General features: G+C 42.1%; 1 protein-coding gene and 1 pseudogene across 1 annotated transcript; one reads left to right on the top strand and one right to left on the bottom strand.

Annotated features, from left to right (window-relative positions):
• Nucleotides 1–31,857: 31,857 nt before the first annotated feature.
• LOC112102969 lies at nt 31,858–33,421 on the bottom strand (annotated as a pseudogene).
• Nucleotides 33,422–47,159: 13,738 nt separating this feature from the next.
• Nucleotides 47,160–109,482, top strand: EIF3E (eukaryotic translation initiation factor 3 subunit E). Its single transcript, XM_024194488.3, has 13 exons — nt 47,160–47,282; nt 53,425–53,539; nt 58,354–58,471; nt 68,089–68,131; nt 68,652–68,756; nt 71,868–71,993; nt 74,715–74,839; nt 82,295–82,421; nt 85,250–85,351; nt 88,139–88,248; nt 103,573–103,675; nt 104,851–104,985; nt 109,305–109,482. Exons 1-13 carry the CDS (start codon nt 47,193–47,195, stop codon nt 109,341–109,343), a joined length of 1,338 nt encoding a protein of 445 aa, XP_024050256.1. The 5' UTR covers nt 47,160–47,192; the 3' UTR covers nt 109,344–109,482.
• The last annotated feature ends 34,697 nt before the right edge of the window (nt 109,483–144,179 follow it).

Here is a 144,179-nt window from a genome sequence, read left to right as displayed (position 1 = left end):
TCCCTCCACAAGCGCTGGAGGGAGGCCCCGGAGATGCAGAGGGAGCGCAGGGCAGGGGTGAGTGAGAGTCCGGCCTGGCCCCGAGCGCAGGCAGGACTCAGTCAGGCGGTACCTGGAGGGAGAGTAGAGGGGTGGCCCGCGGGGCCAGGCGGCGGCTGTTCTCCCTCCCTGGGCAGCGGGACTCGGGAGCAGCCGCTGCTGCAGCTCCCACTGCCGTGGGGGGAGGAAGCAGCCGATGGCCAAGCTCAGCGGCTGCGGCTCTGGCGCCCGGGCCTGAACCCCCCGAGCCCGGGCCTGTTGCAGGGACCCAGCAGCACACACGCTGTGCCCTGCCCCTGACCAGTCGCGTCTGGGCTGGCTGCCCAGCTGGTGCAATCCCGCGGCGGCCCCGGGGCGGAGGCATCGGCAGCCCAGCCCCGTTCATTCCCCTGCGGGACCTGAGCGGGACGGGGGGGCTGGAGCCTGCTGCCCCCACTCCGGGGCCGCCCACGGGATTGCACCAGCTGGGCAGCCAGCCCAGACGCGACTGGCCAGGGGCTGGGCACAGTGTGCGTGCTGCTGGGTCCCCGCAACAGGCCCGGGCTCGGGGGGTTCGCGGGCGCCAGAGCCGCAGCCGCCGAGCGCCATGGCCACTTCTTCCTCCCGCGGCAGTGGGAGCTGCAGCAGCGGCTGCTCCCGAGTCCCGCTGCCCAGGGAGGGAGAACAGCCACCCCCTCCTCTCCCTCCAGGTACCGCCTGACTGAGTCCTGCCTGGGCTTGGGGCCAGTCCGGACTCTTACTCACCCCGGCCCCGTGCTTCCCCTGCGTCTCCGGGGCCTCCCTCCAGCGCTTGTGGAAGGAGGAGGAATGGCGTGCTTGGCGAAGAGGCGGGGATTTGGGGAGGGAGCCAATGGGGGAAGTAGTCGGGGCGAGGGGGGGGGGCGAGCACTTCCGGGCTCCGGATCATTTGCTTGTTTGTCCAGTGTCCCGACCTAACATTGGTCGGGACGCGGGACAAACAAGCAAATATCAGGACAGTCCCGATAAAATCGGGACGTCTGGTCACCCTAATTGCACTTGCACGCATTCTCCCCTTAGTCATACTTTACATTGCTACCAAAACTTTCATCTCAAAGGACCCCAAAGCATTTTACTAACTCCATCTCTGAAATACAGCTGAACTACCTCTGGGGTGATAGTCAGGTAACCAGCTGCCTCCACAGTTCTTCAGTGTACTGTGACAATAGGAAAATTTTAGCCAAAGACCCAGGGGTACACCCTTTCTTTATGAAAAGTGCCATAGGATCTTTAGGTCAAAGCAGAGCAAACAGTCCTTCATCCAGTAGACCCTGTTCACATTAAGAATGCATGGAGCTCAATTGATCTCCTTCAGAGAGTAAGGGCTTGTCTTCACTACCCACCTGGATCGGCGGGTAGAAATCGATCTCTCGGGGATTGAATTATCACGTCTCGTCGGGACGCGACAATCAATCCCCGAATCGACGCGCGTACTCCACCAGCGCAGGTAGGAGTAAGCGCCATCGACAAGGGAGCTGCGGCGGTCGATTTGCCGCTGTCCTCACAGCGGGGTAAGTCGGCTCGGATATTCGCGTAGCTGAATTTGCGAATCTTAAATCAACCCCCCCCTTCCAGTGTAGACCTAGCCTAAGATGAGTCAACCCTGCCAGCACTTGAACCACTAGCTCTAATGATCTTAGATGTTCCATAATGATACTTAAACCACAATGTTGGGATTCCCTCCGAGACATTTTCCACTCAGTTTATCCAGAACACCTTGTCCAGTTCTGGGTGAACACTCCATCCAATTCTCTGGGATCCAAAAAACTCAGTTTGATTCCAGATTTCATTACTCATGTTCCTTTATTTGGCATACAGCAGAGCTATGCTGAGTTGATCAGATTTAAGAATAGGGGGCGGGTATAGAGCATCCCACAAATCTCTTCCTTTATATACATTTACACATTACATTCCATTTACTATACATTGCACTACATGTTTTTGGATTGGCCTGATTATTTTGCAGGAACCAGACCCTGTGCAGCAATGCTTTATCCATGCTTGTCCATGCTCAACCTACAGTTTACCTCATCTCTACATTACTAACTTATATTGTCCATTGTTAGTACATGGTTCCCTGGGTGTTCTCCTTCTTATCTTAGCTGGCTCAGACATTCTGTCTTTTTAGCCTACTTATCTATTTACTTATCTGATTTAGCACAAAAGTTCTGTTTTCAGCCTAATGATCTGTTTACCTCACTAATTCTATCCTCCAAGAAATGAGGCCTCACTCCATGTATTAATTACTCAGGTCAGGCCAGGCCTCAGCTACATACAAATCCACCTTTACCTAGCAATAGACACATCAAGGATACACTAGACTCTTAACATTTGATATATAATAAATATTACAAATTATTGTAAATTCCTATTGTTATTATGCATGTGTTCAGTTATAAATTATTTCCTTCTAAGAAAGCTATATTTTTTTACATATGCTTTCGTTTCATTGCTTATGGTGGAAGAAGCAGATAAAATGTCAATAAATAAATGCATCTCTTCAAATTGTTTTGCAAATGAATACTGAATAGAATACTGCCACCTTTTGGTTATTATCTGGTCATAAAAATATGATTTCCTTAGAACAAATGGTTAGCAATCTTGTAAAAACATTTAGTACTTAAAACCTTATTCTAAGCTTTTCATATGTAACATGCTAATATCATGTTTATTGCAATATTAACTTATGTTTATACATGTATGGATAGGTTTAGTCTCAACTGCATGGTATTACATTATTAACTCATTAATAAGCAAGCTGCTTCACAAGGACTTTTGCTTCCAATAGAAAGGAAGCAGGATATAGTTTTGACATCTGTAATTGACTGGATTATTGCTTTAGGTACAGGACAGATTTCAGTATTGCTTATAGAAATAAATAATACTTCTACAATGCCTTCCCTGGGAGGCACTCCAATGCACTCTACTAATTTTAATTCACTAATTAATCTCAGAACACCCTTCTTAGGGAATCTAATTAATACTACACAGTTGGTGAGGTAATGAATTAATAGATCACTTCAGTATGTTTTAGAGTATATGTGACAGGACATACAGACTTTTTTTTCTAAAGAGGAGGGACCCTACACCCCTTCTACATCATGAATTAATGATATCCTGAAGGCAGGCTACTCTGAAGCTGGCAGGTCTGGTGGTTTTTACTTTTTTTTTTTTTTTTTTTTTGCATTTGGAGGGTGGGTTAATCTCCAGCAAAGGTTCAGAGTCAGCACAGGAGATTCTCCTAGCTGTGAGATAATTAGGTTTCAGATGAATTTAGTTATGCTCTGGACCTTAAAGAGGAGATTGATTCCAGCTTGTGGATGCATTTTTTTTTTCCTGATCAATAGTCAGGAAGCTTTGGGAAGACATAACTATTCTATTGCTTGTATATTTGTTTTGTGTGTTGTGGTTTACTGACTATAAAGCTGTATGGAAGGACTTCTGCCATCTGAGTGTTACTTTGGTTAAACCAGAACTCATGAATCTGCAAAAAACTTCTTGTGAACTCAGCCTTTGGCTGGCTAGCTAGACCTTCTCCCTTTCCCTGTCAGAGACTCTTAAAAAAACTCCATTGTTGATTTTTTTGGGGGTGAGGGGAATGAAGGGACCCCGAGTTCATATAATTTAAATGAAGGAAGGGCCTTGCACAACTCTCTGCAAAATCCTAAATTCTGATATTGCAGTTAAGTGAAATAAGTTTTGCATCAGGAAATATTTTTATAAAAGATTACTTTTTAAAGAGATTATAACAGAACTATCTGTTTAAAAAACAAAAACCCCAATACTTGTTGTTAATGCAAAGGCAGGACAGAAAATTCTCAGGTAAAGTTCCCACATCAGCCTTATGTCCCAATCTTGTAAACAAACGGTTTGAACAAGAGTTCCAGGCAGGGGGAACTTGCTAGACTGTGCCCTTGGCTTTCACCTATATGATGACAATTTGAAATGGGCAAACCTATGTTTATGTGTATTGCAACAAGCAGGTAATTTCACTTCAAAAAAGAACAAATTGAAAGACTGGGAAACACATATTTACCACTAATGGAGTGATGCTCATGTTAATCTGAGTATCATTAAGGTTTCTGCAGTGTTTTGAATATTAGACCTTTGTTTAACGTGTTTTTTAAGAGGCCACACTAATTCTCTTTACTGAAACTTTGCATAAATTCAGCATAAATTAGACAAATTTATAAACAATTTCAGACTGTTTAGACACTCTTCTCCATCTGTTCAATTCAAAACTACTTTTTACGTTAAAAAATGGAACACAGAGCTCCGAATATGATCTAATTATTCATATCTTGGAAATAAAAGTTTAAACAGCTGATATATTTAACTTTGACAAATAGTTTTCACTGACCTTTACAAATTTGCCAGTAGAGTTAGAATGACAAATTACTCTCACAATGGGACTTATTTGACTCCTAGAATATTATTATAGCATCACCCTTCAGGAAACACTAGTTCAGATTATGTCAGCACTTCTATTTTTCAGAGTTTTATAACTCAGCTGTAAAAAAAGTTCACTGCAGGCTAAAACTTGACATGCAACATCTCAGACCCAGGGTGACTTCAGTGATTTTATAAAATAGAAGCATGCTAGTTTACAATGGTTTGATGCCTCTGTGTAACTCTCACAACTTCTATTTCATGAATGCATCATTAAAATGATTAGTTTCATGTTGTTTTTCATATTTTTCATATTAATTAATATTAATTAATTAAATTTTTAAAATATTTTAACTGGGGGAGAAAGAAAATGGGAGAGTGATTTTTGATGAAAAATGCATAAAGACTTTTAGTGTGAGGATTTAGTTCTCTTTTGCAGGAACTGCAGTGATACCACAGACCATAATGACATCGGTTGAGTTAATGGTCAGGCCCAAATCCTCATTCTGGATGTGATCCAAAAGCTACTGAAGTCAGTAGGAGTCTTTCCATTGACTTCAGTAGGCTTTGGATCAAGCTCTCTATGAGCAAACCTTGAATAAAGAGTTTTACCTACAAGAATAAGAGAACCAGCCATTCTGCTATGACAGGGCTATCTGGGTTTGAAGGACAAAATTGCTGTCCTACTTAGTCTAATTGAAATTGGAGTTCTATTTTATTTAAGTAGATGAAAAAGCAAACAAGAAGCATCTATCAGTGTCCCATCTAGTGCTGACCTTGTATTTAGCTGTGACACTTTGAGTACATTTCCCAGATCTGAGGAAGAGCTCTGTGTCGCTCAAAAGCTTGTCTCTCTCACCATCAGAAGTTGGTGCAAAAAAAGATATTACCTCACCCACCTTGTCTCACTAATTGAGAAGGGACATTCAGTTTTCCATTTTCCTTTCTAACAGTCCCTTTATAAGGTGATTTATGTTTATTAACAACTTGACCCTGACAATCTATGTGCTCCTCATTAAAACTATATGTGACTCCCCATGCTACTTTTCCTTTTAATGATTTACTTCTACATTTGAGTAGACTGCTAGGTTTTTTGCTCTGGCTTCTTAGGGACTATTATGACAAAGAAGCATGGACCTGAGGATGGCAAGATGAATGATCATAACTACCTTGCAATCCTTGGAATAGCATGGGTTTAGTATCTCAGGGGCCTTATAGGTCAGTATAACAAACATGAAGTTGATGCAGCAGGGATGGGGGAGCCATTGCAGGTTGCAGAGCACCAATTAATTCAAGCTGGAGGTGCTGAATGCACAGTACTGTTGCCAAGTCATTGTCCATCAGGAATAGAGTGAGTCATCATGCAAATTAAAGCAGTAACAACTCCATTCTTATATAACTTTTTGTCTGTAGAGCTCAAATGACTTTCCTAAGGATAGTATCATTAGTCCCATTTTATGGATGTGGAAACGGAGGCAGAAAGTTGATGTAATTTGCTCAGAATAACACAGCAGGAATAGAAACCAAGGTCTCCTGACTCCAATCTAGTGCCCTGGATTTAGTGACTTCTGTTTATTTCAGGGAACAGGGTCAAAACTGCCCATGATTTTAACTACTGGAAGGCAGAGGTGAATGGTAGAGTTTGTCAGTTTCTTGAAGCATTTCTCTCTTCTAACTAGCATCATTTCACTTGTTTCAGAGTTCATTTTGAGGCAGCTGTTCTTTATCTTAGCTGCATTTTCCTACATACACTGAGACAGCTGGGAGACAGTTTATGCTGGAAGGAAATACATAGAGCTGTATGTTGTCAGCGTATTCCTGGAATCACAGGCAGTGTTGTCTCACGATATTGCCTAATGGTCATACACAAATATGAAATAAGTCATACGACGATGACTAAGAGGGAAGAGGTGAGGAGAATCTGAGTGAGAAACAATACGAGGGATTGGCACAAGAGACCAAAAGAGGTAAGAAAGAAAAAGAGGAAGAATACAGATAAGAGAGGACCAAGAAGTAAGATAGGACTTGGAACTAAACAAGGTGAAGGCAGATAAGTAAAGGAGTCCCCTACAGGAAATAGGATCAAGTATTACACAAAACATGGGGAAAATAATGTGGGAGGGAGGGGGGAAATTAGCAGCGGGCAGAGACAGTGTCCCACTTGAAAGTTTGAAAATATGATCAAGATGCATGTGAACAAAATGCGGGCTATGGAGGGGAAGAGAACTCACAACCCAACATGCCCCAGGACTATTGCTGCAGCCAGGGCCGGTGCAAGGATATTTTGTGCCCTAAGCGAAACTTCTACCTTTCGTCCCTCCCCCCACCCCCGCACATCAGTTCATTGAGGGGCAAATCCCAACAAGCCTTTATAGACCACAGGGCCAGCCGTGCCCAGGGGCTGCTCCCCAGACCAGGTTCCCCCGTCCCCGCCTCCTGAACTCCCCTGGAGGGTACACAGCCCCCGCGCGAGCCCTCCCTTCCCCACCCCACCCCGGCAGCGTCCGCCCCGAGTTCACTCACTGGCTTTGCTGGGCTTGGGCTGCTGCAGCAGCTCGGCAGGGAGGAGCCGCCTTCCAGAGGCACCGGAGAGCCAGAGTGTCCCACTTGCAGTGGCGGCGAGCCCCAGCCATGGAAGAGCCAGCGTGGCGCAGGGGGGCAGCAGCCCTGCAAAGGCAGCAGCGCCACTAGTGGGGAGTGGCTGTGCCCCCCACCCCTCCTGCCCAGGCTGCGACACGACGCCCCCCCCGGGAGGGCTCCTGAAGGCTGCAGCGGATGCATGTGGGTGCCGGCCCCCATGCGCCCCCCTCCCCCTCACCTAGGGTTACCATATTTCAACAATCAAAAAAGAGGACGGGGGAGAGTCCCGCCCTAGCCCCCATCCACTCCCTCCCACTTCCCACCCCCTGACTGTCCCCCTCAGAACCCCCAACCCCTCCTGCTTCTTGTCCCCTGACTGCCCCCTCCTGGGACCCCTGCCCCTAACTGCCCCCCAGAACCCCACCCCCTACCTGTCCTCTGACTGCCCGAAACCTTATTCACACCCCCACCCCCAGACAGACCCCCGGGACTCCCACGCCCCATCCAACCACTCCCCGCCCCCTGACAGGACCCCCAGAACTCCCGACCTAACCCCCGCTGCTCCCTGTCCCCTGATTGCTCCAATCCCTCTCCACACCCCCGCCCCTGACAACCTCCCCTGCAGAACTCCTGACCCTCCCCCTGCTCCCTGACTGCCCCCCCCCGTGATTCCCCTACCATGCCCATGGTGGTCAGACGCTGGCTCCATGTGGAGGCAAAACACACTGCCACGTGCACGGCCCCTCCCCCGCAGAGTGCTGAGGCAGCGGGAGCGGGGAGCTCTGGGAGGGGCAGCAGTGGCGGCGATTCACATGCCTGGGAGCTGCAGAGTTGGGGGGTGCACAGGGGCCAGCACCCGCATGCATCTGCTGCAGCCTGCTGGAGACCTCGGGGGGGAGGGATGACAGGCCGCAGCCTGGGCAGGAGGAGCGGGGGGCCTGGCTACACCCAGCTAGCGGCGCCACCGCCTTTGCAGGGCTGCTGCCCCCCTGCGCCGCGCCGACTCCTCCATGGCTGGGGCTCGCCGCCCCCGCAAGCCGATGCTCTGGCTCTCTGGTGCCTCTGGAAGGCGGCTCCTCCTTGCCGAGCCAGGGCACCGCTTTTTGGCGCCCCCAAGCACTTGGTGCCCTAGGCGATCGCCTAGTTCGCCTAGTGGTTGCACTGGCCCTGGCTGCAGCTTGGGAATACAGTAGTTGATGCTATGCACCCCACCCCACTCCACCTCCATTAGAGCTGTATCATATGCAGAACTTTGGGGCTTAACCTAGTCATCCACATGCCTCATCCACAGAAATCTGAGTTTCAAATCCCAAAGTGGAAAATATTAGACAAGAGTTAGTTGTAGGAAATGTGCATTATATTAGTCTTTTCCTGTTTTAATAGAGGGATGTGGGAAGAAAGAAGTTAATAGGTTCTACTTGCCCTTCAACATAACAAGCAGGAACAATATTTTACTATGAGTTGGAGATGATAGTCCCTAATTTGATTGTGTGATGATAATAACAGGATGCTGCTTAATCACAAAAGGTTTAATTTTAACACTGTTAGCAGTAAGATAAATAATAAAGAGATCATGTCAGTGGAAACCAATATTTAAAACAGAAAAAACTGGTCCCCAACTTCTTGAGAGGAATTGGGAGGAAAGCAACAAATCAAAAATAACCACCCAGGGCAAGATGTATATTTGTTGGTTTTCTTTAGTTCGAAGATTTTTTTTCTTATGATAGGGTCTAATTAAATGACAGAGTTAGTGGAGAAAACTAACAGGTGCTAAATATGCAGCTACTGAAAAACTGCACTCCAGAAGTGAGCAGGGACATGGGTAAATGCACTGGCTTTTTCTCTCTGGATATCTGGATTCAAATCTTGTCTGATGACACAAAGGACAATAAATTTGATCTTTAACAGGTGAGGTGCCTTGCAATAGGATAGGGTCCACTCATCGATCTACAAGTCCTAATGCCTAACAAAATTCCCTAGTCAGGTGTTTACACTAAGAGTTCAAAATGGTTTCAGTGAGTCTGGTTTCTAAATGAATTTATCTGAAAAACGTGGTTGTGCAACCAACGTTTAAATCTGTTGCAAAAGAGGATTTTTCCAACTAACATTTTCCACAAAGGAGAAGCTGCCACCTAATGTCAGCCAGGCCTATGCCTCCTCAGAGCACAGGCCTCTTATAATAATATGTGCTTGGGGACTACTTAATTCACCAAAGCTGGCCAAACCCTGATGCCCTGACAGTTTCTGCACTTAGGGTATGCTGCTGTGATCTTTCCATGCTTAAGTCAAATTCAAATGGTTTTCAAACATGTTTTAAATCCCAATGTAGAATGTTGTAAGAGGCTGTTACCCTCTCTCTGCCAGCATGCCCACGCCCAGCCAGATTCTTTACATCTCTTCCTATGGGCCTGTCCCCCAAGAAACATTAATCCACATCATAAAAGCCACCATGCAGTTCCAGACAATGGGCAATTTCTTCACTAAAGGGACCAGGAATGGTAAGAGCAAAAGTTATATGGGTCAGGATTGAAGTACTTTGGCAGAGCTATGTCTGGATCCTTGATTTGGTGATATTATATTGAAATTTTAACAGCTGGTAAAATTATAGAATTCTTCTCTGAACATGACTTCAGTCTATTGTGTGCTTTTATACAAAGTGTCTTTGAAAAGCTTTTTGGAAATGTCAAACTGTCTCAGGCATTAAAAGAAATTAAATTCAATGGCAAAAGGTCCCATTCTATATTCTTCTTCACCAATCAAATTATGAAAAATGTTAAAAAACCTACTGAGATCCAAAAATGGTATGGTCACTATGCAAAATTTAGGGTTCTCTTGTAGATACAGACAGATTAGTTTTCACTGTTTATTACTGTCTGAAAATTATACCTATGGAAAAAATATATATATAGTAAACATGCTACTTCCTGTATATAGAAGAGAGAAACTGCAGTCATGTGAAAAGTTATATCATGCACCTTTCACTCCTCACACAAACTCTTCCCATTAATTCATCTGTGGCAGAACTAGTTCTGTCATTCAAACCTCAGAGCAGCTTCAAACAATTGTCTTTTTTTTTAAAATGAAATAAATCTACAGTATCCTGAATTCTATAGTGGTGTTTATGTTAACCTGTGAAGGCACAGGGTTCCAAAGTGTGATCCATGAAGTAAGTGCTGGTGGTCTGGTTCCAGTGTGCTAGCTCCCCTTCTATTTCTAGCTGCTAAATTTCATTTAAAGAAGCTAAAACGATATGAAGGCCCAGATCCATAAAAAGACTTACAGACCTAAGTCCAAAATCTAGGCACCACTGAAATTCTCAACCCCCCAGCTCCGTTGCCACCTAACTCTGGAGGTGCTTAAAATCCTCAATGCCTAAATTTTCACCAAAAAAGTCCCCAAGGTGCCTAAGTTTCTGTTCCTGAGGCATGTGCACAGCACTTCGGTGTAGGCACTTGGGCATCTATCTCATGCCTAAGCTCCAGCATGATACTCAAATCTGTGGGCCTCAAAATGGTAAGTGTTCTCAAAGCACATCTAACCCCACCCAAAATGGTTGAGGAGAAGACAGCAGCAATCACACCCTCCCATATAACCTCTAGCCCAGAGGTTAGGGCACTCCCTCATTATTTGGGAAACCCTGGTTCAATTCTTCTTCCCAGTGCCTGATTTAAATATGAGTTATTCTCACCTCTCAAGAGAGTGCCCTAACCATGGGGCTCTGAGATATTCTGATGTGGGCCCCTCTCAGTCTTTCCTGTTGAAGCTGTTCCACTGTGTATAGATAAATATGGACTGGGGGAGAGAAATTTTATGTAATTATGAATAAGGTTATGTTCTAGTCATGGGTATTTTTAGTTAAAGTCATGGACAGGTCACGGACAGTAAACAAACATTCATGGCCCATGACCTGTCCATGACTTCTAATATATACCTCTGACTAAATCTTGGAGGGGGGGAGGCACGGTGGCCCAGGGCTGCTGCAGGTGCTCAGGTGGGGGGACCAGGGGGACTGGGGGTGGTGGGGGGGGGGGGGGGGGAGATGCACAGTGGCACATGGCCTGGGACCTCGCTGGTTCTGGGGACGCACAGGCGCTGGCGCACAGCTCAAGACCTCCGCTGGTGCTGGGGGCGGGGGTTGGCGGGACCAACAGGCTCCCTACCTGGCTCTGTGCCTCCCCGGAAGTGGGGATATTCCCCCTCACTCAGCTTCTAGGTGGAGTCATGACCAGGCAGCTCTGCATGCTGCCTCCGCCCAGAATGCTAGCTTCACAGCTCCCATTGGCCAGAAACCGTGGCCAATGGGAGGTGTGGGGGTGGTGCCTGCAGGCAGAGGCTACACGCAGAGATGCCTGGACATGCCTCCGCCTGGGAGCTGAGCGAGGGGGATGTCACTGCTTCCGGGGAGCCTCCCAAGGTAAGCACTGTCCAGAGCCAACCTCACCCCATCCCGTACCGCAACCTTCTGCCCCCTCCCACACCCAAACTCCTGCCGCTCCTGGGCGAAGAGGGTGCAGTGGCCCAAGACTGCCCCAGCAGTGGCTGGTGCAACTGGTGCAGGGGCTGCCTGATCTGCCCCCGGACCAGGCACACCGACCACTGTAGAAGTCAAGGAGGTCACAGAAAGTCACGGAATCCATGATTTCCGTAACCTCCGTGACCAACTCACAGCCTTATTTATGAATTATAACCATAAGCGGGAGGGAAATTGATCTACCAGGTGACCCTTCCATTTAGATGTTTTCTACCCGATGAAAAGATTTTAAAATCCCAGGTATGAGAGAATTGCTTACACAGAAGCTTTCACTGTTATTCAAAGGATCAGTCAACATAAGAACTCCATCCCTGTAATCCTGTCTTAAGAAGACATTTCATTTTTCCCTGTGCCTTTAGGAAAGGAACAATGTCTTAATATTCTTGAATATCACTGAATCATTTATGAAATCATGTAAAAGTGAGCTGCTCTTCGTACTGCAACTTAATATAGGATGGTCCCATAGAACTTAATGTAGAATGGTCCCATAGATTCTTAAAATCCCGAACGTTTGGTTGATTCCATAGTACAGTGCATATGAGTAACATCAGCAAAAATAAGTCAGCTACTGTAAAATTCACCAGTAAAACCAAATGTTAACTTTTTTGAACTGTGGTTCTACTTTGAAAAGTGACAAAACAAAAATTCCATTTTCTTACTCAACAGATTTGTTTCTGATGTATATTTAGAGTCCTATTTTGCTTTCTTTAGTGACAAAAATAAATTTCTATTAGTACTCCAGAGCTAACAGGGTTAAGAAAGAGCACGCTGGATTTTATTCCTTCATGTGAAACAACAGAATTGTGTATCGAGTTCTACACACTGACATCAATGCAACCCCATTAAAGGCAATACAATTGCACAGATGTCACTGGGGGCATAATTTGAGGACAAATGACAGGTGTAACCAAGGACCGAATTTGGGCTGCTGAACGTGTATACTTGAGGCATGAACCAAAGCCCACTGAAGTCAACAGAAAGACTCCCATTGCTATCAAGGGGCTTGATCCAGCCCTTGATCCAGCCAAGACTAGGGTTACCATATTGCAGTCCTGGAAAAAGAGGACACTCCAAGGGGCCCTGGCTCTGCCCCAACTCCGCCCCCGGCCCCGCCCCAACTCCGCCCCTTCCCAAAAGTCCCTGCCCCGACTCCGCCCCCTACTCTTCCCCCTCCCCTGCTTCCCGCGAATCAAATGTTCAGAGAACGGAGTGGTCTCTAGTAGTCAAAGACCCTTCTTCCCTATCCCCTCCAGTCTATGTCTATCCTATTGCTGTCTAACCCACCCCAGCTCCTCATCTGATTTCAACTGCCCCCCACTACCGCTCTGGATTCCTTGTCCCAGTTTCCTGGTCCTGTCTCACTCTCCTCTCTCCCCGCCCCCATCCCTCAGATGGGATGTTCGTTCCAGATTGGCAAAATTATAAGGCTTCCCAACATTTCAACACTTCCCATTCTAAATTTTCGGTTGCTTAACTATAGGCTAGTTCTGCCTACAACAAAGCATATTCAGAACCTCTGATTAAAGGGATTATAAGTGTAGCAACCTCCATCATAACTAGTCACCAAAGATTGAACCCGAGCCATCCAGACTTAAAAGCATGAGCTTCTACTACTTGAGTTCAAGCTATAACTCCCTTAGCTGGTAGCTATACAGTTATCCTCTAAAAATCCACCACAGGAGGGCACAAAACACATGTTGGACAGTGAATTACAAAAGTGCCAAATATTATTATTAGACCTGCAATACTTTTCACAATGAACATCAGCGGGGGATAAACTGAGAGTTTAAGAATATTTGGAAAACAATTTTAGAATAACATTCAGTGCTGATTTTATTTCAGCCCACATCTTAATAGTTTTAAATACAAGATCACAATTTTCAGCTCAGTTGGTCTGAACATGCAGAGCTTTAAAATTGCTATACTCTAAACTGTATATTAACTACAATTTTATAAACCTGCATGTCAGAGAACTGTGTGCCACTACTACTAGACAGTGGCACAAGGCAATTCAGTGTGAATCACAGAAATGTAGGACTGGAAGGGACATCAACAGGTCATCTAGTCAAACCCCTGCACTGAGGCAGGACTGAGTAATAACAACTAGACCATCCTTGACAGGTGTTTGTCTAACCTCTTAAAAAACTCCAATGACTGCTATTCCATAACCTCTCTAGGTAATTTGTCCAGTGCTTAACTACCTTTACAGTTAGGAAGTTTTTCCTAATGTCTAACCTAACTCTCCCTTGCTACAATTTAAGCCCATTGCTTCTTTTTCATGCATGTCCTGAGTGGGACGGGGGTGGGTCCAGGCAGTGGGATTGGGGGGAGGGAGGTCGAGGGAGTCGGTGGGTGTGTGGGGATGGACCAGGGGAAGCAGGGTGGAGGAACTGAGGGGGACAGGACTGGGACTGGGGGGGGGCTGAGGGGGATGGGACAGGACTGGGATGGGGGGAGTAGGGTAGGGGCTGAGGGGAGCATGAATGGGACAGGGTAGAGAGAGCTGTGTAGAGAGGGATGGGGCAGGGGAGACAATGGGGCTGGGGAGGGTTGGGGGGTTGGGGAGAGGGACAGGGTCTGGAGGGGATGAGACAGAGGGGAGCAGTACTGGAATGGTGGGAAGTTGAGGGGGTGGGACAGCAGGGGGAGCGATGGGGGTGGGATGACGGGAGAGGCTGAAGAAGAGATTTGGGGTAGGGCAAGGCTGAGGGCAGTGGGTTGGGGGGAGCAGGGGGACTGTGGGGGAGGCTGTTGGAACGGGGGCAGGGACTGAGGGCAGTGGGTTCGGGGTGGGAGGTACAGGGGGGCCTGCGGGGGAGGCTGAGGGAACAGGGTCAGGGTGGGGCCTGAGGGCAGTGGGTCTGAGGGGAGCCCCCCCAGAGGGACCTGCCAGGGGGCCAGGTGAGCCCAGCAGTGCTTACCTGGAGCGGCTCCCAGGAAGCATCCAGCAGGCAGGTCCCTCCCAGTCCCTCTGGCCCCTTCCTAGGGTTGGGTCAGGTGGAGGGGAGGGGGGCAGGGGCGGGGGGAGCTCTCTGCCCGGCGACCGCTGCCTGCTGCCGAAGTCTACAGGCCCCGCCCCGCTGCAGCACGCAGGGGAGTGAGACCTCCCTGCCTCTCTGTGTGCCGGGGCAAGGGGAGGGCTGCGCTCTGCAGGCTCCTGCCGGCCAGGCGGGGGGCCCCGTGGGCTGGCGCCGCTGTGCCGGGAGCTCTCAGCTGCGCACTGCCCCAGGGCCCAGGGAGGAAAGGTGAGTGGCGCCGGCGGCGCCGGCTTGCCGCGGTTCCCCCAGCGTGGCTGCCCTGTCCTGCTTTTGGGTCTTTAAATAGCCGTCCGGGGGGGAATCCCGGACATTTTTAGCTTTTTACAAATTCCCCCCGGATGGCTATTTAAAGACCCAAAAGCCGGACATGTCTGGGGAAACCCGGACATATGGTAACCCTAGCCAAGACTTCAGTTTGACTATCAGAACCCAGGGCTGGCAGTCACAAAAAATATTTTTACTTGTAAACATAGACCATTTGAATGTGAAATTGGGAGACTGAACACAGACCCCCATGTTACCATTTTTTTCAGTTATATTTCAGAGTAGAAACTGATATATTTACACACACAAAATCAGCTTGGTTAGAAGGTTTCCTGAAGAGGTAAGACTTTACTTAGTGCCAGTTCTAGGTCCCCCAGAAGTCAATGCAAAGCTCTGAGGCCCAGGATTTATCCCTTAGTTAGGAGTTAATTCAGGAGGTGTGTGCAGGACCCCAAAGTAATAACAGATTGAATTTTAAACAAAAATATTATGACATTCATATTATAAATTCTGCGCACAATATTTTAAAATTCTGCAAAATTCTGCAAGTTTTATTTGTCAATAAATAAATGCAGAGGCTCCAGCATGGCCACCGGCTGCACGAAGGTGGAAGATCACCTGGCAGTCCCCCTACCCCCACCCCCGGGACACAGACTCAGTGATGAGGTTGCACCTCAGTGATGAGCTCCAAAAGCCCTGCTTTCTCCAAGTAAATATAAATCTAAAGCTGAATTGTGAATGGCTTAGTTAACTGTCTTTCAATCAGAATTTTGCTGCCATGCAAAAAAGAGAGACTAGGATCTTTGTCTCATGGAAATTAAAGACTTTATTGGCAATCTGTGTAATGAAAACAGTCTGTAATAATACACAGGAAGGGCCCTATTCAGACACTGTATGCTGGCTTCTGTTCTGTGGAAGCCAAATAAAGTCATGGATTTGGCATCTAAACACATCCAGTCCATTCAGAAAAAAGTTTGGTTGAGCCTTGGAAAAGTTCTGAGATCTATCCCATGGGGAGAGCTGCTCTAGGATGGAGAATTTATTTTAATTATTTTCCCACAAAAATGTTAATCCTGATGCACCAGAACCAAATATTATTTTTGGAGTGTCATAAAAGTACAATACATTGCCCTTTTCAATCACACAAAAGACATGGTTCCTGCCTTGAAGCTCCTTCAGTAATTCACACAGGCAAATAACATACACATTATAACAGTTCACAGAAGGTACGGTGTGGACACTGGCAAGGAGATTTTACAACAGATGTGTGTGTTTTTAAGAAGCTGTTCCAAGCGTAGGGAGCAGCATGAAAAAAGGTATAAAACTGAGAAGGGGAAGAGAAGAGAACAGAGGGAGAAACTAGGAGGAAATGAGTAGACATGCATGGGAGGAAAAAAATTGTGTACATGATCATTTCTCCAAATGTTTTATTCTGTGCACTGATTCACAAAGGAAGAATGGACAGTTGCCCCACTACATCTAAACCAAGTAGCAAGGGGTGAAGCGTGCTTTTTATGAGGAGATTGGCACTTTCAGGCTCACTATAATTTATTAAATTTCTTCCTTTGTGTCCAAGATCGTGCAAGACCATGGCTACAAAAATAATTTTTGCTGCTCTTCTCTGACCTTCCTTCAAAATGTGCAGCTGTACCAAAGATTTAGTGAGAGGGACTGTTAACTCACTACTCAGTGACATGATGCCTTGACTCATAGACTTTAAGGACAGAAGGGATCATCATGATCATCTAGCGTGACCTCCTGCACGTTGCAAGCCAAAGAACCTCAGCCACTCACTCTGTACCAAAAGATTTTGCTTTAGCTGTTTTGAAATACTTTACAGCACCTTTAATGAAGGCTTGCAGAAAAATCTCAGAAGCGGTTTAAATATTGTAAAATTACATTTCTCTGAATTGGACATAATTAAGGTGGTGACAGTGTCAGGACACTTTAGTTGCATAAAACAGGAATTAGTTTTAAGATAAAGGATCTAATTAAGTAAAAATTAACGTTAGTTTAAATTTAGAAAGTCCGACATGGCTGACCAAACTGGCAGAGATGGGGATGACGTAGGTAGTGGAAGATTCTAGCAAACAAAGTGGCGTCAGGAGGAGGAGCTTAAAGATGACCTTATAAGAGAGCAACAGTCACACGTAGGTACATGTGACTAGGAGGGACTTAAAGATGACATCATAAGAGAGTGACAGACAAAGCACATGTAGGTACATGTGACCCTATGACATCATAAAGTTGGGGCTAAATTCTAGGAAGCTGATTGGCTGAGACCAGATGATGTCATAAAGGAGGGGCTGAAAAGCTGGAAGCTGATTGGCTGACTTTCAGAGAGCAAACAGTATATAAGGCCAACAGCCAACAGGCTAAGAGTGGAGTGGGTTCAGCCAGCAGGTTGAACCTGTAGGAGGCTTTCAGTGAATAAGCAGAAGTTATCTGAGAAGAAGAACGGAGCTACCTGAAATGCAGCTACCTGCAAGAAAAAGTAGCTACCTGGAAAAGAAGCAGCAGCCACAGAATTCTAATGGTTGCCACAACAACGAGCAACTGCCTTCAAGCAAGCTACTGTCTCTTCAGCAACAAACTCGCAGTTAACCACCTCAAGAGCTGGTGGGAAGCAGTCGCAGAAGCCATGACCTCCAGACAAGAGTTTCACATCAGCTTGCTGTGACAGACCAGAAGGCCCATTCTGACAAGTCAGAGGGATTTTGGTACCCATGTAAATTTGATCTTCCTACCTATTATTTAAAGAATGTGTGGATCTTGCCTGCCAATAAAGCTGGATGTCTGTGTTTGAATGAGCTCTCCCCTACCCATTCTGTGACAAGCCTGATCAGCCCTCACAGGATGTTAATGTAAATGTTAATGTAAATAGTTAATGTTAGGTATTAAATGTTAAATGTCAAATGTGAATGTTAGTGCTAAGTAAATGTCTCCTTTAAATCTGGGGCATTTATACTGGTTTCTCATATGTGTATATAGAGGTCATGCATAATACAATGTAGTAAGTACGGGATTGAAATGTAACTAAGATTAAAAGCCTTTGTGTATGCTACATGGTTTCAATGTTACATTGAAACTACTCTATTTCTTAAATGTGATAGTTATATTTAGTCTGTGTCTTTTATTCTGTTGTGCCGTTTAAAATGTAATTCTATTGTATCTTACTATACTTTATGTCTCTTCTTTGCTTTATTCTGTAACTATTTACTTCTTTAAATAAATAATTGTATTCAGAGAACAGCTGCTGGTGTGTCTATCCTTGAGCAGAAGGCTGTATCCATGTCCTTTCAGGGGTTAGCAAGACTAGCTTGCTCTGGAGAGCCCTCTACAGGTCAGAGACAAGCCCCCTGGTAATACTCTGGTAATTCCTTTAGAGCGGACCACACCATTGTTTACCCTTTAGTTAAAATTTAGACAAAAGCTGTAAGTACCATAATTGGCATCTAAAATCTTAGGGTAACAACTCCTGTAACAGAACCATAACCTCTGGCTGAGTTACCAAAGTCCTCAAATCATTATTTTAACGACATCAAGTTACAGAGAATCTACCATTTACTCTAGTTTAAAACTGCAAGAGACCCATGCTGCAGAAGAAGGTGAAAACCCCCCAGGGTGTCTGTCAATCTGACCGGGGGGGAAATTCCTTTCCGACCCCCAAATGCTGCGATCAGGTGGACCCTGAGCATGTCAGCCAGACACCTGGAAAAGAATTCTCTGCAATAACTCAGAGCCCTCCCCATCTAGTGTTCCATCTCTGGATGTTGGGGATATTTGCCACTAGCCAGTTGCAGATGGGCCATATGCCATGTAGGGAGTCTCATCATTCCATCCCTTCCATAAATGTATCATATGGTGCCAAAAACTGCCTCGGTTTGTGCAGTTCAACCACACTGTAAACTCCTGTTTAATTTGTTCATTTTCATTCCTAGATCTCTTTTGGCTTTATTGCTGCCCAGATTTCTCCTTCCTATGGTATACCTGTTTCAGGTCTCCCCCTCCCTCCCCATCCCTGATGTATTAGTCTTCATTCCCTCACATCGCTTCCCTCCCCTCACCTACATTGAAACTCGTTTTATTTTCTGCCCACATTTCTAATGTCTTTTCCTCTATTGTGACTAGTTTTTTAGCACCTCCAATTTAGTATCATCTGCAAATGTCAGCAATGTGGTCTTTAAATAAATGCTAAACTAAGAGAGATTCTAACCATAGGCGCCGACTCCATGGGTGCTCCGGGACTGGAGCACCCACGGGGAAAAATTGGTGGGTGCTCTGCACCCACTAGCAGCCAAGCTCCCTGCCCTGCCCCCTTGCCCCAGCTCACCTCCATATCCACCTCCTCCCCTGAGCGCGCCTTCCCCGCTTCTCCTCCAAGTGCTTGCCGCTGCAAAACAGCTGTTTCATGGCGTAACAAGCTCGGGGGGGGGAGGAGTGGGAACTCAGCATGCTTAGGGGAGGAGGTGGGGAAGAGGCGGGGCCAGGGTGGGGATTTGGGGAAGGAGTCCAATAGGGGCAGGGAGGGGGCGGAGTTGGGGCAGGGACTTTGGGGAAGAGGTTAGAATGGTGGCGGGGCAGGGGTGGAGTTGGGGTGGGGCCGGGGACAGGGGTTGAGCACCCACCAGCACCAGGAGAAGTTGGCGCCTATGATTCTAACACTAATTCACGCAATACCCAAAAATACCAATACCATCTCCAGAAATAAATGCACTGCCATTTGTCATTAGCCTTTGTCTACAGTTGTGTGTGCATGTGTATTGTATTTTCAATTCATGACAGTGTGGCTCATTTGAATTCATTTTCCAATGAAGATTTTGAGTCTGTATCAAATGTCTATTCTAGGATTAGTTAGGACAGTGATGTTAGGAAGTTTGTCTGAAAGGGAGAGAAGGAAAAGAAGGCAACTTTACCAAGAAAAAGGAATGCAACACCATTAGTTACACAATAGTAATAAACAAGATAATGCCTTTATATGAGGATGTCAAAGCATTCTATAAACATTAATACCTGTGGTGAGGTAAGTTCTTATTATTACAGAAGGGTAAACTAAGGCCCAGAGAAGTAGAGTGATTTGTCCAAATGTACATAGCATGTCATTGGCAGAGCTAGGAATAGAACTTAGCAGTACTAACTCCCCTCTTCATATTCTGTCTCAACAATAGCTCTGCCAGGAAAAAACAGTAAGACGTGAACCCACTAGTTACAAGAACTCTACCACTGAAGTGAAATAATTCAACCCAGCTAAGAAAGAGCTCACTAAAAATGAAGGTTTCCATGATAACTTAATAAAAAGCTCCTGGTCAGCCCAATTCCCTGAAGAAATGGAGGCATTGTTTGCCAATAGCTTGAGCAAACCAAAATGTATGAATTAACTGCTTTATGCGGCAGCAAAGAGTTCCACCCTTGGTGGAATAGTCTTTGACCAAGACAAATGCTCTTAATGATATTTTGCAGCTTTGCCTTGCCTACCGTTTAGCAAAAGCCAAATTGTCATTTACAGCAGGCGTCATCTTCAAAGAAATCACTGAAAAATGTCACCCAAAATCTGCTCCTTTTCAAAGACTTCACTGCAGTGCCAGGACTGTGGCAAGAAACACCAAGGATTTAGGTGGCTATCTTTACAGTGAAACTGTTAAAGCAGCAGTAAATGCTCTGTTTGTTAACTTAATGTGTGACAAGAGTCAGCTTATTATTTACCATCACTTTGTGAATGTTGACTGAAGTGAAATTCGCTCTGAGTTTTTGAGCTTATATTGAATAGCTGAATGCTGTAGTGCTGAAAATATTAATGCTGCCATCGTTGGTTGTTGGGAAAATGACCAAAACAAGTACCCTGTGGAGAAAATTACATCGGACGGGGCATCTGTAATGCTAGCTGCACGTGAAAGCATTTCAAAGCGACAAAGATTGCTATGGTGATTTATTCATCCAGGACTGTATGACCCATTGCCAAGCCTCAATGGCTAGAGATGCTGAATCAGTCATACCTGACTTTGTGGAAGATACTATCAAAGCAACACTTAGACATTTCAGTGGGGCTGCAAGCAAAAAGGAGTTTAGACAGATCTGTGAGCTGAATTGAGAGGAATATTCAAATCTGGTTAGCTACAAAAAAATTTGCTGGTTCAAGCTACTGCCAGATTATCTAGTGCAATACTTTGAGAGACAGTCATTTGGGAATGAGTCGCTAAATTATAGAACAAGTTGTCAGAATATCTATGACATGCTACAGTCTCCTAAATTCATTTTGTATCTCACTTTCCTGAATTGGGTTTTGCAACTTCTCGCAGCAATGAATTTGGCACTGCAGAAAGAGAACTCTGATCTGTACAATGCATACTGCTCTCTGGAGAAGTACTGCAAGGTCATTTTGAAGCTGTTTAAACAGCCTTCAAATGAGGATTCTATGCTGGAATCTTTCATATCTCCAAGCAACCTGTCTATCCCTAGTGCCAAGGTCACAGAGATCTCAGGGAGTGTGAGGAGCAGCACTACTTGCCAGAAACAGAGATTGCTCAGGTAAAAGCAATGTTCATCTAATATGCAAAGAAACTTGAACAGGCATTCAAGGCCAGGTTTCCTGAAAAAGACTTGGTGAAGTGCATGCTTTACTTGGACCCCTGTAACCAAAAGCCACCACTCTCAGAAATTCAAAAGCTTTCAGCAAAATTTACAAAGCACATTGACTCCAGCAAGGTTGAAATTCAGTATACATTGTACTGCGAGGATGACACGGTCAAGTTTCATCTCAGACCACTGTGGCAGTAATGTTATCAAATTATGGTGTCTTTTGTTTAAGTCAAGTGAGAGTGAATACAGTGACCTGGCAAAGCTTTCACTTCTCTTACTGACACTGAGCCCTGACACATGTTGCTGTGAACCAGGCTTCAGCCGCATGAACTCAATCAAAACATCCACAAGGAATCGCCTTGAGAACTGTCAGGCTGATGCCTGTCTAGGTATTTGAACTTCAACAACGAGCACAAAGGACTTCAATGTAGCTGTGGTGGCAAGGTACATTTAAAAACACTAAAGTGAGTTGAATTGATTAATTATAGTTATTGTTGTTATTATTAGCTAGCTAGCTATTAGTTTTTTTTCAGTGTGGAAAATTGTGCACTATTTTACAGGTTGACTGACTGAATGCTATAACCCCCCCAATGTCCGTCACTAAATATGGTAATTTTGTCAGGTGTCCATCGCACAACATGGTGGTGCCAACCCCTGAGGATTGTGCTAAGGGATTTATGTTTTGACTTATGTTTAGACTTATTGCATTAGGGGATACTGGTGACTGCTACAGACTACAGACTAGGGACTAATGGCTAGGCAGCAGTTCTGCAGAAAAGAACCTAGGGGTTACAGTGGGCGAGAAACTGGATATGAGTCAACAGTGTGCCCTTGTTGCCAAGAAGGCTAACGGCATTTTGGGCTGTATAAGTAGGGGCATTGCCAGCAGATCGGGGGACATGATCATTCCCCTCTATTCGGCATTGGTGAGGCCTCATCTGGAGTACTGTGTCCAGTTTTGGGCCCCACACTATAAGAAGGATGTGGAACAATTGGAAAGAGTCCAGCAGAGGGCAACAAAAATGATTAGTGGGCTGGAGCATGTGACTTATGAGGAGCGGCTGAGGGAACTGGGATTGTTTAGTCTGCAGAAGAGAAGAATGAGGGGGGATTTGAACTACCTGAAAGGGGGTTCCAAAGAGGATGGATCTAGACTGTTCTCAGTGGTAGCAGATGACAGAACAAGGAGTAATGGTCTCAAGTTGCAGTGGGGGAGGTTTAGGTTGGATATTAGGAAAAACTTTTTCACTAGGAGGGTGGTGAAGCACTGGAATGGGTTACCTAGGGAGGTGGTGGAATCTCCTTCCTTAGAGGTTTTTAAGGTCAGGCTTGATAAAGCCCTGGTTGGGATGATTTAGTTGGGGACTGGTCCTGCTTTGAGCAGGGGGTTGGACTAGATGACCTCCTGAGGTCCCTTCCAACCCTGATATTCTATGATTCTATGACACTAAATAAAGAAAATACTTTGTTTTGGAAGCAGATTGCCTGGGTGTCCATCAACTCTATTGGAAAGCCATATCCATGACCTCCCAAGGGTAGCAGGTCTAAGCTGTACTGGGAAGTTTTTCCTAAAAGTCTTTTCCTGAAAAACCCTGGCAATTTATCTAGGGCAGGCCCCTTTTCACCTTGCAAAAACGGATAAATGAGTCAACTAAAGGAAACTTATGATAAACGCAGGTAGGGCAATAGGAATCTGTTGTGGGGGCAGGGTGTCAGTGTGTACCAATACTGCAACATGGTATTTTTCATACAGTCTGTGTAGTCTCTTGGCCATTTGAAGGTATGAAATTTAAGTTCAATACAATTGTGCCTTGCTACCTATTATATCCTGTAATGCTTTTTCTTGCTTTATTGAATATACTTCTAATTACCTAATTTTCTCTCAATAAATAAGACTTTGGGTATGTCTACACTACGAAATTAGGTCGATTTTATAGAAGTCGATCTTTAGAAAGTGATTTTATACAGTCGATTGTGTATGTCCCCACTAAGCGCATAAAATCGGCGGAGTGCGTCCTCAATACCGTGGCTAGCGTTGACTCACAGAGCTATCCCACAGTTCCTGCAGTCTCCGCTGCCCATCGGAATTCTGGGTTAAGCTCCCAATGCCTGATGGGGCAAAAACATTGTCATGGGCGGTTTTGGGTACATGTCATCAGTCTCCCCTCCCTCCTTCCATGAAAGCAACAGCAGACAATCGTTTTGTGCCTTTTTTCCTGGGTTACCCGTGCAGACGGCATAGCACAGCAAGCATGGAGCCCGCTCAGCTCACCGCTGCTGTTGTGAGCACTGTAAACACCTCGTGCATTATCCTGCAGTATGTACAACCCATTAAGAGAAGAATTTGAAGAACTGCAAAGGTAATCTCCCTTATCTCCAACTATTACCACTACTGTAACTAAAACCACTGCACAAGGAAGTCAAGGAGGTCTAGAAGAAAGGGTAGAGGAAGGATCATATACCCCTGAACAGATTAGGGATTTGGGAAAATTAATGGATCCTTTAAATAGGAACACAGTGGTTGGATGGTTAGCCAAGACAGGAATACCTGGGCTGACGGGGAATGATCTCTCCTCCTTAATAAAGGAATGTATCAATTTGGATGAGTTTGCTGGACTTCCTTATGATATCCAGGGAGGAGGAGAGAGCGATACAGATATAATAGAAAGAGAAACTTCGACATTTTTCTTCCCCAGTGAAAATCCAGTTATATGGTTCCACAGGGAGAAACAACAATTCAAGGAAAGGCCAGAACCATATATAACTAGGAAAAGGTTATTATATAGACATTCTGGAATCATCCCACTAGGATATCATATAATATATGATTCTCCACAATTTAAAGGAGGATTAATGCTGGGATTTCATCCAACAATTAGAATGGCAATGGTTTCTGATGATCCTGCTCAAACTCCTTTACACCATATAGAAGAGAAAGCAAAAAGAGTGTATGAAATACCAAGGGAAACACTGCTGCCCCCAAAAGTGAAATCTGAGAGAGTATCAGTGATAACTTTCTCCAATAATGGTCCAAGGGGACAGGGAAATCAGCAAAATAAGCAGAATAAAGGAGAAGTAAACAGAGGAGAAAATAAAAATAGGAGAATTGTTCCATATGAACAAAGGGCAGTGATCCAGGAAGGAATTGGCTATGGAAAAAATGACTACAGTATGAACCTAAAGACCAAATTAATGCGTTACCTACAGAGGAATTGCTTCAAAAATTAGCTAATCATGAGAGAAGTATGCCTACAGCTCCACCCAGTCCTAAAGATCAGGTATAGGGAGGCCGAGTGCCCCCTATCTCCCCAATATGAGCAGAAGATCATGCTGATTTGGTGATACATTTAAAATGAATGACTGGGGAAGATGCACTGTATATGTGGAATTTAATAGGGGAGCATTCGGACAAAATATGTTAATAGATACAGTTGTCATGTTTTCTTTAATAAGCAGAAAGAATAAGAACTTATTTTGACCCCCTGTAATTACAAGGAAATTACAAGGATTTAATGAAGCAAAGAGTAGGATACTGTTTAGTGTTCCAGTTTGTTTTCAGTTAGGAACAAAGCAAGGAAAAGATCAGTTTGGTTTAGTGGCTCTTGATGGTGATGGAATAATAGGAATCGATGTATTGAAGAATCTTAGGTTAATAATAGATTTGGTAAATAAGGTATTATAGGAAATGCCATCTAATAAAATAAATGCTTTAGATCAACCAATCGTTATTGAAGCAGGATATAGGTTAGCTGCTATAAAAGCCATTGAGGAAATAAAATGGCCTGATTGGCCACCAGAACTATTGGAAATTGCACAAAAGTATAAAGAGGTCTGTACTACTACCAAGGCAGAATATGGAAAAATTGAGGCAGAAGTATTAATTACTGGAACTGATCCCCCACCTTAAAGACAATATAAATATTCTAAGGAAGCAGAACCTAGTTTAATGAAAACTATTCAAGGTCTTTTGGAGCAAGAAGTTACAGTTGAACAACAGAGTACAAATAATGCAGCTATTTGGCCAGTTTTAAAGGCAGATGGTAAAACTTGGAGATTAACCATCGATCTTAGGCTACTGAATAAAGTAACTCTAATGACTACTCCAGTGGGAGCAAAAAAGTGATTGCTTCCATTATGGGAGGAGCATGGTGGTTTACAGTCCTCGAGTTAGCAAATGCATTCTTTGCTATACCCTTACAACAAGTTTCTTGGTATAAATTTGCCTTTAAATTCCAAGGATGACAGTTCAGTTTCACTCAACCCCCCCAAGGATTTCATAACAGCCCTGCTATATGCCATATGGATGTAAATAAGATATGGGATAAAATGCCTAATAAGGATAGCATCATATCGTATGTAGATGATATCCTTATTAGTACAAAAACTAGGGAAGAAAACTTAGAAATATTAAATCAGGTTTTACAAAAGATAAAGGAAACAGGGTTTAAGGTTAGTCCAGAGAAGGTTCAAATATGCCAACAACAAGTAAACTACCTAGGACAAGAAGGACGATCAACAGATAAACAAAGGTTAGAATTATTGCAAAAATTGCCAACCCCAACAGATACATCTACTTTAAGGTCATTTTTAGGGATGACAAATTTCTCAAGAGATTTTATAGAAAGTTATGCAGAAAAAGCCAGCCCGCTGTATAAGTTATTAAAGAAGGGTAATAACTGGGAATGGGGATTAGAACAGCAGAAAGCTTTCACTCAACTTAAGAAAGCATTGGCGCAAGCCCCAGCTTTAGCATACCCAAAGGTAGGACAACCTTTTGTGATCCAGTTGGCTACTACTAGCACTGGAGTGAGTGCTGGATTAACCATGATACAGGTCCTTGACGCTTAGTGAGAAGCCTTAGTGGCTTCTAAGATTCTGAATGAAGTAGAACAGGGATTCACTCCTTGTGAGAAAGAGGTATTAACCTTGGTTTGGGCTTTGCAACATTGTGAGTATTTAGTAAGATTATCCCCCATGCTTCTGAAAACTTCCCACTCACCTGTAAATTATGTATTAACAGGAAAAATCAATGATGGACATGTTTCTAGTCCTAGATTAGCAAAATGGACATTAGCCTTGCTAAATAAAAATGTAACAATGGAAAAGGTCCCAAGCTTATCACGAGTTCCTTATGGTCTTATAATTGAAGGGGAACAACACGAATGTCCCTTACTAGAAATTCCTCCTGAAGGACGTATATTATTCCAAGATGGAGCAATCTGAGCGAGATTATAGATACAATTGACGTAATTTGTTTTGTGGATGGTTCTAGCTTTTACGAGGAAGGCAAGGCATATACGGGATATGCGGCAGTAAGAATATCTGATGAAAAGGTTTTTAAGGGACAGTGCTTACCTCATTCAGCACAAGCTGTTGAAATTGTAGCTGTAGCAGTAGCATTGGAAAATACACCAACAGATAAAACTGTGGCTGTTTTCATAGACTCTGAATGGGTACTGAGAGCTATAATAGATTGGATGTCTCAGTGGCAAAAGAGGGGCATAAAATTAGCAGATGGTAAACCCATCACTCATGCTAAAAAGTTAGCTTATTTATGGGATTTAGCACAACAAAGAACACAGCGTGTACTAATGGGCAAAGTAAAAGTCCATAAGAAGAGTGTTGAAGAAGCTCAATGGAATGAGAAGGCAGATGAACAGGCTAAAGAAGGAGCCAAGGAGGGGATAGTATGGCAGCCACCATTCCAATCGGTCCCAATAGCTAAAATAGAAGAAGAAAAATAGAACAGATTGATTTAGTAGCTTTACAAAGAAAATATCCTGAAATAAAAAAGTTGGTGTTGAAAGAAAAATGGGATGGAAAATTTGGCAGCATGAAACAGGATTGGTATTAGCTACTAAAACAGATGATAATATGTCTGTGTGGGTGGTTCCAATGGAAATTAGATCTGAAATTATCTCTCTAGTTCATGATGATGGGCATTTAGGAATAGATAAGACTCGCAGTATGCTTCAAATGGCAGGATGGTGGCCAAATATGAGGACAGATATAGAGCAAAATTTGTGAACAATTGTTTACCCTGTGCAGCGAATAATGCAGATACTAAAATAATAAAAGGACTATTAGGACACCAGAGAATAGAGGGTTCATTGGCTAGGTTGCAAATTGATTTTATTGGCCCACTGGCAAAAACTGCAAAGGGAAATCAATATTGTTTGATGATAGTGGATCCTTTTACTAAGTGGGTAGAGGCAATTCCTATAAGAAATAATACTGCATTAATCACAGCTAAGGTTTTGGTGGATCATGTTATTACAAGAAGGGTATCCCTAAAGAAATGGATTCAGATCGGGACCAAATTTTATAGGAGAAATTACAAAGAGATTATGTCAAACTTTTGACATTGAGCAGAGACTGCATATAGCTGGACATCCCCAAAGTTCAGGCCAAGCAGAAGGAACTAACAGGACATTAAAAACAGCCCTAAGAAAGGTAGTAAATCAACAGGGTAAAGATTGGGATCAGAAACTGCCTCTAATATTAATGGCTATCAGGGGAATGGTAGCATCACATGGTATAACTCTGTTTAAAGCTATGACTGGGAGAGATATGAGAATACCTGAGCAATGGTGGGTAATTGGAACATTCCCAGATGAACTAAAACCTAAGATATTAACAGGTCAATGGATGCAACAATTCCTAAAATCCATTGCTGAAACGCATAAACAGGTAACAATTGCACTTAAAGTTAATGTTCAGCAAATGGATAAGAAGATGGGACCAATCCTGCACCCACGGGAATGGCAGATAGGCGATATGGTCATGTACAGACAAATAAAAGAAAAAGACCATGTGCTTAGCCCTATATGGATAGGACCAGTTAGAATAGTTAATAAAGCAAGTCCCACAGTATATCAATTAGACATCTGACAAGGGAAAAGTGTGAAAATGGTTTAATTCATCACAGTTGAAAAGATGGCAGGAGGAACTAAAATAGTAATAATGGTATTTCTCTTATCATAGGGACAGGAAAAGGATAAAATAGGGAAAAATACAGAGAGATGCAGAAGGAAGAAAGGCAGAATGAAATATGGGATGAGGAGACTTGGTATTCACCTCCAGATTGGACAGAGCAAGATTTAGATGAATCCTTGGAAAGTTTACCTATAGCGGAACCAATTAATCAAAAATTGAGGGTAGACCAAGCATCCCAAACTATAGCACCAGTTTACCAACTGAAGGAGCAACCACCGCAAGTTATAGTTTCTTTATTAAAAGATCACAATGGAAGACCAATAGTTCAGATTAACATAAATTGTGGAAAAATCTATCAATTATGTCCATAGCTACAGGATCATCATACTCCCAATGGGTTCTGCGGGAAGTGGCGCGGGCCACAGGGACGTGCTGGCTGCCGCTTCCCGCAGCTCCGATTGGCTGGGAACGGTGAACCGCAGCCAGTGAGAGCTGCAGGGGGCCATGCCTGTGGACGTCAACATCAGCAAAATGTCTCTCGGACCACAATCAGATTATCCTGATGGGCTGCATGCAGCCCATGAGCCACAGGTTGTCCACCACTGTATTAGATGGATAGATAATGTAAGATTTGGTTTGGCAAACATGGGAGTCGACTGTAGAGGACTTATTGGAATAGATATTATAAAAAATTGGAATTGTATGATTGATATAAATGCAAAGGTATTGTGGAATGTGATTTGAGTAGGAAAAAATGAATAAAGTTTAATTAGGTAGTAAATAAGTGTTAAGTTTAGTAATAATAGTAACTATAGTTATAGAATAAGGTTAATGATCGCAGTAATTATAGAAATAAGTGAAGATGATGGGGCCAATAAGATAGATAAGTTCAACAACAGTAATAAAAGTGAAAGTAAGAAAAAGTATAATTACATAAGTTAAAAATAATAATTATCATATTTTGTTTTAAATAAATAGGGAAAAGGGAAAGTAGCAATTAAGAGAGAGAGAGAGACACAGAGGTAGAAAAAGAAAGGAAAAAGAAAGTGAGAAAGATAAAATGGCAGGAGAGTGGTTCAACAACCTTCCCAACCTGGATGAAGAAGAAATGATGGACTTGCTAGAGATGCCTGAGGAGGAGTTAAAAAACCTGATAAATGATATAGAAGAAGAGGAAGAGGGTGAGGATAGATGAGGGATCAGATGAAGAAGAAGAAGAGGCCATCCCAATGATGTTGTCACCATTGTTCCTGGATCTTAACAGGAGACCGTTGGTCCCAATCATACTAAATAACCAGGACATAAGGGTGGGATTGTTATGTCACCTAGATATCAGATCCACTCTATCTATACTAAATGTGGATATGAATCTAAATAATGATTTGATGTCATATCAAATGTGTATGGCTAACGGGGTGGGAGGACAGTTCCCCATCCCTATAAGCAGACCAATATCCATCAGTATAGGCCAACAATCCATAATCTCTTGATTCAGCCTTATGCACCGGAGAATTGAGGGATATGGAATCACAGGGGTGGACATACTTGGGGCATTAAATTGTTTTATTGATTTAAATCGGGCATTACTGAATACAGATTTTTTTTTATTGTTTGTTATTATAGTTAGAAAAGAAGACTGTCAATGTTAAGGAAAAATATTTAATATAATAATTAGTAATAATTAAGGTGTTAATTAGAATTATAAGAGTATAAGGATAGTAGTAATTAAAGAAGCTTTTTCATATGTATTCAATTTTAATTTGGGAAAATGGACAGATTATATTAAGATAATGATTAACTGTTAGAATAAGTATAATATAGATGAGAGGCATAAGTTAGAAATAAAAATTGTTAGGATATTCAGATAAGTATAATAGTAGAAATATGCTGAATAATATAAATGTTGTGGAAAAGAAAGCTTTATGTTTTAATTACAATTAAAAGGTTTTTACAGTTTGTTAAAATAAAACTATGAATTTGTGTTATAAAAGAAAAGGGGTCTTTTGTTATTTCTATTTTCAGATAAAGAAAAGCCAGATTGTAAAAGAGGTGGTTCTATTCATCTTGGCTCTTCTGGGTATTTGTGTCTACAGGATTCTGCTATGGTGGTGCGAATTTGGAGAAAACACCGACACTATGATGGGCCAAGTCCTATACCAATAATGAAGTAGTTGTCAATAATATTGAGGAATGTGTCTTTACAATTCCAAAAATAGAGAATAAACCAAGGACGGTAAAAGTAGTAATTGGACCTCTCCAAATTATAGAATTCATTGCGGAATATCATATGGGTAGAACGTTTATTACTGATGATGCCCATAAATGATATTTTATTTGATGCTCAAGGAAAAGGAAATTTGATGGGGCAAAGATCTGGTGAAAAATCACCACAACCCTCAGAACGTACATGGAAATCTCAGGAAGGGACAGGCACAATACGTGGTAAAGTAGTCAGGGTTGGACTATGGCAGTGTGCATTAATGGAAGGATTAAAAATAATTGCATGCTCATCTAATCTTTTAATAAGTTCAGAGAGAATAGTAAATCATCAGCACCAAGCACTTTTCACGGATATAGAAACAATGATACAATGGATCAGACCCAATACGACTACTGTCAATAGTATTCAAGAGTGTGCTTTTACAATTCAAAAAATTGAGAAGTCTAGAGCAACAACAATCATCATGGGGCTCATAAAAGCTATAGGACAAAATCAAAAAGTTAAAAAACTTCTACATATTATGATGCTCATAAGTGATCTATTACATATGCTTCTCAAGGGCAAGAACATTTAATGACCCAGCCTGATTAGCATATGTAGCGGGGCAGTTACCCTGCTCCGGTGAAAGAAGGCTAGGCTGATTGGGGAAGCAGCCACAGCTGGGGCCACGCCCAATCAGGCCACAGCTGGCCCTATAAAAGGGCTGTGAGCCAGGAGTTGGGCGAGTGTCTCTCCAGCCTTGGAGGGAGAAGGACCTAGCTGCCTGGGAGAAAAGGGTACCTGAAGCAGAGCAGGGCTGGGGAAAGAAGCAAGAGGCAAGCAGAGCAGGGCAAGAGGAGCTGGGGAGCTCCTGCCTGGCAATTCCCCAGGCTTAGGCCTTGTTAAAGGCCCAAGAAGGTACTGGGGCTGCAGAGGTGCAGCCTGGGGATAAGCAGAGGCAGCTGGTCCAACCCCCTTGCCAATGATGAGTGGCCATTACAGACTGCAGTTTGCCCCAGTGAAACGGGGCTGGATGATGACTGGCAGTTGCCACTGAGGCAAGGTGGGCTTAGAGCATTGGTTCCCAAACTTTTCGGCATTAAACCCCCTTTTTAATTTTCGAGAAACCCTCACGCCCCCCACCTCTCCTTTACCATCATCCAACCCCCGTTTTAACAAATCCAATTCGTAATTTAAAATTAAAAATAAGCACAAATAGTTTTTCTTGGCACAAAAATTTAATAAAAATGGAATTTAAAATAAGAAATAGCATAAACAAAATTAATTTAATGTGAAGGATGATGCTGAATTTTCTTAATGAGTTGGGAAATCCTAGGTTTGAAAGATGAAAGTGCACAACGCAAATCGTTTTTGACATCCAGTCGATTCCTTTGTTTCGTTTTTATTATGACTGAACTTGAAGAGCTTTTTTCACAGAGGTATGTCGATGAAAACGGAAGAATAATACATAGCGCTTCTTCTCCAACTTTCGGGTAAATTGGGAAATATTTTATCCAAAATTCCTCCAGGCTTAAGTTTTCAAAAATATCTTTTGCACTTGAATCGTATTTCATTTTGAGTGCTTGTTCTTGCAATACTTCTGGCAATGAATCGACATCAACGTTGAATGGATTACGTGCTAATTTATGAATGGGGTTGCCAGAAAAGCTGTCTGGAAAATAGTGGATGAATTCATCAGCAAGGCAGTCCAGATGAAACACAATTTTGTTCTTCACATCCTCTTTACAAAGTTCTTGGAAACCTTCATTTTCAGCAAGTGATGAAAATGTTGGAAAGGATGAAAAGTTAGGCGTCTGAGCTTGCGTTCGTTTCCAAAGCTTGATTTTTCCATAAAGACTTTGATGGCATCATGGTGCGCTATGTTGTTTGCAGCGTTGTTTCCTTGCAGCTTCAAATTGAGATTGTTCAAAGATTCAAAAATGTCCATGAGGTATGCCAGTGAAAGTTGAAACGTTTGGTCCGTAAATGCACGATATAACTCTTCTTTTTTCTGTTGCTTGAGGAAAATTTCCAATTCGTCTTTCAGTTCGAATAATCTCAAAAGCATGTTCCCTTTGGAAAGCCATTGTACCTCCGTGTGAAACAAAAGAATTTTATGATCCACTCCCAAATCAGTGCAAAGAGCTGCAAAAAGTCTCATATTTAAAGTGCTGTTCTTCACAAAATTGACAACTTTGATGGCCAAATTCAACGAGTCACGTAGGTCATCTGGAAGTGTTTTAGCAGCCAATGCTTGTCTGTGTATGACACAGTGAGTCGTGGTTACGGCTGGATTATTTTCTTTTACCAATGTCACAAATCCAGAGTAAGAGCCAAGCATCGCTGGAGAACCGTCTGTGCATACACCAACCAGTTTTTCCCAGGAAAGTCCATTTTCTTCAGAAAAGTTGGAAACCATTTTCATAACATCAGAAGCCTTTGATTTGGTCGTCAATTCCTTCGAAAAAAGTTCTTCTTTCACATTTCCATCATTAATTAATCGAACGCAGACGAGCAACTGACAGCATTGTGCTACATCAATGGTATCGTCACAGTGAATTGCGAAAACAGTTGAAGCTTTCACTGCCTCCACAACTTGAAGTTTTAGATCTTTCGCTATGTCATCGATGCGACATTTCACGGAATTGTCGGAAAGCGAAATTTCTGATTTTTTTTCTTGCTTTCGGCACCAAGCACAATATCAGCTGCTTTCAACAAGCAAGGCTTCACAAGAGTTTCTTCTATTATGTGTGCTTTCTTGGCTTTAGCGATGAGCAATGACAGTTCATAAGATGCTTCTACTACTTTGGCCGACACTTGATGAAAAGCTCCAGTAGTGTCCAGCTTCATGCGTTTTAAATTTTAAAGTTTAACAGCAAAACACTCTTTTGGTTTGTCTTTCAAAGCGCTGTGGTTCTTTGTCAAGTGTCGCTCAAGACAACTAGGTCTCAAGGCATCATTACTGAGAACTGCGTGGCATACTATTCATTGAGGATGATCGATCCCATTTTTTTCCATGACGGTGAAACCATACTTAATGTAGTCTTCATCGTACTTCCTTTTCTAAATCGCGGCCATAATATACTAATAAAAAAAAATCTATAAAAATAATTTTCCTGATTTGTGAATAATAACAGACGCAAGTTAATTTGAGTTATCGCGAATGTTTATTTACTACTACTGTTAGGTACAGACGCGTGCTGCCCTATATATACCCCACCACCAGTCCGGCAAGTAGCCGGTCTTGCGCAGTGAGTGGTGGAGGTAACCACTCCCATGATAGAACAGTCTTGAACACTCTCGCGAGTGAACTAGGAAGTTTTAAAAAGTTCCATTGCTTTCTACATCGTTCTTCGGCCTCCCCACCAACCGAAACGGCACTCCTACACATCAAAAGGCAAAAAAATAAAAAATATTTGCATTTTGTGGTATGGAATTTGAAAACATTGCAGTTATATACTTTTATTTATAGTTGTATTTTTATTATTATTGTACTTTGTTATACCTTTATTCTTGTCTACTTATATTCTTAATAAAAAACGAGAAGATTGTTAATACTTTATTGTAGTTAAATAATATAGGCCTGTAATTGGACAATTTTATGAATAGTTATTATGTATACAGAATATGTATAATTTATTGTCTGTTGGTCTATTAAATAAATAAATAAATAAAATTAAAAAAAATTTACGCTGATAATTTTTTTTTCGTTATGAAAATTTCACAGCTTTGTGACCCCCCTTGGAATTTCTTCACGCTCCCCCTCAGGGGGGCGCACCCCCCAGTTTGGAAACCAATGGCTTAGAGAGTTGGGGGTTCCCCTGGGAGGGGAGACCCAGAGCATGGGTACTGCTGGGGCAAAACCCCAAGGTAAAGGGCACCAGGGTCTGGGAGGGACACGGGGGCCTGAGGCAGGTGAGACATCGGCCACCAGGAGGTGCTCTGAGTACTGAGCGAGCTAATTCCCAAACGACCAGCAGGAGGCGCCATGCTGGTGAGTCTTCGCTGTTACACCATACTTCACCAAAACTCTCCAAATGTGATTGGGATGCTACTGGTAATGCAGGAAAAATATACGGAAAAATAGTAAGAGCTGGACAATGGCAATGTGTAGTGATAGATGGAAATACAATAATCTCACATTCATATAATCTTACAATATACCCAAACTGGAATTCTTCACATGCTATTGTAGCATGGTATGTCCCTAAATGGAGTATAAAAGGTACAAGAATGATACTTATATATGGTGGTATAACATTATTAATCAAACAGAAACTAAATTTCAGATCATTGATCCGCAGGGAGGGACTCGTATACTAGATAGTCAATGTAAATTGCGAGCCAAAGTTATATATAGAAGTCAATTAAAGCTACAAGTGCCCTGGTATACACATATAATAAAAAATGAGTGTGAGGAAGGAAGTTCAGGTCAATTTTTATTTCACTATAGGTGTGAAGGTAATGTGAATATAACCAAAAAGTGAAGAGGTGGAACATGGAGAATCATTGGTCCTCAATTCAATTATCCTTTTACTATCTCATGGATATCCAAACCTGACTCAACCGATATTGGTCCATACGTAGTAAAAGAAGATATTAAGAAACAATTAATAATAGACCCCACTTACTCCCTAAAGAAAGTAATAATAGATTTAGCTCCTATGAATATTTCATCAAAGATCACAATGTAGGAAATATATTGGACCTTTATTTGAACCATGGAAAAGATGGTTGGAAACCAACTTTTACGGGAAGTTTCTATTGATAGAAAGAAAAGAAATATGATAAATATCTTAGGAGGAACAGGTACAGAGTTGGGAATATTAAATAGTATAGATGAGGAAGTATTGGCTAATAAGTTAAACTTAGTAGGATGACATTTAGGAGCTGTGTCTAAACCTTTAACAACATCTTTAAATGATATAAGTGCTAGCCTTCACCTCATAACAACTTTACTCCCAGGTTGGGAAAAAGTTACAAAGAGCAGATCATTTGGCCATTTTAAACACAGTAGACATGTTACAAACCAATGTACCGGTATCTCTAGCATTAGCATGTATACAAGCACAAACTTGGACTAATAATGTGGTGAAAGATATTATACGAGATGGAATGAGTGGAATTTTACCAATAGAAATAAGAACCATAATGTGGAAACATGCCACCAAAGCTGAACAAAGGCTATATTCCTGGTGGAAAATGGTAAATTTCACATATAATCCTCAACTAAATCAGATTACCAAGTACATAGTCATAGGGTGACCAGACGTCCTGTTTTTAAAGGGACAGTCCTGTATTTAAGCCCTCCTGCAGGAGTCTCGACTTTTTCTTAAAAATGGGCAAATTGTCCCATATTTTCTGTTTCCTCCCCCATCAGTACTGGTGGGTCCTGCTGTTGGCCGGATCCCTGCTTGCCAGCCACCTGACCACCAGCGGTGAGTGGTGGCGTCCAGTATCCGACGATGGGAGTGGTTGTGCAAGGCTGGTGGTGGGGCAAAGCTGCAGCGTGCAGGGCCAGCCGCTCCCCCTGCTGGTTTGTCAGCGCCACCCCCGTTGTGTCCTGTCTCTCAGCCAGCAGGGCCCTGCCCCATTTCCAGCTGGCACTGGCTGTGAGCGGCAGCGGCTAGTGAGTGCGGGCAGGCACAGGCAGCAGCCAGTTGTGTGTGGCCTCTGCTGCCCACCTATCGGCCCTTTACATGCGCCCCCTCTCGCTGTCCTCTCCCTGCTTTGCCCCCACAACCCCACTGCTCCTCCCTATCCCCCCCGGCAGGGTGCGTCCCGCTCCCAGCACTGTGCGGAGAACCTGTCCCTGGTCAGAGCAATCAGCTCACCAACAGCCTGGCCGGCTGGCTCCTTCCTTCCCCCACCACCTCTGTGCCCCAGGAAAGCCCAAGACCCTCCAGGGCACTGTCCAGGAGGAGCCAAACCTTGCGTGTGCCAAAGCCCCACACAGAGCATGCATGGGAAAGCTTCTCTGCCCCTCTGGAGTGGTGAGGGGGAAGCAATTTCCAGCCTGTTCGTGCTCTGACCCTGCAGGCTCCACAGCAGCCTCCCAGGCAGGAATTTAGCACCTCTTCACCTGCTGCCCCCATTCTAGGTCCTGCCCCCAGAAAGCACAGCGCTGCTCCATCCCCTAGGCATTTTTCCCTGCTGAGTCACCTCTCTGGCCAGTTCCTCTGAAGCCCCTGCAGTCAGGTTCCCTGGGCCTTGGTGCACAATGCATCCTTAGGGATTAATCCTTTCTTGCCCATGCTGTAGCTGAGGGACAGGAGGTGGCTGGGTTATGTTGGTGGCCAGCAGCGGCCTGGAGGTGTTAGCTGCCTTTTGACACTATGTGGGCAGGAAGGGACAAGCTGCTTCCCACCACGGCAGGTGGGACTGGCCAGATCATCCCGTCCCCTCCCCTGCGGCTGGAAGCAGCTCCTGTCCCTTCCCTCCCACACAGTGCCAAAAGGCTGCTGCTGGCCACATTCTGGTGTGAACCCTGGCAGAAATCTGGGGAGGGAGGAGCATGTGACCCTGCATGCCCCCCATGCATTGCCTCGAGAAGACGTGGTACCAGGAGACGCGGGTCCATTCTGGGGGCTCACCCAGGCATGGAGGGCAGAGAGTGCCAGGCATGGAGGGTCGGGTTAGTCAGTCACACCCCCGTGTGAGAGGTGTATGGGAGTGTGTGTGTGTGTGTCACCTCTCCCTGTATGAACCCTAAAGCCTTAAAGATCAGAAGGTAAATAAAATGAATCCAACTGCACAGTATTTCTTTTTAACAGGGGCTCAGTCAACTGGATGTTAATTTGAATGTTTGTACTGCATAATTCTGATTGCCCTTGAACTTGCTTGAATACGAATAATTTTACTAGGTGTCCCGTATTCAGCATAGGGAAATATGATCACCCTACATAGTCATGATGTCTAAAGCTCAAAGTGACTGGTTATCTCCTATTGTAGTACTAGGGTTAAATGTTAATACCAATGTTAACCAATAGAACACAAACTCTGGGCAATAAAACAAAATCAGACATGGAAAAACAGTGGCACTTGAGGCTTGTATGGAAGAACGAGGAATTGGATAGATTTGTAATAATGATGTGATTCAAGCTTGTGATGTATGTTTAAATCATGAAAAAGGAAAATGCCATTATCAATTAGATTCTTTCCCATTTAATGTATCGATTGTTATATATACTGGAAAAAACTGTGTATGTCTTAGAAGTTGGTGTACACTGTTTAAGATAAATGACATCTACAATATAACTCATAATCTGTATGAGAACAAATGTTTGTGTAACACTACGTCAATGGTTGGTTGTGATTTCAATTTTACATTACCCAAAATTGAAAATGAAGAAATTAAAGATCAGTATCAGATATATAAAAGAATAAGGCTAAACATAAGTTTGATTAAACAATTTATGGATCATCCTGAATTGCAAAAACTACAAAAAACTCAGAAAAATGCACAAAGGATTAGGATTACTCTTCACTACTCTACTAAAAAAATTGAACACGTGATTGAGCGTATAAGAAGTGATACCAAACATAGATGGTGGAAAGTATTTTTGGGATGGTCCCCCACAGCAACAGGATTCTTTAACGTAATTTTACAACCTATTGTGATAGTCTTAGCATTCCAAATTGCAATGGTAGTTATGCTTATCGTTTTGTTATACTGGATCAAGCAAAAATTCAAACAACTGAAGTATGTACATTCCCTAAACATTAAACGAAGCTACTATGGCACACAGGCAAGCATGGCCAAGGTGAGAATCAAGAGTGGTGAGGAATTGTGCCAGTACGAAGACATGTCTTCTTGGTCTCCTGAATATGGGAGCTTTGAGTCAACACTGGACAAGACCACACATGCATTGAACTCATCAAGTCAATAAAGTGCTGGATGGATAAACAAGTTTATCAAACCAGCAAGGAGGGGAGTGTAACAAGAGGTTTTTACTTGCTTTGATCCCGTATAAGGATTGCAGCACCCAGGACAGAGACAGGCATAGAGATACTGACATTTGGGGGTGGGGGTGAGAGACATCCTGAACAATTCACCTCTCCCAATTAGCATAACAAATGTAATGACAGCATTAGAGTGCTTTGGTTTGCAGAGAACAGTAGCTGGTTTTGGATTAGATGCTTTAGATAAGTTATAAATAAGGATAGTTTAGTGCTAAAAATCCAAAATGGTGGCCACACTGATTCTCTATTAGAAAACATCAAAGATGGAGGACACAGAATAAATTGACCAATAGCAGTTAAGAAACAGAGTGAAATAAAGTTCAAACAGGGATAACTCAACTCACTCCAAAATACCTGAAGGGAGGGATTAGGAGGAGGAGCAGCTCAAGTGATAGGCAGAGCTGATTGGCTGAACAGTTGCCACCCATGCAGGGAGGATCGTTGCTAATTACCAAGTCTGAAATAGCAACAATCAGAGAAGGCCAGAAACTGCCTGAATATAAGGAGTCAGCTGGCAGACTAGAGTGTGTGGTGTGAGAGTGGAGAAGATCAGAGGAGGAACAGCAGAAGACGACCAGAGAAGAAGACAGTGAAAGGAGACCAGAGAGTGGAGAGAAGCAGCAGCAGAAGGAAAAGATTGCAAGCAGCAACAGCATATTTGACAGAGCAGAAGGACCCAAGATGGTTCAGAGGGATAGCGAAGGAATGTAAGCCTTATGCATATGTATGAAAGGGTCAGTGTGGACCAACACTGCAACATTGTATTTGTCAGTCTGTGTAGTCTCTTGTGCCATTTGAATGTATGATCTTTTAAGTGCAATACAATTATGCCTTACTACCTATTATATACTGTAATGCTTTTTCTTGCTTTATTGAATATACTGTAATCACCTAATTTTCTCTCAATAAATAAGACTTTGTTTTCGAAGAACTACTACTTGTCTGTCAATCCTTTGAGCGGAGAGCTGTATCCATATCCTCCCAAGGGTTAGCAGGATTAGCCTGCTCTGGGGAGTCCTCTGCGGGTCAGAGACAAACCCCCTGGTAATACCCTGGCAATTCCTCTAGGGTGGGCCACCACCTTTCTCCCCATTTGGGCAGAATAAATTGATAATCAATTTATGGTTATAGGCAGTCCAGTATTGGGATGCCTTAAGTCCAAATCTTGGGTTGTGAGCCATGTTGCCTTTCTGGGGGTGTCTGAACCCCACTTCCTAACCCCTTCATGTGAACTGGGGGTCACTGCCCCCCCGGAATTGTCTGAGCCCTGCTTCCTCTCACCCCCATGGTGTGGGTGCCAGGATTTGGGGGCCCCTACCCAACTATGGCGGTCTGACCCCCTATCCCTACTCCCTCATGTGAGCCAGGTCTGGGGGGGAACGTGCCTTTCTGGGGGTGTTGGAGCCCCTCTCCCTACCTCCGCCCCATGTGTGAGCCAGGATCTGGGGAAGACCTGCCCCTCTGGGTAGGGAACTCAGACCAGCAATGCTCAGAGTATGCACCAAGAACACAGTGCTGACAGGTGAGGAGATGAGAACAAGTATGCGGGACACATCAGGCTATGTACACACTAAAGCTTAAACTGGTATAAGTTATGTTGCTCAGGGGGGTGAATAAGTCACCCCCCTGAAAGTTACACTGACCTAAACACCAGTGCGGACAGCGCTATGTCACCAGGAGAGCTTCCCCCACCGACATAGCTACCACTGCTTTCAGGGGTGGAGTAATTAAGTCAATGTAAATAATTAAGTTTCCTGTCAGTTTAGAGCATCTGCACTAGCAGCTGTACAGTGGCACAGCTGTAAACTCTGTAGTGTAACCATAGCCCCAGAAACTCCCCAACCCTAACATGAAAGGAACAGCTTGCACCTCTCAGGCAGGACTGGGCACCGAGCAGTCTAAGGCTCCAGCCCTCAGGCAGGGGTGAGCACTAAACAGTCTAGGTATAGGAAATTTTTTTTATTTTTGCCATTGTTTTCTCCTATGCCCTCTTGGATTCCCCTTAACAACAGCCAGGAATCCATGTTTGGCACCCTTCTTCCCCATCCCGTCACCTTTGGCGCCTTTTCTGTCTAAAGGCGGGAAACCAGCAGGTCACCTGACTGAGAGTCTGCCCAGAAACCGGGACATATATAAGACCAACTCACCAGTCGGGGGGCTGCCCATCTGGGAGGTAGCAAGTGCTGCTGCTCACCTTGGAGGGTAGGCTTAGGACCACACTAAGGGTTGTCGGGAGGGTACACTCCTGCACACAAGAGCACCGAGCCTTCTCACACATCCACTCACGACGACGCAGGGAAGAAGAGCTATAAGAAAATGAGAACTGAGCATCCATCAGCCTGTGCCTGGAGGGTCCTGTCTTCCTATCTGCTGAGTCATCAGGACCTGTAACCAGAGCCAGTCCCATCGTGGCGGTGCCATTGGACAAAGCTGTAGGATATGGTAGAGAACCAACACCTTCTCTTCTACCTAGTCTAATCTGGGGGTAATCTTAGGTTAGAGCTTCAAGCCCTCCTCTGTTATAGCCAGTACTTGTTTTGTATTTGGTCCCTGTTTTGTTGTAGACTGGGAGTCCTTAGTGTCCTGTATTATACCTTACCTAGTTATACCTATACTATACTCAGGTATACTTACCTGAGTTTACCTTTACTTTGTTACCTGTTGTCTGTCAATAAACCTGTTCTTGTTTTGCACCGTATCCTTTTGTTAGTTTTCCTTGGGGAACAATGGCCCCGTTGAAAGACGCGGGATAGGTAAAATGTACCTGAGACTGGCCCTCTGGCCAAGTTAAAAATCCAGTCAACACGGGCTCAGGCAAGGTTGAGCACCAAACAGTCTAGCATCCTAGCTTGGCAGACGGTAGACCAACACAGGCCTCCTGGCCTAAAGTGGGGAGGCTGCCACCCCACGGGTGAAGTGCAGGAGGTAGGTAGACCTGGGCCCACCCAACTCCACCAGGTCACAGCCCAGGGCCCTAACACTGGCAGAGTGGCCCGCCACTAGGTCAGCAGGGATCCAGCCACAACATGCTGATCTAGAGTTCACCAGCAACATAACCAGAAAGTAGTCAGCTGCTCTGGGCTACTTCCAACCGTTCCCTCAGAGTGTATCTGAATCCCAGGGTCACCTTCCATCTCCCCACGGTACACTGCCAGCGGCAATCCCAGCAGCTCCTCAGCATTCGGCATGTCTGGCAGTTCTGGTAGTTGGAGTGAATCCTCAGGACAGCTTGAAGCATATGTGGGCTAGAAGCATCTGTCTCCCTCAGTGACTCAAGCCAAACTGAACTACAAGGCCTGCCTCTTATACTTCCTGTCCCTGTCCCACCCTTCTGCTTCCAGCATGGTGGCCGAGGGCCTCCTGGTTCTGCCCACCAGGGGACATCTGGCCCTCCCTCGCTGTCAATCTCCGAGGGAAGCCACGCATCTTTGCTACATCCTACTAACAAACATTTCTCTTTTTGTTTAAAAAAAGATGAAATTAAATGGCAAAATCTTCATTTATACAGAGTTAAGGCTTCCCGGTGAAAAATCATGGCCTTCCAGAATGTCAAGTTTAGCAAAACTCAGACTTCAGAAAGCAACTCCTAACAGACCTGACAAATTCGCTATACCTGGCACACTGCTTTCATAGTATTTATGCATTAAGAATATCATGTAAGGCTTTAAATGAAAGCCTGTGTCACACTGGTTATGAATAGTGTCATAAAATGTATGTACTGCTACTATGTAAGGAGTTATGTATATCTACTGGAAGTATGTTCTCATAGTCTGCATTAGGCAGAGTTGACAAACAGATTTCTGCCAGACAAAGGATGTTGATTCACCTGTCTCTGTTGGTCCATATGTAAATTAAGCACTATAAAGTAACAGAATGTGGAGTCATTGCCATACAAATTCAACAGGAGGATGTAAAATCAGCAATGGGGGTTTTACTGTCTCTGAAGTTTGGAAAATGTAAGTAGAAGGCAAAAACAAACCCTTTTATCCTGCACTGAGGAAGTAAACAGTGTGTTGATAATCATGAAAATGGGATCCCAACCAGCATTGCTTGGAAACGCTGCAAAGGACATTTGGGGTACGAGAAGCTTCTTAAGACAGATATTAAGCCTGTTAAAGTTATATTTAGTCTTTAGGAATTGTGTTATGAGTTTGTTTTATACGTAACCCTTCTGTTTCCATTATCCTTACTCATGATCTCTTAAATCTTAATCTTTGATAATAAATTTATGATTGTTTTCACTATAAATATATTCAAGGCTGTAGTATTATACAAGGAGCTGATCCTGAGCTGAATCATTCAAGCAGGTGTGTACACTGTTTCCTTGGAGACAATATGCCTGGTATTACTGAAGCCTTGTCTACAGTAAAGGGAAAAGTCGATCTAAGCTACGCAATTTGAGTTACGTGAATAGCATAACTCAAATCGACGTAGCTTAGATCTACTTACCGTGGGGTCCACACTACGCGATGTCAACGGGAGATGCTCTCCCGTCGACTCCCCTTAGCTCTGGTCTACACTGGGGGCAGAATCGATCAAAGTTACGCAACTTCAGCTACGTCGACGTACTTAGATCTACTCACCGCTGTGTCTTCACTGCGGTGAGTCGACTGCTGAATGCTCCCCCTTCTACTCCGCCTGTGCCTCTCGCTCCAGTGGAGTACCGGAGTCGACGGGAGAGCGCTCAGTGGTCGATTTATCGCGTCTAGAATAGCGGGATAAATCGACCCCCACTGAATCGATCGCTGCCCATCAATCCAGCGGGTAATGTAGACAAGTCCTTACTCTTCTCAATCAGGTGGAGTACAGGCGTCGACGGGAGAGCGATCGGCAGTCAATTTAGCAGGTCTTCACTAGACCCGCTAAATTAACCGCTGATGCATCAATCGCCGCAGTGTCGATCCTCTGGTAAGTGTAGACAAGCCCTGAGTGTTCAGTCAATAAGGGGCTGAACACTACAAGGGAATGCTTCAAAGGGCCTCACAGACAGAGGTGCACCTATTGTTAACCTGCAAGGAAAAGTAAGGGCTGGTATAACCCAAAGGTTGTTTGGGTGGCTAACAGACTGGAGATGTCAGAAAGCTGACACTCGATTAAGCACTAGCAAGTTTCTCTCTCATTGGAGGCAGGGGGAGTTAACAAGATGACTCACAGTCCTGGGCACACCAAGAACCCTTCACAATTCCATACAGAATATCACAAAAACCTGTACTTTCCCCTGTTCATCATAAAATAAGTCTTCAGATATATTAAGGGTTGTTATAAAGAGGGCTGTGATCCATGGTTCTCCATGTCCATTGGAATTAGGACACGAAATAATTGTCTTAATGGGCAGCAAAGGAGATTTAGATTAGATGTTAGGAAATACTTTCTTACTATAAGGAAACTTAAGCTCTGTAATAGGCTTCCAAAGGAGGTTGTAGAATCCCCATCACTGGAAGTTCTTAAGAACAAATACCTGTCATGGATGGTCTAGGTTTATTTGGTCCTGCCTCATCACAGGGAGCTGGGTTCATAACTAAGGCTACATTTTAGACACAGGTATTTTTAGTAAAAGTTGTGGACAGGTCACAGGCAGTAAACAAAAATTCACGTCCTGTGACCTGTCCACAACTTGTACTATATACCCCTAACTAAAACTTGGGCCGGGGGCTCGCGGGTGCTCGGGAAGGGGGCAGTCCGGGGGCACTGGGGGGGGGCTGGAGGGGTGGCCTGGACCCCCGCTGGTGCTGTGGGGGAGGTGGGTGGCGGCGTATGGCCTGGGACCCGTGCTGGGGTTGGGGGGAAGCTGCGTGCGGCCTGGGACACCTGCTGGAGCTGGGAGGGGGGGATGGCAGTGCACGGCCCGGGACCCCCACTGGTGCTGGGGAGGGAGGGTTGGTGGGGCTGGCAGGCTCCCTACCTGGCTCCGTGCAGCTCTCCGGAAGCAGCCGGCATGTCCCTGAAGCTCCTAAAGGGAGGGAAGGCCAAGGTGGAGCAAGAGATTTTGCCTCAGTGATTCAAATTGCAGAAAAACCTTGGGAGGGGGTTTAAAAATCAGAAAAATAATAACTTGCTTAATTGGACATAAAAAGAGTGGTGGTACTGTCAGGACCTTTTGGGATGCTTAGACTAGTAATTAGTTTTAAGAATAAGGCTTTAATTAGAAGTTAATAATAGTTTAAATTAGAAAATCCAGTAATGGCGGCTATAGGGTGATGTAGTGGAAGATTCCATTTCTAAGGGCTGGTCTACACCCAGCCGCTAGTTCGGCGGCTGGGGATCGAAGTTCTGGGTTCGACTTATCGCATCTGGTCTGGACGCGATAAGTCGAACCAGGAAGTGCTCGCCGTCGACTGCGGTACTCCAGCTCGGCGAGAGGAGTACCGCGGAGTCGACGGGGAGCCTGCCTGCCGCGTGTGGACCGCGTCTGAACCGCGGTAAGTTCGAACTAAGGTATGTCGATTTCAGCTACGTTATTCACGTAGCTGAAGTTGCGTACCTTAGTTCGACTTGGGGGGTTAGTGTAGACCAGGCCTAAGAAACATAGGAGTCCATTACCTATGACTTAATAATTTCACTTCCTGTAATGTAATGGTAAATTCCACTTCCGGTGGGGAATGACTCAGCAAAATCCCATACAGATACATTATAGCCCATTATAACCTCCCCAATATGTAGTATTCAGTCAGTTTATATGGAATATGGGAGTTGGGTGAGGTGCCATTTCAGCACTTGATGTATTAAAAGACAAATTTTAAGTAGAACTGTATCCTAAACTGCTTTATGGTATTGTACCCAAACATTTGCATTTAAATGAGGGATTCAACTTCCTTTATAGGAACAGACTCCTGAAACTCTTACCAGTCCACAAAAGTGGTCCATAGTCATACAGATAGTCCCATTGTCTTCAATGGGATTGCTCAAATGATTAAGGGTTTACAGGATTAGTTTCCAAGTTTGTAAATTGTTGTGGACGAAACTGACAATGCCTGAGCTGTCAGATCAGACGGAGCTTTCATTCGAATAAAGGTGGGCAGATGTGTGATAAGTCTTAGCTCCGCTGCTAAGATGAGGAACATATTTTCAGCAAAGTTCTTGGCAGATCCCTGAGGCAGCTGGTTTAAGGCTGTCAGTGTCTGGCATTATAATCTTCACTTATAGTTCTCTCACCCACAAAGCTGGAAAATGAGGCACTTGTTTTCTTTGTTTTGCTGCTCCAGTTAACAAAAAGCATGTTAGACTGGTTTGGCTGCAAAGAAGAATTCTATGTACACTGGGGACAATACCTGATTCCTATCAGGCTGCAGAACTGGGCTGACATCAGAATCCAAACATCCTCTGGCCAGTGCAAGCACAGGCATTCCTCTAATGATTTGGACTTGATGTGATGGAGTATGGATGTCATGGATAATTCAGACCAATGAGGAGAAACAGAATAAAAAACACTGTTTAAACACCTTCCATTCCTTCACCCATAGGCGCCAACTCCGTGGGTGCTCCGGGCTAGAGCACCCATGGAAAAAAATTGGTGGGTGTTCAACACCCACTGGCAGCTCCCCGTTACCCCACCCCGTCCCCCTGCACCAGCTTACCTCCACCTCCGCCGTGAGCGCTGCCGCATCCTGCTTTTCCCCCCTCCCTCCCAGTGCTTGCGCCAAGAAACAGCAGACTCGCGGGGGAGGGAGGGAGTGGGAGGGGGAACGCGGCGTGCTGGGGGAAGAGGCGGGGCCGGGGATTTGGGGAAAGGATCCAATAGGGGCAGGGAGGGGACAGAGATAGGGCGGGGACTTTGGGGATGGGGTTAGAATGGGGGCAGGCCAGGGGCGGGGAAACGGGTGGGGGGGCTCAGGCACCCACTGGCGCTGGAGAAAGTTGGCGCTTATGCCTCCACCACTTCCCCCGTTGCGGACTCCTGACCAACATAACAGCACAATACATTAACAAACTTAACCAAAGCCTATGTTTAAGTTTGTTAGCATATATATTGTGCTGTTAAAGCCATATAAAGAATGAATGCCCTCTCTAGCCATGTTTTGCTCCTTTAAGGAGCAGAGCGCAGCCCCACCCACCCCCCTCCAGAGAAGGGGGCTAGCTCCAAGTCTTTCCGGTACCCCGAACTGGCTAAAAATTTCTTGCCGGTACTGTGTCCTGGAGGGTACCACCCTACTTGCACTCCTGGTGTAGGCAGAGCTGTTTGTGTTTAGTAAGTTCCAGGCATGGCTGGTAGATGGTTTGCACAAGGCAAGACGCAATTAACAAATGAAGCTCTTTAACTCCCCACTTTGGCAGCCGTGCGAGCCGACCACCGCGCGCCAAGCCGCAGCCCCGTGTGGTCGGATCCAGCGTTTAGCGCGGGCCCACTACGCGCAGCAGCAGCACACGCGCCTACTGAAGGATACGAGGGGCTGTAAACGCGCGGCCAACCTCCCTCTTTACTATCCCGACTGGCTGCAAGCCCTCAGCCCGAGCACGAGCACGCCCAGGACGCGCGCGGCCCAGGCCATCCTCGCACGCATGCGCGCAGACCATCTCCCGCCGGCTAGGAGGTTACATGCGCGCGCGCGCGCGCGCATTACCTTCACTCTGACCACGCCCCTTCCCCAAGACGGCGTCGCGTCTGCGTCTCTGTGCGCGTTGGTGAAGCTGCCCGGGTGCGGCACCGCCCCCTTTTCCCAAGATGGCGGAGTACGACCTGACCACCCGGATCGCGCACTTCTTGGACCGGCACCTGGTCTTCCCGCTGCTCGAGTTCCTGTCCGTCAAGGAGGTACGTGGAGACCGGGCCGCTCCCCCGCCCCTCGCGGGCCCGCCTTCAGTCGCAGCCGACACGTGGCAGGCGGAAACCAGCCCTTGGGCCTGCTCCCTCTCGGGGGAGGGCGGTAATGAGGCCCGGCCAGGGGCCGCCGGGCTGCCATCGGCCTCCCCACGGGCCCCGGCCTGAGCGACGGGCGCGCCGCCCGGGCAGCGTTGCGGCGTTGCGGGCCGTGGCGATGCGCAGGGAGTTCGGGAAGAGCTGCCTGGAGTCTAATTGCCTGTCCCGTGGGGGCCGGTCTGCGCGCTCCGGAGCCACTGCGGAAAACGGGGGGCGGCTGGAGGGCAGGTTCGGGGCTACCTGCTCTTCTTCCCGTTCTCTCTTGGCGGGGGGCAGGGCATCCTCCTCCAGCTGCCCTCGGGCCTGCGTCCCGCGTCCCCTCACAAGGTGGGGTGGGGGGATCCTTTCCCGCCCCCCCCCCCCCGCAGGTTTGGGTCCCGTTCTCTATCAAGGTGGGGTGGGGAGATCCTTCCCCAGCTGCCCATGATCGTGGACCCCGGCCCCTCACGTGGTGGGGTGGAGGAACTTCCTCTCCCATCTCTCCACGGGTTTGGGTTCTGTTCTCTCCCAAGGTGCGGTGGGGGAATCCTTCCCCAGCTGCTGGTGGGCACCCCCCGCCCCAAGGTGGGGCGAGGGAATCTCCCTCAGATCCCCCTGGACCTGCACCTGTGTGGGCATGCCTCCTCCTTCCCATCACACCCTGGGTAGGAGAGACTTCTCTTATTATCTTGCCTTGTGTCTCCTAAACCTTCTAGTACTATTGAGGAACCTTGTAGCTCCAAGGCCTTGTCTGCATTCGGGTTTAAACCCTGATTCTCCTATACTGATATATCTACACATAGGTGAACATAATTTGTTGGGGAAGCATTCACATGGTTTTTGTAAAGAGAAATCATGCCTTACAGCCTACTAGAATTCTTTGAGGGGGTCAGCAAGCATGTGGACAAGGGAGTTCAAGTGGATATAGTGTACTTAGATTTTCAGAAAGCCTGTGACAGGGTCCCTCATCAAAGGCACTTAAACAAGGTAAGATGTCATGGGATAAGAGGGAAAGTTCTCTCATGGATCAGTAACTGGCTACAAGATAGGAAACAAATGGTAGGAATAAATGTTCAGTTTTCAGAATGGCGAGATATATATAGTGCTGTACCAGGGTCTGTACTTGGACCAGTACAATGCAACATATTCATAATGATTTGGAAAAAGGGATAAACAGTGAGGTGTCAAAATTTGCAGATCATATATCTTGACTTTAGCAAAGCTTTTGATATGGTCTCCCACAGTATTCTTGCCAGCAAGTTAAAAAAGTATGGATTGGATGAATGGACTATAAGGTTGATAGAAAGCTGGCGAGATCGTTGGGCTCAACGGGTAGTGATCAACGGCTTGATGTCTAGTTGGCAGCCTGGTATCAAGCGGACTGCCCCAGGGGTCTGTCCTGGGGTCTGTTTTGTTCAACATCTTCATTAATGATCTGGATAATGGGATAGATTGCACCCTCAGCAAGTTTGCGGATGACACAAAGTTGGGGGGAGAGGTAGATACACTGGAGGGTAGGGATAGGGACCAGAGTGTCCTATACAAATTGGAGGATTGGGCTAAAAGAAATTTGATGAGGTTCAACAAGGACAAGTACAGAGTCCTGCACTTAGGACAGAAGAATCCCATGCACTGCTACAGGCTGGGGACCAACTGGCTAAGCAGCAGTTCTGCAGAGAAGGACCTGGGGATTACAGTGGATGAGAAGCTGGATATGAGTCAACCGTGTGTCCTTCTTGCCAAGAAGACTAACGGCATATTGGGCTGCATTAGTAGGAGCATTGCCAGCAGATCGAGGGAAGTGATTATTCCCCTCTATTTGGCACTGATGAGGCCACATCTGGAGTATTGCATCCAGTTTTTGGGCCCCCACTACAGAAAGGATGTGGACAAATTAGAGAGAGTCCAGTGGAGAGCAATGAAAATTATTAGGGGGCTGGGGCATGACTTAGGAGAGGCTGAGGGAACTGGGGTTATTTAGTCTGCAGAAGAGAAAAAGGCTGCTATCAAATCCCCCCTCACTCAACTACCTGAAGGGGGGTTCCAAAGAGGGTGGAGCTAGGCTGTTCTCAGTGGTGGTAGATGACAGAACAAGGAGCAGTGGTCTCAAGTTGCAGTGGGGGAGGTCTAGGTTGGATATTAGGAAAAACTTTTTCACTAGGAGAGTGGTGAAGCAGTGGAATGGGTTACCTAGGGAAGTAGTGGAATCTCCATCCTTAGAGATTTTTAAGACCTGGCTTGACAAATCCCTGGCTGGGATGATTTCGTTGGGGTTGGTCCTGCTTTGAGCAGGGGGTTGGACTAGATGACCTCCTGAGATATCTTCCGACGCTTATCTTCCACGATTCTATTAACTACTGAAGGTAGTTAAGTCCAAAGCAGACTGGGAAGAGCTACAAAGGGATCTCACAAAATTGGGTGACTGGGCAACAAAATGGCAGATGAAATTCAGTGTTGATAAATGCAAAGTAATGCACATTGGAAAACATAATCCCAACTACAGTAACTCTTCACTCAACGTTGTAGTTATGTTCCTGAAAAATGTGACTTTAAGCGAAATGATGTTACGCGAATCCAATTTCCCCATAAGAATTAATGTAAGGGGGGGCGCTAGGTTCCAGAGAATTTTTTTTCACCAGACAAAAGAGAGACACACACACACGCATAAGTTTTAAACAAACCATTTAATACTGGTACACAGTGATGATGATTGTGAAGCTTGGTTGAGGTTGAGTCAGAGGGTGGGATATTTCCCAGGGACTGCCTTCCTGCTAAATGATGAACTAGCAATTGGCTGAACCCTCAAGCGTTAACTCTCACACTCTGCAAGGCAGCAGGAACGGAGGGAGGGGAGACAGCATGGCAGACAGAGAGACACACCGTGTGTGTGTGTGTGTGTGTGTGTGTGTGTGTGTGTGTGTGTGAGAGAGAGATGCGCATTTCCCCTTTAAGTACACTGCCTTGTTAATTAGATCAGCTTGCTGAGACTGCAGCTGCTGCCAGTAAGCTCCCTCCGTCCTGAGCCCTGTCGTGTGTCCCCCCGGCTCTATGGAAGATGGGTTAAGTGGGGTGCAGGAGCAGGGGGGAGGGGGATATCCTGACAGCCCCCCTTTTTCTCCCCTCCCCCCCCACACAGCAAGCAGGAGTCTCGGGGAGCAGCTCCAAGGCAGAGGGCAGGAGCAGCACATGGCAGTGGTGGAAGGGACTGCTGCAATTGTTAGCCTGCTGGGCAGCTGCTGCACAGGGAACTTAGGGGAGGGGGGAGCTGATGGGGGGCTGCCGGTCCACCCTGGTTCCAAGCCCCCACCAGCTAGCTGCAATGGGCTGCTCTTCCTGGAAGCAGTGGACAAAGCAGGTGGCTGCCAAACGACGTTAGAAGGGAGCATTGCACAACTTTAAACGAGCATGTTCCCTAATTGATCAGCAATGAAACAACGTTAACCGGTATGACTTTAAGTGAGGAGTTCCTGTATACATATAAAAGGATGGGGTCTAAATTAGCTGTTACCACTCAAGCAAGATCTTGGAGTCATTGTGGATAGTTCTCTGAAAACATCCACTCAGTGTGCAGCGGTAATCAAAAAAGCTAACAGAACGTTGGAAATCATTAAGTAAGGGATAGATAAGACAGAAAATATATTGTCTCTATATAAATCCATGGTATGCCCACATCTGGAATACTGTGTGCAGATCTGGTCACCCCATCTCAAAAAAGATATATTAGAATTGGAAAAGGTACACTAAAGGGCAACAAAAATGATTAGGTGGATGGAACATCTTCCATGTGTGGAGAAATTAATAAGACTGGGACTTTTCATCTCAGAAAAAGAGACGACTAAGGGAGGGATATGACAGGGATCTGTAAAATCATGACTGGTGTAGAGAAAGTAAATAAGGAAGTGTTAGTTACTCCTCATAACACAAGAACTAGGGGTTACCAAATGAAATTAATAGCAGCAGGTTTTAAACAAATGTAAGTATTTCTTCACACAATGCAGTCAACCTGTGGAACTCCTTGCCAGAGCATGTTGTGAAGACCAAGACTATAACGGGTCAAAAAAGAGCTAGATACATCCTTGGAGGATAGGTCCATCAGTGGCTGTTGGCCAGGATGAGCAGGGATGGTGTCCCTAGCCACTGTTTTCTAGTGGTTATGGGAGACGGGGATAGATCACTTGATGATTACCTGCTTTGTTCATTCCCTCTGAAGCACCTGGCATTCGCCACTGTTGGAAGACAGGCTACTGGGCTAGATGGACCTTTGGTCTGACCCACTCGGGTTGTTCTTACACATTGGTGTAAAGCTAAATGTGACTTGCAGGCTCAGCTAGAGAAATTTGAGGCCTCAGTATGTTGTGTTTGTTGGGGCCTCACTCCCTTCTATTTCACTTTTATTTACGCAGACATTAGAGGTTTTGGATAGGTTGTTCGGTCTCGGTTCTGGTACTTCCTGGGACAGGCCTGAGGATGTGACTTCACCCACCTCTGTATGACCTCGCGCACAGAGTGCATGTGAGGTTATGCTGCGTGAGGCAGCAGGGGGTTGCAATTTTGAAGAGTGTGCTTCCTTGCCTGCATGACCTTGCATTCACTGTGTGCATAAGGTCCTATCAGCGGAGACAGAGTAGCACACTTCATTATGGCGTTCCCCCATCTGATACCAGACAAAAACAAGTGTGGCTTTATCTGAGTACTGGATCTCCAGCTGATAATATTAGTCGCTAACGTTAGAAAAGCATGACTAGCAAGTTTAAAATTGGACAAATGGTGTGCCTAGTTCTTGGGGGGGGGGGGGCCCTGAACTCAGCACCAGTACAAATGTCCTCCCTTTTGACCCCTCATGTCAGCTCTGGTGACTGCACTAGTGTAGCTTTTCTTGGAAGCATACGTTAATTTAAAACAAAACTACAGCTACCCTCAAAACTTGCTAAAATACTTGTTGAAACCTAAATTAGGTGGGCTTTTCCTGCATAGAGAGATGTAGGAGAGTTTCTGGTTATCGGCCTTATGGCTGAGGGGTGAAAACATTATCTAGTCACAAGCAAATTGGCAGACTCCATAGAATAAGAAAGTACTCCCATTGCAATCAATGGGAGTTTTGAGTATACTGAATGTTTTATTTTTTTAGAAAAACCTAGTTTTTAAATAATAAAAAAAGCACACATGTTGTAGTTGCTTAATTTGTGAAATGTAATCATACATATTGTCTAAAATGCAAAGCTTGCAGTTCTGTAGGGTAAAACACCACATAATAAAGTTCACAGACCTGGTTAGATATTACTACTCTTGTGTGTCTACCCTTAGCCATCAATGTATTTTGTCCAACTTTATTTTTTTAATGCCTAGCCTATTAAGATATTTTGCAGTAAATTAATCCAAATATATTAAAAACATGCTCAGTTGATCCTAATATGGTTGGATAACAGGGCACATCTCTTTAAAACTGACTAAATTTTGAATTTACTGTTCAGTTGTTTTTTATGTTACTTCCACAGTTGTTCACCATTTTGATGTGATGAACTGAAGTGTAGCCTCAGCCATAAGTTAGGGTAGAGAGGAAATTTAGCTCTCCAGCTCTTGCTGAAAGATATGTGAGGCTGCATACAATTTCTGCCTGGAATTTTGCTTAGGCACTTCCGAAGTAGGTAAACAAGCTGCCAGAATACCAAATAATTTCTTTTACTAAAACATTTGTGTAATATTTCCATGTTGGATTTATCACAACACTTCAGCCATATGGTTCTTACTGTGTGTAAATTATCAAACCAGATACAGTTTTAATGGTCATCCATCTGAATGTTCTTTGATGTTAAAATATTTAACATTTTACAACTATAATACAACATGCATAACGTATCATTGCCATCATAGGAGATACAAATGGGCCATAGACTCTCCAACTAGTAGAAAAGAATTGTGGGGAGTTTTGAAGAACTACTTAATGTCAAATTTAAGGTCCTGTTATTGCCACCATTGCTATCTTTAAAAAGTAATCAGATGCTTTATTTAAAGAGTGTTTCAATATGTTATATGAAATCTTTTTAACTTATTGTTTCAGATATACAATGAAAAAGAATTACTTCAAGGAAAATTGGAGCTTCTTAGTGATACCAACATGGTGGATTTCGCTATGGATGTGTACAAAAACCTTTATTCAGATGAGATTCCTCATGGTAAGCTTGGTCATAAGTGGATCTGTGGATTTTGCGGTCAGTTTTAAAGTAGATGCTTGAGTGAATGAGATCATAACAATCCTTTCCAACAACTGCCAATTTTATTGTCTCAAAACTATCCCTGGTGGTAGTTTTTTGTTTAAAACATTTGTCATTTTGTTCTTTCCTTTTGACCACTGTTCACTTGGCATCGTATTCTGGGATGGTTCTGAAGAATACATTGATAGTTGGTAATAACTTGTATGTAGTACTTGGTACCTATGGAATAAAAATATCAATATCAAATTTAAGGAAAGATGATTAATGAAAGCAGGTGCCTTGTTTAAAAAAGGTCATTGTCATTAATCTTGCAAAATATTTTCTTTTATTTAAAAATTTAGCGTTTCAAAGTGGTATATAAGAGTACTTCATGACCAATAACAAAGACTTCGGGATTACCATAACTCCCCTGATGCCATATCATTGGTTACAAAGCTATTCTTTGCCTGTGAAAATATAATATTGCACAGTTAGGTGTGCTGGGGGGGCTGTGTTCAAGCTTTCCTTTTAAAGCATTCAATCTTGGAAACTATAGAGACAAGGTATTTCTATTACAGCACTGAATATGATTTTCAGGGCAGTTGTGATTGAGGTTTAATCACACGTGTGGAAGTTCAAAGTTATGGTTCCTATGTCATGAATAAAAACATAAAACAGCAGAGAGGTCAAGCATGTTCTGTGACAAGGGGTAAATTATCCTTTCGCCCAGAGTCTAGGCATTGGGACTACAGGTAAATTAGTATAACTTTGCATTTAATAAATGTTACTTGCAAAAAACTGTTTAGGGATCATTAAGGTTTCAAAGTCAGGTATTCAAAAGTTAGGAATGACTTCATTAGTCTTTACAGGATTACATACAGCTTGTTCTACAAGACCTCTGCTTCATTGATTGTGCAAGATGAGCAGCAAATGAGGCAGTGAGTAGCAGAAAGTTCTCTTGTGTTTAAAGCAATGGGCTGGGACCAAAGAAATCTGGGTTCTAGTCCTGGCTTTTCCACAAACTTTCCTTTTGATACTAGGCAAGAATGTCATTACACAAACTTCCTGGGGAGCAAATTAATGTACAAGCATTCAATTCTGGCATTTCCTAACTTTTGAGCACCTGATTTGGCAATCTTAACATTTTTATTTAACATTTTGATTCAGTCTTACAGTACACCATTTCAGCTGATGTGCAGTTTTCTAGTTGGATGATGTTTCACTTCAATAGCTTGCATATATGTAGGAACGATTCCTTGAAGTTTGAGTTCATATCTAGAAGAAAGCTGAGGAAATAAGTCTGGTTACTGGGAATCCTCTGCCTGCATTCCACACACAATCCAGCTACATTCCTCCCAAATTATCCTTTTGTTTGCATTTTTTAGAGCAGTGGCTCTCAAACTTTTTTACTGGTGACCCCTTTCACATAGTAAGCCTCTGAGTGTGACACCTCTCCCCCCTATAAATTAAAAACACTTTTTTATCTACTTAACACCATTATACATGCTGGAGTCAAAGCAGGGTTTGGGGTGGCGGTTGACAGCTCGCGACTCCCCATGTAATAACCTCGCGACCCCCTGAGGCGTCCCAACCCCCAGTTTGAGAACCCCTGTTCTAGAGCATGTAATTTATTCTTGAAATTAAACTATTCTATATTATTGACAATTTGATGCCTATTCAGTGATACTGCTATTCTATATTTCTTACAGTAACTTGCAGTATAAAATTTCTTCTGTATGTGATGATTCAAATGTTAACCATCATTAACTTTATCTAACAATATAAAATAAAGTTTACTGCAGGTAACACTTTCATTCAGAGTCAAGTACTATTCAGCAATATTTGTTTGCTTGGTGCTCTGTGCAAGAAATCTGACCTGTGGTGCACCAAGTGCTGCACTTTTGTACATTTAATTTTCTCTCTGTACAGACTACTTTTATATACATAATTATAATAAGTGTAGATTGTTCTTTTTATCCAAATTTACCATGAAGGGTTATGTATGGGCAACTCTCAATCTTTCTGTCAGCTGAATAACTGTTGCCAAGGTTATAGTTGAGTTGCATTCTTAAGAAACTTAACAGTATTAAGGGGTAGCCGTGTTAGTCTGGATCTGTAAAAAGCAACAGAGTCCTGTGGCACCTTTCTGTTAGTCTATAAGGTGCCACAGGACTCTTTGTCGCTTTTAACAGTATTAATTAGTTAAAGCTAGAAATTTAGTGGAAATACATTAAACAAATGCATTTGCACACATTTCATAATTATACTTTCTTCTGCCTTCCTTACCTTTAACTTGTTCAACTGCAGGAGTCACGGAATAAACATGCTTTCATATAATCAGTAAGGTAACTAAATGTTTTCTCCTTTTGCCCTCTTCTTCCCCCACCATCTTCATTTTTGTAATCACAAGAGTCAACTGAAGGTGTGGATAGTTCCATCATATTGAAGTACAACTTATCAGGCAAGTGTTTCTCAGGTTTAGACTGGGTTGTGAATTACTCACCATTACCAGTTTGTCCACTAGAATTCGTTCTCAGATTTGTGGTGGGTTACGCCCAGGATCATTCTTCTGTGGATACAACACTGTGGTTGATTGCAGTGTTTGTTGGGACAACTTCATTCTTTTGGTTATCTTTGTCTCGTTGCTGGATTGGGTGGCGGAACCTCTTGCTCCATAAAGTTCTATACTCAAATAGCTGATTTTTCTCAAACTTTGGCTGTTTTGTTCCAAATCATGGTTTCTTCAAGCTGATATATAAATGCTTCCTCTGTCACACATGGTAGCACCGGATTTAAAACTATAGTGTTCCTAACTATTTCTACCAGCTTGAAAGTTATTTTGCAGATTAGGCTGCTTATAAGCATCTTTCTTCTTACTTTTCAAATAAGTTTTCTGTCAGAGTTTGAGTGATCGCAGAACAAAAATCTAGCCTAGATTTGTAGAAGATTTTTTTCGTACAGTTTCAGTTGAGCAGATAATTATTCCATTCCCCTTGAATATATGTAGCATCTTCCCTTGTATTGCTTTTCACCTTTGCAACTTTGTCAGAAGCAAGCAAATGTATCCAAAACATTGTATCTTCCTTCATGGTGGATGAAAAATCTTTTAAGTTGTTCATGACTGGGATGTAAAACTCTTCCATAGAGATAGTGGCTTTTTAGTAAGCTAGTCACTTGTAAAATGAGTCATAGATTCCAAGCCAAAAGGGATCAGTGTTATCATCTAGTCCAGGGGTCTGCAACCTTTCAGAAGTGGTGTGCCGAGTCTTCATTTATTCACTCTAACTTAAGGTTTTGCGTGCCAGTAATACATTTTAATGTTTTTAGAAGGTCTCTTTCTATAAGTCTTTAATATATAACTAAATTATTGTTGTATGTAAAGTAAATAAGGTTTTTAAAATATTTAAGAAGCTTCATTTAAAATTAAATTAAAATGCAGAGCCTCCTCGACCGGAGGCCAGGACCCGGGCAGTGTGAGTGCCACTGAAAATCAGTTCGTGTGCCGCCTTCAGCACGCGTGCCATAGGTTGCCTACCCCTGATCTAGTCTGACTTTCTGTATAACACAGGACGTACACTTCCCCAATAAGTCCCAAAACACATCTTTTTAGAAAAAACATCCAATCTTGATTAAAAATTGTCAATGATGGAGACTTCACCAGGGCCCTTGGTAAGCTGTTCCAATGATTAATTACTCTCACTGTTGGGAGTGGAGATACGCTTTACTTCCAGTTTGAATTTGTCTTACTTTAACTTGCAGCCATTGGATCATATACAATTCTCTGCTAAATTGAAGAGCCCAATATTAAATATTTGTTCCCCAAATAGCTTCTTATAGACTGTAATTAAGTCACCCCTTAACCTTCTCTTTGTTAAGCTAAATAGACAAAAGGAGCTCTATTATTGAAAGGGATGTTTTTTAATCCTTTAATTATTTTCATTTTCATGGCTCTTTTCTGAACTCCTTCCAATCTATAAACATTCTTCTTGATTTGTGAGCACCAGAACTGGGAAAAGTATTCCAGGAGCGGTCAAAGCCAAATACAGTGGTAAAATAGCCTTTATTCCTACTCAAGATTCCCCTGTTTATGCATCCCAGGGTTGCATTAGCTCTTTTGGCCACAGCATCTCACTGGGAGCTCATGCTCAGGTAATTAGATAGAGACCCCCCATCCTATAAGCATGCCCTGTGTTCTTTATTCCTGGATGCATATGTATATATTTAGCTGTATTAAAAATGCATATTGTGTGCTTTTGGCCCATTTATCAAGCAGTCCAGATCACTCTGTATCAGCGACCTGTTCGCTTCATTATTTACCATTCCCCAAATTTTTGTGTCACCTGCAAACTATCCGTGATGATTTTGTTTTCTTCCAGGTCATTGATAAAAAACATTAAATGGCATAGTGCCAAGAACTGATCCCTGTGGTCCCCCTCTAGAAACACTCATTTAATGTTGACTCCCCTTTTACAAATTTTTGAGACATCAGTTAGCTACCTTTGAATTGATTTAATTTGTGCCATGTTAATTTTATATCGTTCTGTTTTTTTAATCAAAATGTCATGTGGTACCAAGTCAAATGCTATACAGAAATGTGTTATCTCAGCACTTAATTATATCACACTCCTTTAATTCTTTATTAATCATTGTGGCAGTTAATGTGGCTTGATTGAGGGGACAAATGAGCTGAGTTTTTTGGATGCCAGGGTACTCCGCACTCTAGCTGATTCTACATCAGATAACTACAGGCTGCTTGCTAAGGTGTTAACTTTACATTGTACTCTTTCTTTATCTAGCTTTGCGTGAAAAGAGGACTGCTGTTGTTGCACAGCTGAAACAGCTTCAGTTAGAAACTGAGCCAATTGTCAAGATGTTTGAAGACCCAGAAACTACAAGACAAATGCAATCTACTAGGTAATATTTTCTTTAATACTCTAGACATTGTAGGAATTAATCTTCCCAGATGTCTTGTTGGACCAGTGCAAAGAAAAAAATTAACAGTTGTCAGTTTGAAGCTGAAAATCTTTGCTCCCTTTGCCTGTACCGGATGTTGATATTTATGCTGTGATGTCTTGGACCTCCATATGATGATATTCTGCTTTCCATTAATAATGTCTCTGTGAGGGAGAGCTTATACTTCAGGATGTTGACCACCAAAGTGGTTAAATACAGAAATAAAATAAAAATAAATCATCTTGTAAGAAATGTTTTGTCATAATTTAAATATTGTTTGTGTTTAGATGATGAAATAGGTAGAAAGGCCTTTGAAGTCATCCCTGAAAAGCCCAAGCGAGATGTTAATTTTCTGCTGCTCTTTTCGCATAACATCTTCAAAGTAGAATGTTGAAGTATCATCCTACCAGGCACATAATTGGCTGTTGTAATCACCTTCAGAGGTGACGAAAATAACTTCTTAAACAGCTAGAAGCATCAGCAACCTGAGGCATTTTCATAGGCCTGCCAGTTCAAGAAGTGAGTCTGAGGGCTTGTCTTCACTACAGGAGTAAGTCAACCTAAGTTATGCTACTCCAGCTACGTAGCTTAGGTCGACTTACCCCGGTGTCTTCGCTGCGCTGTGTTGCCGGGAGACGCTCTCTGGTCAACTTCCCTTACTCTTCTCTGAGAGCTGGAGTACTGAGGTCGACCTGAGAGCGCTCTGCTGTTGATTTAGCAGGTCTTCACTAGACCCGCTAAATTGATCCCTGCAGCATCGATTACAGCAGCGTTGATCTCTGTAGTGAAGACCAGCCCTGAGAATTGCAGACTATTTTCTCCTTAGTGAAGAATGTTATATTATTTGCAACACCTTAACCAAGTTGTTCAATACCTTTTATTAGGGAGTTTCAGAAAATGCCGATACCTGAATTTCACCCCCGAGAAATATTTTTTTAATGCAGCATATCATTGCAACTCCTTAATATTTGTAGTACTCATGATAAATGGCATGGACAGAGTGGCAAGATAACATTGCAGTATTCTGATTAATTTGAGTTGTTGAAATATTTCTGGGCATAAAATGTAATTAATATAATATCCAGTTTCAAAGAAAGCACAGGTATTCCCCTTAACCCATATGAAATGGGCTTATTTCTTAAATATCTTAGATTATCCCCTACAAATACACCACAGTGAACAATGAAAAGAAAATATATTGATGCAGCTAATTACTAAGGTCTTCCTCCTGCAGTTGAATCCATGTGGGAGTAACCTTGCACCCACATGGAATCCCATTAACCTCAGTGAAGCTCAACATGAACATGTATTCCTGGATGGATCTGCTTCCAGGACCGTGGCAAATATTTATAATAAATAAGGCTGCAAGAAAATTGTGGGCCATGATTTTTGTTGTAGAAACGTCAACTTTCAACACTCACTGCAACTAACAACTCTCACCACAACTTTTTCACAATATCACTCACTGAAACCTGGTCATGATGGAGGGGTGGCAGAGCCAAATTTCAGTGAGTGGTGTTGTGACTTGGTGAACAAGGTGTCAGAGGTGAAAGAGGAGGAGGGTGGGGTTGGGGTTATGTTCCCTGGAGGGCTCACACTTTGCCCAGGTGTGGTTCTGCCTCCTCCAAGTGGCACAGGTCAGGCCTGCTGAGCCTCAGCGTCTCCTGCATGACTTGAAGAACTTTGCCTCATGGCTCCTGGTAAGTGGGGCCAGGTGAGTGTTGGGTCTTGTGCCTTCCACAGGATGTGAAGCTGGGATGGGGAGCCTCCAGGGATCTCTGCATTGGGGCCAGCTCTAGGATGCAGGGGTTTGGCCATGCCCATTGTGCCCGCCCCCCCCCCCCCCCCGGGGAGTAGAATTTTGCTTTTTGAGTCTGCCTTTGTTCTCACATGATACTGGGGCAGGCTGTATTTTGGGAAATGGCAGACTAAAATGATTAAAATGTATTTATGTATACATAAACTTTACTGATTTGGGGTTTTTTTTATAACTATAAATTACCATAGGACATACACATTTCCATATTCACAGGTGAGAACTTACAATTACTATGGAGTAAGGTCAAGTTACTGTATTGCTCACCAATCTTGGGTCGGTGCTGCCCAGCTGACTAGGACCCCCATGTAATTTAAGTTTTGAGGGCAGCAGTTCACCTGCTTTCCCAAAAAACCCACAGCAAAGGGGTATGTTCTGGGTCTTCTGTGCTCTTGTCATTATTTTTTTCGTTTTGTTGCTGATAGTATAATTCTCTATGCCTGCTGCGCCAGTCATAAAATCAACTCAAAGCAGTTAAAATAGAAATGTCCTGAGGTTTTCCTCGGACTTAAATTAACTAAATATATCTTCTTGCTTCAGTTTGTACTTTAACAAATAGTAGGATATAACTTTGTGCTGATTAGTACCTCAGGCAGTTATAGCTGTTTTGTTTAACTGTCGTCTTGTGCATTCTTTTTTCTTTCCATTTGTCAGCTAAGACATCTGCTGTTCAATTTGAATCTGCTTCATGTGTGACTTGCCACTAAGCCGTAGGGATAAGCTCCCTGGTGTATATCTGGTTAGGACTCTCCCAACTTGTGAACTGTCACCACATATTTAGGGAGTTCGTGTCTCCAAAGTTGTATAAGGAATACCCTCCTTTCTTGATAAATCTGCTGACTAGTTGTTATAATGGTAAATGGTACTCTCTCTTTTTTTCCCTACTTGCACATCTTGATACGTTTGCACTTGATAAGCTGTGAGTTGCTGCACACCACATCTGTGCTGCCTTGAAGGGAATCCTGTTTCTAGTAATTCATTACCTGTAGTCCCTCACTGCTTCAGAGCTGTTTTGAGGAATTTCCTGCATACCTCAGATGTTGGAAGGTCACCAGGGCACCTGACCACTTAAATGTTCCTTTATGATGTATTCCCATCATGAAAATCTATGGATACTTTTTGCTATCTTTACAGTTCACACATGCATTCTTGCATGGACGGAAAGATATCTTATGACAATACAAATATTTTAAGGATGCTCTGTTCAGACAGGTATCTATGATTAAGTATTGGTACAAGAACAAGATACTGTTAGAAGATGCTTACAAGAGTATATACAAGTGTGGCCTTGAGAGCCACAGGTTCAGGCAGCCTCCTCCCTGAGATTTTGTGGCAAGGTGCACAATAGGAACAGAACCTTTTAATTTATCTCAAGACACTTATTATCCTTGTTTTTGAGCTAGAAAGAGCAGTTCACGCCACATACAATAGGACAAACTTTCCTACTAGTAGTAAAATGAGATCTTTAGAACAGCATGCATATACTTGCTTCTTTGAGCTTTGCGAACTCTTCTGACTTGTAGTTTGATTTAGTCAGTTACACAAAATGCCTTACTGAGATCAGTTAGCACTCAATAAGTTGGGGATTCAGAATGAATTATGTTTTTCAAGGTCTGTTGCCTAGACGTTTAAGGTTGGCACAAAGTGAATTGAAAGCAGCCAGATATTTATGCTGGAAAACTTCCCTTGTCTAGGAGGAATCTGTGTGAGAACTCTACCATCTCCTGTGTGAGGGGAGGCAAGGGGATGTGGTGGATCAAAGGTCTGCTATGTCTAATTTCCTGCTGGCTTTAGGCATAGTTGAGAATCAAACCCTATGTATCCTGGAAAGCCACACAAGGGATACTTGCCAGTGCCTGAAGGCTCATTTTACCTACCTGAAAACCTCAGTGTACTGTGACATAAGTTGTTGAAGCTCCCAGCATGGATAAATGCATATATGTTCTACTTGGCTAATGGTCTTACAAACTGTATGCTAAAATGTAATATTGTCATCCTTCCTCTTGTGGAATTCAGTACAGCGTACTGAATTGGTGCATATATCAGATTTTATTATTTTTTACATCGGTATTTCCTTAATATGATGTAAAAATATACTGTTGTGTTTTACACATCGTTGTGAAGGGTCTACTCTTGTAGTTTAGGCTTCAAAATTGTCAGGTGCAACTAAGGGGAGTTTTCTTGTTTCATACAGGGATACAGCCCACCCACTAGATATGTGTTTTTCTTATAGTATATGGCACTGTTGACATTCACTGCTGTACTTTGAACTGGTGGAACTTCTCATGTAAAGAAGAATCATAATGTTATGAGCATTCAAGATGGGGAGAGTGTTGAGTTTTCGTAAATCTGAAAGTTTGGCCGAACAAGGGAGATATCTTTGAGGGAACTCAAGGGATGCCCTTGTTACCTTGTGGATGCTGAAGTGATCAGGGCTATTTAATTACTCCAAGTCTCAATTTTGAAGTACACCAGATCCTCGCTATAATGTGGGATTTGGGATCCATGCACGGTACTGCATTAACGCGGGGACTGCGTTAAAATGAATTGCAATTAAAGTAATTAAATTTGGGATCCATGGCCGCGACCGTGTTATATGCGAATTCGTGCTATATATAGACGCGCATGCTAGCAAGGGTCCGTTGCATATATTAGCATGGGTATATGGGATTGGAGTAGCCTTCCAGGACCTTGAGTGCCTCATGCTTCCCAGGTTAGCATAGGAGATGCATAACAAAGCTTTTTCCCATAAGGGAGTAACTTGTAGACTGAATCTATGACAGCTTTATTCTTCCCAGATAAATATCTGCTTATAGTAGATGGCAAACTGTATTTACTAAGTGACTTTGATGAGGCAATGAATTTTTAATATGTAAAAGTGCTTAGTTCAGTATCTGGGAGTACACAGTGAGACTGGTTTAGGACTTAATTTTTATTAAAAAAAAAAATCTGATCCCCATTTTTGAATGAAAACTCATAAGTGAAGTCGTTAATCTTTTTCCTCTGTATTGAGGTTTTTAACACTCTTTATCAACTGAAACTTTTAAATTATTCTCCGTTCCTTCCATGTCTCAGTCTTCACAGTGGGGTGTTTCTCATCTCCATGAGATCTGTAGGCAGACCAGATCTTTGCTTTGAGTCTGGGGTTAGGACCACATTTCAGGAGGAACTCTCCAGAATTTTCTTCTCCAAGCAGCACTTATGGCAGATTCCAGATCTCTTTGTAGCAGAGCTTCCACAGGTTTTTTTTTAACAAAATGTCTGTTTCTTCATCAGTTTTGATGTTTTTCTCCTCAAAAACTGCTAAACTTCAAAAAAAATATTCTGGCTTTCTGAGGAGGATTTGAAGAACACCTCCCCTAGACAGACAGTAGGCCGCACAAACTCAGCCCTCAGCTAATGTGGGTGAGGTCTATGCTTAGATGGTTGAGCAGGCCACCCGAAAGCTCCTTTCCCTGAGACCAGGCTGGAATCAGTGGCATTGAACCAGGGTATATTTTTAAACCCCTCCCTGCTTCTCACCTACATATTGGACCCCTGTTCCATAGCTTGCAGAGCAATCAGGAAAGTTTTGCTGGAGCTTTCCTTAATCGCTGAAGCTCACAGAAGGAAGAAATTCTTGCTCCCAGCCAGCATGTAGATAAGATATGTGCTGAGGCAGTTGAGAAGGCCCCAGAGTGCACCCTCTCTCCCACAAGCTGTTTTACTTGTGAGGGCTCAGCTGCATAAGAGGTACCAGTTGCTGTGACCTCTGATACAAATGACTCAGTTGTCTCCAGTGACTCTAGCTTGCTCAGTCTGTGCAGTCAATCCCCTTCACTGAAAGATGGACTTACCTCCTTTCCCTTCCAGGCTCCAGGGGTCCCACAGGAGGCCATCAAGTGGCTGTTTTCCTTAGGGAGGCGTGCAGGACATATGCCTGCAGACTGTTGTTTCAGACTCCCAGGTAAAGCACTCTCCCCCTCACAGGATTGCCTTACCTTTTGTCTCAGGGGTTTGGCCCAGGGACTGTTGAATATGTTGCTCGCAATCAGTTAAACGAAGGAGAAATCTCTAAAACTGGGGTTTTGAGCATGGTACCTCAGACTTGGCTAATCTTCCCAGAATTAAGCACAAATGAGGGTCTAACTTTACAGGTGCATATGTTTTTTTAGAGAATGAAAGACCTGTTTTGTTTTTTTAAAAGCTTGCAAATGGAAGGAGAGCTTTAATTTTTCCTCACCTGGTTTGAGGGTGTGAGTAAGGTGAAGTGAAAATTCCTTGGACTAAAAGGTCTTCATTACTCTTTGCCTGCTGCAGCATCCTTAGTAAAGGGCATAATCATACCAGCTGACGAGTATTCCTGCCAAACCCACAGACTGGAGAAATAAGATTATCACTCAGGCTAAACTTTAATACATGCACATGAGCCTTGAGAATATTCTCTTGTCTGTATTCTCTTATCGTGGAGATCTTTGTTCAACTGGGAGGCCATTGTTGAGCATGTTCCTAAATAAATAAATTACATAAAATCTACCTTTAATGAGATTGCATTAGCAACTTTCCAGGACTGATACATCACCTAAGATGTGCTGACATTCAAACTTCCAAAGGCTTGTTCTGGGGACACCTGTTGTGCCATGGTAAGAAACCAGAATTGCAGAATATCACCTGATATCCTTCCAAATATTTTGTTGATGAGCTCTTTGGGGAGTGTAGAGACAAAGCAGTCATTGAGCACTGATGTTTTAGACATGGGATTAAGTTCCTCCCTCCTTCCAGTGAGTGTCTTAAAACAACCTTATCTCTTTGTTCCCTTTGAAGCCATTTTTCTTCCAGGTTCCAGTATAAAGATTGCACATTAGGAGGAATCCATTGCTCATTTTTCTCAGAGTTGGAATACCAAGGCTGGGATTCTCTGGAAAACTATTTAACCCCTAAAGTTTCTCTTGAATTTCCAAAGTTGGGGTTGCTCTCCCCTCCCCATGGGAGTAAACTACCCAAGCAAATGGGTGCTTGACACAATCAGGGAAGGATATTCAACAGAACTCACACATTGTCCCAGGAACAAGATTATCCTTTTCCCAAAAGTAAATTAAAATAAACCATGCTCAACAAGAACCTTTGTATCAGAAGAGAAAGATTCAGTAGTCCATCTCCTACACACTGGAGAACTAGAACCAATTTCATGTGGAGAGAGAGATTTTGAAAAGGGCACAACATTTGTGGTACAAAGAGAAATAATGGTATACAGCCCATTTTATATCTCGGGTCTCTCAACAAGGAGATTAATATTCCAGGGGAAATACTCTAATGCTATCATTACAGCATTGTTCCCCGAACTTCAGAATATGAAAATAAACCTCTTAGAGATCTATTAAGGATATAATTGGGTTGAGTCACATGAATACGTCAGCTTCTGCTACAATAAGAAGCATTTTCAACAGAGTACATCCCTTTTGGACTTGTAAATTCTGCATGGGTATTAACGAATGCCATGTGATCCCTCCCTTCATGTGAAAGGGATACTACCCTTGTCTGGCCAATCTTTTCATTATGTTACGTAGGGCCCGCCACCATTGATACCAATCTTTAGAAACATGGCAGTGTTTGGGAGAAAGGTGTAATGGAACAGGGTGCCCCAATAGCCCTTATGCTCCTTTCAGTTCTACTTGGTAAATTGAATTCTCCCTCCCAGTGGATTATTTATGACTTTATACAGTGCACTGTAAAGACTGTCTGATGTGGAGGGAACTGAAGGAAAATTCTGTTTTGTCTGTGAATTTTCATTCTAGGATCTTCCGTGTCACAGTCCAACTCTCCCACAGAGGACTGCATTATGTCCAGTGTTTTTTCTAGCTGTTGCTCGCGTTTGAAAGGCAGAGGGTGTTCCTCTGAGAAATCCCTACATTTCATGTCAGTGTGCTGCTGCAAATCGTTTGAGTTGAATATCAATATTAAATTTTTATATAGTACGTTTCCAAAGCTGAAAAATACTATCATTCGGAAGAGTTCATCCTGACGGACTGTCCTAAAATCAGGCTTGGAACAAAAATCTGCCTGTTTCCAGTTGCTGTGGGAATAGGGATCCATTGTCAAGACTGTCTGACATGGAGGACCCTAGAATGAAAATTCACAGCTAAGTCAATTCTCCTTATCCCCGTTGCTCTTGTAAATGAAGTATCAATAACTGCACAGTTTTGATCAATTCCGTATTTTTATTTTTTTCAGCTTTTAAGATGTTAATATATTTTTGACCTTTTGAGTAAGTCTTTGTATATAGTTTGAGTTAATTTTTTTTTAATCTATTTCGCACCAAAATGTATTTGCTCTGAACAAGTCATTGCTAATTTCTGGTACAACACCAAAGATAGTAAAAAGTCCTTGGCTTGTTTATAGTTTCCTGGAGATCTTTGAAAAATACTGGTGATCTCAAATTTGTAAATTGGTAGACATCCTGAGTGAAGATTAATTTGTCTATAAAGAGCTTTAAGATCCTTTTGTAATTTCATAAATGCAGTATAATATCGTTATTGATGATTGATTTGCATGCAAAACGCCCCCACACCCAAGTTCTTAGTATGCAGTGGATTGTTTCTTATTAACGGCATGATTGTTTTTTCAGCTAACAGTGGCACTAGTGCAGTGCACATTAGTGCTCCTTAAAAAATGCAAGTCCATTTTTGTCACCTTGTAATAACTTGCTGAGAAGCTAAGCTGTTTCTCTGCATCACTCTTTACTGCAGAGGGTATTGCAGGGAGGTGACTACATTGAACCTGCTCTTTTCTGGTAATAAAAATGAAGTGCTATCAGAGATTGAGGTGTCAGAAGTAGAAGTACTGGAACAAATTGATAATTTAACAAGTTACAAGACCCAGAAGGTATATATTAGAGTTCTGAAAAATCTGAAGTATGACACATGTGACCAGCTAGCAAAATTATACAATCCCATTAAGAACAGCTACCGTATTGGAGGGTACCAAATGTTGTACCTATATATAAAAAACATAGTTCTAGGGGTGATCTGGGGACGACCAATAAGCCTTACATCTCTTCTTGGTAAATTGGTGGAAACGAGGGGGTTCCGAGAAAGGTGATATGAGAGATAGACTAGGGGCATGGAAAATCTCTCCTTTGTAGAACAGTTGAAAAGATTAGGGTGGTTTACCTAAGAAATCAGATTAATGAGAGGGGACATGATAAAAGCTTATAAAATCATGAATTGTAGAGAATGGTGCTTCTGTTCTCTCTGTTGCATAACAAGGGGACACTCAGTGAAATGGAAAGGTGGCAAATTCAAAACTGACCAAAGGGAAATATTTTTTCACCAGCTGCATGATTGGATAGAACTCAGTTGACATAGGATGTAATTTGAGTCCAAAGGTGAATGGCTCCACTCTAGTCCATGGTAGTTTTGCCACTGAGTTCAGTGGTTCTGGGTCTTCATCCCAAGAACTTATCAATATTTAGAGGGATTGGACATTTATATGGAGAACAAGAATAGCCAGAGTTGTTATAGTGAATGCTAAATTCTTTAGTTCATTTGACAGCACATCATGGCTATTCGGATTCACAATTTATTCTGTATACTCAGTCCCCTTGGTTTGTGTGGGCCTTTCACGCAGCAACAGATTTTTTTAAAAAAGTCATAGGGATACTCAGGGAAAGTTTAAAAAAAGAGACTGTTGTGTGTTCCTTTTAATAGCTTTATTTAGTATTACACATTAACTTGTGATGGTCAGTTTAAAACTGATGTTTTACAGATCTTTATTTTTGTTACAGAGATGGTCGAATGCTCTTTGATTATCTAGCTGACAAGCATGGTGTAAGTTTTTTTTATTTTATTTTTACATTTTAAAATATGTAAAAGTAACAGGCTAAATTATATTCAATCCAACAGTCTTGCAATATCAAGAACATGACACCTGGCCTATCTGTGTAGTTTAAATGTAGCTGATGTGCAAAACTTCTTGCATGAGAATGTTTAAAAGCTTAAATTGAACTAAATATGTTACAAACTTATAAAAGCAAGGAAATCTGGATATTAACTGCATCCTTAAAACTTGTGGTTATGCTTAAATATTGTAGTACTTTCTTCTAACATTAGTGTTATTACTGTATTCAGCAGAATTAATAAAGGATGAAGTAATTATTTCAGTTTCTGTGTTTTAGTTTGTCTGGTCACTGCTATCATTGCACTTATCATCCAAAGACCCTGAAGTTCTTTACAGGCTACTTACATATCTGTAATTAAATGTGACTCTACCCACTATTGAGTCATTTCACAACCCATTGCTATACCATCTGTTTCATAATGAAGACAAACATTTTGTATTCTTTCTCAGTTTAGACAGGAGTACCTAGACACACTCTACAGGTATGCAAAGTTCCAGTATGAATGTGGCAACTATTCAGGAGCTGCAGAATATCTCTACTTTTTTAGGGTTTTGGTAAGTAGTTGTTTTTTTCTTAAGTATTTAGGCCACTTTGTTTTCTGTAAAAATCCTTAAATATCTTGATTTATAAATTTCCTGAGACAATTATTCAATACAAGAGGAATACTGAAAAGATACACAAGCTCAGAATTAATGATTCTAATTAGTTATTTGCTATCAGTTTCATATTCTGTTTGTGATTATAGGGGAAAAATCTGGTCTGTGTACAGTAATTTATTTAGATTGCAAGATCCTTTTCTCAGGGAACATGTTTTCATTTGTATCTTGCACAATGCCAAGAGTACGGTCAGTCATTCACAAATAATATGATATTGCATAGTAACTGTTGGAAAATAACTTTTCAGTCACTAAACTTGTGAAAATTTAATTTTTCTTTAAGACAGAGTTCAAGCTTATTTGCATTACAATTGTCTTTTCATGGATGCTTTCCAATAACAAAATCCAGGCTTTTGTCTATTCCGGTTGACATGGGTGCACCTGCCATTTTGTTAGTGTCGTCGGTTCTGTTCTTGAGATCAAATAGAGCATTCTGTTTACAAGAATTCTGCTCTGCTAGAAGTAAATGTAAAACACCTGCCTAATTTTAAGAACGGAAAAGTGAAACAGAAACGTTTCTCAGTATGGCATATGCATGAATAGACCGAAACCTAGTTTGTATGTTTGTTTAGTCTTATCATACCTCACTATGATCTTTAGAATTGCAATGTTAAAAATGAACAACTTTAGCAAAATTTTCAAGTGCTAATTTTTGTTCTAATTTAAATTTTAAAATTTGTAAAAGTTGTAACTAACTGTATTAGGTATTTCCTGTTTCTTCCTATAAATCTAAACTGGAAGAATATTATAAACTCTAACAGCTAAGAATAAGCATTTGCCATCTAATTCCTGTGCACAAAAAGTGGTGGTGAAAAGTTTACAGGTAAATTGAAGGTAATCCGTGGTAATGCTGAACTTACAGCTTCCTATCAAGAATTCCATCTGTCTTCCCTTGAATATTATGGAGGATTTAGAAGAGTAAAAGTTGTGCTTTAGAAATGTTAACAGCTTAAACAAGGATTGTAGAACCAGAGCCATGGTTTCATTACAACTACATGAAAAGAGTTGGTTCTTCATATCATTTGTTAATGCTGGGAGTGAATTTTGAGAATGAAGATTTAGTGTCTTGTTAGAATCCCAGCACAGTAAATTTATTGTTGCTGATCAGTGAGTGACTGTGCTGTTTTGCTAGCAAATGGAAATTTAAGGTAACTGCTGGAAAATCCAGATATTGAAACTATTCTAGCATATCCATCACTGAAAGCAGTTCTCTATGAAGAGCCAACTGTAATGACATGGAGTTGAGCCAAATAGTGCACATGAACCTTAGCAGCAAAAAATTCCTGCCAAAGTACAGCAAAAAGCTTTTCACATTGGCACTTGGAACATGTGTAGTTCTAATAACATTATGTCCCTTTCTAGAATGTATGAATGGTATTTGCAAAGTAATTCCTAGTAATTGTGTATATTTACTGTATTTTGTTTCTTGCCGTTAATCTATATTTCTTTTTACTATATTCTATATTTTATTTAATCTTTTGGATTAAATTCAGTGGTTCTGCTTATTCTGTTAATTGGCTACAATTAGATGTTAAGTGGGTTCCAAAGTGAATAACTAATAGATTTTCACAACAATAATACAATGTTTGTTTACCAGAATAAGGCTGAAAGAGTGGGGAGAACTTTTCAGTAATGGGATAGCTTTTGACAAGAGGAATCTTATGTGACCCATTACTCATCAAACCTTTGTATACAATAACCTATTCAATGAGGTGTACATTTTATGTATTTGTGAAGAACTATTTTTTGTGTTTTGTTTCAGATAGAGATGCTATGGGCATCATGGGCAGTTGTCCTAAATCCTCTCTGTGTTTCAGAATTTGAGCATGTTTATAAAAAAAAAAAAAAAAAAAAAGCTATAATTGGTTCTTAAAAATTACTCTTGAAAGCAGTTTTAATAAAAATAATGCATGCTTCTGGTATGTTAGTACCTTGAGCTTATACTTATGTTACTCTTTTTGGTGGGAGAAGATTCATTTAAAGTAATGGTTAGTGAAACATAAGCTATGAAAGAACCATTGTAACTATGATCTGAGATTAGAATTTGACACTCTGAATGACCTAGTGTAGTTCAGTGTTGTATAAACCAAACCTGATTGACCCCAGAACTACCCTTACTTGAAACAGACTTGGTGATCTGCTCTGTGAAAAATAGCTTTTATAGGGGTTGGATATGTTCAGGGACATACTGCCTAATTTAGTAGGACATGTTTCTTTTGCCACAAGCTTTTATCTGAAAGGATTTTCTACCTCTTTGAGGTGGTCTTTGCATATTCTTACTTGTGGGATGTGATTCTCTAGGGGCCATTGAGTTTTGGGAACCTCTTCTAAAAGCATTGCTTGTTAAGACTGCACAAGCAGCTCTGTATGGCACCAAACATTTGGAGCTAAAGTTATTAAAGTGCCAAGTGGTCGTCAACCATTTCAGTTCTTTTTCTGTTTTGCTGTCAGTTTGGGTACCATCACTGTGTGCCTGGAATCTTGATTTTTTGTGGTGTTTTTTTTTTTAATCCAAACTTTTCTGTTTTATAAGGAGCAGATTTAATATAGTTAATAGTTTTGCTAGTCCCAAAATGGTTTTAGCTCAGTGGTCCCCAAACTTTTTACCTTGCGCCCCTCCCTCCCCTGAAGCCAGGGCCGGGAATGGGGCCGTGACTCCAGGAGGGCGGGAAGTGGACACGGGTAAGGGGGGCTCGGGCCGGGAGTGGAGCTGTGGTTGGGGCCCTGGGTGCAGGGCCAGGAGTGGAGCTCGGTGGTGCTCGCTCTCCACCCCCCCATGGGGGCTGACCCAGCCCCCATCTGCACCCACATGAATGTTTTTCCGTGCCCCCTTAGGGGGCACGCGCTATTTTTTTATTAACCAATTTTTTTATTTAGAAAAACTTAGGCCAAGTGAGTGTATGGAATTTTATATTTTAAAAATAGTACCAGCAGGTATCTAATACATTTGACCAAGTAAAAGTGTTAAATTATTGTGCTTATTGTAACTGTGTTTACTAATTTGAACAGGTTCCATCAACAGATAGAAATGCTTTGAGCTCACTCTGGGGAAAACTGGCATCTGAAATTTTAATGCAGAACTGGGATGCAGCCATGGAAGATCTTACAAGATTGAAAGAGACTGTAGATAATAATGTGAGTGAAAGTTTGAGCACATTCATATATTTAAGCTGAAGGATGGGCAGACTAAGAAAAACATGAAAAAATCTTGCCAGTTTAAAAACACTATCTTTTTTTGGAGCTATCTCACACTTTTCTTTGAGGAGAAGCTATGGTTTACATTCCTCTTTTGCAGTCTCTTCTTGCCAAGAAGTATTTGCAAAGGAGCCATGTCCAATCCTCATCTGTTGGAGGGAAGACCACAAGTGTGGCTTTTTTGGGGGAGTAAAAAAAGGGAAAAGAGCAAAAGGGATAAAAGAGGGTCCTGGAAGATTACTTGAAAAGAGAATGGAGAGACTCAGACATACATGGAATTTCAGTACAAAATCTAAGCCACGAAGAGGAAATAAATGAATTTCAGGAGAATGTTTGTAAAGACACTGATTTATTGAAATTAGTGCAATAAAATATTTTATTTGAATTGTCATATAGCTAAAAATCTCTTGTTCCTTAAAATTGTTCATGCTCCCTTTCATCCGATTTGAAAATGTTTGTCAATTTGAAAGATGTTTCCATTAAACTAAAATTAAGATAAATCCCTATCATACAGGCATGTCTGCAGCTTCCAGAAGGATTAAATTAAGGGTGGGGTATCATCAGAAGAATGCATGCTGGGGCATCACAGCATGTGGAAGTTGTTTTCTGGTTGAGTATTGAATGGTATTTACTATTCCCTGTCCCCATAAGGCATGAAGATTCATTACAATTTTTAAGGCCACATTTTACATAAAAATAACATCTGTCTGAAAACAGTATAAACTAATCTGTGTTCACTAACTGATAAAGATTTGAGAAAATTTCTTTATTTTTGTTTTCAGTATTTGTCATAACTTTGCTTAGTTAGTTTCTTCTGTCTTTTGAAGAACGGGGATCCTGGCGTTAGCCTGTAAGTAGCTGTTGTAATCTCCCTCAGAGACTGGGCTTTAAGGCAGTCAATCAGTAGTTCTAACGCTAATATTTCAAGAGCTATCTGGAAGTGCTATTTCTGCAAATGATGACAAAAATATAGTGTAGTTTTGCAGATTGGGAAATCTAGCATACTTAATTTTACCTATGTTACCTGTAGTTTGTGGGTATCCATCACTGTTATGTTTGAATCGTCACCAGAATATCTGTTGTATTTGAATTGCTATTAGGAAAATGCTGTCCATCTTGTCGATAGGATTGATTGGGCAACTTCAAGGGGGCTTGGATTTTTCCTTAAGGCAGAGTTGCATCTAGATGTGTCAGCATGGAAGAATAGCTCTACTATTCTTATAGTATAATTTGACTTCCACTACAACACAGTTAACACTTTGGTAACACATTCCTTTAAGAAATTATTTAACAGTGATGACTAAAAATATATGAAAATTGTGACAGAGTACAGGAAACTTGTCTAATTTATTTGTTGGGAGAAATATGGAAAAAATTGTAGTTTCCTCTGTAGTATCTTAGGGCTAGTCTGCGCTGGCAACGTTGTGCTTTAATGTGGCTTGTGTAGTCGCGGCAGAGCGCTGGGAGAGAGTTCTCTCCATGAGGGGCGTAGCTACCAGCGCTGGTGCACTGGCTACACTGGTGCTTTACAGTGCTGAAACTTGCTGTGCTCAGGGTTTTTTTTCACACGCGAGAAAGTTTCAGTGCTGTAAAGTGCCAGTGTAGACAAGCCCTTAGTAATGTGGAGTGGTCATAAATGGTGTGTGTGTGTGTAGATGGAGAAATGACACTACACAAAGTTTGCTATGTTTCTACAACTATTCCACCACAACATTCACTCTTACAGTGAGCAGTATTCACTCATGATTCTGGTCACTACCCTTGTTAGTATGAGGGAAAATCTAGCTGCTGGAATGTTTGTCAGATATCTACTACTTCAATTTCTGACAGTGGCACTGATTGCCAAAAAATGACCTGGGAAGAGTAGGTTGATTTACGGTGTCCTTTGTGTGATTCTGAGAGAGAAACTATTTCAGAGCTGTCTATTTTTTTAAGCGATTGACCCTCTAAATGGAAATCTTGAAGGTTTTAGTACATTTTTAAATGTGTTTTGCATTGTCTAGGTGAGTGGCATCTGATGCCAGGCAGGTTCCTCTTCCTCATCTTCTAACCCCCCCTTTTTAAAGTTTCTGAATCCATATGGTTACAGCAGGTTGTGCCAGACTTTGGTGGCTAGGGGAAATTTCATAAGGAAGAATATCCATGCTAGTACTGTGATGGCACTTTTTAATGGTAGGATCACTGATCTACTGTGCATGGCATTACCTTGCAGCTTTCATTGTTTGCCAGTCTGCTGGAGGTTGCTGAGTTAACCTGCCAATGAAGTGGTGCTGATGGTGGGAGCTGAAACTAATTATTTTTTGCAGGTGGGGGAGTTGAATCCCTTCCTCTAGCACAACTGTTACTTAAGTTTTACAATCTTTATTTTATTCCTGGGGTGGGGTGATAATACAATATTATCACCCTCTAAGAGTATTGCAGTGCTAAAAGCAGTATTTAAGGGCGTAGGGGGGAGAAAGGCTAACACAGTGTGGGAAACCACTTGTTCTCCACCGTCACCCCCTATAAGAGAGGGCCGTGAACCAAATTCAGAATGATAGAGGGGAGATAGAGGGTTATAGATATTACTATCATGATCCAAGGAGAACTTCCATAGTATAGTCATGTTTTCATTGCATCTTATCTGCACCAATTTAAAATTTTATTTTGTCTTGTTTTCAGTCAGTCAGCTCCCCACTCCAGTCTCTTCAGCAGAGAACATGGCTCATCCACTGGTCTTTGTTCGTGTTCTTCAACCACCCAAAAGGCAGAGACAACATCATTGATCTCTTTCTATATCAACCACAGTAAGTTGCTTGTAGTGTAGACATTAACCTTGTAATGAGGCAGAAAGTGGGTGTAGGACAAAAATATTTAACAATGGTATGTTCAGCCTAAGGGCTGAACATATTTCAAAAAGATCCAGAGGCTGCATTAAACACTTTATTTGCCTACGTTCCATCAGAGCTTTTTGAATGCCTAACTTGTTTTCCTTAAGACTGGCAGCCCAACAGGGAAGCCAATAATGGAGCAGCAAGAAAACTATGCTGCTTCCTTCCCTTTTCCCTCCCCTTGATGCACAGGTTGCCAGTAAGGAAGGGACAGCAGCCATTCATAGCACTCCCATTTCACACCAAACCTTCTGCTAGGGCTGCTGAAGAGGTACTATCATCTACTTCCTTCCCTCCCTGCCGTAACTATAGACCTGATTAACAATTTCATGGTACGGCTAACTTTCAGTTCATAATTATGTACACATTTTTTTGTTGGTCCTTTTCAAGAGCCACAGTTGTCCCTGAGCCACAAGATAGATACAGTTGCTTTGGATTTAAAATATGTGTATGAGCTGATGAATGCAATATTTAATATATACACTATTGTTACTAGATGTAATTTTTAAACATGTACTTGTGTGCTTAGTTTTGTAGAGAAATATTTGTTAACTTGGACGTAAAGCCTCCTGAATGAGTTTAGTTATTTTAAAGTAACAGGCCTTTGACGTGAGGCAGCTTCTCCTCCTGGCAAGCTTCCTCTGGTTTGCCATCAGGGAGAGGCATCTGACCAATGTGATGTCCTTCCATTTGCTCTGAGCCACAGGAGAAAAGGGTAAGAGGTTGCACTGAGTGCTGCTGATGAGTCTTGGCACATATTCCACATCATTGAGGTGGAGCTGGAAGGCTAATTGTGGATTTGGAGAACGCCTTCACATCACTCCAACAGTTCCTGAAAAGCTCAATGGTCAGTTTGGAGGGGGGAGTTAGTCTCCGTAGCACAAATGCCACTCTGCATCTCTTCTGAGACTTGCTGCCCAAGAGCTTCAAATGAGCCAGGAGAGCCCATAGCAAGGAAGAATATAGATGGGGGGGAAGTAGGGAATTGCTGTGGCAGGCCAGCTGTCCTCATACACATTATTTCTTCAGCTAGGCACAGGGAAGGCAGAATCTATACCCCCCCTCAACTCACTGGGTTGGATAACTCTCCTCTGCACAGTAAAAAGCATCACAAACCAAGTAGTCACACTAAGTCCCTCTGCAGCTCTGTACAGGTTAAAAAAGAATTGGTGAAAAAAACGTACAGCCCTTAGACCTATGTCTACACTGCAGTAAAAGACCCACAGCTGGCTTGGTTTAGCTGACTCAGGCTCTCAGGTCTTGGGCTGCAGGACTATAAAATTGCAGTGTAGATGTTTAGGCTGGTACCCTCCCTGCTTGCTTGCAGGGTCTCAGAGCCCGGACTCCAGTCCGAGTCTGGACATGTTCACTGCAATTTTATAGCTGTGCAGTCCAAGCCCCATGAGCCTGAGTCAGCTGACCCACCCAACCCATGGATCTTTTATTGCAGTGTAGACATACCCAAGGAAGTCCACATGAAAGCCCTCTTGGTAGATGATCAGTTGTCTAAAACCATCTGGGATCTCTGAGAGAATGTGAGAGTCAACATCACTTTCATGGTCAATAGTATTAAAGGCTCATAAAATATCGGAGAGAATTGGTTTGGTCCCCTAAGTGGTAGTGTGAATCAATGAATGCTGTTTTATTTGCTGTTAGCATTAGTACAGTCTGCCAGATTGTAACCATATTTGGTACAATAAAAACAATTTTAAAAATAATAAAATTAAATCTTGGTTATATAATAAAACTGATACAACTTATACCAGTACAAGTAAAAACTGCTATGATTGCTGGTTTTAGGTGTGGACTTATTTTGATATATTTCTGAAAAAGGGCTCTGGTACACCTCTGGTAATCTTGGATGTCATGAATGTATAGTAGAGCAAGGTGGGTTTAGCCAGCTTTCAAGGTGTGTATCACTTTACAGATTAAATCCAGTACCTTGATTTGCACTCAGGAGCTGATGGGAACCCATTGAAGCGAATTGAGCACAGGCATAATGAGCTCACATGGGCCTGCTTTTCTAAGCACATGGACCAATGGATTCTGCTATCCCTTATGTAGGACTATCTTATTCCTCTCTGAGAAAAAATGTGGCTTTGTCAGCCAGTCTAATAGGTTGGTGAAAAATCTTTCACCTATTAACTTAAATATCTGGCTCTCCAAGTACCGGGAGTATTGTTTATCCAGGAGGCCCTCCAAACTGTTGCTCTTTGGCTGCATCCAATTAACATTTTTCTTAAAATTTCCCATCATTGGTGTACCGGGGTGGTAGCAATGGTGGGAGAGCTAGTATAGACCTACTGCCAGCATTTTAACCATCAGCTCTGTGGAGGAGGCTTTAGAGATGGCTCTTGTTAGTTTTCATTCTTGCATGTAGACTGCAGATTTCATGTCTTGGAGTAATCCAGCTGGGATAATTAAAGATGGCGTTGTCAACTAATTTAACTCCAGGTGACTCATCCCAAACCCTTCTTTGGCCTAAGCTAATCAATGACTATTAAATTAACCCTTTCACTCCCAATATCAATGTGTTGGTTTCCATCTTAAACAATTACAACAAAAAATTAAAATTGCAGAAAATATACCATGAAAAGAGTGTGTCCTGTGTTAATTGTGTTTGGGCTTTATGATGTGGACAGCTGTCCACTATGAACTGCAGACCTCCAACTAGTTTCTCTTATAGGCATGAAACAGCCATCATATGGTAACATTTTTCAATCACTACGGATCAGGAGGACTTGAATTGATGCTTTCAAATACAATTACATTATTTTTATCTTTGGTCTTGTGATTTACAGTATTTATTGATGTTAGTAGTTTTGTGGTTTTTTATCTTCTATTTCTATTTTAATATTTGTATTACCATAGTTCTCAATGTTTGGCTAAAATGTGTAAATTAGTAATAATGCATTGCGTTGTATAGCCATGAAAGGAAATAATGTAAAGGGATGAGAAGAATGTAAGGAAACATGTAAGATTTCCACAATTGTGAAGTTTACCAGCTTCATGCACTTAGTTACTGTCATTAATCTAATATTACTGTAAACGGGCATTAAGCAACAAAGGGATAATTAATTTAGGAAGAATTCTTTTTCTGTGGATAACAAATACAGCTAATCAGTATCATATTTGCTCCTGTAATATAAATGTAGAATGACAGTGCATTTTTAAATTGGTTACATCATATGCACTGATAACATTGCCCGATTTCACTCTGAATTTAAAAATGGAGAGAGCTTGTGCTTTTGAATCTCGTCAAAATGTAAAACAATATGTAGGATATCAAGTAAACAGATGCAATTAGAGATGAAACTTTGTCTCAGTGACTTAAGATACAGGTGCTATTGAAAGAATGCATTTGTAACATAATTCTTTGTATATTACTTTTCTGAGTCATAGCAATGCAATCATATTTTTTTATTTAGCAATTGGATTTTTAATCCTTTTTCCTTGTAACAGCATTATAAGAAATGGACTTAGTTTTCTAGAAAGTTTTGCATTAACTCTTTTCATATAAAGTTCTTTGGGTTACAGGAGAATTTAAAGCTTTTCAGTTTGTTAAATAGTAAAAGAAGGTAGACTTGAATTAATTAATATTTTAAATCTTTAATTTTCTTCTACCTGATCAAGGACCAATAAAGTATCATTAAAATGCTGCTTAGAAATGACAGCTGCACATCAAAAGCTTTTTTTTATAAGAAGTAGTTTCTGTCTTGGAGCCTCCAGTTTCTGAACATCTGTTTGCAAGCCACATTTTCATCTCAAACAAAAAATAACAAGACACACTCAAATTCTCACACTGAAAACATTAAACACATTATGTTAATTCTCCTGACTTTGGGTGGGTGTCTTACACATCAGTGGTTGATGAGAATGGTGTCATTTTCAAAGCTTTAAATATTTAGAAGAGTTTTGATCTTATTTATCTAATTTTATTGATACATAGGTGACCTGAAAAAGTTAAAACAAGAAATTACTATGTCTTTGCTAATGTTTACTCATTTTCTCTAATAGCAAAATTAAACTGGGCATTCCAGAATATCATTTAAAAACTTCTATTTTGGGGAATCTAGTCACAGCCTTAAATGTTTTGGTTGGCCGGCCAGCCTCCCTGTTTGATATCATGCATTCAGTAGCACACCAGCCTCATTTTACAGAGCTTTCTTAAAAACTCATTTGCTCTGTTATTACAAGTAACATCTAAGATTACTATAACTGAAAAACTAGAGAAATTTAATATTTTTTTCAATTTTATTTTATTTGGTAGAGCTTTGAGCATAATCACTTTCATGGTTTTCCCTGGATGTTCATTTCTGACTAGATTGTTTTAAATTGCATTATATGTTTTGGATTTAGTTATAGAGAAGTTTTACTTGTTTGATTTCCAGCAATGAATGTACTTCTGGACTGCATACACGAGTACATCTTCCTGGCAGAACTAGTTAATATGTGAGGGTTGTGGGGGGAAACAGTTTTTTGGAGAGAAAACTGAGTGGATTTACATATTTTGAGCTTGTAACTGAAATATAAATATTAAACTATATTTGGAAGGCTTTTTGAGGCTAAAAAAATTACAGTCTGAAAGAAAAACATTACCTATTCTTAAAACTTATACGGTAAACGAAAGTATCAGAGCTCCTGTTATTCCTATTAGGAAACAAACGTTATAGAACAGTCTTGAACCCTGAAATTGAAGGAAAATTGGAAGAGTTGTGAACTATTCAGGGGTCTTGGTTTGCTGAATTTTAGAAACTTGTGGAAGGCATGCAGATCATTTAATAAAGTGGTTCTGTGTAAAGCTATATAATTCTCACCCTATATTTCATTCTTCTAAGGGCTGAATTTTCTTCAGGTAGTTTCTTAGGCCTCGTCTGCACTAGAAAATTAGTTCAGTATAACTACGTTGCTCAGGGCCCCGAGCTGCATAGTTAAGCCAACCTAAGTCCCTGTGAAGACAGTGCTAGGTTGACAGAAGAATCCTGCCATCAACACAGCTACCACTTCTTGGGGTGCTGAGTTAGTTATGTCGACGGGAGAATTCCTCTTGTCGGTATAGGTAATATCTACCCTGAAGTGCTACAGCTGCGCCACTGTAGCATTTCAAGTGTAGACAGGCCCTTATTCTGACTGTTGTAAACGTGAAAGCTACTGATGAATGGGTGTTAAATTCATATACTGATGTTTGGTGAGCATCTGTCTTTCTTAGCATGCCTAAAATTGAAGAAAGTGGTAGGAAACCAGCAGTTGAATGGACTGACATTTACACACTTCAGAATTGTTTATAATGTTGTCAAGAGGTGAAAAATAGCAAGGTAGCACAGATACATGCCCATCTCTAAAAGTGCTGAAAGCTTGTTCAGCTTCAAAATCAAATGTACCATTGAATGAAACTCTATTGAAATAGAAGAGCAGAGCATCGGGATTAATCCTGTAAGTGAGACGTTTTCATTACATTTGTAAAAGAAGTGTAGCCATGATAATGATTTGCTATTCCAGGTCTCTTACAGCTCTTAACAGTCACTTGATTCAAGTCTGCATTTGTCAACCCCAAAGAATCAGATATAACTGGTAATGGTATTGTAAAAACTAAACAGCACAGGCTTGAACTTGATCAGCATTCAACTTTGTTTACATCATTGCCTTCATTGTAGCACAAAATAAGCAATTTAAAGAAATTGCAGAAGTACTTTGCCCTGGATGTATTTGTCCTGAAAGATTTAAGCTCTACTTCTAGGTACTGCAAATAAAGAAATACAGGAAACATTAAAGGAGGAACTAAAAGTCACTGTTAACAGTGATGCAAAACGACTCAATAATGGCTGCAAACATTTATGCAGGGAAAAGTGTGGTCTTAATTTAGTGCCTTCCGTTCTAAATCTGAAAAGAAGATTTCAGAATATTGTGTCCAGGTTGCTGAAGGTGCATTCCAAGAGTTCAGAGAAAGTATTCCTTTTAGGTTTTTGTATATCATGCCCATTCCTATGGAATTTGATCATCTTTGCTATTTGATCAGACAACCAACATAAAATGAAAATGCTGCTAGGTGCAGTCCCCCTAAATTTCTGTTGTATAGGTTTTCAGCATGCTAAAGCTTTTTGAAGCTTTTTGAAGTAGTAGTAAACACTAGCAGCCCTAAAATACACTGTGAAGTTTAAAAAACCAAAACAACCCCCCCCCCGACGTTTGCAATCATCCTTAAGGGTTCCTCCTTTGAAAAAGGATTGATGTTCCAGCTTCCTGAAGACTCAGTAGCACTGAGAGGAAGATATTCTCTACATTTACATGCAACTACCAGCAGTATGTTGAAGTTTGCACTAAACACAAGGAGTACTTTTGATGAAAAAATAGTGTGCTGTTTGTACAAGGAACTCCACAGATGGGCTCTAAATTTACCAAAATAATATAAAGGAAGCTTTGGAGGAGCTACAGATTAGAGGTGTGGTGATGCTACTCTTGTCTTATTGGAGTTCTAGCTTGATCTGATATAACAAAACTGGAACTACACAAGAAGGTTGAAAATCAAGAAGCTATGGATGTTTTCAGACACTGGCCCACATGAGTGATCTCAATTATCTAACATAATAGGTTGAGCCTAGAAGAGGAATATGAGGCTGGAAAATGCCTGATGGATCATAAAGTTAGGTTCTTTACTCTTTCCTGTCATTTAAAATTGAAGAGGCGCATTTCAAGTGCAAGCCTATATGTGAAGGAGGTTGTGTCAGTTTGATGCATCACAATGGTGAAAAATAGAGGAAGAATCAGAAGACAGTGATTGGATTTTTGGATTAACACCTGTTAATCCATCCCGTTCAGTATCAACAGAGCATGTTTTGGGTTTATTAAGATTGGCTTGGCCAAAACTTCATCATAAGGTTCAGAAAAAACAAACTGGTAAAGGTTTATTGGTGTGAAAGGGTAGCTGAGCAGTAGGCTTAACTGATTAGTAGACTGGGATTTCTTTTGTCTTTTTTTTTTTTTTTAAACTTACACTTGTTTTTGGAATAAATTAACTTTGTAAGACTATCACATGGTATGTTGGATGCTTTCCATTTTATAAATCCCGTCTATGGGTTTATTCACTGGGTGTTTGGATTGAGAAAAATTGCAACCTTATATGATCATAATGTGAAATGAAGTTCAATTTAGCATAATTCTCTGAAAACATTTTATAACTGACAACTTCGGTTAACCTAAATAATAAAAAGAAATGTCTACTTTATTGGTATATTTATACACACGTGGAAAATAGTACAGCATTATATAAATTTGTCAACTGTTTTTATCTTCTGATGTCACTTAGATGCAAAACTGCACCATTAAAGTTAATTATTAAATATATAAAAATTACAAGTGGAATATTTTCTTCAGGTATCTTAACGCAATACAGACTATGTGCCCCCATATCCTTCGATATCTGACTACAGCAGTCATAACAAACAAGGATGTTCGAAAACGTAGGCAAGTGCTGAAAGATTTAGTCAAGGTTATCCAGCAGGTAAGACATAAAACACCTTTTTATATATTTGATCTTACTAGAAAATATTTTTCCTTTTCAAGTTTTTCGTGGTGTGTAAATTTTTCTGAAAATAAACTTGAATCCTGTGCTTTTACTTTTTGCTGCTTCCAGTGCAACTCTTCTCTTTTTGGGTTTTATTTTCTCTTTAAAAATCAAATGGGATGACTTGTAAGAAAGAATAATTATATTTTCTCTCATTCCCCAAATAAAGATGAAAAGCTTTACTGAGAGATTAGGGGACAAAAAATAAACATGAAAACGTTTTGGACCCAACTCTGTTGCTCCCTCTCACATATCCTGTACTACAACTCCAGTTAAAGTGAACAGGAAACTTTGCTTGCCCAACAAGGTTTCGGGAATTTGTAAACCATTGAGGCCTGGTCTACACTAAAAAGTTAGATCAACCCAGCTATGTCAGTTAGGGGTGTAAAAAAACCCCTCACCCGTAACCAGTGTGGTTAAGCTAACTTAATCTCTGGTGTTAGACATATTCTTCTGTCAATTTAGCCACCGCCTCTCAGGGAGGTGAATTACCTATTCCGATGGGCGAACCTCTCCTCTTGGCGTAAGAAGTATCTACACTAAAGCAGTACAGCTATAGCTTTTCAAGAGTAGACAAGCCCTGAGCCAATATACACTGACCTAAAAAGCATTATATCCCTTATATCAAGCTTCTTCCCTAACAACGCTTGCACCAGAGTGGCCATTTCAAAATATTTTTAGTCCATGTTTCTAATGAAAGAATCAAGATGCTTACTGAAGGAATGTTTTGATCCATTGTTGGAGTCCTTTGTGTCTTTCATTGGAAAGATGCCACCTCAAATCCACATGACTGATTGTTAAACAAATCTTTGTCTTTTAGACACATTTGAAAATAATGTTAATATGTCTGATAGTTGTGCTACACATGCTAATGAAATCAATAGAGGCATATAACTGATTTTTCTAAAACAAGCTTAGTTAACTACGCAAAACAAAATGTAAAAATTTAAATATTACAGGTTTTCAAAACATTTGATATTAGTGCGTACTGAACTTAATGTAGTGTTAACATTTCAAATTGATAGAAATTAAGAACCAACTTCAACCTTGGGTTCCAGTACATTTGAAATCTTGATGCAGTAATGTAAGGCAACATAAAGAAATGAAGCAATAGGATCAGCATTGAATTTTAAAAAAGTTAAGAATTCTGACATTGTTTGAAACAATTTGTTATGCATAGAAATTTTGTATCCATATTTCTTATTCAAACCAAATAACGATTGGTTGAAGCAAAATACATTAGTAGAACATATTTTGATGTTACCAAACCAAAACCATGTGTGATACATAATGAAACCTCTCAATACCCATTCAGGGAATAAATCTTCCAACACTCTTTTTATGCTGTTAAATCACTTCCGTATTTATAATATTAGCTCTGAAGTAATACTTTTCATATGTAGATTTCAAAGCAGTTATCCTGCTTTGACAGATGGGGAAGAACTCTAACTGGTGGACTACACTTGAAGGTTATAGAATTACACCTCTACCCCGATATAACGCGGCCCAATATAACATGAATTCAGATATAATGCAGTAAAGCAGTTCTCCGGGGGGGGGGGGGGGGGCGGCGCACTCCGGGGGATCAAAGCAAGTTAGATATCACGCGGTTTCACCTATAACGCAGTAAGATTTTTTGGGGGGGCTCCCAAGGACAGCGTTATATCGGGGTAGAGGTGTATCATAACAGTTGGAGGTCAATATATCAGTTTCTACTTCCTTAGATTGCAATACCACAGGACTCTAGGCTTTGCTAATTACGTGATGGGCATCAATAAATTGATTAACAAATGTAGTACTTCACAAAATTTAATAGTTGCAAAACTGGATTATAAATGAGCAGATTTATAATTTGTTACATCCAGTATTGAGAATTTAAGTAGCTTCCTTTCAAAGAAGGAAAACGTTTATTTATATAGTATTACAAGTTGTACATCTTGGTTACTGCTCACTTAAACTGTCAATTGTCTGTAATACTTTAAGTATCATTTTTCAAGTAAACAAGTTGCATGGTGCCTTTCTATGTTAAAAGTTAAACTTTTTTTTTAGAAGGATTTGAAAGTGTTTCATAATTGTATTATGAATGTCATGGATTTAATTTCAGGTCTAGTGTCATCAGGTTATTTCCTTGTAATTAGGGAAATTATTTTTGTAATTTTTCAATATGAAAAGTAATTCAAAATATTTAGTTTATTAAAAATACAAAATGGTGTTGATTGACATTTACACACGGCATCTCATTTGTAAAATGGGAGATCATTCCTAATCAAATATCCTGTATCAAACTATGGTATGAAATGAAAATACAGCAAATTCAGATTTGTCCCCAAACTTAGATTTTGAAGAAACAAGGTATTTTGAAATGAAATAAAATACGTGTTTTTTTAATGAACATTTCAACTGAAGTATTACCAACCCAAATATTGCAGCACTGTTAATAAATTGATTAATTTTCATTGTCCAAGGTGTGACAGTTGCAAAAAAATAAACAAAGCATCAATAGTAAGAGTTCTTCCATTTCTAATAATCTTAGGTGGAATTAGTTACTAAGTTAAATAAAATTGTTTAATGATTTTAAATTGACAAGTATTCTTTTAAATAAGATATTTAAATATATTTATCTTAATTGGAAATAAATTGGAAATTGTCAGTGCTGGTTCATTTAAGAAATGTAAAATATACTCTTAATTGATTTTGTGAATATTATGAAGTGTTATTTCTTAAAAAATCTTGAAATATCTAATATTCTTGAATGACTTTGACAGGAATCCTACACATACAAGGACCCCATTACAGAATTTGTAGAATGTTTGTATGTTAATTTTGACTTCGATGGTGCCCAGAAAAAACTGAGAGAGTGTGAAGCGGTAAGACTTTTAGCTTGTGTAAACTTAACAGTTTTGTAAGTTTCAGATGTTGGCAATATAAATATACTAAACATGGTCTTATAAAAATTATTTCAGTGAATCTGGAGCTAAATAATCTTTCACCTTTCTTAAATGAAAAGTCCTGTGACTGATTTGGACCCATTTTTTGACACTTTTTGAAGCAGCTATCACAGATACAGCTATTTTGTCATGGGGTGAAAGGCCATCCAGGTCTGCTAGATAGTACAGGTTGAGAGAAACATGGGCCTGCCACTTTGAGAGAAGCTAGCCCTACCCCCCTCCCTGTAGGGCCACTACCCCATGCAGTTTTTGGCACTGTGGTATGAATGTCTGCTTTCCATAATTGCGGAATGATTTTCTTTCAGAAGTATTTAAAATATTTAAATAATGCAAAATATATACTTCAACAACAATGTCTCTGCTTTTGTTTTTTGCACTACTCAGGTGTTTTCAAGCTGGTTATCAGCAGCAAAGATGTCTGTCTTAGCTTCTCACTCTCTGTAGATCATATAAAACCTTCCAAAATTAATAGGAAAGAAGAAAAATACTGAAAGGTAGTAAGTTTGGCTGCCAAATTGGTCAGGCTGGGAAAAAATCCTTTTGCTAAGAAGATGAAGTACAATCTGATCGAGTTATTGACAAATTTCCTGACCACCAAACACGGACATCAGAGGAGGCTGAGAGCAGTTGATGGAGCAAAACAGTACTGAGCTTAGCATGTGGAGGGAAGAGAACATATGAATAGAACAAAGATTCCACTCAAGCCTTGTCTATATATGGAACATGCTTTGTATTAGAAAATATGATTTTTGCCTTGAGTTTGGGCATAGATAATTGTGTAGAGTTAACTACAGCTAGCTAACATTTTTAAACACAACTGCCCTTGCAAACAATAAAAGAAGACTCATGTTTAATGCTAGTTAAAATATTTATAATACATTTTCTAGCCCAGTGCATTTTCCAGTTTATAAACAGCCTCTCTGATAGGAGAAGGGGCTTAGATGATATCAACCACACAAGTGATGCATTGTCAGGTGGGCTTTTCAGGAAGAAGTGTACTACTGAGCATGATCAGAAATCTGTGGTGACTGCAGAGAGAGGAGATTGGCTGTGGGCTTTTCACCTGTAAAGACTGTCATTTTTACCAAAAGGATAAGCAAAAGTTCATAAGTTTGCAATTTCCATGCTGGAAAGCTCTGAGTCACATGACTCAAGTATACCAGGATGTAACAGAGCACAGCTGGCCCTCCTGGCTCCTGCATCTGCTAGGCTCAGATAAAGTCACCTTGGGTTCTGAAACCACTGGTGTTTTTATTTACACGTTTGTGCTCCCACCACCACCTCACCAAACAACATGGACAGCTCTGGGTTCCTTGTGTCTGAACCCAGGAGGGAAGGGCTTTCTCCCTGCCTGCGCTCCCTCGCTCTCCTCCATCCCACCATCCTGGCTTCCTTGTTCCTAGCCTCTTATATAGATCTGGGCTATTTGGGCTGGCAACTGGCTCTCATTCCCCAATTAGGGCAGGTTCTTTCCAGCTAGCTGTACTTTATTCGCCTAAATGGGGCTGGTGTGGCAGGGGGATGATTCTGCAGTCTTGCTGCTCAGCACCCTGTCACACACGGTAATTAAATTTTGTATTCTTTTGGGATTTGTAGCTAGTTGCTAAAATTGAACTGTGAAATAGATCTTCACTATTGATAGGTGACTTGATTTGCTTTTCCACCTGTTTAATGTGTAGGTATTAGTATTTAGCACGTTAGGTTTGTGTAATTTTTGTGCTACATAGTGTGTGGCATATTTTCATATATGTATCTGCTAAGGTTATTGCAAAAAAGTAAATTTTATATTGTGTGTAGAAATAACTGAAGCAGATTATTCATAGATCAGAGATATTGTAATGAATCATCTGTGATTGAGTCCACAGTTCTGAAACTTTGGCTGCTGTAGAATAGCATAGTTCTAAATATTTTAAGTTAAGAGAAATGGGTACAGATTCTGTAACAGTATGTTCTTATTTTACCTTGTTTCCTCCAAACTTGGTATTAGTAATTTTAATATTTAGCTACAAAATAACTTCATTTGCTCTACAGAGTAATCTGCTTTGTGAGTAGAGGTTATAACTCCTGAAACAATGTACTTAAATTTCAGTGTTGCTACATGGATGGGATGAAAATTCCTATAGTTACAAATTTAACCCATTACCATAATTATCTGATGGAAAATCTAAGGCTTGTGTAATTACTGGGGTGTGGGTTAGTGGAGAAGGGAATATTGTATTCATGGAATTGTGAACTTCCTCTTGATGGCACTAGAGTCAATATAGCTGTGGGAGAATGAGCTAGAGTCTGTTTTGGCATGCACATTAGCAGAATTGTTGAGGTCCTGTCCACTTAATATTTTCCCAGAATTGCAAAAGTGGAAGTGGAAATTTTGCAGTGAGGAAGAGAAAATAAATATATTGTTTTTACTGTTGTAGAGAGCTTTTAATAAAATCTTGAGAATTGGAGGACTAATCATCCCCTCACTGGATGAAGACTTGGATAAAAATTGCACGTATACAACGGACAGGATAATTGGGTTTTTAGCAGATTATGTTCTGAAAATTTGTGTGTTAATTTGTAAAGCTCTGAGTATGTTTTAAAATAGTCCAGAAACTACTTCAGAAAACACTAATCACTGGTTTTAGTTACTGAGGCTATGTGCATGAGTACGTTTACTTTAGATATCGTTTCTATCATTATTCTCTTTTTCCCCTGTTTTTACAGGTGCTTGTGAATGACTTTTTCTTGGTGGCGTGTCTTGAAGACTTCATTGAGAATGCTCGTCTTTTTATATTTGAGACTTTCTGTCGTATTCATCAATGTATCAGCATTAGGTAAGAAAACCATAAACACATGCAATAATGAACTTTTTTAAAATTTAACCCTTTAATTTATGTTTTAGGCAATTGAGGTCTGTTTGTGCTCCAATAAGAATCCACCACTGTCAGAGAAAAGGAAAAGCATTATCTAAAATAAATACAAATGGAAAGATTCACTTGTAGTTTGTAATAGGTTTTGCATTTATATTTAAATATTTATAATTCCCTGTTTTTACATGCATTTATCTTTTTTTTTAAAAACTCTCCTATAAAGCTGGTCTCTGCCTAAAGGTAAATAATTTTTTTTGGCAGTATTGAAGCTTTCAGAGCCCATGTTGAATTGGTAGGGCTGGCAGCTGGAACCAACTTTTACTCGTTACTGGAACAAATTTGATATGAAAGTCACTGTATGAAAGCTATGCATTCTTTGTTTTTTTTTGTTTTTGTTTTGTTTTTTTGGGGTTTTTTAGATAAAGTTTTTAAAACTTAGAAGTCTAGCTACATGTGGAGTAGCCTTTTTGCTCAGTTTGTTCTGGGAGGGGCAAGGGTTGATGGGGTGGGGGGGAAACTACTGAGCATGCCCAGTAAGCATCTTCTGATTTGGCAGATCCTAATGAAGCTGTGCTTCTTAGCATCACCATAGAAGTCTTGGAGAAATACATACACTATCTGGCCTGCTGCTGACTGTCTTCACTTCCCTATCTACATACACACTGTGCCTAGCTTTTTATTAGTTCATCTAATGGAATCTTTGTTTTCGGCTTTTGGAGGTAGTAATACCTCAGAACTATATTTCCCATACTCTGTTATAACCAAGATAACTTCTTTTACAGCAAAACAGATCTGTTTATTCCAGCACAGTTCTGTTTTGAGATGATTAACTTTTATGTAGTATATTGCGAAGTAGATTGTAGCACTGAGCTGCTGGAGTTTATTATGAATACAATCACTAAATCCTCTTGCCACCATCAGCAGCATTACATATATCAATTGTATAACTTCCCTTGAGGGTCTCAAGTGATACCAGTATCTCTAGCACACACTTCCTGGTTTGAGTCTAATCTTAGGCCCTGGTTTACTCTCCAACTACTGTTGAGGTAGAAGGCTGCGGTTAGACATAGTTGTAACCAGGTCATGGCCAGTATGGTCAAGTTGTTGTGTAGTTGGAACTTAACCATGTACTCCATAACCATTTTAAAATCCTCTGTAGTCTAAGGCTTTTGAACAGTTGTGGAGGTTTTGGGGGGGGGGGGGGGGAGAGGCGGTGGAGGGGATTTAAAAGAGAAATAAATGTTGAGTCCTGTTTGATGTTACCAGTAATCTCGATCTTTGAATATCATGTGGTTCCCATCCATAGACTCATGGAGTTCAGATAAGATATTCAGATTTTCATCAAAATATATTCTAGCAAGTATTTTTTATGTAGCATATTTTCAGGATAAATTAAAAATCAGTTTATTGTTAGAGAAATGTTTGCCAGAAACTATTAATGTAGTGGTACAATGCTAGTGAAGCTGACTACTTTGAGATAGATCATGTGTTTCTGAAATGTGTAAAAGCAGCTCTAAAATGAAACTTGGAAGAATTCTCAACTGTAGATAAAGACAGAATATGGAAGTGGTATTTAAGCACTTATCCGAAAATATGCTTCTGCATCCCTTTGTGTCACTTTTTGTTAAAGAAACAATTAAGATGTTTAACTTCAACAGAGATGGAATTGGCAAAAGACTCTTTTAGTATGTTATGAAGTCAGCAAAAAGTTCATTTTCCTGTTCTTGTAGTTATAGTAGATACCTGGACAAAAAGTAACTTTTATTCAAGCAATCTCTGCCTAAATGCTTTTCATTACCTATTTTTCATTATTCAGCATAATTTGTCTTCATGAACTGATTTTGAAAGTGTTTTTAAATGTCTGGAATTCATATTTACCAGATAATTGCTGCCTTTAATATTTATTTCATATGGATTCCTTATTAGTCAGATTGACTAAAGTCTTTAACAGATAGTGATGAAAGTTTAAAATGAAGAATGAGAAGATTAGTGGGGATGCTATTATTTTCATTTGTCTATAAATTAGGCATAAGAATTTTAATCAGCCCTACTTAATGTTGCATATTAATTGCAAAGTTGTAATGCTGTTAAACTGCACTAGATGCTATGTATCAAGTTAGGATTTTTATTTTGCTTGTTTCAGTATTTTTACATCAGTTATGGCTGATGTAGGAGTATAAAAGTTTTTAATGAGTGCTCAAAATTCCCTTGCGAAAAAATAAATAAAATAGCTTGTTGTAAAGTACTACACTCTTAAGGATTAGCTCCTGGTAAATATAGGATAGTTTGTTGGGCTCTGCTAGTGCCTGCAAATTTTCAATAGTGTAAAAGTTGTACATTTGACAGATCTTAGCTTTGTATTTCTTAAAATCCTATTCCGGAATGTTGGTGTCAGTTGAGCTCTCTTGATGACTTTAGAGAGGCTAGTTATATCTAAATATTAATGATTATTAGTAGGATCAAGTTAGCTCAAAGTTCAAGGACTAAGTAAAGAGTCTCTTCTTATTAGAGATACTCTGAAGGACATTTTATTTAGCATACTTCAAATAATTTTAATATTTACATTTATAAAAAGGATTTAACTATTGGTCAATCGTGCGCTAAAGAACCTGAAGGTGTCACTTGATGAATCGGTGAGATGTAGAAGAAAATGCAGGCAGAAGCCCAGCAACAGAGTGGGCGCTGTCCTGTTTATTGCGCTCAGTGTATGATTACCTGCCCTGTGGGCGGGTGGCGTATGTGTTCATTCAGTGCAAGGAGCTCCTGGCCCTCAGAGACCGCATATGGGCTTTGGAGGCCAGGGTGGCAGAACTGGAGGAGGTAAGGGAGGCAAAGAGGTATGTTGATGAGGCTTTCTGGGACACTGTAGATTTGTCCCACCTCTGGTCAGACAGCCCCTGCGCTGTTAAGGAGGCTCAAAGGCTCAGGGAAGGAGAGCAGTCAATGGGAGCAGAGGAAAACCTTGCCATAGTTGGGACCCTCCTTCCAGATGGTGATGGCGTATCCTCTCGCACTGAGGTTACCTCTCTGGGGGAGGGAACTCCAGTCATTAGGAAAAGGCAGGTGTTAGGCAGGAGATTCGATCATTAGAAACATAGATAGCTGGGTTTGTGATGACCGGGAGAACCGTATGGTGACTTGCCTGCCTGGTGCGAAGGTTGCAGATCTCTCGATGCATCTAGATAGACTAATGTGTAGTGCTGGGGAGGAGCCGGTGGTCGTGGTACATGTAGGTACCAATGACATAGGGAAGGGTAGGAGAGACGTCCTGGAGGCCAAATTTAGGCTGCTAGGAAAGAGACTGAAATCCAGGACCTCTATGGTAGCATTCTCAGAAATGCTTCCAGTTCCATGTGCAGGGCCAGGTAGGCAGGCAGAGCTTCAGCGTCTCAATGCGTGGATGAGACGATGGTGTAGAGAGGAGGGGTTTAGATTTATTAGGAACTGGGGAAACTTTTGGGATAGGGGGAGCCTATACAGGAAGGATGGACTCCACCTAAACCAAAGTGGATGAAGACTGCTGACACTTAAAAAGGTTGCAGAGCAGTTTTTAAACTATGAGATGGGGGGGAAAGCCAATTGCTGCAGAGGAGCACGTGGATCAGACAGAGACTTCTCTTAGAGGAGAGTCTGTTGATAGAGATTCTCTAGGTTTTAGTGAGGAGGAGAGGATGGAAGAGGATAAGGTATAGGCCAGATCAGACGAGAAACATTCACATAAAAAAGAATCTGACACATCAGAAAAGGGCAGACAAATAAACAGTGACAAGTTTTTAAAGTGCTTGTACACAAATGCTAGAAGTTTAAATAATAAGATGGGTGAACTAGAGTGCCTCGTGTTAAAGGAGGATATTGATATAATAGGCATCACAGAAACCTGGTGGAGTGAGGACAATCAATGGGACACAATCATTCTGGGGTACAAAATATATCGGAAGGACAGAACAGGTCATGTGGGGGGAGGAGTGAGAGGAGGGAGTGGCACTATATGTGAAAGAAAATATAGAATCAAATGAAGTAAAAATCTTAAATGAATCCACATGTTCCATAGAATCTCTATGGATTGTAATTCCATGCTCTAAGAAGAATATAACAGTAGGGATCTATTATCGACCACCTGACCAGGATAGTGATAGTGACAATGAAATGCTATGGGAGATTAGAGAGGCTATCAAAATAAAGAACTCAGTATTAGTGGGGGATTTCAATTATCCCCATATTGACTGGGTACATGTCACCTCAGGACGAAATGCAGAGACAAAATTTCTCTATACTTTAAATGACTGCTTCTTGGAGCAGCTGGTACAGGAACCCACAAGGAGAGAGGCAATTCTCAATTTAGTCCTGGAGCGCAGGATCTGGTCCAAGAGGTAACTGTAACAGGACCACTTGGGAATAGTGACCATAATATAATAACATTTAACATTCCTGCGGTGGGAAGAACACCTCATCAGCCCAACACTGTGGCATTTAATTTCAGAAAGGGGAACTATGCAAAAATTAGGAGGTTAGTTAAACAAATTAAAAGGTACAGTGACTAGAGTGAAATCCTTGCAAGCTGCAAGGACACTTTTCAAAGACACCATAATAGAGGCCCAACTTAAATGTATACCCCAAATTAAAAAACACAGTAAAATAACTAAAAAAGAGCCACGGTGGCTTAACCATGTAAAAGAAGCAGTGAGAGATAAAAAGGCATCTTTTAAAAAGTGGAAATCATATCCTAGTGAGGTAAATAGAAAGAAGCATAAACACTGCCAAATTAAGTGTAAAAATGTAGTAAGAAAAGCCAAAAAGGAGTTTGAAGAATAGCTAGCCAAAAACTCAAAAGATAATAACAAAATGTTTAAGTACATCAGAAGCAGGAAGCCTCCTAAACACCCAGGGGGGCCCCTGGACGATTGAGATACAAAAGGAACACTTAAAGACGATAAAGTCATTGCGGAGAAACTAAATGAATTCTTTGTTTCAGTCTTCATGGCTGAGGATGTTGGGGAGATTCCCAAACCTGAGCCGTCCTTTGTAGGTGACACATCTGAGGAATTGTCACAGATTGAAGTGTCACTAGAGGAGGTTTTGGAATTAATTGATAAACTTAACAGTAATAAGTCACCGGGACCAGATGGCATTCACCCAAGAGTTCTGAAAGATCTCAAATATGAAATTGCGGAACTATTAACTATGGTTTGTAACCTGTCCTTTAAATCAGCTTCTGTACCCAATGACTGGAAGATAGCTAATGTAACGCCAATATTTAAAAAGGGCTCTAGAGGTGTTCCCGGCAATTACAGACCGGGAAGTCTAATGTCAGTACCAGGCAAATTAGTTGAAAGAATAGTAAAGAATAAAATTGTCAGACACATAGAAGAACATAAATTGTAGGGCAAAAGTCAGCATGGTTTCTGTAAAGGGAAATTATGTTTTACTAATCTATTAGAGTCCTCTGAAGGGGTCAACAAACACGTGGACAAGGAGGATCCAGTGGACATAGTATACTTAGATTTCCAGAAAGCCTTTGACAAGGTCCCTCACCAAAGGCTCTTATGTAAATTAAGTTGTTATGGGATAAGAGGGAAGATCCTTTCATTGATTGAGAACTGGTTAAAAGACAGGGAACAAAGGGTAGGAATAAATGGTAAATTTTCAGAATGGAGAGGGGTAACTAGTGGTGTTCCCCAAGGGTCAGTCGTAGCACCAATCCTATTCAGCTTATTTATAAATGATCTGGAGAAAGGGGTAAACAGTGAGGTGGCAAAGTTTGCAGATGATACTAAACTGCTCAAGGTAGTTAAGACCAAAGCAGACGGTGAAGAACTTCAAAAAGATCTCACAAAACTAAGTGATTGGGCAACAAAATTGCAAATGAAATTTAATGTGGATAAATGTAAAATAATGCACATTGGAAAAAATAACCCCTATTTTTACATACAGTATGATGGGGGCTAATTTAGCTTTAACTAATCAGGAAAGAGATCTTGGAGTCATCATGGGTAGTTCTCTGAAGATGTCTACGCAGTGTGCAGGGGCAGTCAAAAAAGCAAACAGGATGTTAGGAATAATTAAAAAAGGGATAGAGAATAAGACGGAGAATATCTTATTGCCCTTATATAAATCCATGGTACGCCCACATTTTGAATACTGCGTACAGATGTGGTCTCATCTCAAAAAAGATATACTGGCATTAGAAAAGGTTCAGAGAAGGGCTACTAAAATGATTAGGGGTTTGGAACAGGTCCCATATGAGTAGAGATTAAAGAGGCCAGGACTTTTCAGCTTGGAAAAGAGGAGACTAAGGGGGGATATGATAGAGGTATATAAAATCATGAGTGGTGTGGAGAAAGTGAATAAGGAAGAGTTATTTACTTGTTCCCATAATATAAGAACGAGGGGCCACCAAATGGAACTAATGGGCAGCCGGTTTAAAACAAATAAAAGGAAGTTCTTCTTCACACAGCGCACAGTCAACATGTGGAACTCCTTTCCTGAGGAGGTTGTGAAGGCTAGGACTATAACAGGGTTTAAAAGAGAACTAGATAAAATCATGGAGGTTAAGTCCATTAATGGCTATTAGCCAGGACCGGTAAGGAAAGGTGTCCCTAGTCTCTGTTTGTCAGAGGGTGGAGATGGATGGCAGGGGAGAGATCCTGTTATGCCAGGTGCCCCAGAGGGAATGAACATTAGCCACTGTCGGTAGACAGGATACTGAGCTGGATGGATTTTTGGTCTGACCCAGTATGGCCATTCTTAGGCTATGTTCTTATGTTTTATGATATATGCTGGTCATATTTAATCTAGCATTTATGTTCTCTTATATATTCACATTTTAAAGTGTTCATTCTTCATATGCCACTTTTTTATTTGGAAAAGCAAAAGAAATGTCTTCTGTAAAGTGTAGTGCCACTCTGGTGCCACTCCTGACCAAAATACCCAGTGCATCAGTGAGTTAAGGAATCTTCCCTTTCTCCTTCAAACACACAATAGTCCAACCAACATTGAAGAAACCCACTCTGAATACGTTCATTCTAGCCAATTACCACCCAGTGTCAAACGTGAGCAAGCTTATTGAAAAGATAGCCAGTCTTAACTACAAGCTCAACTGATTGAAGATAACAGTTTAGACCTGATACAATCTGAATTCTGGCCAAGACATGGAACTGAAACTGTTTTAGGGGCACTGATGGATGATCTCCTCTTATCAGCAGATAGAGGGCAGACATCCGTTCTCATCATCCTGGACCTTCTGCAGCATTTGACACTGATCATGAGATATTGTTTTCTCACCTGAGAGGTGGCAGGGATCCAGGGAAGTGTGCTAAAGTGTTTTAAGTGCTGGAAGGCGTACCCAATGGCTAGTGACTGGAAATTGCACCTCTACCTCTGGACCTTTCAAGGGTCAATTTTCTCTCCAGTCTTTTTCAGTATCTACGTGTAGCCACTAGATGAACTCGGCAGATGACATAGACTCAAGTGCCACAACATACAGCTGAGATACAGCTTTACCTATCCTTCTCCACATACGACTGGACTTGGCAGAATTGGATTTTTTTATTTTTTTCAATTTTTGTTGATCCAAATTTTCACAGTTGCACAAAATTATGGGAGGGATCAGACCATAATTATTTAATGATTGTAGACATTGAGATTCAAAAAGTTAAAGCTTTATAACAATAAAGCAATAATCATCATCAGCATCACATATCAAAATCTACAAAGTGTAAACATCCTTAAATCAAACTAGTAAGTTCTCAAGCTGCACTTTTCTTTCTTTCCCTGTCTAAGTTTCAATTATGGATGGAAATATTTTTTTCATCGGTTTGTGTATGGCAATGAAATTGAAGTTTCCTGACATGTATCGATAAAAATCTAATCCTTCCAAGCCTACATATGACCATGCCACTACTACCAAGATGGATCAGTGCTTGGACAAGATTAGCTCATTGGTGAAGAACAGCTGGTTGAAGCTGAATCCAGGCAAGACAGAGGTTATGGTGGGCAGAAGAAAGCATTTGAAGAGTTTGCAGCCACAATGCAGTCTCCTTTGGTTAAAGGAGACTGACACAATTAGTCAGTTTGGTTTGTAGTTCAGATGTACTCTTGGATTTCTTGCTGACACTAAGCTCTTACATGGCAGCATCCACAAGTAATTTTTTCTATCATCCTCAGTTGACCAAGAGACTCCTTCCCATCCTGGCAGACCTGTCTTTAATCATTCATGCCTATGTCATGTCTTGGCTGGATTTCCTGGGCACAAAGTCTTCAGCATTTAGGAAATTCCAGTTAGTACAGAACGCTGCAGTTGTTCCCTTAGCAACACAGGCAACTGCAAGCTTATCAGACATGTCCTTTCCTCTCTATGCCTGCTTCCCATAGACTTTCAAATCAAGTTCAAGGTCTTAAAAGCGCCTCATGGCTCAGGCCCAGGATATCCAAAAGATCGCCATAAACTCTGGGATGAAAACCATGGTTGAAGGTTTCTGTAGCACAATGGAGCGCTCCAGAAGGGTAAAGCTCGTCTTTGCAGGAGACAGAGCTTTCTTGGGCTGCTTTGAGACTGTAAAATGAACTCACCCGAAAACGGAGGACCATCACAAACCTCACCACTTTCCACTCCAAGTGCAAGGCACATTTCTTTGACCATGTCTTCTCTAACAAATACACAGCAATAGATGTATTTAAAAACAAATCTCCTAAATCTCTACCAAAACATGATGCTCCACTGCACATACTTCTCCCCCTCAAGAAGGGGATGAGAGAACAAACTTGACTTGTAGTCACATTGTTAATGCACTATTGGAAGTTGCTCAAATACTATGATGAGCATTATATAAAAACCTATATTGAGTAGAACGCTACCAAAACTGAGCTTGTAGTTAACAAACACATGGTTGACTCTGCTTGATGTGAGTAGATGAGTTTTAATTTTTTTATATTGGTTATGATGTATATCTGTAATACATATATATACATGTTTTTATACTTGAAGACCAGCATTTTGCTGTCTTAAGAGTGAGAAACTTTCAGAATTCAACTAGAGAGGATCATTTTTGTTATGGTGCCAGGCAGCCTTTATTGGCTGCGGGAGATGGACTAATTGGGTCTACTCAGTTTTTTATTTTGGAGTCTGGACATGGATTTCCTTGTCACGTGTTAACCCAGGTAGTCACCTCTTCATACACCTCACTGCTTTGTTCGGTAGGTAATCATTTGTTAGTCCTACTCCCACTTTGAAGCCCAAATCTCATCTCTGCATACAGCATAACAAAACTGGTTGTGGGCTTCTTACAGAAATGTGTTTCATGTATGGCAGACTCTATAGTTCCGTGGATTGGTCAGCTAAGGGTTTTTTTTATTGTAAGGCTGACCACTTTATTTTATAGTCCAAGGATGATGACTCCAAGTGAATCCCAGTGCTGTTCCTGGACCTGAGAACTACCTACCCGCACCACATTGATTGATAGTATTGCTTAATTATACAGAACAAATTTGAAAACAATTAGTGGGAAATCTGTTTTTCCATATGTTAAACACAAAATAGATGCCTTGCTTAAAAAATTAACTATTATTTACATCTGTTGGGCAGCTGACATTTCCAAAGGATGCAATTACTTTGTTAGTTGTATCTTAAATTTTACTTCCTAAATCATCCTGCAATCATTGTGCCTAATGGTGAACAATGGATTAAATTAATTCAGAATGTGAGTGGGTTAGTTTAAAACGTCTGTTTTTATTTAGTAGAGGAGCTGAATACTAGTGATTTAGTCCCCCATTTTCTCTCCAGGCCCCAACCCCCACTATAAACTTCCTGCAAAAGAAACCTGTTTCAATTAATCTGTGTATTTTAAATATCTTGAATCCTTCATTCTATATCTGGAATTCTGTAAACTGTTTAAATAGAGGGAAAGCCTTCAGTGTAAAATGAACAAATGGAGGTGAGGTTGTAAGATACTTAAATTAGCCAAAATGATCTGAAGACTTGCATCTTGAAGCTGTTTTAGCTAGAGAGATGCACAAGTTAGTTTTTGTTTGAAATACAAAAGATACAGAAAATATAAATTTACGTTTCCTAAGTATTAGGTTACTTACTATAATAACTTTATTAGCACTTGCAACTGTGGGCACTTTTAAAAACGATAACCTAGAACCCACCTTTGTTTCAGTTCTGCTCTTTATTAGAGCAGGGATGGCTGTATAATTGTGAATTAATTCAATTGATCACATCAAGAAAAATACTCCCATTGAATCTCTGGGCACTTTTATTGAGCAAGGTGTATTGTTGTCAGTTTAGTTTCATTTCACCTTTATTCTCTGCAGTTACCATAGAAATATTGGCTCTAGCCATGCATTCAGGAAAGCCATAAAACCGACCTCTTTTGCTAATCTTAATTTTCAAGTTTACGTTTAAAAATATGCTTAGTCTTTCACCATGATCACTCCTTTTACAATGAGCATTTGCAACTGCTGCTGAGGTGTGCCCACTGGGCAGGAATTCTGTGCTTTTGTCTTGAGAAATTATTAAATAAAAAATCAGTTTGAACATATGGTTTTGTTAGCAAATCTTGTTTGCTTGAATTGTATGCATGTTTTAAGAACACTGAATTTAACTTACTATGGTTTCTTGAGACGTTTATTTAGGAGCAGCTTGCAAATTGTTTTCTCTTAAAGGCTGCTGAGCCAGATGCCTGCAAAGTTGTAAACTAGAACACTAACTACAAATTTACATCACATTTGAAAATGCTCAAGGTAAAATGCCTCTGGACAAGGTTAGAAGTGCCATGTGATATAAAGCTTAAAAATGACTTGGACTAGTTAGATGTGTTTGGCAGCCATTCTGCAGTCAGATGCATTTTCTATTATCATACCGCAGTTAATGGAAAATCAAATATAAATGTTGATTTGTAATCATATACATTTCATTTTTGAAATGAAACTTTTTCTGCATGTGCCTCATTAAAGCACACTTTGAAGCTAGTGTTTTAAAGAAAACTTAATTTTTTTTTACATTTAGCAGCAGGCTTCAAAAGAACACATCGTTTTGACCTTTAATTTTTAAATGTGACCTTCAAATATATTTCAACAACAAAAAGACAACATCAGATATATTTTGTAAATGTCTCAAATAAGTAGGGCAAGAACAACATTGAGCATGTAAGTAAAAAAAAAAAAAAAAAAAAAAAAAAAACTTGTTTTGGACCTTTGGCAGGTAGGCCTACTGTAGATAGACAGCACCTGCTCTGAGTAAAGCCAGCTACAGACAGAATGTATCAGTCAGGAGACTCCATTGAAAAGCCTGGACCTTACCTGAGGAATGTAAATATTAAGGTGTCATTAAGATACTGGAAAATCTCTCAAAGCTTGTCTTAAAATATTTTTTTACTCTTTGTCGTGTACTGTTTAAAAATTGGAAAACATACAATATTATGTGCCGCTTAAACCACTTCTTTTGACTATTGTTGATACCAGCACTTAGAGCAGGGTAGGGCTGGGAATTGACAAATTTAAAAAGGTTTTTGTTTCAGTATTTTTGCAAAATCCATCTATTGTATGAATTGCAAAATGCAAATTATAGTTTAAGTACTATGCATATGGGAGCTATAGAAAAACCTAAGATAGTTAGCACACATGTTAAGAGCACTGGTCTGTTAAAAGAGCGGTGTCAAATTGTAGTAGATAAGGTCTGAAGTGTGTTTTTGTTTTTTATTTTTATGCACAAATATCCTGATTTCACTGAAGTGTGGTTGTTTGCTTGCTCTATTACAGTGGTTCCCAAACTTCAACAACCTGGGAACCCCTTTCACTAAAATGTCAGGTCTCGCGAACCCCCTCCTAAAAATGAATATTTCCAGGGATTTTCTCCTTTACCGGAGTATAAATTATAAAAGCAGTGATCTTGGAAATATAAAATTTGTTGTTATGACATGCTTATTGCACAGTATTTATTATTATTATTTATCATTACAGTATTTTTATTACATTATGAAAACGGCAACACTCTTCCAAGTTACCACTTTTGTAGCTTGTATCAATGTGAATCAGCCTGTTATAAGACAAGGCTCCTATGTTTCATCAAGGAGTATCAGATGTGAAACAACATGAAGGTATTTAAGAAGCCAACTCAAAGAGTTCCTACTACACAAGCATTCAGGTCTTGAGCAGTCCAGGCAAACAACGCATGTTACAACAAAGCTTAAACTTGTTCTTCATAATAATTTTAAAAACAATACTAGCTGCCTATTTCATTTTAAAAACAGCAAAAAATATCCACCTCCCTTTCCATTTCTTATAAGGAGTCTTGAAGTTTCAATCTCCTCAGTGTGATAGATCTGCTTGCTTTGATCTGCTTAGCTCTTGGAAGTCCAGCGGCTCCGGGCTGTGCTGCCCAGGGTCCCTAGGGACAGCTCTGTCCGCCATTAGGGAATTTTTTCCCGAGAACCCCCTGTAACATTTTGCGAACCCCCAGGGGTTCACGAACCCCAGTTTGGGAACCACTGCTCTATTAGGACAGGTACTGAGATTCCAAAAGAAATAGTAATTCCAAGACTAGAAGAGACCTTATAAGGAAACTTGTATTGCAATAAGTACACACAGTTTGCTTGCCATATAGATCTTGATTCAGGAAAAGACTTCAGCATGTGCTTAAAGTTAAGTGCTTTCCTGAATCAGGGCCTTATGCAGTACAATCTTTTTAATTGTTTGCTATTAGATCTTTGCTAAAAAGTGGTGAAAATGGTGGTGCCATTTTTAATAGTTATTTCCAGTCTGCAGAATATGAGCTATAGTGAGGTTTTATTGCTAAATGTCACTAACTTTTAAACTATGCTACAGTACATCCATCCAGGTACTTACAAAAATAAAGTTCTTTGTGATGCATTATCCTTGACATTTTATTCAAGTTATTTGCTAACTTGAAATATTTGGTAATCTGCATTGCAGATACCTAGTCAGTGTGAATTGATGATCTGTTCCACAGCAGAAACTTTTTAAAATAAAAATGAATTATCTTACTGTGGCCCAAAGTAAGTTACTTAATAAACTGCATATTTTACCCTCTTAAGTTTTGTAAACACATCATGTCAAAAGTGAATGCCATCATCATGTTTGTCTTTTTCTTTTGTGCTTAAGTTAATATGTTTAGTGTGAGTTCTATTAACTGTCTTGCATAAAAAGTTACTGACTACTCTTTTAGCAATTAAAAGATGAATTGCTTGCAACAGGAAGTGGTAAAACAACCAGGAGGGGCCCTGTTCTATAATTTTGCTACCATTTGCTTTTAGGTCAGAAGCGTCAGGTAAAAGCACCAGACATTAGCCAAGTCTGGAAACTGATAGAAGCATGAGATTTATAAGCCTTCAAAATGAGTCAAGCTCCAGCAGGAAATGCAGGGAGTTTATTGGAAAGCCACAGGAAACACCAGCTGCAGGAATTATGGCTGGTCAAAACAGCGCCTGTTCCATTAAATAAAATGAGACGCATCCCCACTTGCGTTTTTCCTTGAAGAATGAGAAATTGCAAGAAATCTGGGCATAAAGTGTATCATCCTCAACAGGGTGATGTAATTGTCACAAATCTATATCAGAAACCCTCTGAAGTTCAGGAACAAGTGTCATGACACAGCACATCAAAGTGAACTGCCAGCTGTGTGGTGCTTTATTGCTAATTGAGTTAATGTGAAACACTTCCCTGAACCAATTATCTAAACTGTATTTAAATCCAGCCAGCCTTCAAGAAAAGGAAAAGCAGCTCAGATGGTCTCTTTATAGTGTTAGTTGCCGTTTTATGTTGTGGTGAGATTACTTAGGCGCCTAATCTTATTTAATACCTTTGGTTTCTGGAATATATAGTCATGATACAATAAAATTTTGTAACTGTTCATCAACATTGAACCTTTTCCATTTTTGAAATGACATGTGGATGACTAAGCGTGTGAAATGTAAAATCAGATTTGAAATAGTATATTAAATTATTTATTACAGCATGTATCATTCTTGGCTTCTAAAGTGTCAAACTTAAGGGCTTTCAACTTACAGTGAATGTGATGGCAGTAATCGTAGCATGTCAGTAAGTGTTGAGTTGGTTGTATGGGGCAGTCTGCTATACATTTTTCCTGTGTATTTATTTCTATTCCTACAACTGAGTACAGTTGACTGTGTCCTGAATGGTATGAGTGAGGGAACCATAAAGCAAGGGAGTGTTAGCCCTGCGTGTGCCTTAATCAGTTAAAAATCATCATTTTATTTCTTTGAGGAGGCAGGGTTGGTGGTAGGTATTTCTGTATTTTTGTTGAACTTACTGTTTAGATTATTTTTGCATCGCACACACTCTGTCATATGCAATATTTGATTGCTGTCAATCAGAAACCTCACAAGCCAATCAAGATTTTCAAATTGTTCAGGTTCACACTCTTGGCTACTATATGTTGATTAGCTCCTGAAGAAGAGGTCCTCTTCATTAAGAACGTGGCTATAATTTGGTGGTTAGTTTTGCATACTATGAGCCATCTTCTCAGGTGTGTTTGGATGATTCTATGGGACAGAGTTGCCGCAAACAACTCTGTAACAGGTTGCTTATATGCCATAGACCTGCTGTAGCTCCTACACTACCCCTTCCCCTGCAACTGGCATAACGATGTGGTCAGAGCATCCCTAGTCTATAGCAATCCCCAGCTGCTAAGAAGGCTCTTTGGGGCCATAGGCAGCTGGTGCAAATTCAGCCTTTGATCTGCTCTAACTTTTGTGCCATTGAGAGGAAGATGCATGGCTAAAAGTTTAAAAAAAAAAAAAAAAATCTGTTCTAGCATTTCTTAGTTCTACACAATAATATATTCCACACTATTTCATAAATTGGATCCAGTTGGTGTGCACATAAAAACCTTAGATAATTCAGTTTCATGCCAGAATGCTGAAAATTAATTATCTAGAGACAGACATGTAAAATAGTATAGTTTAATTCATAGCACTGTGCTTGCGTCTGGTTGAGTATACGCCTGCTTAGATTTTGTGTAATTGCTTGTGCGTACTGTAGAAAGTTACGACTACACTCTTATTTCAAAACCTGTGGTATATGAAATAATTTCAAAGTCAAATGAAAACATGCTTCCCAAACACACACAATTTAGCGCATGATAAATGTTTTAGCTAATTTGCAACTTCTTGTTGTTACTGAAATTGTCAGCTTACCTGATCACTGTTAAGTGACCCACGGTGCTTGACATGACAGGTATTACACTGTAACATGAGAGGTGATAATTATTTCTGTCTTTTGAGAGCAGTCTGTTTTTTTTCCTTTCATCAGTATGCTGGCAGATAAACTAAATATGACCCCTGAAGAAGCTGAACGATGGATTGTCAATCTAATTCGAAATGCAAGATTGGATGCCAAGTTAGATTCAAAATTGGTAAGTTTTGTACTTGATTGTGTTAGAAGAGTCCAGCTTGATTTGTTTGATCCTAATTTTCTTTCATACTAGTTGCTGGCAGTATTTGTAATACTAATATACCTTTACATATTTTTTATTCTATTGATTCTGAAGTATGGTGTTCTTCCTTTACCCCATTTTGGCACTGCACAGATAGCTGTTGTAACAGGTATAAAGGTCATTAATACTAGTTTGAGAGCAGGAGTTAAGCCTGTCTGTCATGGTATGGTTAAAGTTACATAGTCTCAGTTGTAAATCATACATTTTTTTTTTTGTAATCTTAGATACAAGCCACTGTGAGTATAATCTTGTTTAATCCTTTATAGTTACCTGGACTATGAGTGAAATTTTAAAATAGTTGGTCAAGTGAAATGAGGTCCTGCACTTAATGGCATTTCTCTGTTTGTTGTAATGTGATAATTTGTGTAAAACATATCTGATCAGTTCCAGAATTTGATATCAATGGGTATCAATCCCTTTTGATTTTTTGGTAAAAGCAGGAAAAGTGGATTTCCACTAAACTCAGGCTGATTGGCTGATTTGCCTTTGATGTCACAATCCCACTAAGAAGCTTCTGGATGCTGAGTGACTTTGAAAATCTGGCCCTTATTTGGGTGCCTAAATGGGAGCTGAGGTCTTTTGATAATCTGGTCACAATTATGATGGGTACTGAGGATTTGAAAAGCTGGCCCAGAGCTCTTTTGCCTACCTCCTTATTCCCTTCTATTTTGGCGACTCCTTGCAAACGCTCCTCTCCATGGGAGGGGCACTCTCTCCATTTCTCCCTCCCCCACATACATCTGAAATAGAGGGGGATGGGTGAGAGTGGGACAAAAGAGCTTGTGGGTAGAATGAAATGGTGTAAGTAGTACCTGATGTGTGCGATGAACTTGGCCTACATAAGCAGTGAATTGTACAACTCTCTAGTGTAAGTATACAAGAACAAAAAAAATGATTTAGACAATTGTATTAAACCTGCTTTGGATCTGAGAAATACTCTCCACTTGAACATGTGTGCGTTGGGGCAGAGTTAATTGTGTACAACCTTAATTTTGGCATTTCTTATCACTTTTGAGTGGTTAAATGTTTTTGCATATTTGGTAAATTAAAGTATGATTCCTCATGAGCTGTTTTTTTTTCGATTTAATTTCTAGGGCCATGTAGTTATGGGTAACAATGCGGTCTCACCCTACCAACAAGTGATAGAAAAGACCAAAAGCCTGTCTTTCCGGAGTCAGATGCTGGCTATGAACACTGAGAAAAAATTGAACCAGAGCAGTAGGGCTGAGGTAAGTGCCAGTTACATGTGTCTGTATTTCCATATCCTCATTTAACTTGGAGAGAAGACTACAGACTTTTGTTATTGCTACTAAACGCACACTGTATAATCTTTGCTTCTCACTCCCTCAGGCACATTTTTAACTGCTCTGTGGCACTGGAATTAAATTGAAAAGAATTTATTTTGTTGCCCTGAGTTTACAAGTGGGCAATAGTTCCTGCTTTCTTTCATCTCTTATATCCCTACTTTATTCTTCTAGCTCTTCCTTTCACCCCTCACATAGTTCCATATCCCTCTTTCCATTCTCTGTTTTGGTTCTCGTCCTCATTTAACAATGCCCTCTTGTACTTTATAGGGGAATAGGCAATTCATTAAATTGATTCCTGATGTGGCATTACAGAAGCATCTATCTCACATGAAAAAGGGTGGATTTATGCTAACCTAAATATATTTATACACTGAGTTAGCAAGGTCATCCTGGTTGTGTGATATTATTTGCTACCATACTGGAGATGCCAGTTCTTTAGTAACTCCTGCTTTTGCTTGGTGGACACTTTAGTCGTTCAAGGTATGTCTACACTACAATTAAAAACCCACGGCTGGCCCATGCTAGCTGACTCGGGCTCAGGCTAGAGGTCTGCTTATTTGCAATATAGAAGTCCAGGCTGTGGTTGGAGCCCGTGCTCTAGGACCTTGCAAGGTGAGAGGGTCAAGTCTGCTGTTGTGGGCCAGAGGTGTCAGACTGCAGTGTGTAGACATACCCTAAATTGTTATGGTTGGAATACAAACCTCCCTTAATCTGTGGGCAGCCATGCACCTGAAGAAAAAATGAGACTGACGTTAAAACGTGGAAATTGAATGGTTGTGTAAAATTCTAGGACTCAGTCTGAGTCAGTTTAATTAAGGACTAGAGGTATTATTGATAGGCTTAACTATCTTGACACTTTCTTGACCTCCCAAGCATAGGCACCGCCTCCATAGGTGCTCCAGCCCACAGAAAAAAATTAGCGGGTGCCTAACATCCACCGGCAGCCAGCTTTCTTCCCATTCCCCCCTCCCGCCCACACACACGCACCCCTCTCCTGCCAGTGGCCCGGCCGATCAACTCCTCTCTCTCCCTCCCAGCGCCTCCCACCCACTGCAGTCAGCTGGCGGGTGTGGGGCCTGGGGCTGAGTGGGGGTTAGAATCATAGAATATCAGGGTTGGAAGGGACCTCAGAAGGTCATCTAGTCCAACCCCCTGCTCAAAGAAGGACCAATCCCCAACTAAATTGTCCCAGCCAGGGCTTTGTCAAGCCTGACCTTAAAAACCTCTAAGGAAGGAGATTCCACCACCTACCTAGGTAACCCATTCCAATGCTTCACCACCCTCCTAGTGAAAAAGTTTTTCTAATATCTAACCTAAACGCCCCCCCACTGCAACTTGAGACCATTACTCCTTGTTCTGTCATCTGGTACCACTGAGAACATTCTAGATCCATCCTCTTTGGAACCCCCTTTCAGGTAGTTGAAAGCAGCTATCAAATCTCCCCCCTCATTCTTCTCTTCTGCAGACTAAATAATCCCGGTTCCTCAGACTCTCCTCATAAGTCATGTGTCCCCCTAATGATTTTTATTGCCCTCTGCTGGACTGTTTCCAATTTTTCCACATCCTTCTTGTAGTGTGGGGCCCAAAACTGGACACAGTACTCCAGATGAGGCTTCACCAATGTTGAATATAGGGCAATGATCATGTCCCTCGATCTGCTGGCAATGCCCCTACTTACACAGCCCAAAATGCCATTAGCCTTCTTGGCAACAAGGGCACACTGTTGACTTATATCCAGCTTCTCATCCACTGTAACCCGTAGGTCTTTTTCTGCAGAACTGCTGCCTAGCCATTCGGTCCCTAGTCTGTAGCAGTGCATGGGATTCTTCCGTCCTAAGTGCAGGACTCTGTACTTGGCCTTGTTGAACCTCATCAGATTTCTTTTGGCCCAATCCTCTAATTTGTCTAGATCCCTCTGTATCCTATCTCTACTCTCCAGCGTATCTACCACTCCTCCCAGTTTAGTGTCTTCTGCAAACTTGCTGAGGGTGCACTCCACACCATCCTCTAGATCATTAATGAAGATATTGAACAAAACCGGCCCCAGGACCAACCCTTGGGGCATTCCACTTGATACCGGCTGCCAACTAGACATGGAGCCATTGATCACTACCCGTTGAGCCCAGTGATCTAGCCAGCTTTCTGTCCACCTTATAGTACATTTATCCAGCCCATACTTCTTTAACTTGCCGGCAAAAATACTGTGGGAGACCGTATCAAAAGCTTTGCTAAAGTCAAGGAATAACACGTCCACTGCTTTCTCCTCATCCACAGAGCCAGTTATCTTGTCATAGAAGGCAATTTGGTTAGTCAGGCATGACTTGCCCTTGATGAATCCATGCTGACTGTTCCTGATTACTTTCCTCTCCTCTAAGTGCTTCAGAATTGATTCCTTGAGGACCTGCTCCATGATTTTTCCAGGGACTGAGGTGAGGCTGAATGGCCTGGTGTTCCCCAGATCCTCCTCCTTCCCTTTTTCAAAGATGCACTACATTAGCCTTTTTCCAGTCATCCGGGACCTCCCCCGATTGCCAGGAGTTTTCAAAAATAAGGGCCAATGGCTCCGCAATCACATCCGCCAACTCCTTTAGCACTGTCAGATGCAGCACATCCGGTCCCATGGACTTGTGCTCGTCCAGCTTTTCTAAATAGTCCTGAACCACTTCTTTCTCCACAGAACGCTGGTCACCTCTTCCCCATGCTGTGCTGCACAGTGCAGCAGTCTGGGAGCTGACCATGTTCGTGAAGATAGAGGCAAAAAAAGCATTGAGTACATTAGCTTTTTCCACATCCTCTGTCACTAGGTTGCCTCCCTCGTTCAGTAAGGGGCCCACACTTTCCATGACTTCCTTCTTGTTGCTAACATACCTGAAGAAACCCTTCCTGTTACTCTTAACATATCTTGCTAGCTGCAACTCCAAGTGTGATTTGGCCTTCCTGATCTCACTCCTGCATGCCTAAGCAATATTTTTATACTCCTCCCTGGTCATTTGTCCAAGCTTCCACTTCTTGTAAACTTCTTTCTTGCGTTTAAGGTCAGCAAGGATTTCACTGTTAAGCCAAGCTGGTCGCCTGCCATATTTACTATTCTTTCTACACGTTGGGATGGTTTGTTCCTGCAACCGCAATAAGGATTCTTTAAAATACAGACAGCTCTCCTGGACTCCTTTCCCCCTCATGTTGTTCTCCCAGGGGATCCTGCCCATCTGTTCCCTGAGGGAGTCAAAGTCTGCTTTTCTGAAGTCCAGGGTCCGTATTCTGCTGCTCTCCTTTCTTCCTTGTCAGGATCCTGAACTTGACCATCTCATGGTCACTGCCTCCCAGGTTCCCATCCACTTTTGCTTCCCCTACTAATTCTTCCCGGTTTGTGAGCAACAGGTCAAGAAGAGCTCTGCCCCTAGTTGGTTCCTCCAGCACTTGCACCAGGAAATTGTCCCCTACACTTTACAAAAACTTCCTTGAGCACCCCCGGGGAAAGGAGGAAGCCAGTGTCTATGCTCCCAAGCCTCTTATGTTGAAGGAAGAGAGAAAAGCAGAAGACTAGATGAGGTCCACCAGGGATCGTGCTATATTGATTTTAATTTACTTGGGACATTCTTACATGATATGGTTATGTTCTGGAGAAAACCCATAGATAAACAGATTTTTCCAAAATTCCTACTAAAGCTAAAAAAATACAAAATATTAAAATTTTAATTGGCATTTGTCACTAAGGCTGAAAATATACTGAAGGGACCATTCTGACAAACTAAGGTAGATTTGTTTAATACTGTAGAAAATCGTGTAAAAGGTTAAGTAATACAATTTTGTAAATAGTGCCAAATTATTTGTTACTTTGAGACACTTCAGGACAGTTCCGAAATACTTTCTGTTTCCTGCCTTTCTGAACCAAGGAAAAATCTTTGGCAATGTAACTGTGTTAATAGAACAAGAATGTCACAACAGGTTTACTTTAACTTTAAAAATATTGTATGGAGAAGTGAATCACTATTAAACACTGTGGTGCTGATAAACGTTTAAGCAGTTCATTTATCCATGTATTATGACTTGACTAATTATTAAACTGATTCCTGGTGGGTGGTATTTACAGAAGCAACCATCTAACTTTATGAATAGGTTATTTTAAAAAGTTATTACAAATAACAATATAGTATATGCTGTTAACATTTCAGTGGCTCATGTAAACAAACGGCTTCCTCTTTTCCTGCTGATCCTTAATTTTTTGTTTTATATATTTTTAGGCACCTAACTGGGCTACTCAAGACTCCGGCTTCTACTGAAACAGTTCTGAGGGGGGGGAATATCAAATTTTCATTTGAGAGGAGAAGATAAATATATTATGTACCTTTTCTCAAAGAGCTAATTCTGGGAATTTGCAATACATAATGAGCTGAATAAAATTGGGTTCTTTTAACTGTCTTTGTAGCTTTATAATTTGAGTAGTTACATGTTTAAAAAATTTGCTACAATATAGTTCAATTTTTCCAGTTTTTTAAATTAAAATTTAAATGTTGACTACCTTTTTACAATAGGCTGCAAGTTCCACTTGGGATAAGATCAAATATATTTTTGCATCCATCTCTGTTTGGAAACATGGAAATTCTATTTCTAGCTATTTATTTCTTTTTATATTGCGAATAGTCACATCATCAGATAGAACTATGGATTATGGATCCAAGACAAGAGACTGTTAAAAGCACATTCCTGAATGGTACAAACTGTCGGACAACCCTAGAGTATGTTGCCTATATTCCATACCTGACATGACACCTTTAGGCAGAATGTCGACTGAGGCTTCATATTCTGTAGGAAGGTACAGTGAAACTTCTGGAGGATTATGGAATTGGATTTGAGTTAAACTCAGTAATACTGCTAAGAGTAATTTAAAGCTAGAATATCAGTCCTCTTCTGCCTTCTGCAATAAAAGCAGCATTGTTATGCTATGATTCTTCCTACCTGGAAAGAGGAGGGAAGACCACTATCGCACTTCCCAATGTAAACATAAGCTCTACCCACTTTGCTCTGTCGTCTTACTTCCTGAGCATGTAATGTGCTGAATCCTGTAAATTTGCTGTAGCTTCTAATATGAAGTAAGAACAGAATCTTTCAGTTCTGAAGAGGGAGAGTAAGCACCACTTGAAGCAAATAATACGTTTTCTGTCTCCTCACCTATTGTCCCTCTTCATAGCAATACTAGTTTGCCCTTTGGTGTGTGTGAGGGGGAGGGAGCTATTATCTCTTGGAATGCTTTTATGGCTGCCTCAACTTGGAGTCATCTGTTTTCTTGTGCTCTACCCTTCTTCTCTGGGTTGGATATGATATTCATACTTTCAGCTTTCCATATGCATGGCTTGACTATCTAGTTTTCTTTATACGCTTGTGAGTAGTATCAGTCTTAGATAATGTAAATGCAAAATGGTCTAAGTTAGAGCTGTGCAAATAACTGATTTTTTTTTCTTTTTAATTTATTGGCCATTCTAAAAAATTGAAAAAAGTGTTTTGGGTCAAATTGAATTTTTTTTACTTTTTGGTGAATTATTTCAGATTGAACAGAAATTTCAAAACAAAACATTTCATTTTGATTTCAAGCATTTTTTCAAATATTTTTGAATTGTTAAATAAAACTGAAGGCAATTTCTAAAACAATTTGTTTTGAACTAAAAATGTTTCATTTCAAATATGCCAAATTATTTGGATGTTTTCTGAAAATTTCTAGCTTTTTGGTCAAAACAATTTGGCAAAACTTAAATTCACAAAACATTTTGATATTGCCAAATATGCTTTTATGCTCCTCTACCTCAATTTCCAGAATTTGTGATGTGTTGCTAATCTCATCCATGTTTTTGAATTCATTTATCCCTTGGAATTGTCTCTGGAGGTCATGATCATAGAAGGGAGAGTCTGGGACCTGCCCATTGAGAGCATCAACTATCAAAATCATAAATTGACTCATTCGGAGAGTAGCTAGTGAACAAAGCAAAGTGATATACTCATTAGTAAGGCTGCAATTTAGTCATGGGTATTTTTATTAAAAGTCACGGATAGGTCACAGGTAATAAACAAAAATTAATGGCCCGTGACCTGTCCATGACTTGTACAATAAATATCCCTGACTAAATCTTAGGTCCTGGGGGGGCGTGGGGCAAGGGTAGCCACCCGGGTCCCTGTCGGTGCTGCTCAGGTGACCGTGCGGTCACTTGCGCCAGAGGTCCTGGAAAGTCACGGAATCTTTGACCTCCGTGAAAGACTTGGAGCCATCTCGTTAGCCTGTGCTTGCTGCATGGACCCTCTACTTCAGTGGCGGGCAACCTATGGCCCGTCAAGGTAATCTGATTGCGGGCCGCGAGACATTTTGCTGATGTTGACCGTCCGCAGGCACGGCCCCCCCGTAGCTCCCAGTGGCCACAGTTTGCCATTCCCGGCGAATGGAAGCTGCGGCCGCAGGGACGTGCTGGCTGCTGCTTCCCGCAGCTCCCGTTGGCTGGGAATGGTGAACTGCTGCCACTGGGAGCCACGGGGGGCCATGCCTGCGGACGGTCAACATCAGCAAAATGTCTCGTGGCCCGCAATCAGATTACCCTGATCGACTGCATGCGGCCCACCGGCCGCAGGTAGCCCACCACTGATCTACTTAGTTCCTGCTCTTCACCCAATTGCCAGTCTCACCTCCTGCTTGTCTAATGAGGCTGGTCTTTGCTTCTGATCCCTTTCCTGCTAGTCATATGGACATCTGCCTAAAGCAGACCTTTTCAGGAGACACATCTTCTACCCAAATCCATTGCAGCCATATTCTACCTGTAAGCTTAGTGGAAATTTCAGATGGCTGAAGAGTAAACAGTTGAACATCCTGTCTTCAGATATTGATGGTTGAAACCAGTGTTTGTGTGCATAATTTATGTCCTTTATTGTTTTTTAATGAGGTGTAAACATTTCTTTCTCTGGGGCCTATTCCTGATTTTTGCTTCAGTCATGGACACAGGGTTGTCCTTTTTCTGATGCTGCCTGATGAAGTGGAAGACATGGAGATCTCTGCAAACTTAACTAGAATGTGCTTACTGTAATCCAAGCAAATAGTGTGGTTCTGTCGCCTTCTGTTGACTACATCACATACAGAAGCTTGTCTGCTGCAACCGTTGAGCTTTAGCTCAGGCAGCAATCACCTGCTTTTCAATCCAGATGTCATGCATGGGTTAAATCTCTGCTGCCACTACCTGAGTCAGGAATGATGGTTACAAGTGGGACCTATATGCCCTGGGAGGGTTGACTGCAGCAAGCATTCAATCAGGACTTCTGGGTCTAAAAGTGTGAGCTTATAGTGCCTGAGCTAAAAAAAAAAAATAGGTTCAGTAGCTCAAGGTTACAGCAGACGCAAATCTCTTTAGGTGGACTGTCAAGTAAAAGGAGGGATAGAGAGCCATACTGCCTGGGTTATACTAATATACTACAGAGTCTATAGCAAAGTTTTAGAAGCCATGGACCCTGGAGGAGTGAGATAAAGACAGGGTCTTGAGGTCCCATATAATATTTCACTATGGTAACACCTTATATATAAGAATCTCAAAGCACATGTTGCTAGTCATATTCTAGTCAGATCATATTGTTCCGCAGAAGAGGAGACAATATGTGTATACCTACTTTTATTGCAGTAATAAATCAAAATAAATTTATTAAAATAACTGTATAAGTGAATAGACAGCTCATTCAACTGATTACTTATGTGGCCTTACAAAAGCAGCCCATGTAATATGAAAAGAGTGGATTTATGCCAACCTAAACATATTCACACACTTAATTGTTGTTCTGGTCACATGACATCAATACCATACTGGAGATGCTGATTCTTGAGTAATTCCTGCTCTTGCTTAGGGCACGTCCATAGTCGCTAAGTTGATATGGCTGGGATACAAACCTCCACTGAACTGCTAGTACACATGCACCTGGAGAGAAAATTGGCAAACTTGTAACTGGTGCTCACAGATGATACCAAAGATGCAGAAGGAAAAATCATTCCGATCTTGGTAGATAAAAAAAGGAAATAAATCAATATCTAGTAGGTGGTTTTTGTAAGAAAAGTTCTCAATTTACATTGACAATTTTAAAGCGGAGGCATGTGTAGTTTGGAATTTGAATAAGCATGGGTGAGTGGGAGGAGAAGTGATTAACAAGTGATTTCTTCAGGCCTTATTGCTCTTACTAGTAATAAGCTTGTGTCAATAACCTTGGTACAGAACAAAGACTATTCAATAGGGCACCCAGTCATGCAAGCAGTTTCTCACAGGCACAAAAGTTCACCTATGCAAAACCGCTTATAAAATTCAGGCCTATGATAAAATCAGAGCCTGATCCCACAAGTCTTAGGGTATGTCTACACTACAAAATTAGGTCGATTTTTAGAAATCGATTTTATACAGTCTATTGCGTATGTCCACACTAAGCGCATTCAGTCGGCGGAGTGCGTCCTCACTACCGTGGCTAGCATCGACTTACGGAGTGGTGCACTGTGGGTAGCTATCCCGCAGTCTCCGCTGCCCATTGGAATTCTGGGTTAAGCTCCCAATGCCTGATGGGGCAAAAACATTGTCGTGGGTAGTTTTGGGTACATGTCGTCAGTCGCCCGTCCGTGAAAGCAACAGCAGACAATTGTTTCGTGACAGACATCAGGGTGATTAGAAGAGCACAGCAAGACGTGCTGCGCATCAGAGAGGCTTTGAAAACCAGTTTCATGACTGGCCATGCTTCGGTGTGACAGTTGTGTGTTTTTCTCTTTGATGCAAACCCACCCCCTTTGTTGATTTTTAATTCCCTGTAAACCAACCACCCTCTCACCTTTGAAATAAAGTAACTATTGTTTTGAAACCATGAATTCTTTCTTTCTTAATTAAAAAAAAAATGAGATAACAGACAACGTAGCCCGGGTGGGGGAGGACGGAAGGACAAGGCCACATTGCTTATTGTAGCCACACTAAAAATCAAACTGTTTGAATGACAACCTTCTGTTGCTTGAGCCATCCTCTGGAGTGGAGTGGCTGGGTGCCTGGAGCCTCCTCTCCCCCCCACCCCCCGCGTTCTTGGGCGTCTGGGTGAGGAGGCTATGGAACATGGGGAGAAGGGTAGGCGGTTATACAGTGGATGCAGCAGGGGGTCTGTGCTCTTCTTGGCTTTCCTGCAGCTTCAACAGACGCTTCATCATGTCCGTTTGCTCCCCCATTAGCCTCAGCATTGCGTCCTGCCTCTGCTCTTCGCGCTCACTTAATTCTTTCCTGGCCTCTGCCACTGAATGCCTCCATGCATTAAGCTGTGCTCTATCAGTGTGGGAGGACTGCATGAGCTTGGAAAACATGTCATCACAAGTGCGTTTTTTTCGCCTTCTAATCTGCGATAACCTCAGGGAAGAAGATGATAGCGGGAGTGTAGGGGGACTGCATGGTCACCTGTGCTGCTGAGTTCGCCACTCTGACCAAACAGGAAATGAAATTCAAAAGTTCCTGGGGCTTTTCCTGTGTACCTGGCTAGTGCATCGGAGTTCAATATGCTGTCCAGAGCGGTCACTATGGGATAGCTCCCGGAGCCCAATACCGTCGATTTGCGTCCGCACTACCCCAAATTCGACCCAGCAAAGTCGATTTTAGCACTACTTCCCTTGCCGGGGAGGAGTACAGAAGTCGATTTTAAGAGCTCTTTAGGTCGACGGAACGGGGTTGGTTGGGTGGACGCATTCATTTTTAAATCGACCTAACGCGGCTAAATTTGACCTTACCCCATAGTGTAGTCCAGGGCTTACTGAGCGGAGTAAGGCTTTGCAGGACTGGATTCCCCATTCTTATTTTTTCCTGTATCCCATTGTTTCTTGTGATTTTAAGTTTTCCCTTGAGAAATTAATTAAAACTAAGCCACTGCTTCATTCTGTATAATTACAATCCAAAATACTAGCTGTAGAGCAATCCAGATTGCTCTACAGTCATCCCTGTTTGATAATACAATTTTTAAAAAAAAGCATGATTGTATAATTAAAGCATTTTTAAACCAGAGATTAAATTGGAATTTTTTTTGTAAACATCAGGGAAATGGCCAACATTTTTCTTCCTATCAGAAGAAAAAATGGTCATCTCTAAAAATATTCTCCCTATTATGATGACCTTTGTGAACAGTTTTGTTGTGTTCCATCTCATAAAAGAAATGCTGTGTTGGAGCTATTGTCTGGCTCTATCGAAAGGAAGACAGGAGACACTTGATGTGGTTTTAATCAGGCCGTGACTTTATTATTAGATGTCTGGGACTACTCGCCTGATAAAAGGGTACAGTGCAGATAACCCCATGTTCATTCAATATCTACCTGGGGGGCTTCCACCAGCTCCTCTTTTTTCCATCCAGGACCTCCCACCAACCCGTTGCTGGGACCTTACCATTCATCCAACCCCCGAGGGTTACGGTGGTTTATAAGAAAGCGGGGTGGGCTCCCTGCTGTACTGTTCATAGGAGCCCTGAACACCCTCATCCCCTTTTTGTTCCTTTAACCAGTACCTTCTTTTTAAGTCCCTTACCAAGCCATTTATCCGGTCACTGTATCCCTTCCCTATGGAGTACCTGCACTGGACCTCCACCCCATGCTTATGTAATGAATTGCGAGGTAGAATCTACTGCCCTTCATATCTCATGCTAACAAAGCCCCCCCCCCCCCAAACTCGCTGTGGGGAAGGTGAAACACCCCCTCCTCCCCCACACACATACCACCGAGGCCGATCTGATGGTGAGGGAAATATTCCTTCCCAGCTCCACTAAAAGGGGGTGGCTAGTGCAATGTCCACAGCTGGCCTTGACCAAACTTGGTATTTTGCTATCTAAAACTCAGGGGCTCGGTGCTGCCTGCCCTACTCCATGGAAAAAGGGCTTCTGCTGCCCAGGCTTGCCACTTTTCAACCTTCCCGTCCCAAGGGATGAGTCAGCATTGCACCACTGACCCATTTCCCCTTTTGCAACAGCTTCTGACTTCTTATCCCCCCACACTGTTCAGTCTTCCCCAGCAAGCTGAACAATGCCCCCTCAACCTCCCCACTTAAAGGTGCAGTGCAGTCATTCTCCTATAAATAGTTCCTGTTCTTTGATCCCATGATCTTCAATGAGGTGCATATCAACAAAAGAACAGGCTGCAATGCTGCTTGTCAAATTCTTTCTCTGTTGTCTCTAGTGTTGAGTGCAACATCAGCTGTGTGAACTACTTAGAGACCTTAAAGTTTTCTTTCATATGTCAATTTTAAAGGAAAAAACAATTTTTTGAAAAACTACGAAAATGTTTATGTACAAATGAGCTAAGGGTGGTCAAGAATGCCTGTGCCCATTTCCTCCCACTGATCAGAGGGTCACACATAAAAGTCCTAACAGAAAATGTTGCCTGTATGTTCTACATAAATCGATGAGGAGGAGCCCAGTCTTCCCCACCTCTGTGAAAGCGAGGAGACTGTGGAACTGGTGTATCTCCCACAATATCACACTCTCAGCAGCCTACCTCCTGGATACATAGAACTTGATGGTGGACAGTCTCAGTTGAAAATTCCTGCATGACCATGAATGGGAGCTAGATCCAGTAGTACTTCACAATCTATTCAGGCAGTGGGGAACACAGACCACAGACTTGTTCGCCACATACCTGAACAAGAAATGTCCACGCTACTGCTCCAGAGTGGAGATAGGACATCACTCCCTTGGCAATACTCTCCTCCTCCCCTGGGGTGGGGACCTCTTTTACACCTTCCCCCCGCCTATTGAAGATCCTGCTGAAGACAAAAAGAGATGGCGCACACATCATTCTGATCGCTCCAACATGGCCAAGACAGACCTGGTACCCTTACCTGTCACAACTTGCGATGTGCCCACCAAGCTCTCTCCCGGTCACTCCTCATCTTCTCTTGCAGAACAGAAGACATACCTTACAACCCAACCTGGTGATTCTCCGCCTTAAGGCATGGTTCCTTCTTGGTTCCACCATCTAGAGAGCTCCTGTTCAATGGAGGTGCAAGAAGTGGTATTATACAGCAGAAAATCCTCAACCTGGTGTATTTACCTGCAAAAATGGCCCAGATTTTGGATTTGGTGTAAGTCCCAACAAATCTCCCCAACATCTGTGACTCTTCCACACATCATGCACTGGCACTAAAAAGATCAGGGTTGTTCATAAGCTCTCTTAGAGTCCACCTAGTGGTTATAACAGCCTTCCACCATCCAATGGAGTGGTACTCATTGCTGTCACACCCAACCAGCAAAAGGTTCCTCATGGAATCAAAATTATCAGACACGTAGATGAACAGAATTGGTTGTGGAAGAGTCAATATGGTTTTTGTAAAGGGAAATCATGCCTCACCAATCTACTAGAATTCTTTGAGGGGTCAACAAGCATGTGGACAAGGGGGATTCAGTGGATATAGTGAACTTAGAGTTTCAGAAACCCTTTCACAAGGTCCCTCACCAAAGGCTCTTAAGCAAAGTAAGCTGTCATGGGATAGAGGGAGGGTCCTCTCATGGATTGGTAACTGGTTAAAAGATAGGAAATAAAGGGTAGGAATAAATGGTCAGTTTTCAGAATGGAGAGAGGTGAATATTGGTGTCCCCCAGGGGTCTGTACTGGGACCAGTCTGGTTCAACATATTCATAAATGATCTGGGAAAAGGGGTAACCAGTGAGGTGGCAAAATTTTTAGATGATACAAGACTACTCAAGATAATTAAGTCCCAGGCAGACTTCAAAGAACTACAAAAGGATCTTTCAAAACTAGATGACTGGGCAACAAAACGGCAGATGAAATTCAATGTTGATAAATGCAAAGTAATGCACATTGGAAAACAATCCCAACTATACATGTAAAATGATGGGGTCTGAATTAGCTGTTACCACTCAACAAAGAGATCTAGGAGTCACTGTGGATAGTTCTCTGAAAATATCCACTCAATGTGCAGCAGCAGTCAAAAAAGCGAACAGAATGTTGGGAATCATTAAGAAAGGGATATATAAGACAGAGAATATCATATTGCCTCTATATAAATCCATGTTACACCCACATCTTGATACTGTGTGCAGATGTGGCCGCCCCATCTCAAAAAAGATATATTGGAATTGGAAAAGGTTCAGAAAAGGGCAAAAAAATTATTAGAGGTGTGGAATGGCTTCCGTATCAGGAGAAATTAATAAGACCAGGACTTTTCAGGTTGGAAAAGAGACGACTAAGGGAGGATATGACTGAGGTCTCTATAAAATCATGACTGGTGTGGAGAAAGTAAATAAGGAAGTATTATTTACGCCTTCTCATAACACAAGAACTAGGGGCCACCTTATGAAATTAATAGGCAGCAGGTTTAAAACAAACAAAAGGAAGTTTTTCACACAATGCACAGTCAACTTGTGGAACTCCTTGTCAGAGCATGTTGTGAAGGCCAAGACTATAACAGGCTTCAAAAAAGAACTAGATAAATTCATGAAGGATATGTCCATCAATGGCTATTAGTCAGGATGGGCAGGGATGATGTCCCTAGCTTCTGTTTGCCAGAAGCTGGGAATGAGTGATAGGTGATGGATCACTTGATGATTACCTGTTCTGTTCATTCCCTCTGGGGCACCTGGAATTGGCCACTGTTGGAGGACAGGATACTGGGCTAGATGGACCTTTGGTCTGACCCAGTATCACTGTTGTTATATTCTTAAGGGTATTTTAACCCTCTTCCCACAACCTCAGCTACCTCCTCTCACATGGGACTTAAACCTCGTACTGAAGGGACTGACTAGGCCCCCCCTTTCAACCCAGGGCCATCTGTTTGGTCACTTACCTCTAGATGAAAATGGCCTTCCTCATAGCGATTACTTTGGCCAGGAGATCTGTGGTGGGTTGGGTCACAGAGACTCCCTTGGGACTGTCTCCTGAAGTGCTGAGACTACCTCTGAGCCTGTTTTCCCTGCCAGCTTGGAATTTCAGAACCCTGATTTGTTGAGCCAGACACGCTAGCCTGCTGCAAACACAGACCCAGGTCTGAACCACGTCCCCCACAAGCTGCAGACTTAACTGAAGACAGCTTAAGAAGTGCTCCTGTCTCTAGCATCCAGACACCCAGTTCCCAATGGGATCCAAAACCCAAATAAATCCGTTTTACTCTGTATAAAGCTTATGCAGGGTAAACTCATAAATTGTTCGCCCTCTATAACACTGATAGATATGCACAGCTGTTTGCTCCCCCAGGTATTAATTATTTGCTGTGGGTTAATTAATAAGCAAAAAGTGATTTTATTAAGTATAAAAAGTAGGATTTAAGTGGTTCCAAGTAATAACAGACAGAAGAAAGTAAATTACCAAGCAAAATAAAACAAAAACACTCAAGTCTAAGCCTAATACATTAGGAAACTAAATGCAGGTAAATCTCACCCTCAAAGATGTTCCAATAAGCTTATTTCACAGACTAGACTCCTTCCCAGTCTGGGTCCAGCAATCACTCACACCCTCGTAGTTACTGAGGATGGAGGATGGAGCTCGGCTGTTCTCAGTGGTGGCAGATGACAGAACAAGGAGCAATGGTCTCAAGTTGCAGTGGGGGAGGTCCAGGTTGGATATTAGGAAACACTATTTCACTAGGAGGGTGGTGAAGCACTGGAATGCGTTACCTAGGGAGGTGGTGGAGTCTCCTTCCTTGGAGGTTTTTAAGGCCCGGCTTGACAAAGCCCTGGCTGGGATGATTTAGTTGGGAATTGGTCCTGCTTTGAGCAGGGGGTTGGACTAGATGGAACCCTGATATTCTATGATACTGTCCTTTGTTCCAGTTTCAGGCATCTCTGGTGTGGAGAGGCTATCTTTTGAGCCAGCTGAAAACAAAATGGAGGGGTTTCCAGGGCCTTTTTATATTCTTTGTCTTGTGGGGGGAAACCCCCTTGTTCTCCTGTGCAAAATCACAGCAACAAGATGGAGTCTGTAGCCACCTGGGCAAGTTACATGTCTCTCAAAGCTCAGATGTGGATTGGCGTCTCCCAAAGTTCATTGCTAGTTAAGTACTCCCAATTATTTGAATAACCCCTTCACGCTATGTTGACCAAATCTGCCTTATATGCTTCCTACAGCAAACACTTTAAATACAAGCATAGAGCCAACACTCATAACTTCAGATATAAAAATGATACATGCATACAAATAGGATGAATATATTCAGTATATCATAACCTTAGAAAAGATATGTTACATGGCATATCTAGCATAAAACATTCCAGTTATATTTACACTCATAAGCATATTTATATAAAGCATTATTGGGTGCAACGTCACAAGAATAATGTAAATAACAGCTCTGATAGCACATTCCCCTTAAATGGTATTCTTTTGGGACAAAGTTATGCTCAGGCCACATCCAAAATTTGTTCCCAAGATAACCTCCCTGTTTCACATAAACCAATTGATTCATCTTCCAATCTTCTATCCCAAGCCTCGTTGAGACAACAGAGAGGCTAGATTATATACTGTAGATGTCAGAAGAGTCCTAGCCTTTTACCTAGACAAGACAAAGCCCTTCAGGAAGTCTACCAGACTTTTCCTCTCCATTGCAGAAAGATCCAAGGGCTTGGCAATATCAATCCAAAGACTTTCCAAGTGAGTCTTGAACTCAATGTTACTAAGTCACAATATGACCCCTCCAGATACTGTTCGTACACACTCCGCAAGGTCGATCTCCTCATCTGTCACCTTCTTCAAGAATGTCCCTATCTCAGAGATCTGTAGAGCGGTGAAATGGGCATCAGTCCACACCTTCACAGAACATTATGCGATCACTGGGGGCTCTGCTTCTGATGCCAACTTCGGCTCCACAGTGCTGTCATCTGTAACTGACCCGACTCTGAAGTCCTAGCCCTACAGAAGGGGATACTGCTCAGGAGTCACATACAGTGGAGCACCTCTAGGGATACTACTGCTCCTCAAAACAGTTACTTAGCTTGTGCAGTAACGATTCTTCAAGATGTTTGTCCCTATGGGTGCTCTGCAACCTACCCTGTTCCCCTCTACTTCACAAAGTTCTTGTTAATGACTGCAGTAGAGAAGGAACTGAGGGGGGTTAGCCCGTGTGCGCTGACTAGCCTTGTGGCCGGGCACGAGGAAGAACAGCACTTGTGCGGGGGCTAACAGACACTGTTACTGAAGTTCTCCAATCAGCAGTGCAGGGACACAAGCACACCTACAATGGAGCCTCCACAGGGGGACACATCTCAAAGAACCATCGTTACTGCACAAGGTGAATAACTTCTTCATTCCCCAGTTGAAGGAGGGGAAGGGGTGTGGGAATTGCACCTTTCACAAAGAGAACTCTTCCCACAAGTAATTCCTTGCTCTAATAATAAGAATATAGCAGTAGGGATATATTACCGATCACCTGACCAGGATGGCGATAGTGACTGTGAAATGCTCAGGGAGATTAGAGAGGCTATAAAAATAAAAAACTCAATAATAATGGGGGAATTCAACTATCCCCATATTGACTGGGTACATGTCACCTCAGGTCAGGATGCAGAGATAAAGTTTCTTGACACCTTAAATTACTGCTTCTTGGAGTAGCTAGTCCTGGAACTCACAAGAGGAGAGGCAATCCTTGATTTAGTCCTAAGTGGAGCATAGGACTTCGTCCAAAAGGTGAATATAGCTGGACCCTACTTGGTAATAGTGACCATAATATAATTAAATTTGACATCCCTAATCGATAACGATCCAAAGCAGAGTGGACTGACACATGTTAATTTTCGTCATCTGAGTCAGAAGGTCGATTTTCTTTTTTGGTAGTTAGGGTTCTGTAGTTTCCACATTGGAGTGTTGCTCTTTTAAGACTTCTTAAAGCATGTTCCACACCCCGTCCCTCTCAGATTTTGGAAGGCACTTCAGATTCTTAAACCTTGGGTCGAGTGCTGTAGCTATCTTTAGAAATCTCATATTGGTCCCTTCTTTACATTTTTTCAACTCTGCAGTGAAAGTGAAATGATGGCCGAAGCATGAAGGGGCATACGAATGTTTAGCATATCTGGCATGTAAACATCTTGCAATGCCGGCTATGAAAGTGCCATGCGAATGCCTGTTCTCACTTTCAGGTGACGTAAATAAAAAGCCGGCAGCATTATCTCCCATAAATGTAAATAAACTTGTTTGTCTTAGTGATTCGCTGAAGAAGAAGGACCGAGTGGACTTGTAGGCTCTAAAGTTTTACACTGTTTTGTTATTGAGTGCAGTTACATAACCAAAATAAATAAATAAATAAATAAAATCTACATTTGTAAGTTGCACTTTCACAATAAAGAGATTGCATTATGGTATTGTATGAGGTGAATTGAAAAATACTATTTATTTTATCATTTTTACCATGCAAATATTTGTAATAAAAATAATATAAAGTGAGCACTGTACACTTTGTATTCTGTGATGTAATTGAAATCAATATATTTGAAAATGTAAAAAAAATCCACAAATATTTAATAAATTTCAATTGGTATTCTATTGTTTAACAGTGTGATTAAAACTGATTAATTTTTTTAATTGTAATTAATTGTTTTGAGTTAACCACGTGAGTTAACTGCGATTGACAGCCTTAGTATGTACTATATATAGGAATACTACATTCCCCTTCCCCCCAAATCTTTCCAATAGGAAAAAAAAATGAGAAAGGTATTCTGACAGGATTTAAGTATCATAGGTCTGATCCAAAGCCCAGTGAAGTCTGTCTAAAGACTTCCACTGACTCCAATGGACTTCGCACTGCGAGCGGCCCTGAAAGGCTCCAATATAAGAGAGTATTCATGCCAAGGACTGAGTGTCTCTTGTTACGTGAAATGAATTATCTAGTTTCCAAAAGATCCCTTTACTCTTCTTCTCAAATCTTTGCTATTTTCTCTCTCATTTAGGGCACATTAACATTAATCGTAATTCCAGAAATAAGCACTATCAAAACCTTTCAAAGGATACAATATCCTCAGTGCATTCATAATGTAATTTGTATGACCATCATGTATATGGGACCAGGACCTCACAGTCCTAAGTGCTGTGTAAACTCAGAATAAAAAGATGGTCCATGCCCCAGAGAGTTTACAATCTAAGTATAAGACAAAATGGAAACAGTTGGAAACAGTCAGCCAGCCAGCCTTGGGGGAGTACAAGGAAACAATGTGACACTTGGTCACAGGATAGGCTGTGATTTTAACACAACAGCAACCTAGCTATTGTTACATTTTTGTACGCATCACAGAAGAGGAGAATTATAAGAAGAGATTGGAAGGAGGATAATGAGTTAGTTTTGTGGATGTTTCCAGGGAGTTCGCGTGAAGTGTGAGAGGCTTCGTGGCAGAAAGCGTGAAGGTGCTAGCTTGAAAATTTAATAAGTGGGTAATGGAGGGTGGTATCCTGGACTATTCTGCCTACAACATATTCTTGGTTTCAAAGTTCCTATCCTATGAATGCTATGCAAATAATAAGTAGAATAGTATACAATGACAGATGGAATATACGTTTTTTATCCTAAATAGTCTTTAAAAATAAATATTTGACACACAAGTTAAAAATGATTGGTATGAGCTAAATTATTTCAAGTTCCAGCCAGAGGTTAATATTTTAAGAGGCAGGTGCTATAGTAGCCATTGCCTAATTAAGAGTTGATAATACCTGCTCAGATAAATGTAATGGCCTCATTTTAAAAAATATTGATAACTACTGAGAAATGTATCCTTTTAGCAGGAGGAAAAAATCAAAACATTTTCAGGGGATACCACCAGAAATTTTTATAGCATCTTTAGAGCAGTGATTAATATCCTAGTCCGTGTTTAGTATTGTTCTGTTGGTGGCTGCCAGCAAGTGGCTTTGATCTATGAACAATCAAAGACCTTGCTGAAGTTGATGGATGTGATAGCCACCTTTCATTCAGGTGCAATAAGGGAGCAATTAAATGCCCCTTTGTTTAGAGAGTAGAAGCTACTGCCCAGGGTACTGAACCTTGAGGGATGGTCTGAACAAGAACTAGCTCAAGGAAAATGAGGGGTTTCTCTGGGACTGACTGCAAATGCCAGGGCTGGAGCATTGATTGATGGGGTGCGTATCTGGGTGTGTCAGAAGCGGAGACGACCAGAAAGCAAGAGAAGCAGTGTGATTGTGCCCTTCGAGGAAGCCAAAAGAGAGACTTTTTTTAGGCAGAGTACTGGCTAGAAAGTAGGCTTGGTTTTTCTGAACAAGGAAGCTGCCTGGTATTTGTTCTTGCTATGTTCTGCAAAACAGGACTGTATAAATAAACAGGATTACATCCAAGAAATACCTGACATATAATCAATTTCCCCTTCTAATGGTAACAACCCAGCAAGGCTCCAAATATTTGCTATCTGCTTCGGCCAATAGGCAACAACATAGTAGGATGTCTAGTGCAGAGGATAGACTGCTAATACATTTTTGCAAGAGATGTGATTTCATTCTAACTGGATTCACAAGTTTAGTGTCTTTAGAAGAGATTTACTCAGAATGAAGAATAATAAGAAAAACAGAGGCATAAAACAAATCAAGTTCCTCCCCAAATCTGAGGAACTAACTCTGGCATTATAGAGAGAGTATCTCAAACAGAGGATATTAAAATAACACAATAGCTTTTGTAGGTAAAAAACCCACTTCTTCAGATGGTACCATATATACTAAACTTGGACATTATAGTGAAAGGAAAATAAAAGTCTGAAATTGTTTCAGTACATTGCAATTCTGGTAGGGGTGAACTTCCCTGAGAACAAATTCTGGATGGGAATATACCCAAGATCCTGCCAGAACTCAGACAACCAGCAGCAGAAGAATGGAGTGGATTTGGCCACCCCTGTTCAAAGCCCCTCTGCAATGTGGTGAAGAGGTCACTCCATAGACCATTCACAGCAGGAGTTTTCAGAGACATCATCTGGGGCATATCCTAAGAGTGAGGGGCCATGTACACCCTTGCCAAGACCCTTAACCATATACACCAGTGGTTCTCAAACTTTTGTACTGGTGACCCCTTTCACACAGTAAGCCTCTGAATGCGACCCCCCTTATAAATTAAAAACACTTTTTTTCTATTTAGCACTATTATAAATGCTGGAGGTGAAGCGGGGTTTTGGGTGGAGGCTGACAGCTCGCGACCCACATGTAATAACCTCGCGACCCCCTCAGGGGTCCCGACCCCCAGTTTGAGAACCATTGATATATATCCAGGCAGAGTATTTTGCTCTTAGGAGGAATAATCTGTGACAAGTGGTTGTCTATGGTCCCTATTGTATTCCACTCAGGATTATGCATACGCTTTATGTCCCTGGAGCCTATTTGGCGGTCCGCACATATGCCCTGTGCCACCTTGTAGTCTCACCTGAGGCAATAAAGGGAGGGCTGGACCACCGGCGTTTCCAGTTCCTTCTCACCACAGCATGGTCTGAGTCAGAGCTTCTACTTCTATCATCCTTGTGATGCACTTTCCAAAACTTTTAAAAACTTAGTACTGTTCATAGGTTAGATTTCCTATTTGTTCTGCATTTATTTTTGTTTTTTGTTTGATTCTTCCTTTCGTACCTGATTTAGGACTTTGAATGCCACTTCAGTGGTGTTTCCCACCAAATCTTACCCCTTCCCCCAGTATCTGGGCCTGGGTACTGGATTATGCCAAAGACATCGGGTTCAAAACCTGTGCCTCCTGCCTTTGCTCATTTTCCTTCAGCACCTTTCCTGCCTGTACTTGGGAGAACCAGACTCTCCGCCTCAGGAAACACCTTATGGAGGTTGCCATGGGACCGGCATTGGATCCTGGCCAGGGAACCCTCCCATACATCAGTCAAAACAGGCAAAGAGTGCCCCCACGCTGCGTAACCTCCATCGGGCTCTGCCGGTACCAGTGCTAAAGACCCCAAGCCAGGGCCTAGTGATGAACCAAAGAAGCATGCACATAAGCATGTCAGTAAGTCTTCCTCCAAGTCTAAGAAGGGCGCCGCACCATCCATGAGTTCCGGCCACGAAGGAACCACACATTCCAAGTCTCACAAGACAGAGACATGGCCGCTCCAATCGCCAGATCTGCCAGTACCGATTATGGACCTGGCAACTCCGCCGGCATCCCGGGAACCATTGGTCTCCAGACAGATGCAATTCCTGATACTGACTCCTCCAGCAGAGTGGATACCATTAACCCCTGGGAAACTTGGAAGCACCTCGGGTCTCCAAGAGTTATTCATACTGGAGGGACTACGGTGTCCATGACCACTAATCCAATTACCAAGTTGAAGGGACCCTTTGCCTGCTATGTTCCAGCAGCCTCCTGTTCCGACAGTTCCGACAGCACCGCCATTTAGTGAGGTTTCTGACTCCTCTGATTTGGAGATACGGATGTCTGACACGGTCCACCGCTCCCATTCCGGAAGCATGACTGCTGGAAGGCTCCGACAGCATTGTGACAGTTCCCCACCTTGCCTTACCCACAGAGTTGGTCACAGGCTATGCAATAGCAGGGTCAACCAAGCGGGTCATACTGAAGCTCGTGGCCCCAATATTCACCTTCTGAATGTTCCCACTTATTTTGAGAGGACTTTCCCACTTCATCACCACAACCCTCACCTGGTAGGTGCTCCAACATAGTGCTGGATGTTGCACCGATTAGCCTGACTCCGATGGCACCAATGGATCTGGAGAGAAATCCCTCATCTTCTGCAGATACAGCTGCCTCTTCAATCCCCTCCTCCCCACCTGACGACTATTGCCAGTTCCAGGAATTGCTGTGGAGAATAGCCAACACCCTAGAAATTCCCTTATAGGAGGTACAAGAGATTCAACTCCCGCTGCTTAACATCTTGCACACTTTGGTACTGGTGAGGGTGGCCCTACCAATCAATCATAGAATCATAGAATATCAGGGTTGGAAGGGACCTCAGGAGGTCATCTAGTCCAACCCCCTGCTCAAAGCAGGACCAATCCCCAACTAAATCATCCCAGCCAGGGCTTTGTCAAGCCTGACCTTAAAAACCTCTAAGGAAGGAGATTCCACCACCTCCCTAGGTAACCCATTCCAGTGCTTCACCACCCTCCATCCTCCAACCAGCATGCACTGTATGGCACATTCCGGCCACATGTGCACCCACCCCAAAAGGGTCTGAGAAGAGAACTTATGTCCCCACCAAAGGGTCAGAGTTCCTGTTCTCTCATCCTCCACTGAACTCATTGGTCATCGAGGTGGCTTCAGAGTATTCCAAGTGCAACACCGACAGACCCTGGTCATCAGCAGGCAGGATCGAACGTGGGACCTCTGGAGCTTAGTGCACGAGCCTCTACCGCATGAGCTAAAAGCCAACTGGCTGTTAGCTAAGGCTGTAGAGCAGACTCATTTAACTCTCTCTTTAAGTGGTCTTGGTGCCACTAGATGGGACAGAACACCAACCCCAGAAGGTGTGTGGGTTACACAAGCATCAACTCCCCCACTCCCATCCGATAGGGTGAAAGGCTAGACCTCCTGGGCAGAAAGGTCTTCTCCGTGGGCTCCAATTTTGTGTTTCAAATTATACTTAGCCCTGATGGCAAAATATTATTTTATTAACTATGACAATCGGCTGAGTTTGCAGACAGACTACCCTCGCAAGATTGCAACCAATTCCAGGCAGGAAGGCAAGTTACTCGCCAGGTCCATGCTACAGGCCACAGTGGAGTCTGCAGACACAGTTTCCCATGTCCTGGCAATGGGGATTGTCATGAGGAGGGAATCCTGGTTACACTCCTCTGGCTTTCCCAGGGAAGTGCAAAACACTATAGAAGACCTCCCATTCAATGAATTGCATCTCTTTAATCAGAAGACAGACAAGTCCCTACACTCCCTAAAGGACTCTAGAGCCACTCTAAGGTCTCTGGGTAACTACACATCAGCACCCAAGAGGAAATTCTACCATCCACCCCAATCATATCATTACAGGGCCTCACAGCTATACCACCAATGTACCTATGAGCCTCCTCAAAAACACCCTAGGGTTCACAGACCCCATCAACCTACATCAATTCAGGCTGTATTCATAGAATCATAGAAGATTAGGATTGGACGAGACCTCAGGAGGTCATCTAGTCCAACCCCCTGCTCAAAGCAGGACCAACCTCAACTAAATCATCCCAGCCAGGGCTTTGTCAAGCCGGGCCTTAAAAAACTCTAAGGATGGTGATTCCACCACCTCCCTAAGTAACCCATTCCAGTGCTTCACCGCCTTCCTAGTGAAAGTTTTTCCTAATATCCAATCCAGACCTCCCCCACTGCAACGTGAGACCATTGCTCCTTGTTCTGTCATCCGCCACCACTGAGAACAACCTAGCTCCATCCTCCTTGGAACCCCCCTTCAGGTAGTTGAAGGCTGCTATCAAATCCCCCCTCAGTCTTCTCTTCTGCAGACTAAACAAGCCCAGTTCCCTCAGCCAGTATTTCTGAGTGTCAGAGAGCCATCAACCACTCTGTACACCAATGCCCATTTTGTCTCAGGGTGTTACCTCAAACTCTTTCTGCCAGCATGGGAAGCCATAGCAACAGACAAGTGGGTCCTAGATGTCATGCAGAGCTGCTATGTCATAGAGTTTATGGCGAAGCCCCCATCTTGCCCTCCTCCTCAATCCACACACATAGAACATCAACACGATGACCTCCTCAAACTTGAGGTTGACTCCCTATTGCAGAGGGGAGCTGTGGAGCTAATTCCATACTCCTTTCATGGAACAGGGTTCTACATGAGCTACTTCCTAGTCCCCAAAAAGACTGGAGGATGGAGACACCTCAACCACTCGATTTCCAGATCAAGATTTTGCATGGTCACGCTTGCAACAATCATTCCCTCCTTAGAAAAAGGCATGTGGTTTACGGCTCTTGATATGCAAGACTCCTATTTCCATATTGATATACACCCAACACACAGAAGGTTCCTGAGGTTCAAGGTGGAATATCTTCAATACAAGATCCTACTGTTCGGATTCACCACTGCCCCACAAGTATTCACAATAGTTTTTCCGGTAGTGGTAGCCATCTCAGACGTCAAAAGATCCTTGTTTTTCCATATGTGGATGACTGGCTGATAGCAGCATGGTCCAAACATGAGGCCCAGGAATCAATGTCCCAACTGCTTCTACTCCTCTCTTCCCTGGGGGTCAGCATCAATGTCGAAAAATCAGCTTTAAGCTCTATGCAATCCCTGGAGTTCATAGGAGCTTTCATAGAAGTGATTTCCGCCCGAGCTTATGTACCAAGACAATGAGAGAACTAATCACTTTGGTGTCTTCCAACCCTTCAGTTTCAGCCAAAATCTGCCTTTCTCTTGGGACACATGGTGGCCTGCACATATGTCACACCATTCACTTGCCTACACGTGCGCTCCATTCAACTCTGGCTACAAAGAGTCTACTCCCTCATGCATAAACGCACACGCTACTCCACAGGCCACCAGAAGTCTCTTCTCACTCCAGTGGTGAATATATCCGCTACGAGTCTGTTTGGGGATGACCTTCTTCCCATCCTTGCCCACCATGACGATCATAACAGATGCATCTCCCATGGGCTCCGGTGCCTACATGAGTGACCGCATGACACAAGGCACCTGGACAACATGAGAGGCCTGGATGCACGTAAACAGAATGGAACACTGGGCAGTATGCAAAGCTTGCCAGGCATTCCTACCAACCATCCAGAACCAACACGTTCTTGTCATGTTAGACAACACCACCACCACCAGCCTACCTACTGGGCACCCAGAACATGATTGCCAATGCTCTCAGCAGAAACTTTGCAACCAACTACAAATGGGAGTTGCACAACTCTGTAATTGTGGACATCTTTGGCCAATGGGGAACCCCAGTGAGGGATCTTTTCACATCCCACAACAATACCAAATGCACCCAATGTTGTTCAAGGGGGAGGGGTTGGAACTCAATCACAGGGGGACGCCCTCGTCAGACAGGTCAAATTATGTCTTCACCCCCCTACCTTTCTACCAAAAATGATCCACAAGATCAGATGGGAGAAAGCAACAACCATCCTAATCACCCCTTCTGACCTCACTAATTTTGGCTCCCGCTTCTCCTCTGCATGTTAAAGTACCTCACATTCACTTTGGATGTTACTGGAGCTACATAATGGCAGACTCAGACCCCCAACCTGCACACTCTTCACCTGATGGCTTTGTTTTTTGGATGGACACCTCCACTAGCACAGGAATGTTCTCTGGCAGTGCGAGATGTCCTCTCGAGCAGCAGGAAGGAGTACATAAGATGTTCGTATCGAGCCAAATGGATGCATTTCACTGCCTGGGCTACCCAGCAGGGCCTTGTCCCTGAAGCAGTGGGCATCCCGCTAGTCTTGGAATATTTTCTTTATCTGAAGGAATTGGAACTGGCACTTAGTTCCATTAAGGTGCATGCAGCTGCCATTAGCGCTTTTCACCCACTGGTGGACAGCCATTCAATTTTTACCCACCCTTTAACTGTTTGGTTCTGGAACAGTCTTCTGCAAAAATACCCTCCTATTCAGCCTATCGCTCCACAACGAGACCTTAACCTACTCCTCACCTTGTTGACATCCACCCCCCTCAAACCTATGGCCTCCTTTCCATGAAAATCGCTTTCCTCATCGCCATTACATTGGCTAGGACAGTTGGCGAACTGGGAGTCATGATGGCTAACCCCCACTTCACCACTTTCCATAAAGACAGGGTCTCTTTACGTCTTGACCCCAAGTTCCTACCCAAGGTGGTTTCCCAATTCCACCTCAATCAACCCATACATTTACCTACCTTCTTCCCCAAGCCTCACGCCTCGAATGAGGAAAGAAAGCACCACTCAATAGACTTTCGAAGGGCATTGGCTTTTTATCTTGAGCGGACAAAGCCCTTTTGGAAATCGCCTCAGCTTTTCATTACCCTAGCAGACAGAATGAAAGGGCCAGCCATTTCCACTGAGGGAATCTGCCAGTGTGTCTCAGGGTGCATTACGCGCTGCTATCAATTTGATCTTGGGAAAGTCACTTAACCTTCCTATATCTGTTTTGACATTTATAAAATAAGATTGCAAGTAATTCTTTGGAGTGTTGTGAGGTTTAATTAATAAACATTGTAAAATGCATTAAGATCCTTGTAAAGCAGGTACCATAGGAGTGCACATTATTGTTTAACAATAATTGCTACTACGGTTGTAAATTTGCTGTTTGTTGCCTTATTTCCACTGCTAAAAAAAAAATCACCCCCCCCCCCATGTAAAAACTGTAGCATATTTAGAAAAAAAGGAGAGGTAACAAGAGTAATGTTATCACACTATAATATTTTAAATAAATCCCCGCTGAATCCCCCTCTCTAAGATAAGCCAATGTGCCTTTTCTAAATGAGATTTGGAGAAGGAAACAAGAATATTCATTATCAAATATAAGAAAATACTGATTTTTGAATAGTACATTGAATAGAGAATAGTCTGTTTATTTATTTCTTATGCAAAGTTATTTCTGCTTCTGTTTGAGTAAACTAAGGATCACCAATTTAGTGCCATGCATTTCTTATTGTGTGTTCAGGACTGGGCTTCTGCTTATTTCAAGTCTTTCCCTCCCCAGTCACCATTTCCCTTTGGCTTGCAAAACCTCTCCTAAGGAGCCTGGAATCACTCCAGGGAGGCCAGCCTCACACTTTGGAAAATACCCATTGCAGAGTAACTACCATAAAGAAATCAGATTTGACTACGAAGGAGAGTTTCAAGGAGAGGAAATGTCAGAGGAGACTTTCAGAGTCAATAGGAGGCTGAAACCAGATTAAAAGGGGCAGCATATGGCTTCACTAACACACACTACCTTTTAACATGGCTAGAAGATACTAATGATTGGCTAGTAGTACTTTGTCATTGGCACAGAGAGAAAATTTCACCAAAATGTTCAAACATAAGAACCTAAATTTCAGGATCCAAATCTAAAATTAGACACCTAACTGCTTTTTATCTGCAGCTCCCTCAAAAGCAAACAGCAGCTGTTAAGTGTTCAAACACTTTTGAACATTAATCTATTTATTTTGGTCTCCAAATAGGGATCTGGGACCGTAACTTTAGACATCCCTTTCCTTTAAATCTTGTAAAGAGCCTTAGGATTCTTTGAGATAAAAGGTGCTTTATAAACAAGCACGAATCCCCATAGTACTAACTGAGCCTTGAATTTTACTCACTCAATCCTCCCTCCCTCAAAAAAACTATCCAACTGCATCTTGTTATATAACTTAGCTGTCAGTCCTGTCAAAAAGGAGACTTGTGTTACTTGGAGGGCCTGCATGCCAAAATGAAAAGCAATGCACACTGCCAATAGTAAGCTTGTCTTCAGGCTCATTGAATTTCTCTCTTTATTCCCAATCAATGCTCACCACCAAAAGCAGCCGAGGAAAACAATGTTCCAAAAAAGGCTTAGTAGAAGGCAGCAAAACTGAACTCTAGGGCTGAGATATTATTAAAAACAGAAATTAGGATTAAATTGTACATTACTTCCAAAATATTAATGGAGCATTGTATGTGTGCTTTATAAACACCTGGAGCCAAATTCAGACAACAGAACAAGGTTTTGACGTCTCAAAAGTTCAGGATGGTAACTCTGGCGACTATAATTCCTTTATTAGATTAAGGGGATTCGTTTTCATCCCTTGACCTATAAGACGCCTACTTCCATATAACTATACACCCATTGCACAGGAAATTCCTACGATTCACCATAGGCTAAGATAATTTCCAGTACCAAGTGCTCCTCTTTGGCCTATCCTTGGCCCCAAGGGTGTTCTCAATGGTTCTAGCGGTAGTGGTGTTTACCTTTGGCAGGAAACAATCCTAGTCTTCCCATACCTTGGCAACTGAGTACTCAAGGGCTGTTCCTTCAAAGCAGTGTTATTATCTACCCGGAAGCCCTTGCTCTGTTCCAAGAGCTGGGCCTATAACTGAACATAAAGAAATCCATGCATGCAGAAACACTTGCCTCCATTTCCTTCCCCTCAGCAGGGGCAAAGCAATCAGGAGCATGACAGACAACATCTCCTGCATGTTTTATATAAACAGGCAGGCAGGAGCAAGATATCACTCTTTGTGTGCTGAAGCTATAAAGCTCTGGAACGGGTGCATAGTCCACTATATCCAGATTTCAGAAAACTATCTCGCAGGCATCTGGAACACTACAACCGATGCCCTCAGCAGACACTTCTCCCATGACTATGAATGACCACTGGACGCCCAAGTTCTCCACAGCATATACCAGAGATAGGGACTGACAGAGATCAATCTTTTGCCACCTCTGAGAACAGGAAATGTCCTCTCTTCTTTTTGGGTGGGGGGATATTTGAGTCACCACTCCCTGGGGGACACCTTCCTTCTAACATGGAGGAAGAGTGTGTTCTTTGCATTTCCCCCATTGCCCCTAATTCCAAGGGCATTGAACAAGATCAGGCAGGGCAAGGCCAGAGTTATTGTCAGAGTACTTACCTGGCTGTGACAAGCTCATCTGCATCCTACCATCAATCATACTACCAACCATTCCTTATCTCCTGTCTCAGGATGCAGGTCATGCCTTCACCCCAATCTGGCAGTTCTACACCTTGGGGCATGGCTTTTGTATGGTATTTAGGAATAGAGGTTTCCTGCGGAGGTGCATCAGGTGTTATTAAACAGTAGAAAAAATTAACGTGCATTAACTTACCTGTAGAAATGGAAGACTTTCATCCATTGGTGCAGTCATCACTACCACCAACCGGAAACAGTTTTCCTTTCCCTCATCCTAGATTACCTGCTGGATCTGAAGATATTTGGGTTATTCATCAGTTCTCTCAGTGTACACCTGGCTGCCATATCAGCTTTTCATCCTTCCATTGAGGGACTCTCCATTTTTGCTCACCCAGTATTGTCCAGATTGATTAAGGGTCTGGATAATCTCTTTTCCCACATTAGACACCATACTCCATCTTGGGACCTCAACTTGGTTCTCAACCAGTTCATAAGACCTCCATTTGAATCAGTGGCAACCTGCTCCATACTTCATTTTTCTATGCAGACGGCCTTTTTAGTTGCCATCACGTTGGCCTGTAGTGTTGGGGAGATTGGAGCCTTGATGGCAGATCTCCCCTTTACTGTGTGTTTTTAATGATAAAGTCTTTTTATGTCCATATTCTAAGTTCCTTCCAAAGGTGACTTAAGATTTTCATCTTAACCAATATACCCATCTACGAGTATATTTTTGGAAACCTCATAGTTCTCTGCAGGAATCCTATTTCCATACCTTGACTGTTAGAAGGGCCTTAGTCTGGATAGGACTAAGCAGTTTAGGAGATCACCTAGACTTTTCATAACCTTTGCAGATATATCCAAGGGGGCTCCTATTTCTGCTCAAAGACTTTGGAAATGGATATCCAGTTGTATCTCTACCTGTTATAAAACTGCAGATGGTCAGCTCTTCTCTGCCCCCAGTGGGTGAGAGCGCATTTAACCAAATCTCAGGCAACATCTACTGCATTTTTGAAGAATGTTTCAATATCTGAGATATGTAGAGCCACTACTTGGACTTCAGTCCATATGTTTTCAAAGCATTATGCCCTGTTCCATGCCATGAGAGCTGATGGGGCATGTGGCTCTGTAGTACAGTCTTCAGTTCTGGATCCTGTTCCGAAGCTTCAGTCTCCTAGGGGATACTGCTCTGAAGTCATAGAATCATAGAATAATAGAATATCAGGGTTGGAAGGGACCTCAGGAGGTCATCTAGTCCAACCCCCTGCTCAAAGCCGGACCAATTCCCAACTAAATCATCCCAGCCAGAGCTTTGCCAAGCCTGACCTTAAAAACCTCTAAGGAAGGAGATTCCACCACCTCCCTAGGTAACCCATTCCAGTGCTTCACCACCCTCCTAGTGAAAAAGTTTTTCCTAATATCCAACCTAAACCTCCCCCACTGCAACTTGAGACCATTACTCCTTGTTCTGTCATCTGCTACCACTGAGAACAGTCTAGATCCATCCTCTTTGGAACCTCCTTTCAGGTAGTTGAAAGCAGCTATCAAATCCCCCCTCATTCTTCTCTTCTGCAGACTAAACAATCCCAGTGCCCTCAGCCTCTCCTCATAAGTCATGTGCTCCAGTCCTCTAATCATTTTTGTTGCCCTCCGCTGGACTCTTTCCAATTTTTCCACATCCTTTTTGTAGTGTGGGGCCCAAAACTGGACACAGTACTCCAGATGAGGCCTCACCAATGTTGAATAGAGGGGAATGATCACGTCCCTCGATCTGCTGGCAATGCTCCTACTTATACAGCCCAAAATGCTGTTAGCCTTCTTGGCAACAAGGGCACACTGTTGACTCATATCCAGCTTCTTGTCCACTGTACCCCCTAGGTCCTTTTCTGCAGAACTGCTTCCTAGTCATTCGGTCCCTAGTCTGTAAGAGTGAATGGGATTCTTCCATCCTAAGTGCAGGACTCTGCACTTGTCCTTGTTGAACCTCATCAGATTTCTTTTGGCCCAATCCTAACCTGAAGTGGAGCATCATAGGGACTACTTAAAGAAGAAGGAAATGTTACTCATCCTGATCAGTAACTGCATTTCTTCAAGACGTGTGTCCCCATAGATGCTCCACTACCTGCCCTTCGTCCCCTCTCTTTTGGTTGTTCCCTAGGGGATGACTGAATAGAGAAGGAATTGAGGGCAGTTCTCCCACAAGCCCCTATATAGCCTCGATGTCTGCCATGAGGAGGCATAGGGTGCATGCACGGGATGAACAGACATTGCTAGGTAGAAATCTCTATTGAGGGCTCGAGAGGTGCATGAGCACTGCGTCTGGTGAGTAACATTTCCTTCCCTCTAGACTTCATTATCCCCACTTACACAACCTCCTTTACTTATCCCCTCTGAATTTGGCCCACTGGATCTAACAGACTAAGAGAGTCTAAGCTGGTGAAACTCACAAACTTGTGGGGACACAAGTGAAAAGTGCAATCAGACAAGTAACTAACAGGAGTGGGTGAAAGAAGGAGTCTATTAACTTATGCTGCCCTCTTTGGTATTCAAGTTACATCAACTCAGAATCCCTTACACATTCGTAGGTGGGCCTGTGAGAGTCTAACTTACACCACTGTGCACAGCACCAGTTAATTTGGCCCATGGTCCCATGCATGGAAGATCTTAGCATCTAATTCAGACAGATACACATGAGGGGGACAATGAACACAAGATGGTGAGTGAAACCAGTGATGGAAGGCTTTGCAACAGAAGTAGATTTGAAACAGATGTCTGAAGAGGCGGTAGGGAGTTTAGCAGACTAAGAGAGGAAGACTGTGTTGAGCCCAGAGGCAGTATGAAAAGAGATGTGAAGCAGAGAATGGGAGAAGGAGACATATGGAGCTATTAGCCAAGAGGGTGGGGAAGAATCAGAGAACAGTAAGAGAGAAGGAGGAAATGAGAGCAGAATTGTAGGCAGGGGTGAAATTGAGAAGGGTTGTGAAGGTGAAGGAGAAGAATTTGAGGTGGGTCAAAAGAGCCAATTCGATATTGGATGCTAGGTCCAGAGCCCTCCCCCTTAATTTTCATTCTTGGGTATATCTCTGTTACTTGGAGATTACCTGATAACAAGGCGGCATGGTTCCTGTGTGCAGCACTGGTCATTTAAAAACTAATCTGCAAAAATGAAAAAGTCATTCTTCAAGTAGTGTCCCTGTGGGTGCTCGACTTCAGGTGCACATGCACCTCTTGATCAGAGATTTTCTGTTAGCAGTGTCTGTCTGGCCTATGTATATGCTCTATATCAGTGGTTCTCAAACTTTTTTCCGCAGACCACTTGAAAATTGCTGAGGGTCTCAGCGGACCACTTAATGATCTTTCCAAATGTTGTTTGTACTGTTAGCTAACTATTTGTAAAGTGCTTTGGATTAAAGCGCTATATAAAAAAACCCTTAATAATTAACTTTTTTTGTTCTACAAATAAAAGCGCACAACTTATATTTTAATATCAGTAGTCTTACCTTTCTAATGCGATGGATGTGCCATCTCCCCCCCCGCTGCGGCAGCCCCTGAGCTGGGGCTGGAAAAGAAGGGGGGTCTCTCTCAGGAACCCCGACAGCTAGAGCCATGATGCCTTTTGCATAACAATCATTGTGAAGATGGATCTAGTGGTGATGCCTCTGGCATATAAGGAGGCTTGGAGAGAGGTTATGGTTAATAATTGACCATCTGTAATGATGGCCTAGAAGTGTTCTTTATGCTTCTGTGGAATATATTCAATAAAGGCCGCAAATTTGTTGTAATTTGTGAAGTCATACTTGGCCATGATCACCTGATAGTTTGCAAACCAGTCTCATTTACTGCATCCACTACCAGGGAATTAGGTGGCGGCATGGAAAAACAAAAATTTAGAGTCCAATCTCAAGCCATTTACCTTTCTGGAGTCCAAAAATGTCACAGTCGATATGCTCAGCAGACACTTCTCCCAGGACTGTGAATGGGAGTTGGACTCTCAAATTCTTCATGTCATATTCCAAAGGTGGAGACTTTCTCACGTGGACCTAATTGCCACATTCAGCAGCAAGAAATGCGCCCTGTACTGCTTGAGAGGAGGCCTGGGTCGCCACTTTTGGGGGACACTTTTCTCCTTCCCTGGATGAAGGTCCTTTTCTATGTGTTCTCTCCAACACCACTAATACTAAGAGTGATGAACAAGATCAGACAATACAAGGCCAGGGTCATCCTTATAGTACCAACCTGTAGTGAGGCGGTGTGGCTCCCCGCCGCCCCGGAGGGGGAAGAGCCCATCCAGAGGCCGGAGTGGGTGGAGCTAGGGAGCTCTGAGCCCGCCCCTCAGAGGGTCAGGCGGTGACCCGGAAGTATAAAAGCTCGCCCTCACAGCTCAGTCAGGCTCTGGCCGCCGGAGAGACCAGACGTCTCCAGCCTAGCTCGTGGTTTGGAAGACCCCGCGGCCCAAGGCAGCCACCAGGACTGGCCGGGCCTGCCCTGCGCCCGCGCATGCTATCCGGAGGAGCTGCCGGACCTGCCGATCAATCCCTGCCCTGATGAACCCATGATCCTGGATCCCCCAGAGACCAACACCAGGACCCAGGTAGGCCCCGAGGGGGAGTGTGGAAGTAGCCTGGGGGCAGCCGACCCCAGTCTGGCTGCAGCACTGCCAGAGCCTATGTCAGTGTGTTGCGGCCAGGATCCCCACTGACTAAGCAGCGGGTCTTCTGCCGCTGCTAGGGCCCCGGGCTGGGACGCAGTGGAGTGGGAGGGCCTGCGTCCCCCCTGCCACCCAACCCGTGGGTGGCAGTCTCCCCCTCTCCCAGGCCTTTTGAGGCTTGGGCCTACTATTGTTGCTCAGCCCTGACTGAGGGCCTGAGCTCCTGACTCAGCGTTTGTTGCCCTGCCCTGATCTAGGGCCTGGGCTTAATACTTTGTACTATTGTTGCTCAGCCCTGACTGAGGGTCTGAGCTTCTGACTCGGCGTTTGTTGCCCCGCCCTGACCTAGGGCCTGGGCTAAATACTCCTGCTGGTTGCTCAGCCCTGACGGAGGGCCTGAGCCCCTGACGTAGCATTGGTGCCCCGCCTTGAGCCAGGGTCAGGCTTACTGTGTCTTCCAGGACCGCAAGGGCTGCCGAGGGAGACCCTGCAGCCGGACGAAGTACCCAAGCACCAGTGTGTAGTGAGCCGGTGTGGCTCCCCACCGCCCCAGAGAGGGTCAAGCACCGGCAAACCCCTGTACACAACCCCTCATCTCCTCTCCCAGGATTCAGGTCACATGCTTCAGCCCAATCTAGGGGTCCTCCATCTCCAATCATGACTCTTAGATAGTTCACAGGATTAGAATCCACCTGCTTGACAAGAATACAACAGGTGTTACTAAACAGTAGAAAGGAGTCAACTCGAATTACTTACCTTCAGAAATGGAAAAGGTTCAGCCACTGGTATCCCTGTCCCTGTCTTGTGTCTGAATCCTGTTTGCTCTCAGCCATCGTGGATTACCTGCTAGACTTGAAGAAATCAGCGTTATCAATTAGCTCTATTAAAGTTCATCTGACCACAATATCAGCATTTCATCCCCCACTTGAAGGGTTTTCCATATTTACTCACCCTATGTCCTCAAGATTTTTTTAAGGAATTAGGGGAACCTCTACCCCCAGGCTAAGAATCTTTCTTCTTCTTGGGATCTCAACTTGGTACTTAGATACCTCAAGGGACCTCCATTTGAAACTATGGCACCCTGCTCCTTGCTTCACTTACCTATGAAGACAGCCTTACTAGTAGCTATTATATCAACCTGCAGGGTTGGGAGACTGGGGCCTTGAAGGCGGACCCCCTGTTGGCCTCTTACCTAGATAGGATCAAGCAATTTTGGAAATATCCTAGGCTGTTTGTCTCCAATGCAGAAAGATCCAAAGGGTCCATGATCTCTACACAGAGATTTCTGAGGTGGATCTCTGAGTGTACCATCACATGCTACAATGCTGCTGGTGCTCTACCTACCCAAAGGATTATAGCACTCTCTATCAGATCACAGGCAACTTCCACTTTTAGCTTTACTCAAGAACATTCCTGTGTCTGAGATATGCACAGCTGCTATTTGAGCCTCACTGCATGATCTTTGTAAACAGTGTGCTGTAAGGTCTAGGGCCTTTTTCCTTAGTAACCAGCAGCAGCTACATTAGGACAGCAGCAGCCATGAGCTAAGAAGTAGAAAATCACATCCTCAAATTCCATCTAAATTACAACAAAATAATGTCATATTGGGCTGTTAAGAAGGTGCTCCTGTCCTAATAGTACCCAGCATCACCAGATAAAGAAACAGATCTTAAGATGTTTAAAGAAAACTTTGTTTGGTAGCATTCTGTCTGATAAGGAATCACTTATCAACAGTTGTGATTGAAATCTATACTTCTGTGTTTTGTCTTTATGGTTCCTACTTCTCTATTGTTTATCTGTACAGTTTCTGTCTGATTCTTTGATTGTTTCTGTCGCATAACTAATTTTGCGAGATTTAAATCGACTGGGGGGGGGGTCTAACTGAATAAAGAATTGTTTTGTAATGGGCTAGAGTTGGTGAAAAATACTGTTTTGTAGTACTTTAGTTTAAAATGATTGGTCAAGGTACAGCTAAGCAGGACTCAAGTTTAACTATATAAACTGGGGTTTAAAAGGAATTTCTTTGGAATCTAACTCAAAGACACAGCCCAAGATCAGAGCTGCCAGACCTCAACACCCTGCCAGCCATATCATTCAGAAGCTGGAGGAGCCCCAGATGACCTGATTCTGACTGGCCACCAGGAAAATGTCTTCAGTCTTGAACTCAGTTATGAAGCTCCCTCTTCCCTGTGGGAATACTGCTCAGGAGTCACTTGAAGTGGAGTGCCCACAAGTAGGAAGAGGTTATTCATCGTGTGCAGTAACTGAGGTTTTTTGAGATGTATGTCCCTTTGGGTGCTCCACTACCTGCCCTCCTTCCCTTCTGCTTCAGACTGTTATTTGTTGGATGTTTGGATAGAGAAGGAACTGAGGGTGATTCACTCGCACAGCTCCATGTACCTTTGGTATGCGGCAAAGGGTTGTATAGAACACATGCTTTGGCCAAATGACACTGCCAATGGAAAATCTCTGATCAAGGGCTTGAGAGATACATATGCACCTGAAGTGGAGCACCCATAGAGACACACATCTCGAAGAACCACAGTTACTGCACAAGGTAAGTAATCTCATGATCCCCAACAAACATTTATGCGTGGCTCAGTGATACGACTGGCCTCACAGCTAATGAATGACTAGCATTCTGCAGAAGGACAAATTGGGCAGACTTTTCAGAGGCCTGCAATTAAGGTACACCCTGAAGATAGATATGTCACTTCCCCTCTCCTCCATTTATCCTAACCTTCTTTACTTGCTGTATAATGATGAATCTGGTTTTTCGGTCTATATCTTTTTGTATTTGGAAAAAATTAAGAAAAAATATAAAGAAAAAATTGAGAGCAAATTGAATTTGCAGTGAGAGACAGCAAGCCAGTGAAAGGTTTTGAGCTGCACTTACTTCCCAGCTGTTGGTGCTTTAGTTAGTGGCAGTAGTTGGGAGGTAAGTGCTGAGCCAAGCATAATGGGAAAAGAGAAAAATGGTGAATGGTTGGTCTGTTATGTATGTAGCTTAATGTTATTTTATTTTTCTGTTTGCTGGATCATTAAATATCTAAGAACTGTGCTTATCTGTGGAGAAAGAAGCTATTTTGTTTTCAGTATTATTGCAGACTGTTACAGAGGAGATGCACGCATAGTGCTCTCCATAGAACTTTTGTTCTATTTCCTTTCTCTAAAATAAGGCTTTTTACACAAAGTATCGGTTTTACTTTTTGCATGGGAACATAATAGCTGAGGGAGCTAAAGGGGAGAAACAGAACTGGAATATTAAGATTGAGGAAGTAGCTTCTTTGGCAGCCCGTTGTAGTTTTTGGTTAGTAGCTGTAATCCAAAGGCTTTTAGTACCCAAACTGCTTTCTTTTTGGTTTATTTCTGATGAGAGAGAGAGAACCAGAAAAGATCCAATTTTAAATTTCCAACATATTTGCATGTTTTCTCTTGTGTATGAAAGGATGATTTATTAAGTACCACTGAGGTAGGCTTGCCATTGAGGGAATGGACATACCAGCACTCCTGCAATCAATCTAAAAAGTACTCAGAACTAGCATTTTACAGAAGAACTCCTACACAGAATGCCATGAAGAAATAAAGTGATTTGAGGAGGACTGAAAGCAAGCAGTCACAGCAACCTGGACCTCTCACAGCTAGCCTGCAAGGAACTTTAGGAATCAATTTGGTATTGCTAGACTGGTCTATGTCTACACCACAATCACAAAGTGTGTGTACCTCGTGTATACATGCCTCCTGAGCTAGTTTTAATCTAGATAACTCATGTTCTGAGTGCTTCAGTGCGAGCTAGCCCTGAGAGTAATTACCCAGGGTTCCAGGCAGGCTTGTACATCCCGTGTTGAAGCCCATTCTGTCGCAGCTTCTCTTCTCTGGAACCCGAGCTAGCTACATTAAAGCTTGCTCGGCTACGTCTCCACAAAGTGCAATCATACCTTATGATTGCAGTGTAGACACTGAGACCCGGATACAAAACTTTAAGGGATTAGTTGTTTCAGCCACCAATAGCTGATAATTTGTGTCCCCTGGACACAGTCAAATTGCATGAGCTATTAAACTAGATAGTAGATAGTAACTTTAGCCTGATGCTACAATGAGGTCCATGTGGGAAGACCACTGTGCTCAATGGAGCCTCCTTGAAGTCAATGTGGATCTGCCGATATGGGGGCTCATCACAGGACTCAGGTCTTGTATCTGTTATTTTGGCCCTGTCTGATCTGTTTTTTTTTAATCTAATAAATAGTTAATGTTTACAAAGTGGTTTGAAAATATTAAGAAAGCCTACATCACTGCATGGTGTTTCATGCTTGCTATCAAATATACAGGATGTGCAATGTAGCTGAGTTAATGTTGCTGTTGGACTTTAACTTAGGAATTTTGTAACTTTTTTCTGCTATAGATTCATAGATTCTAGGACTGGAAGGGACCTCGAGAGGTCATCGAGTCCAGTCCCCTGCCCTCATGGCAGGACCAAATACTGTCTAGACCATCCCTGATAGACATTTATCTAACCTACTCTTAAATATCATCCATGGAGATGGAGATTCCACAACCTCCCTAGGCAATTTATTCCAGTGTTTAACCACCCTGACAGTTAGGAACTTTTTCCTAGTGTCCAACCTAGACCTCCCTTGCTGCAGTTTAAGCCCATTGCTTCTTGTTCTATCCTTAGAGGCTAAGGTGAACAAATTTTCTCCCTCCTCCTTATGACACCCTTTTAGATACCTGAAAACTGCTATCATGTCCCCTCTCAGTCTTTTCTTTTCCAAACTAAACAAACCCAATTCTTTCAGCCTTCCTTCATAGGTCATGTTCTCAAGACCTTTAATCATTCTTGTTGCTCTTCTGTGGACCCTCTCCAATTTCTCCACATCTTTCTTGAAATGCGGTGCCCAGAACTGGACACAATACTCCAGTTGAGGCCTAACCAGAGCAGAGTAGAGCGGAAGAATGACTTCTCGTGTCTTGCTCACAACACACCTGTTAATACATCCCAGAATCATGTTTGCTTTTTTTTGCAACAGCATCACACTGTTGACTCATATTTAGCTTGTGGTCAACTATAACCCCTAGATTCCTTTCTGCCATACTCCTTCCTAGACAGTCTCTTCCCATTCTGTATGTGTGAAACTGATTGTTCCTTCCTAAGTGGAGCACTTTGCATTTGTCTTTGTTAAACTTCATCCTGTTTACCTCAGCCCATTTCTCCAATTTGTCCAGATCATTTTGAATTATGACCCTGTCCTCCAAAGCAGTTGCAATCCCTCCCAGTTTGGTATCATCCGCAAACTTAATAATCGTACTTTCTATACCAATATCTAAGTCGTTAATGAAGATATTGAACAGAGCCGGTCCCAAAACAGACCCCTGCGGAACCCCACTCGTTATGCCTTTCCAGCAGGATTGGGAACCATTAATAACAACTCTCTGAGTACGGTTATCCAGCCAGTTATGCACCCACCTTATAGTAGCCCCATCTAAATTGTATTTGCCTAGTTTATCGATAAGAATATCATGCGAGACCGTATCAAATGCCTTACTAAAGTCTAGGTATACCACATCCACAGCTTCTCCCTTATCCACAAGGCTCGTTATCCTATCAAAGAAAGCTATCAGATTGGTTTGACTTGATTTGTTCTTTACAAATTCATGCTGGCTATTCCCTATCACCTTACCACCTTCCAAGTGTTTGCAGATGATTTCCTTAATTACTTGCTCCATTATCTTCCCTGGCACAGAAGTTAAACTAACTGGTCTCTAGTTTCCTGGGTTGTTTTTATTTCCCTTTTTATAGATGGGCACTATATTTGCCCTTTTCCAGTCTTCTGGAATCTCTCCCATCTCCCATGATTTTCCAAAGATAATAGCTAGAGGCTCAGATACCTCCTCTATTAGCTCCTTGAGTATTCTAGGATGCATTTCATCAGGCCCTGGTGACTTGCAGGCATCTAACTTTTCTAAGTGATTTTTAACTTG

The sequence above is a fragment of the Terrapene carolina genome, unplaced genomic scaffold (assembly GCF_002925995.2).
Source record: "Terrapene carolina triunguis isolate 2854851 unplaced genomic scaffold, T_m_triunguis-2.0 Scaffold58, whole genome shotgun sequence".
NCBI lineage: Eukaryota > Metazoa > Chordata > Testudines > Emydidae > Terrapene > Terrapene triunguis.
The sequence above is the reverse complement of the archived record's forward strand: the minus strand, read 5'-3'. Positions and strand labels throughout refer to the sequence as shown.

What these genes read in the sequence shown, in the direction of transcription:
- EIF3E (XM_024194488.3), top strand. Translation starts at nt 47,193, where the DNA reads ATGGCGGAGTACGACCTGACCACCCGGATCGCGCACTTCTTGGACCGG. An exon ending in AGTTCCTGTCCGTCAAGGAG is followed by an intron (nt 47,283 to 53,424) that starts GTACGTGGAGAC and finishes TTATTGTTTCAG; the next exon opens with ATATACAATGAAAAAGAATT. An exon ending in ACCAGAGCAGTAGGGCTGAG is followed by an intron (nt 104,986 to 109,304) that starts GTAAGTGCCAGT and finishes ATATATTTTTAG; the next exon opens with GCACCTAACTGGGCTACTCA.